Genomic DNA, 121896 nt, shown 5'->3' on the forward strand with positions numbered 1-121896 from the left:
CTCGTTTGTTATCAAACTGAAGAATCATCCACCCATGACTAAATTTATTGGAAAAACCCTTCCTGCAATGTTCGCACGCATACTTCTGGGTGTCTAACTAAGCCAAAGTAAAAATAAAAATAAAGTCACATCAGGGAGACACAGGGTTGGGGGTAGCCCCGGGTAAGGCTGTGAAATGTTTCAGAGACTGAGTCTTTCCCTCCCCAGCTGCCTAGCGGATAAGACTTCATGTTCACCCAGAGCTCTGGGTGAACAAAACTCTCTGTTAATCTCCCGTGAAGAATCTAGGTGATTTTCAATCCGGATGCCGTGACTCATGCCTGTCATCCCAGCACTTTGGGAGGCCGAGGTGGGTGGATCACCTGAGGTCAGGAGTTCGAGACCAGCCTGGCCAACACGGTGAAACCCCGTCTCTACTAAAAATACAAAATTAGCCCAGCGTGGTGGTGCGTGCCTGTAATCCCAGCTACTCGGGAGGCTGAGGCAGGAGAATTGCTTGAACCTGGGAGGCAGAGGTTGCAGTGAGCCGAGATTGCGCCACTGCACTCCAGCCTGGGCGACAGAGCGAGACTCCGACTCAAAATAAAAACAAACAAAAAAAAGAATGTAGGTGATTTTGAGAGTGAGTCAGCCATCCCTTGGCAAGAAGGTTTGGGGCAATGAGATTGTGGTTGTGGTGAGGCCTGAGGGTTTCACAGAACAAACATTCCGGCTTGCACAGTCTGATGCTTTACACTTTTGTTCTCAAGCATTCCCGATCGCAGACGGCTCAGAAGAGAGATTTTGAGCCCCCCGGGCGTGGGGTTCGCTTTCTGGGGGCCACTTACCTGTAGTGGAAAGTCAGGTTGGTCCTAGAGTATTTGCTGGCATTCCATGTCACCTGCATGGTTTCTAAATTGAAGTAGATGATCTGAATCTGTACTCCTCCTAGACACAGAGAGATGCATGAAGTTCACAGTGAGGCAACGCTATTTTATTTTTTTATTTTTTTAATTTATTTTTCTTTTTGAGACGGAGTCTCTCTCTGTCACCCAGGCTGGAGTACAATGGCACGATCTCGGCTCACTGCAACCTCCGCCTCCAGGGTTCAAGCGATTCCCCTGCCTCAGCCTCCCGAGTAGCCGGGATTACAGGCACCTGTCACCACGCCCGGCTAATATTTTATATTTTTAGTAGAGACGGGGTTTCACCGTGTTAGCCAGGATGGTCTCGATCTCCTGACCTCGTGATCCGCCTCTCTCAGCCTCCCAAAGTGCTGAGATTGCAGGCGTGAGCCACCGCACCCGGATGCTTTTGTTTTTGTTTTTGTTTTTCTTTTTGCAAAAGGTAAGTTCACCCACTAGTGCCATGCACAGATGTATCTGTATACATCAATCATGTATCCAACGACACATCCCCTGTGGATACCTAAGGTGGCATCGGAAACTGTCCCCATCGATCCACCTTACTGTCTTTCTCAAAACACCACACACACCAACTTCAGAAATGGACCGGCCAGGTGCAGCGGCTCACGTCTGTAATCTTAACACTGGGAGGCCGAGGCGGGTAGATCACCCGAGGTCAGGAGTTTGAGACCAGCCTGGCCAACATGGTGAAACCCCATCTCTACTAAAAACACAAAAAAATGAGCTGGACATGGTGGTGGGTACCTGTAATCCCAGCTACCTGGGAGGCTGAGGCAGGAGAATGGCTTGAACCCAGGAGGCAGAGGTTGTAGTGAACCGAGATCGTGTCACTGCACTCCAGCCTGGGTGACACAGCAAGACTCCCTATCAAAAAAAAAGAAAGAAAGAAAAGAAAAGAAATGGGCCAACCGTAAAGAAGACTTTCTACGTTTGCTAGGAAGGTTGCATAGACTTCAGTAGGTTTGATGTTTCAAGAAGTCTGGGTTTGTAATTCTGAACGGGGACAGTGGAAATATTTTAGGATTGAGCAAACATGTAATGATATTTTGGATAATGAAAGCCAAGTCTCTTTTTTTTTTTCAGACAGAGTCTCACTCTGTGGCCCAGGCTGGAGTGCAGTGGTGCGATCTCGGCTCACTGCAAGCTTTGCCTCCCGGGTTCATGCCATTCTCCTGCCTCAGCCTCCCAAGTAGCTGGGACTACAGGCACGTGCCACCACGCCCGGCTGATTTTTTGTATTTTTTAGTAGAGACGGGGTTTCACCATGTTAGCCAGGATGGTCTCCATCTCCTGACCTCGTGATCCGCCCACCTCGGCTTCCCAAAGTGCTGGGATTACAGGCGTGAGCCACAGCACCCGGCCAAGTCTCTCACTGTCAAAGAAGTCAGTTACAGGTTTGGAAAGATGGGGTACAGTGAACCTTGTCATGTTGGGTTCTAAGTGGAGGTATCTGGAGGATAGATAGATACAGATGGATAGATAAATGGTAATGTTAGATAGATAGAATTATATAGATGATGAGAGAAATAGACACAGATAGATAGGGATGGGTAGGTAGATGGATGAATCAATGGACAGGTGGGTGTATAGGTGGAAGACAAGTGGATGGGTGGGTGGATGGGTGAGTGGATGGATGAATAAATGGATGAACAGATACACAGGTGAATGGGTGGATGGGTGGATGGATGCATGGATAGATGGATATGTAGATGTGTACATGGGTGGGTGGGTGGATGGATGGATGGATGGATGGATGGATGGATGGATGGATGGATGGATAAGTGGATAATAGTGTGGGGGAATGCATAGGTGGATGGATGGTTTGATGGATGGGTGGATGGATGTATTGGTGGATGGATGTATTGGTGGATGGATGGATGGATGGATGGATGACAGATGGGTGGATGGGAGGATGGATGGATGGATGGATAATAGATGGGTGGATGGATGGATGGGTGGTTGGATGGATGGATGGATGGGTGGATGAGTGAATGAAAGGTTGGGTGGACGGATGGCTGGGTGGGTTGATGGGTGGGTGAATGTATGAGTGGATGGATCGTTTGATAGATGGGTGGATGGATGTATTAGTGGATGGATCAATGAATAATAGATGGATGGATAGTGGATGGATGGGTGATTAATGGGAAAAGATAGATGAGATACATTGATGGATAGATTAAAAATGAATATATCAATCAATCAATCAATAGATAAACACACACACGCACACATACAGTTCCTAGTTCTGGCCACCGAAAGGGCATATAAGCAGTGGATATTCCAGGAGCAATAAGTATACTTATTATTCATGTATTTACTTATAAATATGTTTTGTCCCAGCTACTTGGGAAGCTGAGGCAGGAGAATTGCTTGAACCCAGGAGGTGGAGGTTGCAGTGAGCCGAGATCGTGCCACCGCACTCCAGCCTGGGCAACAAGAGCGAGACTCCGTCTCAAAAAAAAAAAAAAAAGAAAAGAAAAGAAAAGAAAAAAGAAACCTCCATGCTCATTGTTTAAGTTTTACAAAATAAAGAGTGCCTGGTTGCAAAGGAAACCACAAGCCAAAATACAACAAGAAGAGGGTGTTTAAATAATTACCTGCTCCTCCTTGCCCCAAGGCCATCCAGCCTCCCAGCAGAAAGACGGCAGCTCCCCACAGCAGAACCAACCGCCCCATGCCTGAAACAGGAGTGGAGAGTGAGGTCCTCAAGGGACCTAAGACGAACAGATCACTCATGACTCATAAGCAGAGGTCACCATCGATTTTAAAAAGTCAGAAAGGAAACTAGGGAAATGATTACAGGCAGGAAGCACAGTGACAGTTGATTTTAAAAGATACGCTTGTCAAGAACACACACACACACACACACACACACACAATCAATCCAGGATCAGGACTGCCACACACACTGCTGAGCTGAGCCCTCCCCTTCCCTCCCTCTCCCCTCCCCTCCCCTCCCATTCCCTCCCCTTTTTTCCCCTCCCCTCCCCCATCCCCTCCCTTCCCCTCCCCTCTCCCCTTCCCCTCCCCTCTCCTTCCTTTCCCTTCCCCTCACCCCTCCCCTTCCCCCCTCTCCCCTCGCCTTCCCCCTCCCCTCCCTTCCCTTCCTTTTGCTTCCCCTCCCCCTCCCCTCTCCCCTCCCCTCCCCTCAATCCCCTCCCCTCCCCTCCCTTCCCCTCTGCCTCTCCCCCACCCCCTCCTCCCTCCCCTCCCCCTCCCCCTTCCCTTTCCTCCCCTCCCCTCATCCTCCCCACCTCCCTTCCCCTCCCCCCACCCCTTCCTCCCTCCCCTCCCCCTTCCCTCTCCTCCCCTCCCCTCCCTTCCCTTCCCTTCCCCTCCCTTCCCCTCCCCTCCCCCACCTCCCCCTCCCTTCCCATCCCCCTCCCATCCCCTCACCTTTTGTTCCCCTCCCTTCCCCCACCCCCTCCACCTATCCCCTCCCCTCCCCTCCCCTCCATGGATGGTATATGGATGGATGGATAAGTGGATGAAATGGTGGGTGGATGGGTGTGTGGATGAGTGAGTGGATGGATGGATAAGTGGATGGATGGATAAATGGATGAACAGATACATAGGTGGATGGGTGGATGGATGCATGCATAGATGGATACGTAGATGTGTACATCCCCTCCCCTCCCTTCCCCTCCCCCTCTCCCCCCACACACTCCTCCCTCCCCTCCCCCTTCCCTCTCCTCCCCTCCCCTCCTCCTCCTCACCTCCCCTCCCCTCCTCCTCCTCACCTCTCCTCCCTCCCCCTACCCCCTACCCCTACCCCCTCCTCCCTCCCCTCTCTCTCCCCCTTCCCTCTCCTCCCCTCCCCCTCCCCACCTCCCCACCTCCCCTTCCTTTCCCTTTCTTTTCCTTTCTTTTTTTTGAGCTGCAGTCTCACTCCCTGTCACCCAGGCTGGAGTGCAGTGGCACGATCTTGGCTCACTGCAACCTCCGCCTCCCGGGTTCAAGCGATTCTCCTGCCTCAGCCTCCCAAGTAGCTGGGATTACAGGCGCCCACCTCCACACCTGGCTAATTTTTGTATTTTTAGTAGAGATGAGGTTTCACCATGTTGGCCAGGCTGGTCTCAAACTCCTGACCTCAGGTGATCGGCCCGCTTCAGCCTCTCAAAGTGCTGGGATTATAGGCGTGAGCCACCGTGCCCAGCTTTTCTTTCCTATTCTTTGAGACAGGATGTCCGTCTGGTACCCATGCAGGAGTGTCGTGGTGCAATCAGGACTCACCACAGCCTCAAACACCTGGGCTCAAGCAATCCTCTTGCCTCAGCCTCCCTAGTAGCCGGGATTACAGATGCATGCCACCCACCCTGCTGATTTTTGTATTTTTCGTAGAGACAGGGTTTCACCATGTTGACCAGGCTGGTCTCAAACTCCTGGACTCAGGTGATCCACCCGCCTCGACCTCCCAAAGTGCTGGGATTATAGGCGTGAGCCACCGCACCTGGCCTGAGCTTTGCTTGAAAGCATATCACAGAGCAGCCTGGCCAACATGGCGAAACCCTCTCTCTACTAAAAAAAAAATACAAAAATTAGCCGGGCGTGGTGGTGGGCACCTGTAATCCCAGCTACTCGGGAGGCTGAGACGGGGAGAATCGCTTGAACCCAGGAGGCAGAGGTTGCAGCGAGCCGAGATCATGCCACTGCACTCCAGCCTTGTTGACAGAGCGAGACTCTGTCTCAAAAAAAAAAAAAAAAAAAAAAAAAAAAAATGACATGCTAACTTTCTAAGCCCGGAATTGTTGCTCTCTGCTAAATGATGAGACTCGTGGATGAGTGTGCAGTTGTGTGGTCAGTGTTCTGTGATATACTCTGCACCCAAGCTGGGCTGGACATCCAGAGACTTCATAGTTCATCTGTCTTCAGACAAATGCAGAGTTCCCCTTTGCTGCTGACCAGCTTCCCAGACCAAGGGACTCAAGATTGTAGGTATTCTCCTCGTAACACCACAAACACTGTGATGGTAGCATATGCTGGATAGATGGCGCCCCAGTTTAAGACTGTAGAGGGCCGGGCACGGTGGCTCACGCCTGTCATCCCAGCACTCTGGGAGGCCGAGGCCGGAGGATCCCCTGAGGTCAGGAGTTCAAGACCAGGCTGGCCAACATGGTGAAACCCCGTCTCTGCTAAAAATACAAAAATTAGCCGGGCATGGTGGCGGGTGCCTGTAATCCCAACTACTCAGGAAGCTGAGGCAGGAGAATGGCGTGAACCCGGGAGGCAGAGTTTGCAGTGAGCCAAGATCGTGCCACTGCACTCCAGCCTCTGTGATGGGAGCAAGACTCCGTCTCAAAAAAAATAAAAGCCTGGGCCGGGCACGGTGGCTCACGCCTGTCATCCCAGCACTTTGGGAGGCCGAGGCGGGTGGATCATGAGGTCAGGAGATCGAGACCATCCTGGCTAACATGGTGAAACCCCGTCTCTACTAAAAATAGAAAAATTAGCCGGGCGTGGTGACGGGCACCTGTAGTCCCAGCTACTCAGGAGGCTGAGACAGGAGAATGGCATGAACCCGGGAGGCGGAGGTTGCAGTGAGCCGAGATCGCGCCATGACACTCCGGCCTGGGTGACAGAGCGAGACTCTGTCTCAAAACAAACAAACAAACAATTCAATGAAGAGAGCACTTTTAATTTGTCATATGAGAAAGTGTCATTACATGACATTACTACTTAAAGCCTGGTTTCATGGAGACCAAAAATAAACAAATAATACGGTCATGAAGGCTGATATATTTTAACTCCATCAATCTGGGTCTCTACCTCCCAGGAGCCTGGTATCTACTCTGTTTCTGACACAGGGAGGCTAAAAGTTGGCTGAATAAATAAATGGATATATGAGCCAGGTGCCGTGGCTCACGCCTGTAACTCCAGCACTTTGGGAGGCCGAGGCGGGTGGATCACTTGAGGTCGGGAGTTTGAGACCATCCTGGCTAACACGGTGAAACCCCGTCTCTACTAAAAATACAAAAAAATTAGCCAGGCGTGGTGGCGGGCACCTGTAGTCCCAGCTACTCAGGAGGCTGAGGTAGGAGAATGGCGTGAACCCGGGAGGCGGAGGTTGCAGCGAGCCGAGATCGCGCCATTGCACTCCAGCCTGGGCCACAGAGCGAGACTCCGTCTTAAAATAAATAAATAAATAAATAAATAAATAAATAAATAAATAAATAAATAAGTAAATAAAGTCTGGAGAGAGCTGGTTGGAACAGACATGTCATCTTAAAAGATCTCGGCTCATGCCTGGAGATTCCTTGCGGTCAAAACACAAGTGCGCCAGGCAGAGCAGGTGATTCCTGTTGGCTGCCACCACTCCTTCCTACAAGCAAAGCAGAAGTGGTTGTGGGATCTGTTTAGAGATGCGGTTTGGGGACTTTCAGAGCACAAATGCGGGATCTTTCTCCAGTACGTGACTGAAAGAATTCTAGGTGTTCTTTTGCTTGAGAGCAGGAAGATTGGATTAACCGTGAGTGACCAGTTTGAGACTACTAACATTTGTTTTATGTTTTTTTGAGGTGGAGAGTCTCCCTCTGTCACCCAGGCTGGAGTGCAATGGTGCAGTCTCAGCTCACTGCAACTTCTGCCTCTTGGGTTCAAGCAACAGGCACCTGCCACCACACCTGGCTGATTTTTTGTTTTTCTGTTTTTGAGGGGCTATTTTTTGAGACGGAGTTTCTCTTGCTGCCCAGGCTGGAGTGCAATGGTGCAATCTCAGCTCACCGCAACTTCTGCCTCTCTGGTTCAAGCAGTTCTCCTGCCTCAGCCTGCCGAGTAGCTGGGATTACAGGCAGCTGCCACCACACCTGGCTAATTTTTTGTTTTTCTGTTTTTTTGTTTTTTGTTTTTTTGAGACGGAGTCTCGCTCTGTCGCCCAGGCTGGAGTGCAGTGGTGTGATCTCTGCTCACTGCAAGCTCCACCTTCAGGGTTCACGTCATTCTCCTGCCTCAGCGTCCCGAGTAGCTGGGACTACAGGCGCCTACCACCACGCCCGGCTTATTTTTGTATTTTTAGTAGAGACGGGGTTTCACCATATTAGCCAGGATGGTCTCGATCTCCTGACCTCGTGATCCGCCCGCCTCGGCCTCCCAACGTGCTGGTATGACTGGCATGAGCCACCGCGCCCCGCCCAATGCTTTCATTATTGAGAGCTCTGAGCTGTATGGTTCATCATGGAAGAGATAAAATAATCCAAATAATGATACAGTGTGAAAGGTTAGATGACAACGTTGACCAGAATACCATGTCTCATGGAACCCTGTAGAGAGTAGGGGACAAGAAGGAAGTGTGAGCCTCAAGAACCATCTCCTGCCGGGTTCAGTGGCTCACGCCTGTCATCCCAGCACTTTGCGAGGCCGAGGCAGGAGGATCACCTGAGGTCAGGAGTTCAAGACCAGCCTGGCCAACATGGAGAAACCCCGTCTCTACTAAATATGCAAAAATTAGCCGGGCGTGGTGGCAGGTGCCTGTAATCCCAGCACTTTGGGAGGCTGAGGCGGGAGGATCACCTGAGGTCAGGAGTTCAAGACCAGCCTGGCCAACATGGAGAAACCCCGTCTCTACTAAATATACAAAAATTAGCCGGGCGTGGTGGCAGGTGCCTGTAATCCCAGCACTTTGGGAGGCTGAGGCGGGAGGATCACCTGACTTCTGGAGTTAGAGACCAACATGATGAAACCCTGTCTCCACTAAAAATAGAAAAATTAGCCAGGCGTGGTGGCGGGCACCTGTTATCCCAGCTGCTCGGGAGGCTGAGGCAGGAGAATCGCTGGAACCCGGGAGGCGGAGGTTGCAGTGAGCCAAGATGGCACCACTGCATTCCAGCCTGGTGACAGGGCAAGACTCTGTCTCAAAAAAAAAAAAAAAAAAAAAAAAAAAAAGGAAGCATCTCTGCCCAGGACTCTCCACAACTTCTGCTTCTACAGATGACAGAAATGGCTTCATTCAATACTCACTCAAGATACATTTGTTGAGGGTCTGTTATCTCCCAGGCACTGGGGAGGTGACAATAATATCACCTAGCTCAGAGAGACAACGTGATAATATACATAAAACATTGAGCATCGTTCTGAATTCAGCCCCCAGTCAACGTCCACTGTTACTACTGGACAGTAGATACTGTCGCATGCAAAGTAGGCAAGTCTGCAGAGAGAGAGAAAGGAAGTTGGCCTAAAAACAGACAGGACTCCCTGCCCTCGTGAAGAATGTGTTCTGTAGGACGAGCCGAAGCTTAAATAAGTACGTATGCCCTGGACATGGTCATGGTGAGCGCTGGGAAAAGGGGAAGTGGCCCGGCACGGTGGCTCACGCCTGTAATCCCAATACTTTGGGAGGACGAGGTGGGTGGATCACCTGAGGCCAAGAGTTCAAGACCAGCCTGGACAACATAGTGAAACCCTGTCTCTACTGAAAATACAAAAATTAGCTGGGCGTGGTGGCGGGTGCCTGTAATCCCAGCACTTTGGGAGGCCGAGGCGGGAGGATCACCTGAGGTCAGGAGTTCGAGACCAACATGGTGAACCCCCGTCTTCACTAAAAATACAAATATGAGCTGGGCGTGGTGGCATGCACTTATAATCCCAGCTCCCCAGGAGGTTGAGGCAGGAGAATCACTTGATCCCAGGAGGCAAAGGTTGCAGTGAGCCAAGATCACACCACTGCATTCCAGCCTGGTGACAGAGCAACACTCCGTCTCAAAAAAAAAGAAAAAAGAAAAAAAAAGGAAGCATCTCTGCCCAGGACCCTCCACGAGTTCTGCTTCTACAGGTGTCAGAACTGGCTTCATTCAACATTCATTCAAGATATATTTGTTGGCCGGATGCGGTGGCTGACTCCTGTAATCCCAGCACTTTGGGAGGCCGAGGCGGGTGGATCACCTGAGGTCAGGAGTTCGAGACAAGCCTGGCCAACATGGTGAAACCCCGTCTCTACTAAAAATACACACACACAAAAATTAGCCAGGTGTAATGGCAGGCACCTATAATCCCAGCTACTTGGGAGGCTGAGGCAGGAGAATCACTTGAACCCAGGAGGCAGAGCTTGCAGTGAGCCGAGATTGAGCCACTGCACTCCAGCCTGGGCAACAGAGTGAGACTCCGTCTAAAAAAGAAAAGAGAAGCAGCCCGTCACGGTGGCTCATGCCTATAATCTCAGCACTTTGGGAGGCCGAGGCAGGTGGATCACAAGGTCAGGAGTTTGAAACCAGCCTGGTCAATGTGGTGAAACCCTGTCTCTACTAAAAATACAAAAATTAGCCAGGTGTGGTGGCAGGTGCCTGTAATCCCAGCTACTCGGGAGGCTGAGACAAGAGAATTGCTTGAACCCAGTAGGTGGAGGTTGCAGTGAGCGAAGATCGTGCCACTGCACTCCAGCCTAGGTGACAGAGTGAGACTCTATCTCACAAAAAAGAAAAAAAAAAGAGAAAAAAAAGGAAAGGGAAAGGGAAGTGGAGGGGGAGGAAGGGCAGAGGCAGAACTGCTGATTTCTGTGGTCAGGAAGGTTTTCGGGCTGAGGACCTTCAGGCGTAAAGGAAGAAGCCCCTAAACCCAGCCTAGGCATCTCACTTACCCAGGGGTTCTTGACCTCTACCCTCGTGAGATTTTAGCTGGAGAATTCTTGGTTGTGTGGGCTGTGTTATGCTTCATAGGATGCTGAGAAGTGTCCATGACCTCCACCCACTAAATGTCAGTAGCCCCTCCCAGCTCTTGCTGTGACAACCAAAAATTCCACTGAGGTTGCCAAGTGTTCCCTGGGGGGTGGAATCACTCCTGATTGTAAATCGCTGCCATAGATAGATAGATAGATAGATAGATAGATAGATAGATAGATAGATAGACAGATACATAGCTACATAGAGTGATAGATAGATAGATAGATAGATAGATAGATAGATAGATAGATGATAGATACATAGATACACAGATACATAGATAAATGAATGGGTAGATATGACAGATTAGATACATAGATAAATAACAGATTGATAAATAGATGATAGATAGATAAATGGATAGATAGATACATAGATACATAGATGAATGGATAGATGTGACAGATTAGATAGATGGATAGATGATAGATGATAGGTAGATACATAGATACAAAGGTAGGTAGATGAATGAGTGAGTAAATAGATGATACATAAGTGGGTAGATATAGATAGATGACGGATGGATAGATGATAGATAAATGGATAGATGAATGGATAGATATGACAGATTAGATAGATGGATAGATGAATAGATAGATTATAGGTAGACAGATACAAAGGTAGAAGAATGAGAGGCGGGTAAATAGATGATAGATAAGTGGGTAGATAAATGATAGTTATAGATAGATAGATATGACAGATGGATAGATGATAGACGGATAGATAGATACATAGATACATAGATGAATGGATAGATATGACAGATTAGATAGATAGATATGACAGATGGATAGATGATAGACGGATAGATAGATACATAGATACATAGATGAATGGATAGATATGACAGATAGATTAGATACATCGATGAATAGATAGATAGATGATAGATAGATACATAGATAGATACAAAGGTGGGTAGATAGATAAGTGGGTAGATAAATGATAGATATAGATAGATAGATATGACAGATGGATAGATGATAGACGGATAGATAGATACATAGATACATAGATGAATGGATAGATATGACAGATTAGATAGATAGATATGACAGATGGATAGATGATAGACGGATAGATAGATACATAGATACATAGATGAATGGATAGATATGACAGATAGATTAGATACATCGATGAATAGATAGATAGATGATAGATAGATACATAGATAGATACAAAGGTGGGTAGATAGATAAGTGGGTAGATAAATGATAGATATAGATAGATAGATATGACAGATGGATAGATGATAGACGGATAGATAGATACATAGATACATAGATGAATGGATAGATATGACAGATTAGATAGATAGATATGACAGATGGATAGATGATAGACGGATAGATAGATACATAGATACATAGATGAATGGATAGATATGACAGATAGATTAGATACATCGATGAATAGATAGATAGATGATAGATAGATACATAGATAGATACAAAGGTGGGTAGATAGATAAGTGGGTAGATAAATGATAGATATAGATAGATAGATATGACAGATGGATAGATGATAGACAGATAGATAGATACATAGATACATAGATGAATGGATAGATATGACAGATAGATTAGATACATCGATGAATAGATAGATAGATGATAGATAGATACATAGATAGATACAAAGGTGGGTAGATAGATAAGTGGGTAGATAAATGATAGATATAGATAGATAGATATGACAGATGGATAGATGATAGATAGATAGATAGATACGTAGATACATAGATGAATGGATAGATATGACAGATAGATTAGATACATCGATGAATAGATAGATAGATGATAGATAGATACATAGATAGATACAAAGGTGGGTAGATAGATAAGTGGGTAGATAAATGATAGATATAGATAGATAGATATGACAGATGGATAGATGATAGACAGATAGATACATAGATACATAGATGAATGGATAGATATGACAGATTAGATAGATAGATATGACAGATGGATAGATGATAGACGGATAGATAGATACATAGATACATAGATGAATGGATAGATGTGACAGATTAGATAGATAGATATGACAGATGGATAGATGATAGACGGATAGATAGATACATAGATACATAGATGAATGGATAGATATGACAGATAGATTAGATACATAGATGAATAGATAGATGATAGATAGATACATAGATAGATACAAAGGTGGGTAGATAGATAAGTGGGTAGATAAATAATATAGATAGATAGATATGACAGATGGATAGATGATAGACAGATAGATAGATACATAGATACATAGATGAATGGATAGATATGACAGATAGATTAGATACATCGATGAATAGATAGATAGATGATAGATAGATACATAGATAGATACAAAGGTGGGTAGATAGATAAGTGGGTAGATAAATGATAGATACATACATACATACATACCTGAATGAGTGGGTACATAGATAGATGATGGATGGATAGATAAATAGATGATAGATAGATAGATAAATGAATGGATAAATAGATGGATACATGGATGAATGGAAAGATAGATGATAGATACATGCATAGATATATAGATAAACGAATGGATAGATGACAGGCAAATGGATAGATACATGATAGGTAGATACATAGATACAAAGGTAGATAGATCAATGAGTGGGTAGGTAGATGATAAGTGGGTACATAGATAATAGATAAATGAATGGATAGATGGATAGATGGATGAATGGATAGATCATAGATACATAGAAACATAGATGAATGGATAGATGACAGATAGATAGATGAATGGATAGATAGATAAACATAGATAAATGTGGGCTGGGCGCGGTGGCTCACACCTGTAATCCCAGCACTTTGGGAGGCCAAGGCAGGCGGATCACGAGGTCAGAAGATTGAGACCATCCTGGAGAACACAGTGAAACCCCGTCTCTACTAAAAATACAAAAAAAAAAAAAAAAAAAAAAAACTGGGTGTGGTGGCGGGCACCTGTAGTCCCAGCTACTTGGGATACTGAGGCAGGAGAATGGGTTGAACCTGGGAGGTGGAGGTTGCAGTGAGCCGAGATCACACCACTGCACTACAGGCTAGGTGACAGAGCGAGACTCCGTCTCAAAAAAAAAAAAAAAGAAGCATAGGTAAATGAATGGATAGATAGATGACAGATAGATACATAGATGAATGGATAGACAGATGACAGATAGATGAATGGATAGACAGATGATAGGTACATACATAGATGCAAAGGTAGATAAATGAATAGGTAGATGATAGATATATAAATCCATCCATACATACATACATAGATACATAGATGAATGAGTGGATAGATGATTGATTGATAGATAGATAGATAGATAGATAGATAGATAGATAGATAGATAGCATGGGCCAGGTGTGGTGGCTCACACCTGTAATCCCAGCACTTTGGGAGGCCGAGGCTGGCAGATCACAAGGTCAAGGGATCGAGACCATCCTGGCCAACACAGTGAAACCCTGTCTCTACTAAAAACACAAAAATTAGCTTGGTGTGGTGGTGCATGCCTGCAATCCCAGCTACTCAGGAGGCTGAGGCAGGAGAATTGCTTGAACCCAGGAGGCTGAGGCTGCAGTCAGCTGAGATCACAACACAGCACTCCAGCCTGGCGAAACAGTGAAACTCTGTCTCAAAAAAAAAGATAGGTGGATAGATAGATAGATATATGAATAGATGGATAAATGGTTAGATAGATGATAGATACATATATAGATAGAAAGGTAGAAGAATAGATGAATAGAAAGATAAATGGGTAGATAGATGATATTAATAGATAGGAGAATGGAGGGGTAGATGACGGATGGATAAATAGATGGATACGTATATGGATGCATAGATAGATGAATGGACAGATGATAGATACATACATAGGTGATAGAATGGATTGCTAGATAGATGAATAGACAGATAAGTGATTAGATAGATGATAGATACATAGATAAATAGATTAATGAATGGGTAGATAGGTGAGAGATAGATAGGATAAATAGATGAATAGATGGATAAATCGTTAGACGATAGATACATAGAAAGGTAGAAGAATGGATGAATAGATGGATAAATGGATAGATGATATTAATTGATATGTAGATAGAAGTATGGATGAATAGATAGACGAATGGATGGACAAATGATAGATGAATGATAGATAAATAGATAGATAGATAGATAGATAGATAGATAGATAGAGAAAGAACATAAAGAGAATTTCTCAAGCTAAGTCAGGGTTTCTCAACTTTGAAGCTATTTCCGCCCAGGATATTCTCATCTGCGTCGTTCTCTGCTGTGAGGCCGTCCTGTGCATTGGGGGACGTGGGGCAAACATCTAGACCATACCCAGTAAATGTCAGCAGTATCCCCCACCAAGTCATGACAAGCAAAAACGTCTCCATCCTTTTCCAAATGTCCACTGAAACTTGAGAGAGAGACCTCCCTTCCTCTCCCGTCCCAACCGTCCATTGTCCCCAACGCCGCCCCAGGGTCACTGGAGCTTCCAGCTCTTCTCCAAATGTCTTCTGGGAGCTGTGATTTCAGGAATTTTACGCAACAAGAGGAGACAATTGTAGGCTGATAACGAGGGGAGACCTGCGGGCCACAGAGGCCAATCCGAAGTCAAACTAGACAACCAGGGTTCACCTTAGTTCTTCTGAGACTCAGGAATTGTAATCTGGAGAAATGGGTCTTTCATGGAGACAGAAACATGTGGTTCCTGAAAATGGATTATTACAGCTACTCAGCTTAATTAAATTAAAAAAAGGAGTATTTGCTCTTGGGGGAACCCAGGATGCACAATGAGAAACTTGGAATACATCAAGTTCTCTTGCACCTCCTTGTCAATTACTAAGCCCGTTTCCTCCGCGCTTCATAGCTCCTTCCACTGAAACGCAGAATGAAAGACACGACTCTGGGAAGGGTGATACTGTGGGAAGAACACGCTTGCTGGAGTTGGGCGAACAAGATGAACTGCCAGGTGTGTTTGTTTGTTTTTTTTGTTTGTTTTTGAGACAGAGTCTTACTCTGTCACCCAAGCTGGAGTGCAGTGCCTCAATCTCGGCTCACGGCAACCTCCACCTCCTGGGTTCAAGCAATTCTCCTGCCTCAGCCTCCTGAGCAGCTGGGATCACAGGCACCCACCAACATGCCCAGCTAATTTTTGTATTTTTAGTACAGACGGGGTTTCACCATGTTGGCCAGGCTGGTCTCAAACTCCTGACCTCAGGTGATCCACCCACCTCAGCCTCCTAAAGTGCTGGCATTACAGGCATGAGCCACCATGCCCGGCTGCCAGGTGTTATATGTAAAGTTTCAGTGCCACAAAAGGAATAGCACTCAAATATAAAATTTTCTTTTTAATTCTCAGCAAGGCAAGGTACTTCTATAGAAGGGTGTCCCGTACAGATGGAACAATGGCGAGTGCATAGCTGGACAAGGGAGGGGAAGGGGTTCTTATCCCTGACGTACGTGGCCCCTGCGCTGTGTCGTTCCTCTGTTGGCTAGGGTTAGACCGCACAGGCTAAACTAATAACGATTGGCTAATTTAAAGAGAGTGACGGGGTGAGTGCTTCGGGGGGAGTCAGGGCAGAGCAGATAGCAGGTAATCGGAATGAGTCAGGGTGGAGCAGGTGATCGAAAAAGTTTGCTTTACAAGGAAGTTAAAAAGTAGAAGGTAAACAATTGAACATACTAACATATTAACTCTTTGAAAAGAAACTTAGAACTCATATCTAACACAGGGAAATTCTTCAGCCACTTCAGTGCTCCGCCTCTTCCCTTTACACGGGTATACGTTTGGGGGCATTAAGGTCTGAAGGGGCAGGCAAAGCACGTCCTCCTTTCTGGACTCCAGAGTGGAAACTTATTCTACGCACGTTCTGAAGGTCATCCTTGTCTGTCATGCAGATGACACACACCCACCTGCCCCGCTTCCTTTTTCTTCATCATCTTTATCCCAGACCACAAACCAATATTCTGTTGTTTGTGTTTCACAATAGCAGGCATGGACAATGAGTCAGCTGGGAGGAAAACAGGAGGATGGCAGCCATCAAACATCTCTTCCAATGCAGCTCAACATGGAACAGCTGCTCTAAGAAGGCCTTTCTAATTTCTTCCATAGATTGCTTTTTACTAATCCTGAGTGAGGGGATTGTTCTGGTTATCAATTGTCATGTGACACATTAACCTGGAAACATAGAGGCATTGAGGAACTCCGACTTGTTGTTATGTGGTATGATTCTGAGGGCTGACAGGGCTCAGCTGGGAGGTTCTTCTGCTCCATGTGGTGTTGACTGGGGCTGTAGGAAACTGGAGGATTGATTGGGCAGGTGTGTTCTAGTTGGTTCAATCACATGTCTTGTAGCTGGGCTGAAGTTCAACTGAGGGCTTGACTTGGGCTGTGTCTATCTGCTGGCTTAATGGATCCAGAACATTCTAGATGGCTCACTCACATACCTGGAAGCTGGGCTGCGTGTCAGCTGACTTGGGCTGTACCTATCTGCTGGCTTAATGGATCCAGAACATTCTAGATGGTTCCTTCACATACCTGGAAGCTGGGCTGAGTGTCATCTGACAGTGCTTAACTCAGGCCGTATCTATCTACAAACTTAATAGGTCCAGAACATTCTCAAGGGCCCATTCATTTGGAAGCCCACCTGGAGGCTGAGTGGAAAGTCAGCTGAGAGCTTGGCTTGGACCCTATCTATCTGCAAACCTCAGAACATTCTCAAGGGCCCATTGATTTGGAAGCTCACCTGGAAGCTAGGCAGAAGGTCAGTTGAGAGCTAGACTTGGGCTGTATCTATCTATGTGCAGACTTACTTGGTGCAGAATCTTCTGGATGGTTGACTTACATATCTGGAAGCTGGGCAGAGACTCGGCCCATTTGTGCTGGAAGGCTGATAGAACCAGAACATTCCGGAAGGTTCACTCACATGACTTTCATTTCCACCCCATTCTATTGGCCAAAGCAAACCATGGGTTAGCCCAGACTCAGTGGAAGACAAAGTGTACTCCAGCTCTCCTGGGGGTTTGGGAAAAGGGCTCTGTGAAGCATTTGCACCCACCTTTCTTTCTCCGCAATAGGTATCTCCTTTAAATAAAGTCTCCTGGCAGGGCACGGTGGCTCACACCTGTAATCCCAGCACTTTGGGAGGCCGAGGTGGGCGGATCACCTGAGGTCAGGAGTTCAAGACCAGCCTGGCCAATATGGTGAAACCCAGTCTCTACTAAAAATACAAAAATTAGCCTGACGTGATTGGGGGCGCCTGTAGTCCCAGCTACTTGGGAGGCTGAGGCAGGAGAATCACTTGAACCCGGGAGGTGGAGTTTGCAGCGAGCCGAGATCGAGCCACTGCACTCCAGCCTGGGCAACAGAGTGAGACTCCATCTCAAAAAAAAAAGAAAAGCAGCTGGGCACGGTGGCTCACACCTGTAATCCCAGCACTTTGGGAGGCCGAGGTGGGTGGATCACAAGGTCAGGAGTTAGAGACCAGCCTGGTCAATGTGGTGAAACCCCGTCTCTACTAAAAATACAAAAATCAGCCCGACGTGATTGGGGGCGCCTGTAGTCCCAGCTACTCAGGAGGCTGAGGCAGGAGAATCACTTGAACCCGGGAGGCGGAGGTTGCAGCGAGCCGAGACTGCACCACTGCACTCCAGCCTGGGTGACAGAGCAAGACTCCGTCTCAAAAAAGTAAATAAATAAAATTTAAAAATTTTTTTAAATTTTTTTAAAAAAATTTTTAAAAATTACATAAAAATTAAAAAAAAATAAAATACAGGCTAGTGTTACTTCAAAAAGAAAAAAAAAACTTCATTCTCAGCTTTAACTCAAGATTCAGTCTCCTCATCGCCAGGGTAAAGCCTCAACCTTAAATGTCAGACACTTTCTGTATTGAATTGAGTCAAAATGTACATTGTGAGGTGATCTCTTATCTCTAGCTGTTTCTGTTTCGAAAAAATCTGCCAGACCAGCTGAATCTAATCATGAAAAAGAAATAGGGGCTTGCTGCCGTGAGCAGTGTGGTTTCCTATCAGATTAAGTGCCGAGCCAAAGCCAATTGACTCCACCTTGCTGTGAGGATTCCCCTCCCTGTCCCAACCCTCCATTGTCCCCAATGCCCCAGGGACACTGGAGCTTCCAGCTCTTCTCCAGTTGACTTCTGGGGGCTGTGATTTCAGGAATTTTACACAGGAAGCGGAGACAATTGTAGGCTGATAACGAGGGGAGACCTGCAGGCCGCAGAGTCCAATCCCAAGTCAAAATACATAACCAGGGTTCACCTTGGTCCTTCTGAGACTCAGGAATTGTAATCTGGAGACATGGATCTTTCATGGAGACATGGATCTTTCATGGAGACAGAAACGTGTGGTTCCTGAAAATGGATTATTACAGCTACTCAGCTCAATTAAATTTAAAAAAGGAGTATTTGCTCTTCAGGGCAACCATAACAGAAGGGTTTCCTCACTCCAGCAGAGGGAACGGTTATATGCATAGTACTGCAGTGTTTATTTTATTTTATTTTATTTTATTTTATTTTATTTTATTTTTATTTTATTTTATTTTTTGAGGCACAGTCTTGCTCTGTCACCCAGGCTGGAGTGGAGTGCAATGGTGAGATCTCGGCTCACTGCAACCTCCGCCTCCCGGGTTCAAGCGATTCTCCTGCCTCAGGCTCCCGAGTAGCTGGGAGTACAGGTGCCCACCACCACGCCCGGCTAACTTTTGTATTTTTAGTAGAGATGGGGTTTCACCATGTTGGCCAGGCTGGTCTCGAACTCCCGACCTCACGATCCACCCGCGTTGTCCTCCCTAAGTGCTGGGATTACAGGCGTGAGCCACCGCACCCGGCCACAGCAGTGTTTTATAGCACAGAATAATGTGAGGAGTCTGTTGTGATTTCATTCGTTTGAGGCAAGATTTTGTTCTGGGCCGGGCGCGGTGGCTCACACCTGTAATCCCAGCACTTCGGGAGGCCGAGGCGGGCGGATCACGAGGTCAGGAGATTGAAACCATCCTGGACAACATGGTGAAACCCCATCTCTACTAAAAATACAAAAATTAGCAGGGCTTGGTGGCAGGTGCCTGTAGTCCCAGTTACTTGGGAGGCTGAAGCAGGAGAATCACTTGAACCCGGGAGGTGGAGGTTGCAGTGAACTGAGGTCAAGCCACTGCACTCTGGCCTGGTGACAGAGCAAGACTCTGTCTCAAAAAAAAAAAAAAAAAAGATTTGGTTCTGATCCAGGTTTCAGAGACTGCGTGAATAGACCGGGGTGGGGGGGTTGTATATGCCAGGGAGAAGGACACCTGTTACCCACCTCGTCCACGATGGTTTATGTTATGGCTATGCCTGTCCACCCCTCTCTCTGAGAACAGGTCAGTGGAGAGCATTGTAATGAGGCATGAACCTGTGCTCAATGCTGACATCACAAGCAACAGAAAACACTGAAAGGAGCCGGGCACATTCCTCAGCCCTGGGCTCAAAACAAACAAGCCCAGTACAAACACATCCTATCTTCCTATCTCACCACATATCGCCATATATCTCTTAAACTTCCTGAGCCCAGTACAAACACATCCTATCTTCCTATCTCACCACATATCGCCATATATCTCTCAAACTTCCTGAGCTCAGTACAAACACCACCAGGAAAGTCTCCGATAAAAGGACAGCCGTTCAAAGTTTTACTGAAAAAGCGGGAACCAAAAGAATTCCTTTGTTCCCCTGTAACTCTCAGGCTATAAAAAGCAAACACTCGCATTGTTCAGGGCCCTCTTGTATGCTGTGGAATGGAAGGACCAGGTTCGAACTTGTAGTAAAGATCCTTGCCGCTTGGCTTTGACTCTGGACTCTGGTGGTCTTCTTTAAAGAACTAATAGTCTGGGCATAACAACACAAGTTCTGGCCGGGTGTGGTGGCTGACACCTGTCATCCCAGCACTTTGGGAGGCGGAGGCGGGTGGATCACCTGAGATCAGAGTTTGAGACCAGCCTGGCCAATACGGTGAAACCCCATCTCTACTAAAAATATAAAAAATTAGCTGGGTGTGGTGGCACGTGCCTGTAATCTCAGCTACTCTGGAGACTGAGACAGGAGAATCACTTGAACCTGGGAGACAGAGCTTGCAGTGAGCCGAGATCGTGCCACTGCACTCCAGCTGGGGTGACAGAGCGAGACTCCATCCCAATTAAAAAAAAAAAAAGTCTGGGTGCAGTGGCTCATGCCTGTCATCCCAGCACTTTGGGAGGCTGAGGCGGGCGGATCACGAGGTCAGGAGATCAAGACCAGCCTGGCCAACGTGGTGAAACCCCATCTCTACTAAAAATACAAAAAATTAGCCAGGCGTGGTGGCGGGCGCCTGTAATCCCAGCTACTCAGGAGGCTGAGGCAGAAGAATTGCTTGAACCCAGGAGGCAGAGGTTGCAGTGAGCCGAGATGGCACCGTTGCACTCCAGCCTGCGCAACAGAACGAGGCTCTATCTCAATAAAAAAAGAGAAGAAAAGAAAAGATGGAAAAGAGAACACAAGTCCGCTTTAAGTGCATACATCTTTTCCGGGTGGAATAATTACAACACTGACCACAATGGATGGCCTTCCTGAGTCATGTTCCCTAAATAAATAACTGAGTGTTAGAAAAGGGGGGTTGAAGGGCAGCTGGAGTTACCTCTGTCTCAGTTTCCTGTCTTCCCCCATTCAGACTCAGCCCACCCCCTACCCCAGTCTTCTCACAGAAGTATCCAGAAGGAATATAGTTGGTGGCAAGTGCTCAGGATATAAATGGGAGAGTTGAAATGCAGGCCAGGTGCGGTGGCTCACACCTGTAATCCCAGCACTTTGGGAGGCCGAGGCAGGTAGATCACCTGAGATCAGGAGTTCGAGACCATCCTGGCCAACATGATGAAACCCCGTCTCTACTAAAAATACAAAAATTAGTCGTGCCAGCTACTTGGGAGACTGAGGCAGGAGAATCACTTGAACCCAGGAGGCACAGGTTGCAGTGAGCCAAGACTGTACTACTGCACTCCAGCCTGGGTAACAGAGCGAGAATCCATCTCAACAAAAAATAATACATAAATAAATTGATATATGAATTGTTAGATACATGGGTGGGTGGAGGGAGGAAGGGAGGGAGGGAGGAGTAGATGAATGGATAGATTGATGGATGGATGGGTAGATGGATAGGTAGATGAATTAATGGATGGATGAACAGATGGATAGATGAGTAGGTGGATGAATAGATGGGTTGGTAAATGGATGGATGGATGGATGGACGGACGGACGGACGGACGGATGGATGGATGGATGGATGGATGGATGGATGGACGGACGGACGGATGGATGGATGGATGGATAAATGCAAGAGTGGGTGGATGGATGGGTGGATGGATGGATGGTTAGATGGGTTGGTGGATGAATAGATGGGTTGGTGGATGGATGAGTGGATACAAGAATGGATTGAGGAATGGATGGATGGGTGGGTGAATGGATGGATGGATGGATAAATGAATGGGTGTTTGGTGGGTGGGTGGATGGATGGATGGATGGATGGATGGATGGATGAGTTGGTGGGTGGGTGGTTGGATGGATGGATGGATGGATAAATGGATGGGTGGGTGCATGGGTGGATGAATGGATAGATGGGTGGATGGATGGATGGATGGATGGATGGATGAGTTGATGGATAAATAGATGGGTTAGTGGATGGATGGGTGAATGGATAAATGGATGGATTGAGGAATGGGTGGATGGGTGGGTGGATGGATGAATAGATGGGTGAGTGGGTGGATGGATGGATGGATAGATGGATGGATGGGTGGATGGGTGGATAGAAGAGTCAGTGGATAAATAGATGGGTTGGTGGATGGATGGATGGATGGATGGATGGATGGATGGATGGGTGGATGGATGGATGGATACATGAGAGGATGGATGATCTATCTATTAGACAGATGGGTTGGTGGAAAGATTGAGGAATGGGTGGGTGGATGGATGGATGGTTGGATGGATGGATACATGAGAGGATGGGTGAGTGGATGGGTGGGTGGATGGATGGATGGATATATGAGAGGATGGGTGAGTGGATGGATGGGTGGATGGATGGATTGAGGAATGGGTGGATGGGTGGGTGGACAGATGAATAGATAGGTGAGTGGGTGGGTAAATGGATGGATGGATGGACAGATGGATGGATGGGTGGATAGATTAGTCGGTGGATAAATAGATGAGTTGGTGGATGGATGGGGGTATGGATGGATGGATGGATGGATGGATGGACTGAGGAATGGGTGTATGGATGGATGGATGGATGGATGGATGGATACATGAGAGGATGGGTGAGCGGATGGGTAGGTGGATGGATAGATGGATGGATGGATGGATACATGAGAGGATGGGTGGGTGGGTGGATGGATGGATGGATGGATGGATGGATGGATGGATGGATGGATACATGAGAGGATGGGTGAGTGGATGGGTAGGCGGATGGATGGATTGAGGAATGGGTGGATGAGTGGGTGAATGTGTAGATGGGATGGGTGAGTCCACGAGTCTTGCTCACCTCCCAGCTGAGAATATGTGTCCTACTTTATTTGGTCTATAGACAATGCTTAATTCTTGGACCCACAGAAGAGTGTCTCGCCAACACTCCCCCATCTCATGCCATCCATAGGTGAGATATCCTCTGGCCACTGAAGGGGCCTCTGACATCTATTTTTTTTTCCAGAAGCTCAGATCCATTCCCAGACAAAATCATAAAACTCTTAACAAGCATTATAATGATGGATGGATGGATGGATGGATGGATGGATGGATGGATGGATGGATGGATGAAGGGGTGGATGGATGGATAGATGGGTGAGTGAGTGGGTGGGTTGATGGATGGATGGATATTACTATTATTTTATTTATTTATTTTTTTGAATTGGAGTCTCACTCCATTGCCCAGGCTGGAGTGCAATGGCATGATCTCGGCTCACTGCAACTTCCACCTCCTGGGTTCAAGTGATCCTCCTCCCTCAGCCTCCCAAGTAGCTGGGATTACAGGCGTGCACCACCAGGCCCAGCTAATTTTTTTATTTTTGGTAGGGATGGGGTTTCACCATGTTGGCCAGGCTGGTCTCGAACTCCCGACCTCAGATGATCCACCCAACTCGGCCTCCCGAAGTGTTGGGATTACAGGCGTGAGCCACTGCGCCCGGCCCTATTCCTTTATTGTTATAAAATAATAATAATAATGTAATTAAGTAAATGGTCCTTCACCTCTCTGTTCAACCATTTTCCTACCCTTGATTTACCATCAAATGCCTTTTTTTTTTTTTTTTGGAAAAGTGTGGAGTTATTCCAAAGAAAACCTCCTATAGGTAATGTGTAAACATCGTGACCAGAAATCCTGGAGATCCACGAAGGTAACTACAAAGGCTATGAAGCGAAACCACAGAAGTGGTTTTCTTTAAAAAATATACAGGCTATTTTTAGAGTGTTTTTAGGTTTAGAGCAAAATTTGCAGAAAGTACAGAAAGTTCTTTTTTTTCTTTTTTTTCCTTTTTTTTTTTTTTTTTTCCGAGACGGAATCTCGCTCTGTCATCCAGGCTGGAGGTCAGTGGTGCGATCTTGGCTCACTGCAAGCTCTGCCTCCTGAGAATGGTTCATGTCATTCTCCTGCCTCAGCCTCCCGAGTAGCTGGGACTACAGGCGCCCGCCACCACACCCAGCTAATTTTTTGTATTTTTAGTAGAGACGGGGTTTCACTGTGTTAGCCAGGATGGTCTCGATCTCCTGACCTTGTGATCCGCCCGCCTCGGCCTGCCAAAGTGCTGGGATTGCAGGCGTGAGCCACCATGCCTGGTCAGAAGTGGTTTTCTTAAAAAATATATACAGGCTATTTTTAGAGTGTTTTTAGGTTTAGACCAAAATTTGCAGAAAGTACAGAAAGTTCTTATATATCCTCTCCCCAACTCACAGCTTCCTCTATGGTGAACACCCTACCTCAGCTTGGTGTGTTTGTTACAATCCATGAACTAATACTGATATATTATGAACGAAATAGTCAATAACAGTTCACATTAGAGTTCTTTTTTTTGAGACAGAGTCTCGCTCCGTCGCCCAGGCTGGAGTGCAGTGGCGCGATCTCAGCTCACTGCAACTCCGCCTCCCGGGTTCACGCCATTCTCCTGCCTCAGCCTCCCGAGTAGCTGGGACTACATGCACCTGCCACCACACCCAGCTAAGTTTTGTATTTTTAGTAGAGACGGGGTTTCACCATGTTGGTCAGGCTGGTCTCGAACTCCTGACCTCAGGTGATCCACCCGCCTCAGCCTCCCAGTGCTGGGATGACACGTGTGAGCCACCACTCCCAGCCCATGTTACAGTTCTTTGTTGCTGTTGGCCAGGCGCGGTGGCTCACGCCTGTCATCCCAGCACTTAGGGAGGCCGAGACGGGTATATCACGAGGTCAGGAGATTGAGACCATCCTGGCTAACGTGGTGAGACCCCATCTCTACTAAAAATACAAAAATAATTAGCCGGGCGTGGCGGCCGGCGCCTGTAGTCTCAGCTACTCCGGAGGCTGAGGCAGGAGAATGGCGTGAACCCGGGAGGTGGAGCTTGCAGTGAGCTGAGATCGCGCCACTGCACTCCAGCCTGGGCGATAGAGCGATCCTCCATCTCAAAAAAAAAAAAAAAAAAAAAAAAAAAAAGAGTTCTTTGTTGCTGTTGTAAGTTCTGTGCGTTTGGACAAACATATAGTGACATTGGATCGACCATTATACGATCATACGGAGGAGTTTCACTGCTCTAAAAATCCCCTGAGTTCTACCTGTTCATTCCTCCCTCCCTGACACCTCTGGCCACCCCTGATCATCTTACTGTCTGCATAAGTTTGCTTTCTTTTTCTTTTCTTTTTTCTTTTCTTTTTTTTTGAGACAGAGTCTCACTGTGTCTCCCAGGTTGGAGTGCAGTCGTGCGATCTGGGTTCACCGCAAGCTTTGCCTCCCAGGTTCAAGTGATTCTCCTGCCTCAGCCTCCCGAGTAGCTGAGATTACAGGTGCATGCCACCACGCCCGGCTGATTTTGTGTTTTCTGTAGAGATGAGGGTTCTCCATGTTGGCCAGGCTGGTCTCGAACTCCCGACTTCAGGTGATCCACCCACCTCGGCCTCCCAAAGTGTTGGGATGACAGGCGTGAGCCACCGTGCCCGGACAGTTTTGCCTTTTCTAGAATGTCTTATAGTTGCAGCCATAGTCTGTAGCCATCTCAGACTGACTTTCTTTTTTCATTCAATGGTTTTTTGTTTGTTTGTTTGTTTGTCTTTTTGTTTTTTTGAGACAGAGTCTCCTGTGTCAACCAGGCTGGAGTGCAGTGGTGTGATCTCGGCTCACTATAACCTCTGCCTCCCGGGTTTAAGCGATTCTCCTGCCTCAGCCTCTCAAGTAGCTGGGATTACAGGCACCCGCCACCACGCCCGGCTAATTTTGGTATTTTTAGTAGATATGGGATTTTAGTAGATACTAGCGTAGACGTTTAGTAGATGTTGGTCAGGCTGGTCTCGAACTCCTGACCTCGTGATCCGCCCGCCTCGGCCTCCCAAAGTGCTGGGATGACAGGCGTCAGCCACCACGCCCGGCCTTTTTTCAATGTTTCACACCATCCCTCACACCCAACCACAGTCCCCGGCTACCTCTGCCAATACCCCATTCATGAGTGATCCATGGTTATCCAACCATGGGGGCAGAAAAAAATGGTGTCACATTGACTTTTGACCCTCCAGGGATCCCTCAGAGCACAAAGTTTGCCATACTGTCTGTTTGTAGAGAAGTTCAGGTTTAAAGAAAAAATGAGCAGGGGCCGGGCGCGGTGGCTCATGCCTGTGATCCCAGGACTTTGGGAGGCCGAGGCAGGTGGATCACCTGAGGTCAGGAGTTGGAGACCAGCCTGGCCAAAATCACTAAACTAAAGAGAAAATTCAAGCTAGGAGGTGCTCAGGGCAAATCTGCCTCCGTTTCTATAAAAAGTCAACCCTCTGCTCACTGAGATAGATGCATATTCTGATTGCCTGCTTTCGAGAGGCTTATCAGAAACTCAGAGGAATACAGCCATCGGTCTCTCACCTACCTCGGACCTGGGAGCCCCCTGCTTGCTTTAAGTTGTCCTTGCCTTTCTGCACAGAACCATTGTACTGCTTACATATATTAATTCACATCTCATGTCTCCTTAAAATGCATAAAACAAATGCCAGGGGTGGAGGCTCACGCCTGTCATCCCAGCACTTTGGGAGGCCGAGGCGGGTGGATCACCTAAGGTTAGGAGTTCAAGACCAGCCTGGCCAACATGGTAAAACCCTGTCTCTACTAAAAATACAAAAAAAAAAAATAGCCAAATGTAGTGGCAGCCGCCTCTAATCCCAGCTACTTGGGAGGCTGAGGCAGGAGAATCGCCTGAACCCAGGAGGCAGAGGTCGCAGTGAGCGGAGACCGCGCCACTGCACTCCAGCCTGGGTGACAGAGTGAGACTCCGTCTCAAAAAAAAAAAATGCATACAATGAACTGGGCGCAGTGGCCCACGCCTGTAATCCCAGCGCTTTGGAAGGTTGAGCCAGGCAGATCGCCTGAGGTCAGGAGTTTGAAAACAGCCTGGCCAACAATGTGAACCTGGTGTCTACTAAAACTACAAAAACTAGCCAAAAGTGGTGGTAGGCGCCTGTAATCCCAGCTACTCGGGAGGCTGAGGCAGGAGAATCGCTTGAACCCTGGAGGCGGAGGTTGCAGTGAGCCGAGATCACGCCACTGCACTCCAGCCTGGGCGACAGAGAGAGACAACATCTCAAAAAAGAAAAAAGTATAAAACCAAGCTGTAAGGCCGGGCATGATGGCTCACGCCTGTCATCCCAGCACTTTGGGAGGCCGAGGCGGGTGGATCACCTGAGGTCAGGAGTTCGAGACCAGCCTGGCCAACATAGTGAGACCCTATCTCTACTAATAATACAAAAATTAGCCAGGCGTGGTGGTGCATGCCTGTAATCCCAGCTACTCAAGAGGCTGAGGCAGGAGAATGGCGTGAACCCGGGAGGCGGAGGTTGCAGTGAGCTGAGATCGTGTCACTGCTCTCCAGCCTGGGCAACAGGGTGAGACTCTGTCTCAGGAAAAAAAAAAAAAAAAAATGGCCAAGTGCGGTGGCTCCAGCCTATAATCCCAGCACTTTGGGAGGCCAAGGCGGGTGGACTGCATGATGTCAGGAGTTCAAGACCATCCTGGCTGACACGGTGAATCCCCGTCTCTACCAAAATACAAAAAATTAGCCGGGCATGGTGACGTGCGCCTGTACTCTCAGCTCCTTGGGAGGCTGAGGCAGGAGAATTGCTTGAACCTGGGAGGTGGAGGTTGCAGTGAGCTGAGATCATGTCACTGTGTTCCAGCCTGGGCAACAGGGTGAGACTCCATCTCAAAAAAAAAAAAAAAAAACTGTACCCCCAAGCATGGGCACGTGTCGTCAGGACCTCATGAGGCTGTGTCACGGAAACCCATCCTCAGCCTTGGCAAAAGAGGCTTTTGAAGTTAAATGAGACCTGTCTCAAATTTTAGGACTTCACAGTTTTTATGTATCAATTAAAATCAATAAATACATTTCCTAATGAGATAGAATGAAAGAGAAGGCCTCCTTCTGTGTAGCAGGTCTGATCTGATCTGAAGTCTCTCTGATCTGAATTGCAAACCGTTTCTTGCAGTTCCTTCTGCTTTGTGATAAAAATCAAGGGTTGCAGAGATCAAGGGGCTCAGAACATTGCCTGTGGCTTAGCGCTGGGCTTGCATCTTGAGATGTATGGCTTTATTCTCTCCCTACTACAGACTTGTCAGGGAGACCTGAATCTGTGACTGTATTTTCTTTTTTTCGGGACGGACTCTCGCTCTGTCGCCCAGGCTGGAGTGCAGTGGCGCGATCTCAGCTCACTGCAACCTCCACCTCCCGGGTTCAAGCAACTCTCCTGCCTCGGCCTCCCGAGTAGCTGGGATTACAGGTGCCTACCAACACACCCAGCTAATTTTTTATATTTTTAGTAGAGACGGGGTTTCACCATGTTGGCCATGCTGGTCTCAAACTCCTGACCTCGTGATCCATCCGCTTCGGCCTCCCAAAGTCCTGGGATTACAGGCATGAGCCACTGCGCCCGGCCGATCCGTGCCTGCATTACAAATGTGTGATGTAAACACCAGCGAGGTGAAATGTCCAAGATAAGAGGCAACCACTGGCCGGGTGCTTTGTGTGAGCAAAATAAAGCTGTTTATTCACTTGGCTGCAAGTGGGCTGAGTCCGAAGAGATGGTCAGCAAAGGGAGATGGGGAAGTTGTGGCTTTATAGGAGTTGGGTAGGTAATGGAAAATTACAGCAAAACCTGGTTCTCTATTGTTAGCACGGGAGGGGTTTTGCAAGGGGCATGGTGAATGAGAAGGGAAGAGATAGTATAACATTATTAATAAACTACGCTAGACGCCAAGGCTCCTGCCTGTAATCCCGGCACTTTGGGAGGCCGAGGCGGGCTGATCACGAGGTCAGGAGATCGAGACCAGCCTGGCCAACATAGTGAAACCCAGTCTCCACTAAAAATACAAAAATTAGCTGGGCGTGGTGGTGGGTGCCTGTATTCCCAGCTACTCAGGAGGCTGAGGCACAAGAATCACTTGAACCCAGGAGGCAGAGGTTGCAGTGAGCCGAGATTGCACCACTGCACTCCATCCTCGGTGACAGAGCAAAACTCCATCAGGAAGAAAAAAAAGAAGGAAGGGAGGGAGGGAGGGAGCGAGGGAGGTAGGAAGGAAGCAAGGAAGGAAAGAAGGAAGGAAGGAAAGAAGGAAGGAAAGGAAGGAAGAAAGAAGAGAGAGAGAGAAAGAAAGAAGGAAGGAAGGGAGGTAGGGAAGAAAGAAGAGAGAGAAGGAAGGAAGGAAGGAAAAGGAAGGAAGGAAGAAAGAAAGAAAAAGATGCAACCACCATTGGATAAAGAAAATGTGGTACAATAGAGCCTGGGTGCGGTGGCTCACGCCTGTCATCCCAGCACTTTGGGAGGACGAGATGGGTGTATCACCAGGTCAGGAGATCGAGACCATCCTGGCTAACAGGAGACCAGCCTGGCTGACACGGTGAAACCCCGTCTCTACTAAAAATACAAAAAATCAGCCGGGCGTGGTGGTGGGTGCCTGTAGTCCCAGCTACTCAGGAGGCTGAGGCAGGAGAATGGCGTGAACCCGGGAGGCGGAATTTGCAGTGAGCTGAGATCACGCCACTGCACTCCAGCCTGGGCGCGACAGAACGCCAAAAAAAAAAAAAAAGGAAAGAAAAAAAGAAAATGTGGTACATTAGGCCGGGAATGGTGGCACACGCCTGTAGTCCCACGTACTCGGGAGGCTGAGGCAGGAGAATCTCTTGAACCCGGGAGGCAGAGGTTGCAGTGAGCCGAGATCACGCCACTGCACTCCAGCCTGGGTGACAGAGTAAGACTCCGTCAAAAAAAAGAAAGAAGGAGGGAAGGAAGGAAGGAAGGAAGGGAGGGAGGGAGGGAGGGAGGGAGGGAGGGGAGGAGGGAGGGAGGGACAGAGAGAGACAGAAAGGAAGGAAGGAAGGAAGGAAGGAAGGAAGGAAGGAAGGAAGGAAGGAAGGAAGGAAGGAAGGAAGGGAGGGAGGGAGGGAGGGAGGGAGGGAGGGAGGGGAGGAGGGAGGGAGGGAGAGAGAGAGACAGAGAGACAGAAAGGAAGGAAGGAAGGAAGGAAAGAAAAGAAAGAAAGGAAAGAAAGAAAAGAAAAGAAAAAGAGAGAAAGAGAAAACTGCAACCACCACTGGATAAAGAAAACATGGTACATTAGCCCAAGAATGGTGGCGTGCATCTGTAGTCCCACCTACTCGGGAGGCCGAGGCAGGAGAATCTCTTGAACCCGGGAGGTGGAGGTTGCACTGAGCCGAGATCGCACCACTGCACTCCAGCCTGGGCGAAAGAGTGAGATATTGTCAAAAAAAGAAAAAAAAAGAAAAGGAGAAGGTGGTACATTGACACCGAGGACTACGATCTGATTCTTTATCTTGCCCAAGTTCCTGTGTAATCGGGAGTCACGCCTTACAAATCATACATTTTCATTCAGTGGGTTTTATTTATCGCTATATATCATGACTTACTTTACGGTCGGACTGTGGCATCACATTATGTGACAAAGAAGCAAGTCAAAATATTGTACCCCCAACCATGTTCCTTTGCTATATTTGGAAATGGCCCCGCAGAGCTGTCCTTTGCGGGGGGAAACCGGCATCTGTAAAGAATCTCTTTTGACGTAGTTAGATCTTTTTCTTCCAGGCCCTCCCAATCCTGAAGACATTAAGCGGAGAGTCCAGCAGCTTTTAAAAGTCTGAATGGGGCCTGGCGCGGTGGCTCACGCCTGTCATCCCAGCACTTTGGGAGGCCGAGGTGGGCGGATCACAAGGTCAGGAGATCGAGACCATCCTGGCTAACACGGTGAAACCCCGTCTCTACTAAAAATACAAAAAATTAGCTGGGCGTGGAGAGTGCCTGCAGTCCCAGCTACTCAGGAGGCTGAGGCAGGAGAATGGTGTGAACCTGGGAGGTGGAGCTTGCAGTGAGCCAAGATCGAGCCACTGCACTCCAGCCTGGACGACAGAGCGAGACTCCGTCTCAAAAAAATTAAAAAAATAAGTAAATAAATATATAAATAATAAAGGTCTGAATAGGAAACATTTGTCATCTATTGTCTCTAAGGGCAGCCACCTTAGGATTTCAAAAGAACCTTGATCTGAATTCACAATCTTTTATCTTTTTTTTTTTTTTTTTTTTTTTTCTGGGACAGAGTCTCGCTCTGTCGCCCAGGCTGGAGTGCAGTGGCGCAATCTCAGCTCACTGCAAGCTCCGCCTCCCGGGTTCACACCATCCTCCTGCCTCAGCCTCCCAAGAAGCTGGGACTACAGGCGCCCGCCACCACGCCCGGCTAATTTTTTTGTATTTTTAATACAGACAGGGTTTCACCATGTTAGCCAGGATGGTCTCGATCTCCTGACCTCATGATCTGCCCGCCTCAGCCTCCCAAAGTGCTGGGATGACACGCGTGAACCACCGCGCCCAGCCACCTTTGCTTGGTGTTAAGTACGTACGGAATCTTACCATAGTACATAGTCGTAGCAGTGGTCAGACGTGGAAATGGTGGGGAGACAAAAACATACGTGTGAAATAAAACTCAGTATTTTAATAAAGTAGCACAGTTTCTATTGAAAAAATAAAAAACAAAATAAATAAAAATACAAAAATTAGCCAGGCTTGGTGGTGGGTGGTGGGATTACACACGAGCCACCACTCCCGGCCTTATCCCCCGCCTTTCTACACTGAAGCAATGTTCGTCTTACCCATACTGATGGATGTTTCACATCTCCCTAAAATGTATGAAACCAAGCTGCACCCGGACCACCCTCGGCATATGTCAGTCATCAGGACCTTCTGAGGCTGCGTCACAGGGACGAATCTTCATGTCCTCAACCTTGGCAAAATAAACTTTCTAAATTAACTGAGACCTGCGGCCGGGCATGGGGGCTCACGCCTGTAATCCCAGCACTTTGGGAGGCCGAGGCGGGCGGATCACCTGAGGTCAGGAGTTCGAGACCAGCCTGGTCAACATGGTGAAACCCTGTCTCTAGTAAAAATACAAAAATTAGCCAGGTGTGGTGGCAAGTGCCTGTAATCCCAGCTATCCAGGAGGCTGAGAAAGGAGAATCTCTTGAACCCGGTGGCAGAGGTTGCAGGGAGCTGAGATCATACCACTGCACTCCAGCCTGGGTAACAGAGTTAGACTCTGCCTCAAAAGAAAACAATAAAAAAAATTAACCAGGCGTGGTGGCAGGTGCCTGTAATCCCAGCTGCTTGGGAGGCTGAGACAGGAGAATCACTTGAACCCGGGAGGTGGAGGTTGCAGTGAGCCGAGATCACACCACTGCACTCCAGCCTGGGCGACAACAGTAAGACTCCATCTCAAAAAATAAAATACAACAGGCCGGGTGCGGTGGCTCACGCCTGTCATCCCAGCGTTTAGCGAGGCCGAGGCGGGTGGATCACCTGAGGGTGGGAGTTAGAGACCAGCCTGACCAATCTGGAGAAACCCCGTCTCTACTAAAAATACAAAAATTAGCCGGGCATGGTGGCGGGCGCCTGTCATCCCAGCTACTCGGGAGGCTGAGGCAGGAGAATTGCTTGAACCCGGGAGGTGGAGGTTGCAGTGAGCCGAGATCACATCATTGCACTCCAGCCTGGGCAACAGAGCGAGACTCTGTCTCCAAAAAATAAAATAATAAATAAATAAAATAAAGGCCGGGCACGGTGGCTCATGCCTGTAATCCCAGCACTTAGGGAGGCCAAGGTGGACTGATCCCCTGAGGTCGGGAGTTGGATACCAGCCTGATCAATCTGGTGAAACCCCGTCTCTACTAAAAATACAAAATGAACTGGGCGTGGTGGCGCATGCCTGTAATCCCAGCTACTCGGGAGACTGAGACGGGACAATCGCTTGAACCCAGGAGGCAGAGGTTGCGGTGAGCCGAGATCACACCATTGTACTGCAGCCTGGGCAACAGAGAGAAGCTCTGTCTCAAAAAAAATTAAAATAAATGAATAAATAAATAAATAAAATAAATATACTGAGACCTGTCATTGCAGTGAAAAACCCACTCATCCTGAAACATAGAAAAACATATTCGGTCGGGCGCAGTGGCTCACGCCTGTCATCCCAGCACTTTGGGAGGCCGAGGCGGGTGGATCACGAAGTCAGGAGTTCGAGACCAGCCTGACCAACATAGTGAAACCCCGTCTCTACTAAAACTACGAAAAATTAGCCAGGCGTGGTGGCGGGTGCCTGTAGTCCCAGCTACTCTGGAGGCTGAGGCAGGAGCATGGCGTGAACCCGGGAGGCGGAGGTTGCAGTGAGCTGAGATCACACCACTGCCCTCCAGCCTGGGCGACACAGCGAGACTCTGTCTCAAAAAATAAAAATAAAAATAAATTAATTTAAATAAAATTTAAAGAACACAAAAGTAAGAGACAGGTGAATTAACCAGGAGGCCGGCTCGTCTTGCGGTCTGGGAAGGGCGTAACTTCAGAGGATCACGGGCTTTGGAAAATTTGCCAAAATGAGACATTTCGGCTCCATTTAGCTGCGGTTTCTCTCCATCCCACTTCCCCTCTGCCTAAGTTCCCCGTATGCCGGGCGGCCCTGGGGCAGAGGTGGGGTTCTGGGGAGCTGAGACAGGGAAGTTGACCTGCAGTTGATTTGCATGTGGTCTTTGAGGGATCTGCCCGTGGGTTCCAACGTCACGGCCAGGCCTGGCTCCCCGGGGTCTGGCCTCCCATGATGATAGGAGTATATTCTAGGAATATTCCCACCCACCCACGGCGCTGATGCACGGATGTGACAGGGAAGCCTCCGGACCCGTCTTCTGGTGCTGGGTGTTGTCAAGAAAAAAAGAGCCAAACTCTGGCCGGGTGCGGTGCCTCACACCTGTGATCCCAGCACTTTGGGAGGCCGAGGCGGGCGGATCACCTGAGGTCAGGAGTTTGAGACCAGCCTGGCCAACATGGCAAAAACCTGTGTCTATTAAAAATACAAATATTCGGTTGGGCGCAGTGGCTCACACCTGTAATCCCAGCACTTTGGGAGGCCAAGGCGGGTGGATCACCTGAGGTCAGGAGTTTGAGACCAGCCTGACCAACATGGCAAAAACCTGTGTCTATTAAAAAATACAAAAATTAGGCCAGGCACAGTGGCTCACACCTGTAATCCCAGCACTTTGGGAGGCCGAGGCGGGTGGATCACCTGACGTCAGGAGTTTGAGACCAGCCTGGACAACATGGCAAAAACCTGTCTCTATTAAAAATACAAAAATTAGGCCGGGCGTGGTGGCTCACACCCGTAATCCCAGCACTTTGGGAGGCCGAGGCGGGTGGATCACCTGAGGTCAGGAGTTCGAGACCAGCCTGACCAACACGGTGAAACCCCATCTCTACTAAAAATACAAAAATTAGCCGGGCGTGCTGGCATGTGCCTGTAATCCCAGCTACTCGGGAGGCTGAGGCAGAAGAATCGCTTGAACCTGGAAGGTGGAGGTTACAGTGAGCCAAGATTACACCACTGCACTCCAGCCTGGTGACAAAGGGAGACTCCATCTCAAAAAAAAAGAAAAGAAAAAGAAAAGACAAGACAAGACATCCATAAAGATCCCTGAATTGCCTAGGACCACTGAACAGTCGGCCACGGCCCCATCCCAGAGGATCATGGCCCCAGCCTCGGAGTCCCCCGGCTGAGTGGGGTCTCTGGAGCATGGTGGAGATTTGGGGTGAGTGAAGGCCTCTGCAGGAGGGGTGATTTGGGGTGAGTGGGGGGTCTCTCTCTGAGGGATGGAGATTTGGGGTGAGTGTGGATCTCTCTCTGAGGGATGGAGATTTGGGGTGAGCGGGGGTCTCTGTGAGGGATGGAGATTTGGGATGAGTGGGGTCTCTCTCTGAGGGATGGAGATTTGGGGTGAGTGGGGGTCTCTCTCTGAGGGATGGAGATTTGGGGTGAGTGGGAATCTCTCTCTGAGGGATGGAGATTTGGGGTGAATGTGGATCTCTCTGAGGGATAGAGATTTGGGGTGAGTGGGGGTCTCTCTCTGAGGGATGGAGATTTGGGGTGAGTGGGGGTCTCTCTCTGAGGGATGGAGATTTGGGGTGAGTGGGAGTCTCTCTCTGAGGGATGGAGATTTGGGGTGAGTGTTGGTCTCTCTCTGAGGGATGGAGATTTGGGGTGAGTGGGGGTCTCTCTCTGAGGGATGGAGATTTGGGGTGAGTGTTGGTCTCTCTCTGAGGGATGGAGATTTGGGGTGAGTGGGGGTCTCTCTCTGAGGGATGGAGATTTGGGGTGAGTGTTGGTCTCTCTCTGAGGGATGGAGATTTGGGGTGAGTGGGGGTCTCTCTCTGAGGGATGGAGATTTGGGGTGAGTGTTGGTCTCTCTCTGAGGGATGGAGATTTGGGGTGAGTGTTGGTCTCTCTCTGAGGGATGGAGATTTGGGGTGAGTGGGGGTCTCTCTCTGAGGGATGGAGATTTGGGGTGAGTGTTGGTCTCTCTCTGAGGGATGGAGATTTGGGGTGAGTGTTGGTCTCTCTCTGAGGGATGGAGATTTGGGGTGAGTGGGGGGTCTCTCTCTGAGGGATGGAGATTTGGGGTGAGTGTTGGTCTCTCTCTGAGGGATGGAGATTTGGGGTGAGTGGGGGGTCTCTCTCTGAGGGATGGAGATTTGGGGTGAGTGTTGGTCTCTCTCTGAGGGATGGAGATTTGGGGTGAGTGTGGATCTCTCTGAGGGATGGAGATTTGGGGTGAGTGTTGGTCTCTCTCTGAGGGATGGAGATTTGGGGTGAGTAGGGGGTCTCTCTGAGGGATGGAGATTTGGGGTGAGTGGGGGTCTCTCTGAGGGATGGAGATTTGGGGTGAGTGGGGGTCTCTCTGAGGGATGGAGATTTGGGGTGAGTGGGAGTCTCTCTCTGAGGGATGGAGATTTGGGGTGAGTGTTGGTCTCTCTCTGAGGGATGGAGATTTGGGGTGAGTGGGGGTCTCTCTCTGAGGGATGGAGATTTGGGGTGAATGTGGTTCTCTCTGAGGGATGGAGATTTGGGGTGAGTGGGGGTCTCTCTGAGGGATGGAGATTTGGGGTGAGTGGGAGTCTCTCTCTGAGGGATGGAGATTTGGGGTGAGTGTTGGTCTCTCTCTGAGGGATGGAGATTTGGGGTGAGTGGGGGTCTCTCTCTGAGGGATGGAGATTTGGGGTGAATGTGGTTCTCTCTGAGGGATGGAGATTTGGGGTGAGTGGGGGTCTCTCTCTGAGGGATGGAGATTTGGGGTGAGTGGGGTCTCTCTCTGAGGGATAGAGATTTGGGGTGAATGGGGTTCTCTCTCTGAGGGATGGAGATTTGGGGTGAGTGGGGTCTCTCTCTGAGGGATGGAGATTTGGGGTGAGTGTGGATCTCTCTCTGAGGTATGGAGATTTGGGGTGAAGACCATCCATGGGGTGACGATCAGAAATGCAGTAACCTGATCACATTTTCTCTCCTGCATTTTTTCCTGGAACTGTGGGCCGGGCGTGGTGGCAGGCGCCTGTAATCCCAGCTACTCGGGAGGCTGAGGCAGGAGAATCACTTGAACCCAGGAGACGGAGGTTGCAGTGAGCCCAGATCACGCCATTGCACTCCTGCACTCCAGCCTGGGTGACAGAGCAACACTCTGTCTTGGAAAAATATATTTAAAAAAATAATAAATACATAAAATTAGCCAAGCGTGGTGACGCATGCCTGTCATCCCAGCTACTAGGGAGGCTGGGGCAGGAGAATCACTTGAACCCGGGAGGCAGAGGTTGCAGTGAGCTGAGATCGTGCCACTGCACTCCAGCCCGGGCAACAAGAGCGAAAGTCTGCCTCAAAATAAATAAATTAATTAATTAATTTAATTTAATAAATAAATACATGAATAGGGCTGGGCACAGTGGCTCACACCTGTAATCCCAGCAGTTTGGGAGGCCAAGGCAGGTGAATCACTTGAGGTCAGGAGTTTGAGACCAGCCTGGCCAACATGGTGAAACCCCGTCACTCCTAAAAATACAAAAATTAGCCAGGCTTGTTGGCGGTCACCTGTAATCCCAGCTACTCGGGAGGCTGAGGCAGGAGAATCACCTGAACCTAGGACGCAGAGGTTGCAGTGAGCTGAGATCATGCCACTGCACTCCAGCCTGGGCAACAAGAGCAAAAGTCCGCCTCAAAACAATACAAAAAATAAAAATAAGTAAATAAATAAAAAGGGCCAGGCACGGTGGCTCACGCCTGTAATCCCAGCAGTTTGGGAGGCTAAGGCGGGCAGATCACTTGAGGTCGGAGTTCGAGACCAGCCTGGCCAACATGGTGAAACCCCGTCTCTACTAAAAATACCAAAATTAGCCAGGCGTGTTGGCGGGCACCTGTAATCCCAGCTACTCGGGAGGCTGAGGCAGGAGCATCGCTTGAACCTGGGAGGCAGAGGTTGCAGTGAGCCGAGATCGCACCAGTGCATTCCAGCCTGGGCAACAAGAGCGAAACTCCATCTGAAAAAAATTTAAAAAAAACAAAAACACACAGCAACCCTCCTCTTCCCAGCTGAGTCATCCCACCTGTGGCTTCCCACTCAGTGCTTGCTTTCGGGGTGTAAGAATATGCCCTGAGGCCTAGGGCGGAACCCCACAAAAGAAAACAGTGGGGGGGCTGGCTGGCAAAGGTACTGGGAGGCTCCCCAACCCAGGAAGGTCCCTCCACCCTCCCCGCCCAGGAAGGACCCAGCATGTGGGAGTTACACCCCGGTTTGCGGGTCTCCCAGCCCAGGATGTTTTGTCAAAACTTAGCAAACCCGAAAGCGTCCTGGCCTTCTTGAAGGCATCTGATTTCTCTTTTCTTGTGAAGATTTTTCAAGCCAAGTGCTGGAGGTGGGAAGGGGGTTTCCAAGGCACCAACACACAAGATAACTCCAGGAGATAAGGACGCTGAGAGTTTTCAGGCAGAGCCGGTTCTGCAAACACCAGGAAATAGAAACAACAAGCAACTCACAAGCAGCTCACGCCTGTCATCCCGGCACTTTGGGAGGCTGAGGCGGGTGGATCACCAAAGGTCAGGAGTTTGAGACCAGCCTGGCCAACATGGTGAAACCCCGTCTCTACTAAAAATACAAAAATCAGCCAGATGTGGTGGCGGGCACCTGTAATCCCAGCTACTCGGGAGGCTGAGGCAGGAGAATCGCTTGAACCCGGGAGGCGGAGGTTGCAGTGAGCTGAGATCATGCCGCTGCACTCCAGCCTGGGCAACAAGAGTGAAAACTCCATTAAAAAAAAAAAAAAAAAAAAAAGCAAGCTACCTAGATTTTCACGGCTGGTTCAAATACCGCCGGGGGTATCCAGTCAGGAAGGGGTACTGTCTGAGGGGGCCAGGGGATACCTGTGCAAGTTGTCAGTTCAGAATGAATTTCTGAAACCCTCACGTGGTAACAAGCTCCCAGCCTCTTTCTAATGGGCTTTGGCTAAAGGTCCAGCGCATAAACTACAAAGGCCAAGACGTGCTCTCCTGGGCTTGGCTCAACAGGGAGGTAGTTCCCAGAAAGAGACCTTCCCAGCTGGGCGCGGTAGCTCACGCCTGTAATCCCAGCACTTTGGGAGGCTGAGGCAGGCGGATCACGTGGTCAGGAGGTCGAGACCAGCCTGGCCAACTTGGTGAAACCCCGTCTCTACCGAAAACACAAAAAGTTAGCCAGGCGTGGTGGCAGGTGCCTGTAATCCCAGCTACTCAGGAGGCTGATGCAGGAGAATGGCGTGAACCCGGGAGGCGGAGGTTGCAGTGAGCCGAGATTGTGCCATTGCAGTACAGCCTGAGTGAGAGAGCAAGGCTCCAAAGAAAAGAAGGAGGAAAAGAAAGAAAGAAAGAGAAAGAGAGAAAGAAATGAAGGAACGAAGGAGAAAGAAACAGAGAGAGAAAAAAGAAAGAATGAAAGAAAGAAAAGAAAGGAAGGAAGCAGGGAGGGAGGGAAAGAGAGAGGAAGGAAGGAAAGTGAAGGGAAGGAAGAAGGAAGGAAGGAAAGAGAAAAGAAAGAAAAGGAAGAAGGAAGGAAAGAAAGAGAAAAGAAAGAAAAGGAAGGAAGGAGGGAGGGAGGGAAAGAGAGAGAGGAAGGAAGGAAAGGGAAGGGAAGGAAGGAGAAGGAAGGAAAGAAAGAGAAAGAAAAAAAGAAAAGGAAGGAAGGAGGGAGGGAGGGAAAGAGAGAAAGGAAGGAAGGAAAGGGAAGGAAGGAGAAGGACGGAAGGAAAGAAAGAGAAAGAAAGGAAGGAAGGAAGGAAGGAAGGAGGAAGAAAAAGAAAGGAAGGAAGGAGGGAGGGAAAAAGAGAGAGGAAGGGGAGGGAAGGGAAGGAAGGAGAAGGAAGGAAGGAAAGAGAAAGAAAAAGAAAGAAAGAAAAGGAAGGAAGGAGGGAGGGAGGGAAAGAGAGAAAGGAAGGAAGGAAAGGGAAGGAAGGAGAAGGAAGGAAAGAAAGAGAAAGAGAGAGAAAGGAAGGAAAGAAGAAGAAAGGAAGGAAGGAGAAAGAAAAAGGAAGGAAGGAGGACGGGGAGGGGAGGGGAGGGGAGGGGAGGGAAGGGAAGGGAAGGGAAGGGAAGGGAAGGGAGAGCCCCAGACATCCCAGGTATCCTCATCCCAAATTCCTTCCACAGCTCACTGCGTCCCAAGTGTGGGATTAACACAAGCCTCTGGTCACCTTTGAGGCTGGCGAGACAGCTTGGCTCCAGCCCCGGGGGACACTGGGTCTCCAAGTGCTGCGGGATACAGAGAGGCTTTTCCAGCCCCTCCTGCGGCCCTTTCCTCGCCAACAGCTGCTGGGGGGCTGAGCCAGCCAAAGCTGAATTTCCAGAGGATGCTTCTGACCCCTAGTGTCCAAAACTTCCAAATTAAAGGCGTGTCCCTGAGCAAGGGCTGGGCGGGCTCGGGGGAGTGGCCCAGGGCCTGCAGTTTAATGAACTCTGCAGAGACGCTTTAAACCCATCTATGGCCGGGCAACGTGGCTCATGCCTGCAATTCTTTTTTTTCTTTTTTTTGAGACCTAATCTCGCTGTGTCACCCAGGCTGGAGTGCAGTGGCGCGATCTCCGCTCACTGCAACCTCCGCCTCCCGGGTTCGAGCGATTCTCCTGCCTCAGCCTCCTGAGTAGCTGGGATTACAGGCACCTGCCACTACGCGCGGCTAACTTTTGTCTTTTAAGTAGAGATGGGGTCTCATCATGTTGGCCAGGCTGGTTTCGAACTCCTGACCTCAGGTGATCCACCCGCCTCGGCTTCCCAAAGTGCTGGGATTACAGGCGTGAGCCACCGCGCCCGGCCTATAAACGGGTTATTTTTTTTTTTTTTTTTTTGAGACAGAGTCTGGCTCTGTCCCCCAGGCTGTAGTGCAATGGCACCACCTCGGCTCACTGCAAGCTCCGCCTCCCGGGTTCAAGTGATTCTCCTGCCTCAGCCTCCCGAGTAGCTGGGACTACAGGAGCCCACCACCATGCCCTGCTAATTTTTTTTTGTGTGTGTATTTTTAGTAGAGACAGGGTTTCACCATGTTGGCCAGGCTGGTCTCGAACTCCTGGCCTCAGGTGATCCACCTGCCTTGGCCTCCCAAAGTGCTAGGATGACAGGCGTGAGCCACTGCGCCCGGCCTACAAACGGGTTATTAATGAGCTCTCCAGCCAGGCAAACTTGAAAGCTCCAGGGCAGCCTTTCCGTGGCCGACGACAAGCAGAAGCAGAAGATGGGAGATGCACCAGGATAATTGGTTAAGGGGTGAAATGTACGTTGAGTTCCCAACTTCCAGTCTCTGTGAATATTGGGACCTTATTTGGAAATGTAATTAAAATGTAAATTGAGATGACATCATTTTTGATTAAGGTGAGTCATAAATCCCACGAGTGTGCGTCTAAGAGACAGAAGGGACCCGGTGCGGTGGCTCACGCTTGTAATCCCAGCACTTTGGGAGCCCGAGGCAGGCGGATCACGAGGTCAGGAGATCGAGACCAGCCTGGCCAACATGGTGAAACCCTGTCTCTACTAAAAACACAAAAATTAGCTGGGCATGGTGGCAGGCGCCTGTAATTCCAGCTATTCCAGAGGCTGAGGCAGGAGAATCGCTTGAACCCGGGAGGCGGAGGTTGCAGTGAGTCAAGATCGAGCCACTGCACTCCAGCCTGGCGACAGAGTGAGACTCCATCTCAAAAAAAAAAAAAAAGAGAGAGACAGAAGAGGAGACACAGAAGGGGAGGAGGCCACGTGGAGACGGAGGCAGAGACTGCAGTGAGGTGGCCACAAGCCCAGGGATGCCTGGAGCCCCCAGGAGCTGGAAGAGGCAGGAAGGACCCTCCCCTAGAGCTTCTAAAAGGAACCAAACCAAACTGCAGTGGGTTGAATGGGGATCCCCCAAAGACATGTCCAGGTCCTAAACCTTAGAATCCGTGAATAGGACCTCATTTGGAAATAGGGTCTTTGCAGATGTGATTAAGGGAAGCGTCTCAAAATGAAACCGTCTTGCATTGGGGTTAGACTCTAAATCCAATGAAGGGTGACCCCATCAGAGACGGAAGAGGAGACACAGACACAGAGGAGAAGGCCACATGGAGATGGTGGCAGAGACTGCAGTGAGGCGGCCACAAACCCAGGGATGCCTGGAGCCCCCAGGAGCTGGGAGAGGCAGGAAGGATCCTCCCCTAGAGCCTCCAGAGGGAGCGCAGTCCTGAGACACCTGGATCTCAAGACTCCTGGTCTGCAGGACTCAGAGAGGATACATTCCAGTTGTTTTAAGGCCCTCGGTTTGTTCTGTCCGCGCCAAGAAACTACACACCCTACAAATGAGGACTCCAAGCCTCATTCTCCCGGCACCGCACGCCTGCAAGCATAGGCATGGCCAGCAGGTGGCAGTCGAGTCCTCAAAAAGTAATCGCGTTAAAGTTCCGGGATTTGAATAAATACGGTAATAAAAATCCGGCGGGCGGATCACGAGGTCAGGAGTTCGAGACCAGCCTGGCCAACATGGTGAAACCCTGTCTCTACTAAAAATACAAAAATTAGCCTGGGGTGGTGGCGGGCGCCTGTAGTCCCTGCTACCGGGAGGCTGAGGCAGGAGAATGGCATGAGCAGGGAGGCGGAGCTTACAGTGCTCTAAAAAAAAAAAAAAATCAGGCGGGCGGATCATGAGCTCAGGAGTTCAAGACCAGCCTGACCAACATGGTGAAACCCCGTCTGTACTAAAAATACAAAAAATTAGCCAGGGGTGGTGGCGGGTGCCTGTAATCCCAGCTACTCGGGAGACTGAGGCAGAAGAACCGATTGAACTCAGGAAGCGGAGGATGCAGCGAGCCAAGATCGCGCCACTGCACTCCAGCCTGAGCAACAAAGCGAGACTGCATCAAAAAAAAACAAAACAAAAAAAAAACAAAAACAAAAAACAGAAAACCACAGTGTAAGGGGTCCCAATGCAGACCTCAACAGAGGGTTCTTGGATCTCGTGCAAGAAAGAATTTGAGCCAGGCGCGGTGCCTCGCGCCTGTAATCCCAGCACTTTGGGAGGCTGAGGTGGGTGGATCACCAGAGGTCAGGAGTTCAAGACCAGCCTGGCCAACATGGAGAAACCCCGTCTCTACTAAAAATACAAAAAATTAGCTGGGCGTGGTGTGCACGCCTGTAATCCCAGCTACTCGGGAGGCTGAGGTAGGAGAATCGCTTGAACCTGGGAGAGGGAGGTTGCCGTGAGCCGAGATCGCGCCATTGCACTCCAGCCTGGGCAACAGGAGCAAAACTCTATCTCAAAAAAAAAAAAAAAGAAAAGAAAAGAATCTCAAGAAAGAAAGAAGGAAGGGAGGGAGGGAGGAAGGAAGGAAGGAAGGAAAGAGAGAGAGAGAGAAAGAAAGAAAGAAAGAGAAAGAAAGAAAAAGAAAGAGAAAGAAAGAGAAAGAGAGAGAAGAGACAGCCTGTACTACCCACCCGTTGAGTTGAGGGGTGAAGAGAGGAGAGGAGAGGGGAGGGGAGGGGAGGGGAGGGGAGGGGAGGGGAGAAGAGAGGAGACAAGACCAGACAAGACGAGACCAGACGAGAAGAGAGCCTGTACTACCCACCCGTTGAGTTGAGGGGTGAGGAGAGGAGAGGGGAGGTGAGGTGAGGGGAGGGGAGGGGAGGTGAGGTGAGGGGAGGGGAGGGGAGGTGAGGGGAGGGGAGGAGAGGGGAGGGGAGGAGAGAAGAGACAGCCTGTACTACCCACCCGTTGAGTTGAGGGGTGAAGAGAGGAGAGGGGAGGGGAGGGGAGGAGAGGTGAGGGGAGGGGAGGGGAGGGGAGGGGAGGAGAGGGGAGGGGAGGGGAGGAGAGAAGAGACAGCCTGTACTACCCACCCGTTGAGTTGAGGGGTGAAGAGAGGAGAGGGGAGGGGAGGGGAGGAGAGGGGAGGGGAGGAGAGGGGAGGGGAGGGGAGGGGAGGGGAGAAGAGAGGAGAAGACAAGAGCCTGTACTACCCACCCGTTGACTTGAGGGGGAAAGGGAGGGGAGGGGAAGGGATGGGAGGGGAGGGGAATGGAGGGGAGAGGAGGAGAGGGGAGGGGAGGGGAATGGAGGGGAGGGGAGGGGGGAAGAAAAGAGAAGAGGACAGCCTGTACTACCCACTCGTAGAGTTGAGGGGGGAGAGGAGGGGAGGGGAGGGGAGGGGAGGGGAGATGAGACGAGAGGAGAGGAGAGGAGAGGAGACGAGACAGCCTGTACTACCCACCCCTTGAGTTGAGGGGTGCCGGAAAACCCCGGACTTTTCTTGTGGAGGTGGAGGGGAGGGATTCCAGGGTTAGTCACAGCTGTCACTTTTCTGCTTCTTGTTTCTGGCAGGGTTCACTGTCCCGGGTGCTTGATTCGTTGCTAGCGATCCGGAGAAGAAAGGGTTAAAGGAATCCCTCCCCCACCCCTGGGAACCCTCCCCCATCCCTGGAATTCCAAAGGCGCAGCCAGGCTCGGATTTCCACGCCGGCGGTACTGAATTAACGGCTGGGCCCCCGCGCCTTTCTTTTAACTAATTACATCTGCAAGGGCCTTAATTCCAAATGAGGCGTCATTCCCGGAGACCAGGCATTTGGAACTCAACGTATATGTTTTGGGGCCGCGATCGAGGCGCGTCTCCCGTCTTCTGCCTCTGCGTGTCCTCAGCTGCAGAAAGGCCGCCCTTGAGCCTTCGGGTTTTCCTGGGTGGAGAGCTCATGAGGAACCCCTGTATGCCTAGCGTTCCATTATTGGAATGCTAAGCTTGTCTGAACGCTGAAGGTCATCGCCAAGATCTGGTTTTTTACACCAAAAAGACTTGCAACCTCCGGCATAAATGGGTTTAAAGTGTCCGTGAGAGCTCATTAAACGACAGGCCCCGGGTCCCTGACCCCCCCCCCCCCCCCCCCCCCCGCCCCAAGCCCTTGCTCTGGGACGCGCCTTGGACACGTCTGCAGATTCAGCCCTGGCCGGTTCAGCCCCCAGCGGCTGTCAGCAATGAAAGCGGTCACAGAAAGGACTGGAAAAAGCAGATCACAACGGGAATCCCCAGGCAAGAATGCAGGAGCCAGGCTATCTGGCAAGCCTCAAATATAGCCAGCAGGTTGTGATAATCCCGCATCACGGACGCTGTGAGCTGTGGAAGGAGCTTGGGATGAGGGTTGCTGGGGATGCCTGCAGCTGTTTCTGCTGAAGCTGCCTCTGCGACAGGAAGTGTCACGTTGCACCCCAGGAAGGTCTCTGTCCAGCGCAGACCACGTGGCCCTTCCTGGTGCTACTCAAGCCCTGCAGAGAGCCTCTAGGCTATTTGAGGTTCCTGGACTCCAGCTTTAGCCAGAGCCAGCTAGGAAGAGGCTGGGAGCTTGTTAAAGCCTGAAGGTAAGCCGGGTGCGGTGGCTCACGCCTGTAATCCCAGCACTTTGGGAGGTCGAGGCAGGTGGATCACCTGAGGTCAGGAGTTCAAGACCAGCCTGGCCAACATGGTGAAACCTCATTTCTACTAAAAATACAACAATTATCCAGGTGTGGTGGCAGATGCCTGTAATCCCAGCTACTCGGGAGGCTGAAGCAGGAGAATCGCTTGAAACCGGGAGGTAGAGGTTGCAGTGAGCCGAGATCGCACCACTGCACTCCAGCCTGGGTGACAGAGCGAGACTCCATCTCAAAGAAAACAAAAAACAAAAAAAAGCCTGATGGTCCTGGAAATTCCACCCAAACTGAAAACCCAGAACAGGTGTCCCTGGCCCCCTCAAATAGGACACCAGACACCCCCTCAAATAGGACACCAGACACCCCCTCAAATAGGACACCACACACCCCCTCCAGGCTGGCCTCCCGGGACATCAGAACCAGGTATAACAATCTATGTAGGTTGCTTTTGTCTTTTTTCTACTGGTGACAGAATCAAATTCGTAACAGCTTTTTTTGCTGTTTCTCTCTTTTTTTGTTTTTGTTTGTTTGTTTGTTGTTTGTTTTTTGTGAGACGTTCTCACTGTGTTGCCCAGGCTGGTCTTGAACTCCTAGGCTTAAGCGACCTTCCTGCCTCGGCATCCCACAGTGCTGGGATTACAGGCGTGAGCCACCGCGCCCAGCCTATTATTTTTTGTTTATTTGTTTGTTTGTGATGGAGTTTCAATCTTGTTGCCCAGTCTGGAGTACAGTGGCACAATCTCAGCTCACTGCAGTCTCCACCTCCAGGGTTTAAGCAGTTCTCCAGCCTCAGCCTCCCGAGTAGCTGGGATTACAGGTGCATGCCACCAGGCCCGGTTAATTTTTGTATTTTTTTTTAGTAGAGACGGGGGGGTTTCCCTACCTTGGCCAGGCTCGAACTCGTGACTTCAGGTAATCCACCCGCCTTGGCCTCCCACAGTGCTGTGATTACAGGCGTGAGACATGGTGCCCGGCCTATTTCTCTTTTTTTAAACAGAATTGATCAGCATGCACTGGGGGCGGTGGCTCACGCCTGTAATCCCAGCACTTTGGGAGGCCGAGGCAGGTGGTTCACAAGGTCAAGAGATCGAGACCAGCCTGGCCAACATGGTGAAACCTCGTCTCTACTAAAAATACAACAATTAGCTGTGCGTGGGGGTGGGTGGCTGTAGTCCCAGCTACTCAGGAGGTTGAGGCAGGAGAATCGCTTGAACCTGGGAGGCGGAGGTTGCAGTGAGCCGAGATTGTGCCACTGCACTGCAGCCTGGGCCTAGGAGTTCAAGGCTGCAGTGAGCTAAGATCGCACCAGTACACAGCACTCCAGCCTGGGAGACAGAATGAGACGCTGTCTCTGAAAAAAAAAAAAAAAAAAAAAAAAAAAAAACAGAAAATTAGTTACGCTCCTGGTCTCACGCCTGTAATCCCAACACTTTGGGAGGCCAAGGTGGGTGGATCACCTGAGGTCAGGAGTTCAAGACCAGCCTGACCAACATGGTGAAACCCTGCCTCTACTAAAAATACAAAATTAGCCAGGTGTGGTGGCAGGTGCTTTTATTCCCAGCTACTCGGAAGGCTGAGGCGGGAGAATCGCTTGAACCCGGGAGGTGGAGGTTGCAATGAGTCAAGATTGCACCACTGCACTCCAGCCTGGGCAACAGAGTGAGACTCTGTCTCAAAAAATAAAAATTGATAGGCCGGGTGCAGTGGCTCACGCGTGTATTCCCAGCACTTTAGGACGCCAAGGCAGGTGGATCACCTGAGGTCAAGAGTTTGAGACCAGCCTGATCAACATGGTGAAACCCCATCTCTACTGAAAATACAAAAATTAGCGAAGTGTAGTGGTAGATGCCTGTCATCCCAGCTACTGGGGAGGCTGAGGCAGGAGAATCACTTGAACCCGGGAGGTGGAGGTTGCAGTGAGTCAAGATTGTACCACTGCACTCCAGCCTGGGCAACAGAGCGAAACTCTGTCTCAAAAAAAATAAAAACAAACACGGTAAACATTTTGCACCCCAGCCTGGGAGACAGAGCGAGACTCCATCTCAAAAAATACAAATAAATAAATAAATAAAACAAAAACAGTAACTTCTTTGCACTTCAGCCTCGGAGACAGAGCAAGACTCCGTCTCAAAAATAAATAAGTAAATAAATAAATAATAAATAGGCCGGGCAAGGTGTAATCGCTTGAACCCGGGAGGCGGAGGTCGCGGTGAGCCGAGATCGTGCCATTGCACTCCAGCCTGGGCGACAAGAGCGAAACTCCGTCTCAAAATAAATACATAAATAAAAATAAAAACAAAAACGGTCACTTTTTTGCTCTCCAGCCTGGGAGACAGAGGGAGACTCTGTCTAAAAAAATATAAATAAGTAAATAAAAACAAAAATGGTAACTTTTTTGCACTCCAACCTGGGAGACAGAGGGAGACTGTCTCAAAAAATATAAATAAATAAATAAATAAATAAATAAATAAATAAATAAATAAGGTACCTTTTTTGCACTCCAGCCTGGGAGACAGAGGGAGACTCTGTCTCAAAAAATATAAATAAATAAATAAATAAATAAATGGTGACTTTTTCTAAAAATAAATAAATAAATAAAGGCCGGGCGCGGTGGCTCACACCTGTCATCCCAGCACTTTGGGAGGCCGAGGCAGGCAGATTACCTGAGGTCAGGAGTTCGAGACCAGCCTGACCAACATGGAGAAACACCGTCTCTACTAAAAATACAAAATTAGCCAGGTGTGGTGGCGGGTGCCTCTAATCCCAGCTACTCGGGAGGCTGAGGCAGGAGAATCGCTTGAACCCGGGAGGCAGAGGTTGCAGTGAGCTGAGATCGTGCCATTGCACTCCAGCCTGGGCAGCAAGAGTGAAACTCCGTCTCTAAATAAATAAATACAAAAATGGTGACTTTTTTGCACTCCAGCCTGCGAGACAGAGTGAGACTTCGTCTCAAAAAAAAAAAAAAAAAAAATCCATTGCCACCAGCGTCTTCTTCCCCTGGTGCAGACACCAGGTGGCACCTGAGCGCCGCCCCCTGTGGGGGAGATGTGGCCCCCACACTCTTTCTCCCAGGGAAGGATCATGACTCCGCTCCGTCGTCAGGAAGTTGAGAAATTTCAACTCGGATGATTTGGAAACAGGCCTGATAGTCTGTGCTTCCTCTTCGGGAAAAAGAGATGTTACAACGCGCTGGGCTCCACCCTCCCCCGAAAGCTTGCAGATTTCCGGCTTCTGAGGAGCTGCCCTACCACAGCTCCTGCTGTTGCTAGATAAGGGGTTGGGGTCACACCCTCCTCCCTTCTGTGGCTGGAGGGATGGTCTGTGGACAGAAGAATGTGTGGCCACAGGGAAAGTGAGCCAGTATCAGCAGAAAAAGTAAACTGAGGCCGGCACGGTGGCTCACGCCTGTCATCCCAGCACTTTAAGGCTGAGGTGGGCTGATCACGAGGTCATGAGTTCGAGACCAGCCTGGCCAACACAGTGAAACCCCTTCTCTACTAAAAATACAAAAATTAGCCAGGCGTGGTGGTGGGTGCCTGTAATCCCAGCTACTCAGGAGGCTGAGGCAGGAGAATCGCTTGAACCCGGGAGGCGGAGGTTGCAGTGAGCCGAGATCGCGCCACTGCCCTCCAGCTTGGATGACAGAGCAAGACTCCATCTCAAGAAAAAAAAGAAAAGGTAAAAGCAAACTGATATTGTCCCCAACATGCAGGATGGGGCATTCTCAACCTTGGCACTGCTGACATTGGGAGCGGGAAGAGTCTCTGTGGTGGGGCTGTCCTGGGCACTGGTGGGTGTTGAGCAGCCGTCCTGGGATCCACACACCGGGGGCCAGGAGCAAACTTCCCAGGACTGACACCAAGGGTGTCCACAGATTGTCATTCTCTTGTGATTGTCTCTAGACATTGCCAGGTTTCCCCTGGGGGTAGAATTCTCCCTGGCCTGTGAACCACTGTTATAGATAGATGATACATAGATAGATGATAGATAGATAGATAGATAGATAGATAGATAGATAGATAGATGATAGATAGATAGATAGATGATAGATAGATAGATAGATAGATAGATAGATAGATAGATAGATAGATAGAGTGGATAGAAAGATAGATAGATAGACAGATAATAGATGGAAGAGAAGATGGACTGATATAATAAGTGATCATTACAGATATGATAGATGATAGATGATAGGTAGACAGATGATAGATAGATCGATGATAGATGGATAAAATAAAACTTAGATGATAGATATAACTAATGATTATGATAGGTGATAGATACATAGATATCTATATAGATGTATAGAGGGAGTAAATACAAAGAAAGACACATAGACAAATAATAGATGGAATAGAGGATCGATTGATATAATAAGTGATCATTATAGATATGATAGATGGTAGGTGATAGGTAGACAGATGATAGACATATAGATAGATAAAACTTAGATGATAGATATAATAAATGATTATGATAGGTGATACATATCTATATAGATAGATATCTATCTATATAGATATATAGAGAGAGTAGATACAAAGAGAGAGACATAGATAATAGATGGAATAGAAGATTAATTGATATAACTGATCATTATAGATATGATAGATGGTAGGTGATAGATGATAGATGATAGATAAACATAGATAGATAAAATAAAACTTAGATGATAGATATAATAAATGATTATGATAGGTGATAGATATCTAGGTAGATATCTATCTAGACAGATATCTAGATAGATATCTATCTAGACAGATATCTAGATAGATATCTATCTAGACAGATATCTAGATAGATATCTATCTAGACAGATATCTAGATAGATATCTGTCTAGATAGATATCTAGAGAGAGTAGATACAAAGATAGAGGACATAGACAGATAATAAATGGAATAGAAGATCGATTGATAAGTGATCATTATAGATATGATAGGTGATAGGTAGATAGATGATAGATAGACATATAGATAGATAAAACTGAGATGATAGATATAATAAATGATTATGATAGATATCTATCCATATAGATATATCCATATAGATATATCCACATAGATATATCCATATAGATATATCCACATAGATATATCCATATAGATATATCCACATAGATATATCCATATAGATATATCCACATAGATATATCTATATAGATATATCTATATATGTAGATATATAGATATATCTACATAGATATGTCATATAGATATATCCACATAGATACATCCATATAGATATATCCACATAGATATATCCATATAGATATATACATAGATATCTATCCATATAGATATATGAAGAGAGTAGATACAAAGATAGCATAGACAAATAATAGATGGAATAGAAGATTAATTGATATAATAAGTAATGATTATAGATATGATGGTAGGTGATAGGTAGACAGATGATAGATAATTGATGATAGGGTAGATAATTGATAGGATAGATAAGTGATAGATGATAGATAGATAGATAGATAGATAGATAGATAGATAGATAGATAGATAGATAGATAGATAGAAAGACACATAGATAGATGCCAGGCATGGTGACTCACACCTGTAATCCCAGCACTTTGGGAGGCCGAGGCGGGTGGATCACGAGGTCAGGAGTTCGAGACCATCCTGGCCAACATGGTGAAACCCCGTCTCTACTAAAAATACAAAAATTGGCCAGGCCTGGTGATGCACGCCGGTAATCCCAGCTACTTAGGAGGCTGAGGCAGGAGAATGGCGTGAACCCGGGAGGCAGAGATTGCAGTGAGCAGAGGTCACGCCACTGCACTCAGGCCTGGTGACAGAGGAAGACTCCCTCTCAAAATAATATAATGATAAACAAAGTGCTGGGATTATAGGCGTGAGCCACCACTCCCGGCCTGGGGCTGTGGTTTTCCATCTCTTTGTTCCAAAGGCCGGAGTCACCAGCTTATCTTAATTTGCCTTGTGGTCTACCTGCCAACCTTCCCACCACCCCACACAGGAAAACTCATTGAGGCTGCTTCAGCAGACAACACCCTGAGCCTGTTCCCACTGGTGCCTTTACTTATTACAATGCCGAGCTGCTTCAGAGGCAGAACAGGCTTATCTGAGTCCTCAGACTTCTCTCCTTCCCAACAGCATCAACATTTTCCAGGAAAATCATGACTTGTGAATTTATTATTTTTATTTTATTTTATTTTATTTATTTTTTGAGATAGAATTTCACTCTTGTTGCCCAGGCTGGAGTGCAATGGCACGATCTCAGCTGACTGCAACATCCACCTCCCAGGTTCAATCGATTCTCCTGCCTCAGCCTCCAGAGTAGCTGGGATTACAGCCACCTGCCACCACACCCAGCTTCTTTTGTATTTTTGTTAGAGATGGGGTTTCACCATGATGACCAGGCTGCTCTCGAACTCCTGACCTCAAGTGATCTGCCTGCCTCGGCCTCCCAGACTGCTGGGATTACAGGTGTGAGCCACTGTGCATGGCCAATGTGTAGATTTATTAAATGCCCCTGTTCGGCCTCCCAAAGTGCTGGGATTATAGGTGTGAGCCACCTTGCCCAACCCACCATCTAAAGTCTGTCTCTGAGCTTTACCTCATACCACCCGCCCTCCTGGTACCCATCCCTGCCCCTGAGAAGAGGGAGGTGAAGGAGACCAGGAACCACAGTTTTCAGCCAAGAGGAAACTTCAGGTCAGAAAGTCCCTGCCTGGCCCACATCCCTCATTCTAAAGAGAGAACTGGGGCTTCCCAGCAAGGAACAAGGAGATGGCACAGACAAGGCTATGTCTGTTCAAACAGTGACATTCTCTGGGCCATGTGTCCATCAAGCAAAAGATATCACCATCCCCCGGTTCACAGACCAGGACAGGCACCTACAGGAAGCCGCTTACAGGTGCTGGGATGAATCTCAGAGCTCGGTCCTTGGAACACAGGACCATTGTTTCTGGAAAGGCAGGGAAGTATAAATAAACAAATGCTCAGTGTCATCTGAAGGTGACGTACGAGGGAAGCGGAGAACTGAGAACTGGAGGTGGAGGGTTTCCAGTCATGGCAGAAGGCAAAGAACTGGGGCTTCCCAGCAAGGAACAAGCAGATGGCACAGACAAGGCTATGTCTGTAAAAGCAGTGACATTCTCTGGGCCATGTGTCCATCAAGCAAAAGATATCACCATCCCCATGTTCACAGACCAGGACAGGCACCTACAGGAAGCCGCTTACAGGTGCTGGGATGAATCTCAGAGCTCGGTCCTTTGAACACATCCCTCAGGGCCACATTCTGGCCTTAGTACTGGAGGTTAAAGATTCACGGGACCATTGTTTCTGGAAAGGCAGGGAAGTATAAATAAACAAATGCTCAATGTCATCTGAAGGTGACATACGAGGGAAGCGGAGAACTGAGAACTGGAGGCGGAGGGTTTCCAGTCATGGTGCAAGGCAAAGGGGTAGAAGGAATTACCTGGTGAGAAAGGAAGCAAGAGAGAAGCCAGGGTCTTTTTTATGTTTTTGAGACGGAGTCTCACTCTGTTGCCCAGGCTGGAGTGCAGTGGCGCGATCTCGGCTCACTGCAACCTCCGCCTCCCAGGTTCAAGCGATTCTCCTGCCTCAGCCTGCTGAGTAGCTGGGACTACAGGCGCCCGCCACCGCGCCTGGCTAATTTTTTTTTGTATTTTTAGTAGAGACGGGGTTTCACCGTGTTAGCCAGGATGGTCTCGATCTCCTGACCTCGTGATCCGCCCACCTCGGCCTCCCAAAGTGCTGGGATGACAGGCGTGAGCCACTGAGCCCAGCTTTTTTCTTTTTTTGAGACAGAGTCTCACTCTGTCACCAGGCTGCAGTGCAGTGGCGCGATCTCGGCTCACTGCAACCTCCACCTCCCGGGTTCACGCCATTTTCCTGCCTCAGCCTCCCGAGTAGCTGGGACTACAGGTGCCCGCCACCACGCCTGGCTAATTTTGTGTATTTTTAGTAGAGACGGGGTTTCACCATGTTAGCCAGGATGGTAAAAGAACAAACTCTCACACGAACTCACAGAGGAGAGCTCACTGACTGTCTCATTACCTTGGGGACTGCACCAAGCTATTTACTAGGGATTCACCCCATGATCCAAACACCTACCACCCGACCCCTCCCCCCAACATTGGGGATCCCATTTCAACCTGAGATTTGGAGGGTACAAACATACAAACTCTATCACCATCTCAATTTTTTTTTTTTAAGAGGGAATCTTGCTCTGTTGCCAGGTTGGAGTGCAGTGGCACGATCTCGGCTGATCGCAACCTCCGCCTCCAGGGTTCAAGCGATTCACCTGCCTCAGCCTCCTGAGTAGGTGGGATTACAGGGATTACAGCTGCATGTCCATGGTGGGCTGTGGGATGGTGATAAAAGTAGGGACAGAGAAGTCTACGTTCAGCCAAGATGGAATCATGGAAACGCACTTTACCCTCCCATCTGAAACAATCAAGAAAAACGTGGAAAAATGCAACTGTGTTAATTTCTCTTTTTTCTTATTTATTATTATTATTATTATTGAGACAGAGCTTCACTCTTGTAGCCCAGGCTGGAGTACAATGGCACAATTGCAGCTCACTGCCACCTCCACCTCCACCTCCAGGGTTCAAGCGATTCTCCTGCCTCAGCCTCCCGAGTATCTGGGATTACAGGCATGAGCCACCACGCCCAGCTAATTTTTGTATTTTTAGTAGAGATGGGGTTTCACCATGTTGGCCAGGCTGTTCTCGAACTCCTGACCTCAGGGGATCCGCCCACCTCAGCCTCCCAAAGTGCTGGGTTTACAGGCGTGAGCCACCGCACCCCACCAACTGTTAGTTTCTTAAGGCTGTGACAATAAATTAAAACAGACTGGGAAGTTTCCAAGAAAAGAGATTTATCCTCTACCAGTCCTGGAGAACAGAAGTCTGAGATCAAGGTGTCTTAGGGCTGTGCTCCTTCCAGAGGCTCAAGAGGAGGAACCTTCCTGCCTCTTCCAGCTCCTGGGGGCTCCAGGCATCCCTGGGCTTGTGACCACATCACTACAGTCTCTGCCTCTGTCTTCACGTGGCCTTCTGCTCTGTGTCTGTGTCTCCTCTTCTGTCTCTTACAGGAATACCTGGTATTGGATTCAGAATCCACCCTAAACCTAGGATGATCTTATCTCAAGATCTTTTACTCATTACACCTGCAAAGACCCTATTTCTTTCTTTTTTTTTTTTTTTTTTTCTTTTTTTGAGACAGAGTCTCACTCTGCCACCAGGCTGGAGTGCACTGGCACGATCTCGGCTCACTGCAACCTCCGCCTCCCAGGTTCAAGCGATTCTCCTGCCTCAGCCTCCCAAGTAGCTGGGACTACAGGTGCATGCCACCAGGCGTAGCTAATTTTTGTATTTTTAATAGAGATGGGGTTTCACCATGTTGACCAGGATGCTCTCGATCTCTTGACCTTGTGATCTGCCCGCCTCAGCCTCCCAAAGTGCTGGGATTACAGGCGTGAGCCACCGCGCCCGGCCAAATGCAAAGACCCTACTTCAAAATAAGGAAATAAAAAAATATTTCACAGCTGGACTTGACGTTGCGTGTCTGTGGTCCCAGCTACTCTGCTTGAGCTTAGGAGTTCAAGGCTGCGGTGAGCTGTGATCTCACCACTGCACTCCAGCCTAGTTGACAGAGCAAGACTCTGTCTCAAAAAAATAAAAATAAATTAATAAAATAAAATAATAAAGCGTGGGTGAGGTCAGGAGTTCCAAGACCAGCCTGGCCAACATGGTGAAACCCCGTCTCTACTGAAGATATAAGAAATTAGCAGGGTGTGGTATCAGGCACCTGCAGTCCCAGCTACTCAGGAGGCTGAGAAAGGAGAAAGCTTCAACCCAGGAGGCGGAGGTGGTGGTGAGCAGAGATCGTGCCACTGCACTCCTGCCTGGGCGATAGAATAAGACTATGTCTCAAAAAAAAAGAAAAAAGAGAAAAAAAAGAGTGGAGATAATTACAACAACCTAGTCTTTAAATTCTAAACAAATGGACTGGGCACAGTGAGTGGCTCACACCTATAATCCCAGCACTTTGGGAGGCCGAGACGGGAGGATCACTTGAGGTCAGGAGTTCAACACCAGCCTGGCCAACATGGTGAAACCCCATCTCTACTAAAAATACAAAAATTACCGGGCACAGTGGCGCACGCCTGTAACCCCAGCTACGTGGCAGGCTGAGACAGGAGAATCGCTTGAACCCAGGAGGTGGAGGACACAGTGAGCCGAGATCAGGACACTTCACTCCAGCCTGGGGACAGAGTGAGAGTCTGTCTTTTTTTCGTTTCCTTTCTTCTTCTTTTTTTTTTTTTTTTGAGATGGAGTCTCGCTCTGTTTCCAGGCTGGAGTGCAGTGGCGCGGTCTCAGCTCACAGCAACCTCCGCCTCTCGGGTTCAAGTGATTCTCCTGCCTCAGCCTCCTGAGTAACTGAGATTACAGGCGCCTGTCACCACCACGCCCGGGCAATTTTTGTATTTGTATTATTGCTATTTTTTTTTTTAGATGGAGTCTCGCTCTGTCACCCCGGCTGGAGTGCAGTGGCATGAGCTCAACTCACTGCAGCCTCTGCCTCCCAGGCTCAAGTGATTCTCCTGCCTCAGCCCCCTGAGTAGCTGGGATTACAGGCACGCACCACCACACCTGGCTAATTTTTGTATTTGTATTTGTATTATTATTTTTTTTTTTTTAGATGTATGTAGTCTCCCTCTTGTTGCCCAGGCTGGAGTGCAGTGGCGCGGTCTCAGCTCACTGCAACCTCCGCCTCCTGGGTTCAAGTGATTCTCCTGCCTCAGCCTCCTAACTGGGATTACAGGCACGCACCACCATGCCCAGCTAATTTTTTGTATTTTTAGTACAGATAGGGTTTCATTACTATACCCAGGGTGGTGTCCAACTCCTGAGCTCAGGCAATCCGCCCGCCTCGGCCCCCCAAAAGTGCTGGGATGACAGACGGGAGCCACACCAGGCTGGGCTGCTTCTGTTCATTTTAGGTAGACGTGAGACATGAATCAAACATATTTAAGACACACATTGGTTCAGTCCGGAAAAATGGGGAAGCTCACAGTGAACGCTCCCAGGTAATAGGTAGATTTAAACATTTTGTGATTGGTAATTGTTTGAAATAATTTTTCTTTTTTTTTTGAGATGGAGTTTCACTCTTGTTTTCCAGGCTAGAGTGCGGTGGCATGATCTCAGCTCACTGCAACCTCTGCCTCCCAGGTTCAAACGATTCTCCTGCCTCAGCCTCCCGAGTAGCTGGGATTACAGGCATGCGCCACCATGCTCGGCTAAGTTTGTATTTTTAGTAGAGATGGGGTTATTTTTGAGGTGGAGTGTCACTCTGTCGCCCAGGCTGGAATGCAGTGGCATGGTATCAGCTCACTGCAACCTCTGCCTCCCGGGTTCAAGCAATTCTCCTGCCTCAGCCTTCCAAGTAGCTGGGATTACAGGCGTGCGCCACCACGCCTGGCTAATTTTTGTATTTTTAGTAGAGACAGGGATTCACCATGTTGGCCAGGCTGGTCTTGAACTCCTGACCTCAGGTGATCCTCCCGCCTCGGCCTCCCAAAGTGCTGGGATTACAGGCTTGAGCCACCGCGCCCAGCCTAACACAGATCTTAAGTCTGAAAAAGAAATATTTACAATTGGCTGGGTCCGGTCACAAAAAAAAATACAAAAAATACAGAAATTAGCCGGGCATGGTGGCACCTGTAATCCCAGCTACTTGGGAGGCTGAGGCAGAAGAATCACTTGAACCCGGGAAGCGGAGGTTGCGATGAGCCGAGATCATGCTACTTCACTCCAGCCTGGACGACAGAGCAACACTCTGTCTCAAAAAAAAAAAAAAGGAGAAACATTTACAATCTATTCTGTCTGAAGCCTGCTCCCTGGAGGCGTCATCTGCTTGATAAAACCTTGGTCCCCAAACCCTATAACATTATAACCCAGACATTCTTTTCTATTGATAATAATTCTAGGCCAGGCACAATGGCTCACGCCTGTAATCCCAGCACTTTGGGAGACCGAGGAGGGCGAATCACCTGAGGTTGGGAGTTCGAGACCAGCCTGACCAACATAGTGAAACCCCATCTCTACTAAAAATACAAAATTAGCCGGGCGTGGTGGCGGGCGCCTGTAATCCCAGCTACTCGGGAGGCTGAGGCAGGAGAATCGCTTGAACCCAGAAGGCGGAGGTTGTCGTGAACCGAGATCGCGCCACTGCACTCCAGCCTGGGCCACAGAGCGAGACTCCGTCTAAAATAAATAAATAAATAAAAATAGGACTCGAATTTTCCCTCCCCTTTTCTGTGTAAAAACTGGCCGTAAGGAAATTCCATGACCTCCCTTGTTTGTCTGAAGATCCTAAGATTTCCATTCCAGAGAGGAGCAGGAATTGCGTTCTTTTCTTCTGCCCCACACCCAGAAGAAAAGGAGCTCTGCTGAGAGACACCAAGAAGAATCTAGAAAGACAGGCCTGGCTGGATTTCCTCACTCATTCATTAGCCTTAGATCAGGCCTTTTTCCACCAATTCTGCTTCTACACAGCTGTCCAGACTGTGTTAAAGCTAAGCTTAAAAATGAACAGTTTCACGCCTGGCACGGTGGCTCACGCCTGTCATCCCAGCACTTTGGGAGGCCGAGGCGGGTGGATCACGAGGTCAAGAGATCGAGACCATCCCGGCCAACATGGTGAAACCCCGTCTCTACTAAAACTACATAAATTAGCCGGGCGTGGTGGTGTGTGCCTGTCATCCCAGCTGCACTCAGGAGGCTGAGGCAGGAGAATCGCTTGAACCTGGGAGGTGGAGGTTGCGGTGAGCTGAGATCAAACCACTGCCCTCCAACCTGGGTGACAGAGTGAGACTCAGTCTCAAAAAAAAGAATGTGCCAATATCATGTATCACTCTGGGGTTTTTCTGCAGACAGATCATTTGGGCCCAGGAGTTCGAGACCAGTCTGGGCAACATAGTGAGACCACGTGTGTACAGATAAGTTTTTTTATAAAATTCGCCGGGCACGGTGATCCCAGCCTGTCATCCCAGCACTTTGCGAGGCCAAGACAGGCGGATCACGTGATGTAGGAGTTCGAGACCAGCCTGGCCAACAGGGTGCAACCCCGTCTCTACTAAAAATACAAAAAATTAGCCGGGCGTGGTGGCAGGCGCCTGTAGTCCCAGCTACTTAGGAGGCTGAGGCAGGAGAATGGCGTGAACCCGGGAGGCGGAGCTTGCAGTGAGCCGAGATCGTGCCACGGCACTCCAGCCTGGGAGACAGGGAGACTCCGTCTCAAAAAAAAAAAAAAAAAAATTGCCTGGACACCATGATCCCAGCCTGTCATCCCAGCACTTTGCAAGGCCAAGAGAGGCAGATCACATGAGGTAGGAGTTCGAGACCAGCCTGGCCAACAGGGTGCAACCCCCTCTCTACTAAAAATACAAAAATTAGCTGGGCGTGGTGCTGCATGCCTGTAATCCCAGCTACTCAGGAGGCTGAGGTATGAGAATCACTTGAAGCCGGAAGCAGAGATTGCAATGTGTTGAGATCACACCACTGCAGTCCAGCCTGGGGGACAGAGTGAGAACCTGTCTCAAAAAAAAAAAAAAAAAAAAAAAAAACAAGAGAAAAGAAGAGAAAAAACAGAGGTTTATAGCATCTCCACAGGCTCCTGTTATCACTAATGTAAACCACAAATAAAATTTGAATGCTTTCTCAACCATCTGAATAGATCCCTTCCCTCAGCTAAGGACATTTGAAAGTTAAGGCCGGGCGCGGTGGCTCACGCCTGTAATCCCAGCACTTTGGGAGGCCGAGGCGGGAGGATCACCTGAGGTCAAGAGATCGAGACCAGCCTGGCCAATATAGTCAAACCCCGTCACTACTAAAAATACAAAAAATTAGGTGGGCGTGGGGGCAGGTGCCTGTAATCACGGCTACTCAAGAGGCTGAGGCAGGAGAATGGAGCAAACCCAGGAGGCAGAGCTTGCAGTGAGCCGAGATCACGCCACTGCACTCCAGCCTGGGTGACAGAGCGAGACTCCGTCTCAAAAAAAAAAAAAAAAAAAAGTTAACCTGAAAGTCCAGTTCAGGCCGTCATGGAAAGTGGGGCCGGACATGCCTCATTACAGCCTCCTGCCTTTAGAATTCAGGCACAGCTGAGCAGCATTTACGTGAAAACCAAGATCATAAGATTCACAAAACAGGCCGGCACAGTGGCTCATGCCTATAATCCCAACACTTTGGGAGGCAGAGGCAGGCGGATCACCTGAGGTCCGGAGTTCAAGACCAGCCTGGCTAACACAGTGAGGCTCCCCCCTGCCCACATCTCTACTAAAAATACAAAAAAAAAAAAAAATTAGTCAGGCGTGATGGCACATGCCTGTAATCCCAGCTACTTGGGAGGCTGAGGCAGGAGAATCACTTGAACCCGGGAGGCAGAGGTTGCAGTGAGCCGAGATTGCACCACTGCACTCCAGCCTGGGCAACAGAGCGAGATTCCATCTCAAAAAACAAAACAAAACAAAAAAAAACCAGTAGCTAATAAGTAGCCTCTGAAAAGGACATCAGTTTCGGAGTTTTTGGCCCAAACCTGGGAGAATAATAAGACGTGGGGAATTCTTTCTGTGGGCAGAAGAACATGCAGAGCAGGAAACCCAGTCTCCGTTTCTTGGAAAGCCTGGTTCTCATCTGTTCTCAGAACCTTTCTCTCAGCCACTAACCTTTAGGATAAACTGCCAGACAAGGGAGATTTGAAATCCTGCAACTCACAGCTTCCAGGTAATCCTCGGTCCTAGAGAAGTAGAAACCGACCCCTCTGGGCCGTGGGATTTTGGTTCTGGAAGTTCTGTAGGCTCCAGAGGAATGAGGGTTTTTTGGTTTTTGGTTTTTGTTATGAGACGGAGTTTCACTCTTGTCACCCAGGCTGGAGTGCAGTGGCACGATCTCGGCTCACTGCAACCTCCGCCTCCCGGGTTCAAGAGATTCTCCTGCCTCAGCCTCCCGAGTTTCTGGGAGTACAGGTGCCTGCCACCACGCCTGGCTAATTTTTCTTTCTTTTTTTGTTTCTGTATTTTTAGTAGAGACAGGGTTTCGCCATGTTGGCCAGACTGGTCTCGACCTCCTGACCTCAAGTGATCCACCCATCTCGGCCTCCCAAAGTGCTGGGATTACAGGCGTGAGCCACTGCACCCGGTCAGAAACAGGTTTTTCTTTTGTTTTGTTTTTATGTTTTCAGATGGAGTTTCACTCTTGTTGCCCAGGCTGGAATGCAGTGGCACAATCTCGGCTCACTGCAACCTCTGCCTCCCAGGTTCAAGAGACTCTCCTGCCCCAGCCTCCTGAGTTTCTAGGAGTACAGGTGCCTGCCCCCACGCCCGGCTAATTTTTCTTTTTTGTTTTTGTATTTTTAGTAGAGACACGGTTTCGCCATGTTGGCCAGCCTGGTTTTGAACTCCTGACCTCAAGTGATCCACCCCTCTCGGCCTCCCAAAGTGCTAGGATTACAGGCATGAGCCACTGCGCCCGGTCAGTAAGAGATTTTTTTGTTGTTTTTCTTTTGTTTTATGTTTTGAGACGGAGTTTCACTCTCCTCACCCAGGCTGGAGTGTAGTGGCATGAAGTCAGCTCACTGCAACCTCCACTCCCGGGTTCAAGCGATTCCCCTGCCTCAGCCTCCCGAGTAGCTGGGATTACAGGCGCCCGCCACCACGCCCGACTAATTTTTTTCGGGGTTTTTTTTTTTTTGAGACGAAGTTTTGCTCTTGTTGCCCAGGCTGGAGTGCAGTGGCACGATCTCGGCTCACCGCCACCTCCGCCTCCTGGGTTCAAGCGATTCTCCTGCCCCAGCCTCCCGAGTAGCTGGGATTACAGGTGCCCGCCACCACACCCGGCTGATTTTTGTATTTTTAGTAGAGACGGGGTTTCTCCCTGTGGGTCAGCCTGGTCTCGAACTCCTGACCTCAGGTGATCCGTTCCCCTCGGCCTCCCAAAGTGCTGGGATGACAGGGTAAGCCATTGCACCCAGCCTTTTTTTGATATTTTTAGTAGAGATGGTGTTTCCCCATGTTGGCTAGGCTGGTCTCGAGTTCCTGACCTCAACTGATCCACCTGTCTCGGCCTTCCAAAGTGCTGGGATTACAGGCGTGAGTCAATGAGCCCGATCAGCAAGAGATTGTTTTTGTTTTGTTTTGTTTTGTTTTATGTTTTGAGATGGAGTTTCACTCTTGTCTTCCAGGCTGGAGTGCAGTGGCATGATCTCAGCTCACTGCAACCTCCGCCTCCCGGGTTCAGGTGATTCTCCTGCCTCAGCCTCCCGAATAGCTGGGATTACAGGTGCCCGCCATCACGCCCGGCTCATATTTCTTTGGTGTTTTTAGTAGAGATGGTGTTTCACCATGTTGGCCAGGCTGGTCTTGAACTCCTGACCTCGTGATCTGCCCGCCTCAACCTCCCAAAGTGCTGGGATAACAGGCGTGAGCCAGTGAGCCCGGCTCAGAAGCTCGAGCTTTTTGTCATGGAGAATTTCCAGTTGGGAAGGAGTTATCTGGACAGGATCATTCTGATCACGGTGCCCCAGGGAGACCCCTGTGAGGGGCGCTTTCTGTCATGTAGAGAACAAAGAACAGCCTGAATGAGCTCTCCGGCAGCATCATCAATGCTCCCAACCCGGCAGAGAGCAGGTGCTCTGCAGACGCCTCCCCACAGCTGAATGGTTTCTCCCTGGGGAAGCTGAGCCCCCTCTCCTTGACCGCTAATCCCATTCCCCTGAGAGCAGAGCTTCTATTCCTTTTTTTTCTTTTCTTTTCTCTTTTCTTTTCTTTTTTTCTTTTCTTTCTTTTTCTTTTTTTTTTTTTTTTTTTTGAGACAAAGTCTCTCGCTCCTGTCCCCCAGGCTGGAGTGCAATGGCGCGATCTCGGCTCACTGCAACCGCTGTCTCCCGGGTTCAAGCAATTCTCCTGCCTCAGCCCCCCGAATAGCTGGGGTGACAGGTGGCTGCCACCATGCCCGGCTAATTTTTCTATTTTTAGTAGAGACGGGGTTTCGCTATGTTGGCCATGCTGGTCTCTAACTCCTCTGAGCTCAGGTGATCCTCCCGCCTCCACCTTCCAAAGTGCTGGGATGACAGGCGTGAGCCACCGTGGCCAGCCCAGAGCTTTTATTTCTTATCTCTGCATTCCCCCAACTCAACCGTCTCCCCAGCTCCCCTGCTCCCCTACTCCACCTCCTCCCCAACCCACCTCCTCCTTCACCTGCTTCTAGCCCCTTCCAGGAAAGCTGATGTCCCTTGTGAAAGAAAAATAAATCGCCAGGCGTGGTGGCTCATGCCTGTAATCCCAGCACTTTGGGAGGCCGAGGCGGGCGGATCACGAGGTCAGGAGTTCGAGACCATCCTGGCTAACACGGTGAAACCCCGTCTCTACTAAAAATACAAAAAATTAGCCGGGCGTGGTGGCGGGCACCTGTAGTCCCAGCTACTCAGGAGGCTGAGGTAGGAGAATGGCGTGAACCCGGAAGATGGAGCTTGCAGTGAGCCGAGATCGCGCCACTGCACTCCAGCCTGGGCGAGAAGAAAGAAAAATAAATCTCTGGGCCCCGCTGGGAACTGCTTAGGGCCTCTCCCTCTCATTCTATTCAAAGTGAGGTCTCTGATCACTGAGATAGATGCATATCTAATTGCCTCCTTTAGAGAGGCTAACCAGAAACTCAAAAGAATGCAGCCATTTGGGAGGCAGACAGGGGCGGATCACCTGAGGTCAGAGGTGTGAGCCACTGCCCCTGGCCCATCTTGCTTATGTTGATTGATCTCTTATGTATCCCTAGAATGTATAAAACCCAACTGTGAGGCCGGATGCGGTGACTCGCCTGTAATCCCAGCACTTTGGGAGGCCGAGGCGGGCAGATCGCCTGAGGTCAGGAGTTCGAGACCAGCCTGACCAACATGGAGAAACCCCGTCTCTATTAAAAATACAAAATTAGCCAGGCATGGTGGCGCACGCGTGTAATCCCAGCTACTCGGGAGGCTGAGGCCGGAGAATTGCTTGAACCCGGGAGGCGGAGGTTGTGATGAGCCAAGATTGTGCCACTGCACTCCAGCCTGGGTCACAAGAGTGAAACTCCATCTCAAAGCAAAGAAACAAACAAAAAACAAATCGCACTGTGCTCTGAGCCCCTTACGCCCCTGTCACGGCTCTACATCCTTAGCTCTGGCTAAATAACTTCCTAAACTGACTGAGACCTGTCTCAGTTATTCAAGGTTCATGCTGGATACACGCTGGTTGGGTGAGACATCATTGTCCTGTGACAAGCTCCCAACCTTGGCAAAATCAACTTTCTAAATTCACTGAGTCTTGTGTCAGATTTGCCAGGTTCACACTCATGTAGGGGCAGCAGCTTCCTATTCCTGGTTCCCTACAGAACCCAGCGCTTGCGGCTAAAACCGCCTTTGCAAAATGCTAACTGAGGAAATTATGACGGGGAAAGAGGCCAGACCTAACCGACTCTGTCTTGCTTCGAACGTTGAAGCTGTCCTTCTTCTTTCCTGGGCGTAGGCCGAACTAACTTTGAGAAGAAATTCAGGCCGGGCGAGGTGGCTCATACCTGTAATACCAGCACTTTGGGAGGCCGAGACGGGTGGATCACGAGGTCAGGAGATCGAGACCAGCCTGGCAAACACGGTGAAACCCCGTCTCTACTAAAAATAGAAAAACTTAGCTTGGTGTGGTGGTGGACGCCTGTAGTCCCAGCTACTCGGGAGAGGCTGAGGCGGGAGAATGGCGTGAACCCGGGAGGCGGAGCTTGCAGTGAGCCCAGATTGCACCACTGCACTCCAGCCTGGGCGACAGAGTGAGACTCCTTCTCAAAATTAAAAAAAAAAAAGAGAAGAAATTCAGTTCGTGGTGTAATTCTGAAACAAAATGGAAAACAGCCCCTTTCCCTAAGAGCTAAGGTCCAGTCTGCCTTCACAGGACTCACAAATTAGCTACAAAATTAGAAATTGCAGTTTAGGGCTCCTGCAGGAGTACATCACTGTTGTAAAACTGAGATCGATGCTTGAGATGTTTTGCAGAGCCTGCATTTGGCGGATCAGCTGACACCACCTAGACTGGCCATCTGGCCCAACCAGTTCTGCCATCCCATCCGGGAACAGAAAACAACAAGAAAAATTCACTTCAGGCCGGGGTGCAGTGGCTCACGCCTGTAATCCTAGCACTTTGGGAGGCCATGGTGGGCGGATCACAAGGTCAGGAGATAGAGACCAGCCTGGCTAACACAGTGAAACCCCGTCTGTACTAAAAATACAAAAACTTAGCCAGGCATGGTGGTGCGTGCCTGTAATCCCAGCTACTTGGGAGGCTGAGGTAGGAGAATCGCGTGAACCCGGGAGGCGGAGATTGCAGTGAGCTGAGATTGCACCATTGCACTCCAGCCTGGGAGAGAGTGCAAAACTCTGTCTGAAAAGAAAAGAAAAGAAAAATGCTTAAAGTGCTTTGTGAGGGTCTGTTGAATACAATTGAATGGATCTGGCCCTAAGCGGGGAGTGAGCCATGAGATACGAGCCATTATATCACGGTGTGCATCTGGTCAGCCATCTGGTTGAACTCTTGGGAATTTAAAGTTCTCCACATTGATGATGAAACTCAGAAACAAGGTGTGAGCCATTGACAAGAAGAAGTATAACAGTGCCAGTTCCAGCAGCCTTGCTGAACCGTCTGGTTGAGCTCTTGGGAAGATAAACTTCTCTACATCAATGTCAACAAGAAGATACAAGCCTTTGACAAGAATATCCACCATGATGCCCAGTTCCAGCAGCCTGGGTGAGCCATCTGGTTGAATTCTTGGGAAGATAAACTTCTCTACATCAATGTCAACAAGAAGATATGGGCCTTTGACAAGAATATCCACCATGATGCCCAGTTCCAGCAGCCTGGGTGAGCCATCTGGTTGAATTCTTGGGAAGATAAACTTCTCTACATCAATGTCAACAAGAAGATATGAGCCTTTGACAAGAATGTCCACCATGATGCCCAGTTCCAGTAGCCTGGGTGAGCCATCTGGTTGAATTCTTGGGAAGATAAACTTCTCTACATCAATGTCAACAAGAAGATATGGGCCTTTGACAAGAATATCCACCATGATGCCCAGTTCCAGCAGCCTGGGTGAGCCATCTGGTTGAGCTTTTGAGAAGATAAACTTCTCTGCATCAATGTCAACAAGAAGATATGAGCCTTGGACAAGAAGATCCACCATAATGCCCAGTTCCAGCAGCCTGGGTGAGCCATCTGGTTGAATTCTTGGGAAGATAAACTTCTCTGCATCAATGTCAACAAGAAGATATGAGCCTTGGACAAGAATATCCACCATGATGCCGAGTTCCAGTAGCCTGGGTGAGCCATCTGGTTGAATTCTTGGGAAGATAAACTTCTCTACATCAATGTCAACAAGAAGATATGGGCCTTTGACAAGAATATCCACCATGATGCCCAGTTCCAGAAGCCTGGGTGAGCCATCTGGTTGAATTCTTGGGAAGATAAACTTCTCTACATCAATGTCAACAAGAAGATATGAGCCTTTGACAAGAATGTCCACCATGATGCCCAGTTCCAGTAGCCTGGGTGAGCCATCTGGTTGAATTCTTGGGAAGATAAACTTCTCTACATCAATGTCAACAAGAAGATATGGGCCTTTGACAAGAATATCCACCATGATGCCCAGTTCCAGCAGCCTGGGTGAGCCATCTGGTTGAATTCTTGGGAAGATAAACTCTGCATCAATGTCAACAAGAAGATATGAGCCTTGGACAAGAATATCCACCATGATGCCCAGTTCCAGCAGCCTGGGTGAGCCATCTGGTTGAATTCTTGGGAAGATAAACTTCTCTACATCAACGTCAACAAGAAGATATGGGCCTTTGACAAGAATATCCACCATGATGCCCAGTTCCAGCAGCCTGGGTGAGCCATCTGGTTGAATTCTTGGGAAGATAAACTTCTCTACATCAATGTCAACAAGAAGATATGAGCCTTGGACAAGAATATCCACCATGATGCCCAGTTCCAGTAGCCTGGGTGAGCCATCTGGTTGAATTCTTGGGAAGATAAACTTCTCTACATCAATGTCAACAAGAAGATATGAGCCTTGGACAAGAATATCCACCATGATGCCCAGTTCCAGTAGCCTGGGTGAGCCATCTGGTTGAATTCTTGGGAAGATAAACTTCTCTGCATCAATGTCAACAAGAAGATATGAGCCTTTGACAAGAATATCCACCATGATGCCCAGTTCCAGCAGCCTGGGTGAGCCATCTGGTTGAGCTTTTGAGAAGATAAACTTCTCTGCATCAATGTCAACAAGAAGATATGAGCCTTTGACAAGAATATCCACCATGATGCCCAGTTCCAGCAGCCTGGGTGAGCCATCTGGTTGAATTCTTGGGAAGATAAACTTCTTTACATTGATGTCAACAACAGGGCATGATTCATTAAAGACAAAAAGGCCCATTATTGTGCCCAGTTCCAGCAGCCTTGGTGAGTCATCTGATTTGGCTCTTGGAAAGATAAACTTCTCTACATGAATGGTGAAAGTCAGAAACAGGATATGAGCCATTGACAAGCAGACCCACTATAGTTTGCAGTTTGAGCCTTGGTAAGCCATCTGGTTGAACTCTTGGAAAGTTAAAGTTCTCTACATCGATGTCAGCAACAAAGTATGAGCCATTCACAAGAAGATCCACCATGGTGGCCAGTTCCAGCAGCCTTCGTGAGCCATCTGCTTGAGCTCTTGGGAAGATAACCTTCTCTACATCAGTTCTGGAGAGAAGCAGCATGCTACAGTTTGGGTACGGTTTGTTTGGTCCTGCCAAGTTGCATGTTGAAATTTGACCCCCTGTGTGGTAGGTGGGGCCTGGTGGGAGATGTTTAAACCATGTGGGTGAATCCCGTATGAATGGCTTGGTCCTGCCCGCATAGTCATGAGTGAGTTCTCATTCTCAGTTTCCAGGAGAGCTGGTTGTTGAAAAGACCCTGGCACCTCCCCCCCTCTCTCTTGCTTCCTTTCTGCCCATGTGGTCTCTCCACACACAATGTCTTCCCTTCACTTTCTGTCATGACTGGAAGCAGCGTGACGTCCTCACCACAAGCAGGTCCAAACACCATGCTTCCTGGACAACCTGGAGAACCACTATGAGCCAAATAAATAATCTCTCTTTTTTTTTACCTTTTTTAAAAAATGTTATTATTATTATACTTTAAGTTCTAGGGTATGTGTGCACAACGTGCAGCTTTGTTACATATGTATACATGTGCCATGCTGGTGTGCTGCACCTATTAACTCGTCATTTAACATTAGGTATATCTCCTAATGCTGTCCCTCCCCCCTCCCCCCACCCCACAACAGTACCCGGTGTGTGATGTTCCCCTTCCTGTTTCCATGTGTTCTCGTGGTTCAATTCCCACCTATGAGTGAGAACATGCGGTGTTTGGTTTTTTGTCCTTGCGATAGTTTGCTCAGAATAATGGTTTCCAGCTTCAACCCTGTCCCTACAAAGGACATGAACTCATCATTTTTTATGGTTGCATAGCATCCCATGGTGTATATGTGCCACATTTTCTTAATCCAGTCTATCGTTGTTGGATGTTTAGGTTGGTTCCAAGTCTTTGCTATTGTGAATAGTGCCATTATAAACATATGTGTGCATGTGTCTTTATAGCAGCATGATTTATAATCTTTTTTTTTTGAGACACAGTCTCGCTCTGTCGCCGGGCTAGAGTGCAGTGGCATCATCTCAGCTCACTGCAAGCTCCGCCTCCTGGGTTCAATTGATTCTCCTGCCTCAGCTTCCCAAGTAGCTGGGACTACAGGTGCACGCCACCATGCCCAGCTAATTTTTGTATTTTTAGTAGAGATGGGGTTTCACCATGTTGGCCAGGATGGTCTTGATCTCTTGACCTCATGATCTGCCTGCCTCGGTCTCCCAAAGTGCTGGGATTACAGGTGTGAGCCACCGCGCCCAGCCAATGATCTCTTCTTTATCAATTACCCAACCTCAGGTATTCCTTTACAGCAACATGAATGGACTGAGACAGCTCCTGCAGGAATGGGGAGGCTAAGACGGTAGAGGTGCAGCCTGGTCAGCCATCTTTCACCTTTGCTGATGTTGCTATCCAGGTGTTTTCCATTGCATGTGCATGAAGCCCTATGCTTTGTTTAGGCGCCAACTGTTTGTATCATAACACATGTCCAGTCTGCTTGGTTCTTTTTTTTGAGACGGAGTTTTGCTCTTGTTGCCCAGGCTGGAGGGCAATGGCACCATCTCAGCTCACTGCAACCTCCATCTCCTGGGTTCAAGGGATTCTCCTGCCTCAGCCTCCTGAGTAGCTGGGATTACAGGCACTCGCCACCACGCCCGGCTAATTTTTGTATTTTTTTTTTTTTAGTGAGCCACTGCCCCTGGCCTGCTTGGTGTTTCTTATGATTTTGTAGACAGCACAAAAGGCATCTGTATTAGTGTGTGTGCAAGTGTGTGTGCAGGTGTGTGTGCGCCAATATGCTTGTTTGTGCAGAGGCATGTGCAGATGTGTGTGTAGTTGTGTGTATGGATAGGTGCACTGTGTTCAGGTGTGTGGGGATGTGTGTGTGCAGGTCTGTGTGTGCAGACATGCACGTGTATGCAGGTGTGTGTGTGTACAGATGTGTGTGCAGGTGTGTGTGCAGATGTGTGTGTAGTTGTGTGTATGCACATGTGCATTGTGTGCAGGTGTGGGGATGTGTGTGTGCAGGTCTGTGTGTGCAGACATGCATGTGTATGGAGGTGTGTATGTGTACAGACGTGTGTGTAGGTGTGTGTGCATGTGTGTGTGTGCAGATGTGTGTGTAGTTGTGTGTATGCACATGTGCACTGTGTGCAGGTGTGTGAGGATGTGTGTGTGCATGTGTGTGTGTGCAGATGTGTGTGTAGTTGTGTGTATGCACATGTGCACTGTGTGCAGGTGTGTGAGGATGTGTGTGTGCAGGTCTGTGTGTGCAGACATGCATGTGTAGGCAGGTGTGTGTGTACAGATGTGTGTGCAGGTGTGTGTTTGCAGATGTGTGTGCAGATGTGCATGTGTCGTTGTGTATATGCACATGTGCACTGTGTGCAGGCGTGTGTGTGTACAGATATGTGTGCAGGTGTGTGTGTGCAGATGTGCTTGTGTACAGATGTGTGTGTGTAGTTCTGTGTACGCCCATGTGCACTGTGTGCAGGTGTGTGGGGATGTGTGTGTGCAGGTCTGTGTGTGCAGTTGTGTGTGCAGACATGCATGTGTGTGCAGGTGTGTGTGCAGATGTGTGTGTAGCTGTGTGTACGCCCATGTGCACTGTGCGCAGGTGTGTGGGGATGTGTGTGTGCAGTTCTCTGTGCAGATGTGCGTGTGTAGTCAAGTGTGTGTGGGCCATTGTGCTAGTTTGTGCAGAGGTACGTACAGGTGTGTGTGCAGATGTGTGTGTGTAGCTGTGTGTACACACATGTGTCCTGTGTGCAGGTGTGTGGGGATGTGTGTGCTCGTCTGTGTGTGCAGACATGCATGTGCGTGCAGGAGAGCGGGGATGTGTGAGTGTGCAGGTCTGTGTGTGCAGATGTGTGTGCAGACATGTATGTGTGTGCAGGTGTGTGTGCAGGACTGTGCCAGTGTGCTTGTTTGTGCAGATATGTGTGCAGATGTGTGTGTAGCTGTGTGTATGCCCATGCGCACTGTGTGCAGGTGTGTGGGGATGTGTGTGTGCAGGTCTGTGTGTGCAGTGTGTGCAAACATGCACGCACGTGCAAGCATGTGTGCAGGAGTGTGTGTGCACGTGTGTGCAGGCGTGTGGGGATGTGTGCGTGTGCAGGTCTCCGTGTGCAGATGTGTGTGCAGACATACATGTGTGTGCAGGTGTGTGTATGTAGATGTGTGTGGGACTCACACTTGAGCTGTTCCACGGGCCAGTCTTTGGAGACGAGGTCAGGAGCCAATGAACTCACGGAGCAATTACAGGTTTCCCAATCCTATGAAATGAGGAAGCTGGGGAGGGAGGGGCAGGGAGGGTATGATGACACTGAGGAACTCTGAAAGGAGCTACTCAGAAGCGGGAGTCTCCGAGAGAAGAAAAGCAGGTGGAAGGAGAGGAAGCGGATGCCGTGGGGTAAGCTAAGTTCTTTCATTCTGTGGTCTTTGAGCATGTCGAGTCCCCCGGGTACATGTTTCTGCTGTGTCTGTCGATAGAAAAGAAAGAGACTGAACTGTAACATAAGATTTCAAACGTTGACTCGAGCCGAAGTGGGGACAGCGGCCCAGAAGACTGAGAGCCAAGGAACCTTGCATATGAGTTGTCTTCTGCCTTTGTTATATGCAGGTTTTTAAAGGCAAAATTAAAAAAATAAAATAAAATAAAATAAAGAGGGAGGCGTTGTTGGAGGACAGGCAGGGGGCTTCTGTGAAGCTGTTTGCTGGGAATTCTCGTTGGTTTACAGAAAAAAGCAATTAATTAATGATTGGCTGTACATTGCTAAGCTACAGGGCGTTGGGGTGTAGTATCTAGCACGGAATTATCACGTGAATTCATAGCAATCTGTGGCATCCGGAAGCCGTTTCGAGAGATGAACGCAGCCGGGCATGGTGGCTCACGCCTGTAATCCCAGCACTTTGGGAGACTGAGGCGGGCGGATCACCTGAGGTCGGGAGTTCGAGACCATCCTGGCCAACACGGAGAAACCCCGTCTCTACTAAAAATACAAAATTAGCCGGGCATGGTGGTGGCAAGCACCTGTAATCCCAGCTATTCAGGAGGCTGAGGCAGGAGAATCGTTTGAACCCGGGAGGCGGAGCTTGCAGTGAGCTGAGATTGCACCACTGCACTCCAGCCTGGGCAACAAGAGCGAGATTCTGTCTCAAAAAAAAAAAAAAAAAAGAGAGAAGAAAAGAGACGAATGCAGAGCTGAAAGGGGTAGGGAGTGTGATGGTGTTACTGGTTACTAGAAAGGGGTCCTGATCCAGACTTCAAGAAAGGGTTCTGGGATCTTGCCCAAGAAAGAACTGGAGGCAAGTTCACATTGCAAACTGAAAGCAAGCTTATTAAGATAGTAAAGGGGGGCCGGGCACGGTGGCTCATGCCTCCAACACTTTTGGAGGCTGAGGCGGGCGGATCACCTGAGCTCAGGAGTTCGAGATCAGCTTGGCCAACGTGGCAAAACTACACCTTTATTAAAAATAGAAAAAAATAGCTAGGTGTGGCAGTGTGTGCCTGTCATCCCAGCTACTCGGGAGGCTGAGGCAGGAGAATCGCTTGAACCCGGGAGGCAGAGGTTGCACTGAGCCCAGATTGCACCATTGCACTCCAGCCTAGGCAACAAGAGCAAAACTCTGTCCCCAAAAAAAGATAACTAAAATAAAAAATCATGGGGAGAGATGCTCCACTACAAGGGTGTCTGATAAAGGATTCATCTTTGTCATGACTATGTTTTGCAATAATCAATATTATATATATATATATATATATTTTTTTTTTTTTTTTGAGACCATCTGGCTCTGTCACCCAGGCTGGAGGGCAGTGGTGCAATCACAGCTTACTGCTGTCTTGAATTCCTGGGCTCAAGCAATCCTCCCATCTCTGCCTCCCGAGTAGCTGGGTCAAAGGCAAATGCCACCATTCCTGGCAAATATTTGTATTTTTGTAGGGACGAGGGTTTCGCTGTGTTTCCCGGGCTGGTCTTGAACTCCTAGACTCAATCTGTCTTCCTGCCTCAGCCTCCCAAAGTGGCGGGATGACATGTGTGGGCCACCGTGACTGGCCCAATATTATTTTTAAAGCAAAACGGATTCTCACACTATGAAAGCTTTTGTTCTGAAGATATCAACACATCAGGAGGTTTCTGTGTCTGTTCAGTCCTGGGTCTGTTTACTAAACAGTATCCATCTGTTCACATATCTTGCGTCAGGAATGGCTGACCTCCAGGGAATGCTGCCCAGCCTGTCCCAGCCTCCTTGTTCCCAGCCCCTATTCAAGATGGAGTCCCTCTAAGCCGGGCGTGATGTAATCCCAGGACTTTGGGAGGCCGAGGTGGGCGGATCACCTGAGGTCAGGAGTTCGAGACCAGCCTGGCTAACATGGAGAAACCCCATCTCTACTAAAAATACCCAAAATTAGCTGGGGTGTGGTGGCGGGCGCCTGTCATCCCAGCTACTTGGGAGGCTGAGGCAAGAGAATCGCATGAACCCGGGAGACCGAGGTTGCAGTGAGCTGAGATCGCGCCATTGCACTCCAGCCTGGGCGACAGAGTGAGACTCCATCTCAAAATAAATAAATAAATAAATGGAACATTTAAGGCTGGGCGTGCTGGCACACGTCCGTAACCCCAATATTTTGGAAGGCTGAGGTGACAGAGGATTGCTTGAGGCCACAGCAATTCCAGACCAGCCCGGGCAACATCGTAAGATTCCCCCATCCCTCGTGTATAAAAAAAAGATTAAATTATTGCAAATTTAAAAAAAGACAGAAATGAGGCATCTTAAGTTACCACCCAGATTGGGGAACTAAGAGTCTGGATTTGGACAGCTTGTTGCACGTTTTATGGGTATGCTAAATCACATTTCACTCTTTTTGTTGAGACAGAGTCTCGTGCTGTTGCCCAGGCTGGAGTGCAGTGGTGCCATCTCGGCTCACTGTAACCTCCGCCTCCCGGGTTCCAGTGATTCTCCTGCCTCAGCCTCCTGAGTAGCTGGGATTACAGGTGCCCCCACCACACCCAGCTAATCTATTTATTTATTTATTTATTTATTTATTTATTTTTTGAGACAACATCTTGCTCTGTCGCCCAGGCTGGAGTGCAGTGGCGCGATCTCTGCTCACGGCAACCTCCGCCTCCTGGGTTCAAGCAATTCTCCTGCCTCAGCCTCCTGAGTAGCTAGGATTACAGGCACATGCCACCACACCCAGCTAATTTTTTTTTTTTTTTTTTTTTGGAGACAGCGTCTTGCTCTGTCACCCAGGCTGGAGTGCAGTGGTGCAATCTCAGCTCACTGCAACCTCCACCTCCTGGGTTCCTGCTTCAGCCTCCTGAGTAGCTGGGACTACAGGCACCTGCCACCATGCCCAGCTAATTTTCTTTGTATTTTTAGTAGAGACGGGGTTTCACTGTGTTTGCCAGGATGGTCTCGATCTCCTGACCTCATGATCTGCCCGCCTCGGCCTCCCAAAGTGCTGGGATGACAGGCGTGAGCCACCGCGCCCGGCATGAAAGGGTTTTTCATTAAAAATCCTTGTTATACCACGGAGCCCTGTGTTGGGGTAAAATATCATGATTTCCCTCAATCTCCATCATTCTTGCTTTGAATCTGAGAAGGAAGCTTGGCGGCCTCTATTTTAGGATCAGCCGAAAATTTCCAGAAAGGGGAAAGAAAACTCATTCTGTAAACACAAAAAAGAAGAAGAGAAAAAAGTATAAGCGGTACAGACAAAACGCAAAGATGTTGCATAATTTTCCGTGAGTGCAAAATGTCCTGTAAACCAAAAAAGATGTATCTGAGACAGGTCTCAGTCCATTTAGAAAGTTCATTTTGCCGAGGTTAAGGGCGCCTGCCCATGACAGAGCCTCAGGAAATCGCAATGACAGGTGCTGTGGATACACAGGGCACAATTTGCTTTCATACATTTTTTGGGGTGGGGAGGGAGCTGGGGATCCAGTGTTGTTCTGTCACCCAGGCTGCAGTGCAATGGTGCAATCTCAGCTCACTATCACTGTAACCTCCGCCTCCCGTGTTCAAGCCATTCTCCTGCCTCAGCCTTTTGAGTAGCTGGGATTACAGGCACCCACTACCGCGCCCAGCTAATTTTTGTATTTTTAGTAGAGACGGGGTTTCACCATGTTGGCCAGGATGGTCTCGAACTCCTGGCCTCAAAAGATTCACCTGCCTCGGCCTCCCAAAGTGCTGGGATGACGGGCTTGAGCTACTGCGCCCGGCCTTTTTTTTTTTTTTTTTTTTTTTTTGAGATCCAGTCTTGCTGTGTCACCCAGGCTGGAGTGCAGTGGTGCGATCTCAGCTCACTCTCACTGCAACCTCTGCCTCCCAGGTTCAAATGATTCTCCTGCCTCAGGCTCTCGAGTCACTGGGATTACAGGCGCTCACCATCACGCTCAGCTGATTTTTCTATTTTTAGTAGAGACGGGGTTTCACCATCTTGGCCAGGCTGTTCTTGAACTTCTGACCTTAAGTGATCCACCTGCCTCGGCCTCCCAAAGTGCTGGGATGACAGGCGTGAGCCACTGTGCCCGGCCTTTTTTTTTTTTTTTTTTGAGATCCAGTCTTGCTGTGTCACCCAGGCTGGAGTGCAGTGGTGCGATCTCGGCTCACTCTCACTGCAACCTCTGCCTCCCAGGTTCAAACAATTCTCCTGCCTCAGCCTCCTGAGTCACTGGGATTACAGGCATGGACCACCACACGCAGCTCATTTTTGTATTTTTTTTTTTTTTTTCTGACAGAGTCTCGTTCTGTAGCCAAGGCTGGAGTGCAGTGGCGCGATATCTCGGCTCACTGCAACCTTCGTCATCCAGGTTCAAGCGATTCTCCTGCCTCGACCTCCCGAGTAGCTGAGATTACAGGCACCTGCCACCGCACCCGGCTAATTTTTGTATTTTTAGCAGAGAAAGGGTTTCTCCACGTTGGCCAGGCTGGTCTCAAACTCCTGGCCTCAGGTGATCCACCAGCCTTGGCCTCCCAAAGTGCTGGGATTATTGGCGTGAGCCATGGCGCCCGGCCCCGGTATGTAATTTTTAAAACCTTTGTAGTACCTTATTTACGAATAAAATGCGAGGCAGGTTTGCCTAAGACAGTTTCCACTATGACCTTTCATGATTTTGGGGTCCTGAGACTTATTTACCTTTCACAGTTCACAGCAGGAAAATCCGTGGAGACAGCAGATCCGAGAAGCGGCGATGTTTGCGTAGAACCCTGAACGTGCTTCCTTCGGCCTGTCGGTAATGTGGTTGGGGATTTTCTTTTTTTTAAGTGAAGTCTAAAGAACTGAAATGTTTTGCTCCGTAATGATGAACCAGGATAGAAGTGAGAACTCAGGGCAGAAGAATCTGAATGAGGAACTGTCTGACCTATGACAAATTTAACATGTCACGTTCCCTCTGAGACAGTACACATCCTCCTGAAGCGGCGTGACAAGGCACATCCTCCTGAAGGGTCTCCAGGCAGAAGAGACACATGAACCTGTCAAAAAAAAAAAGAGCCGGCCGGGCGCAGTGACTCAAGCCTGTAATCCCAGCACTGTGGGAGGCTGAGGCGGGGGGATCATGAGGTCAGGAGTTCCAGACCAGCCTGGCCAACATGGTGAAACCCCATCTCTGCTAAAAATACAAAAATCAGCTGGGTGTAGTGGCAGGTGCCTCTAGTCCCAGCTACTCCGGAGGCCGAGACAGGAGAATCGCTTGAACCCAGGAGGCGTAGGTTGCAGTGAGCCAAGATCGCGCCACTGCACTCCAGCCTGGGCAACAGAGCGACAGTCCGTCCCAAACACAGCAAAATATTTAAAGAGATTTATTCTGAGCCAAATATGAGTGAGCAAGAAGGCCCAGGGAAAATAGTCTAAAGAGATCCTGAGAACACGTATCCAAGCTGGTTGAGCGGCAGTTTGGTTTTATATGTTTTTGTTTGTTTACTTATTTTATGTAAGTTAATTTAATTTATTTATTTGTTTATTTTGAGATGAAGCCTTGCTCAGTCTGTTAGGCTGGAGTGCAGTGGCACGATCTCGGGTCACTGCAACCTCCGCCTCCCGGGTTCACGCCATTCTCCTGCCTCAGCCTCCCGAGTAGCTGGGACTACAGGCGCCCACCACCATGCCCGGCTAATTTTTTGTATTTTTAGTAGAGACGGGGTTTCACCGTGTTGGCCAGGATGGTCTCGATCTCCTGACTTCATGATCCGCCCGCCTCAGCCTCCCAAAGTGTTGGGATTACAGGCGTGAGCCACCACGCCCGGCCAATTTTTGTAGTTTTAGTAGCAACGGGGTTTCACCATGTTGGCCAGGCTGGTCTCAAACTTGTGACCTCACGTGATCTGCTCACCTCGTCCTCCCAAAGTGCTGGGATTACAGGCGTGAGCCACCGTGTCTGGCTGTTTTGTTTTATTTGTTTTATTTTTTGTGACAGAGTCTCACTCTGTCACCCAGGCTGGAGTGCAGTGGAGCGATCTCAGCTCACTGCAACCTCTGCCTCCGGAGTTGAAGCAATTCTCCTGCCTCAGCCTCCCAAGTAGCTGGCATTACAGAGGTATGCCACCACGCCTGGCTAAATTTTGTTTGTTTGTTTGTTTGTTTTTGTTTTTCAGTAGACACAGGGTTTCACTATGTTGGCCAGGCTGGTCTCGAACTCCTGACCTCACCTAATCTGCCTGCCTCAGCCTCCAGAAGTACTGGGATTACAGCCGTGAGCCACCTCACCCAGCCAGCAGCTTGGTTTTATGTTTGTTTATATATATATTTATTTATTTATTTTTAATTTTTGGAGACGGAGTCTTGCTCTGTTGCCTGGGCTGGAGAGCAGTGGCATGATCTTGGCTCACGGCAACCTCTGCCTTTCGAGTTCCAGTGATTCTCCTGCCTCAACCTCGCGAGTAGCTGGGAGTACAGGCGCCCGCTATCACACCTGGCTAGTTTTTGTATTTTTAGTAGAGAGACGGTTTCACCGTATTGTCCAGGCTGGTCTTGAACTCCTGTCCTCAAGTGATCCACCCACCTGAGCCTCTCAAAGTGCTGGGATTGCAGGCGTGAGCCTCTGTGGCCAGCCAACAGACAGTTTTGCAGGACCATTTCAAAATATGTCAAGTAAATATATTTTGGGGTGAAATGTATTTTGGAGTGGCATATACTGATTTCCCACAGTCTTGTCTGGGGAGGCATATCCTGGCCTGCTAGAAAGCATACACAGTAGCAGACAGGTGTGGTGGGTCACGCCTGCAATCCCAGCCCTTTGGGAGGCCGAGGCAGGTGGATCACAAGGTCAGGAGATCGAGACCATCCTGGCCAACATGGTGAAATGCTGTCTCTACTAAAAATACAAAAATTAGCTGGGCATGGTGGTGCATGCCTGTAATCCCAGCTACGCGGGAGGCCGAGGCAGGAGGACCACTCCGCCCAGGAGGCGGAGGTTGCAGTGAGCTGAGATCGCGCCACTGCACTCCAGCCTGGGAGACAGAGCGAGGCTTCGTCTCTAAATAAATAAATAAAGCTTACACAGTAGCTGAGAAGACAGGGAAAGGAGGTGAAGAAATGACAGAAAGCTTAGAAGTCGCTCGTTATAACCCCTTCCTGCCCCATCTCATGTTTCTCTTAAAGCATCAACCAAGGGTGCTTGTGTTACAGGAAAGGGGTTCGGATCCAGCCCCCAAGAGGGGGTTCTTGGATCTCACACAAGAAAGAATTCAGGGCGGCCAGGCGCGGTGGCTCACACCTGTAATCCCAGCACCTTGGGAGGCAGAGGCGGGCGGATCACGAGGTCAGGAGTTCGAAACCAGCCTGACCAACATGGTGAAACCCCATCTATACTAAAAACACAAAAATTAGCCAGGTGTGGGGGTGCGTGCCTGTAGTCCCAGCTACTCGGGAGACAGAGGCATGAGAATGGCGTGAACCCGGGAGGTGATGCTTGCAGTGAGTGGAGATCATGCCACTACACTCCAGCCTGGGCGATAGAGTGAGTCAATCTCAAAAAAAAAAAAAAAAAAAATTCCGGGTGAGTCAGCAGTGCAAAGCCAAAGCAAATTTATTTCAAAAGTAAAATAGTGAAAGAATAGCTACTCCAGAGGCTGGGCGCAGTGGCTCATGCCTGTAATCCCAGCACTTTGGGAGGTTGAGGTGGGCAGATCACCTGAGGTCAGGAGTTGGAGACCAGCCTGACCAACATGGTGAAACCCCGTCTCTACTAAAAATACAAAAATTAGCCAGGCGTGTTGCGGCGTGCCTGTAGTCCCAGCTACTCGGAGGCTGAGGCAGTAGAATTGCTTCAACTTGGGAGACGGAGGTTGCAGTGAGCCGAGATGGCACCACTGCACTCCAGCCTGGGCGACAGAATGAGACTCAGTCTCAAAAAAGAAAAAAATTTCAGGGCGAGCAAGTTTATTGTGAAAGTAAAATAGTGAAAGACTAGCTACTCCAGAGGCCAGGTGCAGTGGCTCATGCCTATAATCCCAGCACTTTGGGAGCCCGAGGCAGGTGGATCACCTGAGGTCAGGAGTTCGAGACCAGCCTGGCCAACATGGTGAAACCCCATCTCTACTAATAATACAAAAATTAGCCAGGCATGTTGGTGCGTGCCTGTAGTCCCAGCTACTTGGAGGCTGAGGCAGTAGAATCACTTGAACCTAGGAGACAGAGGTTGCAGTGAGCCGAGATGGCGCCACTGTACTCCAGCCTGGGTGACAGAGTGAGACTCCGTCTCCAAAAAATAAATAAATAAGTCAACCAAGAAGGCCGTACGTACAGTGGCTCACACCTGTCATCCCATCACTTTGGGAGGCCGAGGCAGGGGGATCACTTGAGATCAGGAGTTGGAGACCAGCCTGGCCAACATGGTGAAACCCCATCTCTACTAAAAATACAAAAATTAGCCGGGCATGGTGGCGGGTGCCTGTAATCCCAGCTACTCGGGAGGCTGAGGCAGGAGGATTGCTTTAACCCGGGAGGCGGAGGTTGCAGTGAGCCGAGATCGTGCCATTGCACTCCAGCCTGGGCGACAGAGCAAGACCGTCTACAAAATAATAATAATAATTAATAATAATAATAATAACTAGTGCAAGAGAAGTACACAAATATCCCAAACATTTAGTGACTCAGCAGAGGGGGCCAGTCTCAAGGAACAGGACTTCTACACCTGTTACCACCACCTGGGGAGTTGTATCTGGATCTCAAGGTCAGGCCCACCCAGACAGAATGTGCATCTCTAGGGTGCCACAGGAGAGTCTGTCCAGTGCCCAGAAACACCTGCAAGACCCAGAAGCAGGCTCCAAGAAGCGGGGTGCTGCAGTCCAGTGGGGGAAGCGGCCACATCCCTGTCATGTGGGCTACAGATGAGTCCGGGGGGCAGGGGCAGGAGAAGAAGAAACAGGTGTGGCCTACATGCTTTTACTTCCCCTTAGCAAGCGAGGTTCCTCTTGCAGAGGAACGGTCTGAGAGACACAACCGGTTTTTTTTTGTTTGTTTGCTTTTCCTTGAGACAGAGTCTCCCTCTGTCACCCAGGCTGGAAGGCAGTGGCACAATCTCGGCTCACTGCAGCCTCCACCTCCTGGGTCCAAGCGATTCTCCTGCCTCAGCCTCCCGAGTAGCTGGGATTACAGGCGCCCACCACCCCACCCGGCTAATTTTTGTATTTCTAGTAGAGACGAGGTTTCATCGTATTAGCCAAGCTGGTCCCGAACTCCTGACCTCAGGCGATCCGCCTGCCTTGGCCTCCCAAAGTGCTGGGATTACAGGCGTGAGCCACTGTGCCCGGCCGAGAGACGCAATCTTTCAGAGAGGAGGTCTGGAGCAGGAACCTCAGGGTGGACAGATGGGTCCCACCAGGTGCAGACGCTTGAACTAAAGATGCTACAAAGGCCGGGTGCAGTGGTTCATGCCTGTAATTCCAGCAGTTTGAGAAGCTGACGCAGGCAGATCATCTGAGGTCAGGAGTTCGAGCCCAGCCTGGCCAACATGGCAAAACAGCGTCTCTACTAAAAATGCAAAATTAGCCTGGCATAATGGCGGGCGCCTATAATCCCAGCTACTTGGGAGGCTGAGGCAGGAGAATCGCTTGAACCCGGGAAGTGGAGGTTGCAGTGAGCCGACATTGCACCACTGCACTCCAGCCTGGGCGACAAGAGTGAAACTCCGTCTCAAAAAAAAAAAAAAAAAGAAGAAGAAGAAAAGAAATACATTAGTTTGGTCCATAAAGGCGGGACAACTCAAAGTGGGGGCTTCCAGGCTATAAATGAATTTAAACATTTTCTGGTTGACAATTGGTTGAGTTTGTAGCTCCTCCTCCTTCTCTTCTTCCTCCTCCTTCTCCCCCCTTCCTCCTCTTCCTCCTCCTCCTTCTTCTTCTCTTCTTTCTTCTTCTTCTCCTTCCCCTTCTTCTTCTTCTTCCTCCTCCTTCTCCTCCTCCTTTATCTTCTTCTTGCTTATGGGCTTGGATAGAAGTACACTGACATGGATCCACCATTTGTAGAATCATACCGAGTAGCTTTTCTCCTCCTTCTCCTCCTTCTCCTCTTCCTCCTCCTTCTCCTCCTCCTCCTTCTCCTCCACCTCCTTCTCCTCCTCCTTCTCCTCCTCCTTCTCCTCCTTCTCCTTCTCCTCCTTCTCCTCCTTCTCCTTCTCCTCCTTCTCCTCCTCCTCCTGCTCCTTCTCCTCCTGCTCCTTCTCCTCCTCCTTCTCCTCCACCTCCTTCTCCTCCTCCTTCTCCTCCTCCTTCTCCTCCTCCTTCTCCTCCTCCTTCTCCTCCTTCTCCTTCTCCTCCTTCTCCTCCTTCTCCTTCTCCTCCTTCTCCTCCTCCTCCTTCTCCTCCTCCTCCTTCTCCTCCACCTCCTTCTCCTCCTCCTTCTCCTCCACCTCCTCCTCCTCCTCCTTCTCCTCCTCCTTCTCCTTCTCCTCCTTCTCCTTCTCCTCCTCCTTCTCCTCTTGCTCCCCTCCTTCTCCTACTCCTCCTTCTCCTCCTCCTCCTTCTCCTCCTCCTCCTCCTCCTCCTCCTCCTTCTCCTCCTCCTCCTCCTTCTCCTCCTCCTCCTCCTCCTCCTCCTCCTCATTCTCCTCCTCCTCCTCCTCATTCTCCTCCTCCTCCTCCTTCTCCTCCTCCTCCTCCTCATTCTCCTCCTCCTCCTCCTTCTCCTCCTCCTTCTCCTTCTCCTCCTCCTCCTCCTTCTCCTCCTCCTTCTCCTCCTCCTCCTCCTTCTCCTCCTCCTCCTCCTTCTCCTCCTCCTCCTTCTCCTCCTCCTCCTTCTCCTCCTCCTCCTTCTCCTCCTCCTCCTCCTTCTCCTCCTCCTCCTCCTTCTCCTCCTCCTCCTTCTCCTCCTCCTTCTCCTTCTCCTCCTCCTCCTCCTTCTCCTCCTCCTTCTCCTCCTCCTCCTCCTTCTCCTCCTCCTCCTCCTCCTTCTCCTCCTCCTCCTCCTTCTCCTCCTCCTCCTTCTCCTCCTCCTCCTCATTCTCCTCCTCCTCCTTCTCCTCCACCTCCTCCTCATTCTCCTCCTCCTCCTCCTTCTCCTCCTCCTTCTCCTCCTCCTCCTCATTCTCCTCCTCCTCCTCCTTCTCCTCCTCCTCCTCCTCCTTCTCCTCCTCCTCCTCATTCTCCTCCTCCTCCTCCTTCTCCTCCTCCTCCTTCTCCTCCTCCTCCTCCTTCTCCTCCACCTCCTCCTCATTCTCCTCCTCCTCCTCCTTCTCCTCCTCCTTCTCCTCCTCCTCCTCATTCTCCTCCTCCTCCTCCTTCTCCTCCTCCTCCTCCTCATTCTCCTCCTCCTCCTCCTTCTCCTCCTCCTTCTCCTCCTCCTTCTCCTCCTCCTCCTCCTCCTCCTCCTTCTCCTCCTCCTCCTCCTTCTCCTCCTCCTCCTCCTCATTCTCCTCCTCCTCCTCCTTCTCCTCCTCCTCCTCCTTCTCCTTCTCCTCCTTCTCCTCCTCCTCCTTCTCCTCCTCCTCATTCTCCTCCTCCTCCTCCTTCTCCTCCTCCTCCTCCTTCTCCTTCTCCTCCTTCTCCTCCTCCTCCTTCTCCTCCTCCTCCTTCTCCTCCTCCTCATTCTCCTCCTCCTCCTCCTTCTCCTCCTCCTCCTCCTTCTCCTCCTCCTCCTTCTCCTCCTCCTCCTTCTCCTCCTCCTCCTTCTCCTCCTCCTCCTCCTTCTCCTCCTCCTCCTCCTTCTCCTCCTCCTTCTCCTCCTCCTCCTTCTCCTCCTCCTCCTTCTCCTCCTCCTCCTTCTCCTCCTCCTCCTTCTCCTCCTCCTCGTCCTTCTCCTCCTCCTCCTCCTTCTCCTTCTCCTCCTCCTCCTTCTCCTCCTCCTTCTCCTCCTCCTCCTCCTTCTCCTCCTCCTCCTCCTTCTCCTCCTCCTCCTCCTCATTCTCCTCCTCCTCCTCCTTCTCCTCCTCCTCCTCCTTCTCCTCCTCCTCCTCCTTCTCCTCCTCCTCCTCCTTCTCCTCCTCCTCCTCCTTCTCCTCCTCCTCCTTCTCCTCCTCCTCCTTCTCCTCCTCCTCCTCCTTCTCCTCCTCCTCGTCCTTCTCCTCCTCCTCCTCCTTCTCCTTCTCCTCCTCCTCCTTCTCCTCCTCCTTCTCCTCCTCCTCCTCCTTCTCCTCCTCCTCCTCCTTCTCCTCCTCCTCCTCCTTCTCCTCCTCCTCCTCATTCTCCTCCTCCTCCTCCTTCTCCTCCTCCTTCTCCTCCTCCTCCTCCTTCTCCTCCTCCTCCTTCTCCTCCTCGTCCTTCTCCTCCTTCTCCTCCTCCTCCTCCTCCTCATTCTCCTCCTCCTCCTCCTTCTCCTCCTCCTCCTCCTTCTCCTTCTCCTCCTTCTCCTCCTCCTCCTTCTCCTCCTCCTCATTCTCCTCCTCCTCCTCCTTCTCCTCCTCCTCCTCCTTCTCCTTCTCCTCCTTCTCCTCCTCCTCCTTCTCCTCCTCCTCCTTCTCCTCCTCCTCATTCTCCTCCTCCTCCTCCTTCTCCTCCTCCTCCTCCTTCTCCTCCTCCTCCTTCTCCTCCTCCTCCTTCTCCTCCTCCTCCTTCTCCTCCTCCTCCTCCTTCTCCTCCTCCTCGTCCTTCTCCTCCTCCTCCTCCTTCTCCTTCTCCTCCTCCTCCTTCTCCTCCTCCTTCTCCTCCTCCTCCTCCTTCTCCTCCTCCTCCTCCTTCTCCTCCTCCTCCTCCTCATTCTCCTCCTCCTCCTCCTTCTCCTCCTCCTCCTCCTTCTCCTCCTCCTCCTCCTTCTCCTCCTCCTCCTCCTTCTCCTCCTCCTCCTCCTTCTCCTCCTCCTCCTTCTCCTCCTCCTCCTTCTCCTCCTCCTCCTCCTTCTCCTCCTCCTCGTCCTTCTCCTCCTCCTCCTCCTTCTCCTTCTCCTCCTCCTCCTTCTCCTCCTCCTTCTCCTCCTCCTCCTCCTTCTCCTCCTCCTCCTCCTTCTCCTCCTCCTCCTCCTTCTCCTCCTCCTCCTCATTCTCCTCCTCCTCCTCCTTCTCCTCCTCCTTCTCCTTCTCCTCCTCCTTCTCCTCCTCCTCCTCCTTCTCCTCCTCCTCCTCCTCCTTCTCCTCCTCCTCCTCCTCCTTCTCCTCCTTCTCCTCCTCCTTCTCCTCCTCCTTCTCCTCCTCCTCCTTCTCCTCCTTCTCCTTCTCCTCCTCCTCCTTCTCCTCCTCCTCCTTCTCCTCCTCCTCCTTCTCCTCCTCCTCCTTCTCCTCCTGCTCCCCTCCTTCTCCTACTCCTCCTTCTCCTCCTGCTCCTTCTCCTCCTCTTCCTCCTCCTCCTCCTTCTCCTCCTCCTTCTCCTCCTTCTCCTTCTCCTCCTCCTCCTTCTCCTCCTCCTCCTCCTTCTCCTCCTCCTCCTCCTTCTCCTGCTCCTCCTTCTCCTCCTCCTCCTTCTCCTCCTCCTCCTCCTTCTCCTCCTCCTTCTCCTGCTCCTCCTTCTCCTCCTCCTCCTTCTCCTCCTCCTTCTCCTCCTTCTCCTTCTCCTCCTCCTCCTTCTCCTCCTCCTCCTTCTCCTCCTCCTCCTTCTCCTCCTCCTTCTCCTCCTACTCCCCCTTCTCCTCCTCCTTCTCCTCCTTCTCCTCCTCCTCCTGCTCCTTCTCCTCCTCCTCCTTCTCCTCCTCCTTCTCCTCCTACTCCCCCTTCTCCTCCTCCTTCTCCTCCTTCTCCTTCTCCTCCTTCTCCTTCTCCTCCTCCTCCTTCTCCTCCTCCTCCTTCTCCTCCTCCTCCTCCTCCTTCTCCTGCTCCTCCTTCTCCTCCTCCTCCTTCTCCTCCTCCTTCTCCTCCTTCTCCTTCTCCTCCTCCTCCTTCTCCTCCTTCTCCTTCTCCTCCTCCTCCTTCTCCTCCTCCTCCTTCTCCTCCTCCTCCTTCTCCTCCTCCTTCTCCTCCTACTCCCCCTTCTCCTCCTCCTTCTCCTCCTTCTCCTTCTCCTCCTTCTCCTCCTCCTTCTCCTCCTTCTCCTTCTCCTCCTTCTCCTTCTCCTCCTCCTTCTCCTCCTTCTCCTTCTCCTCCTCCTCCTTCTCCTCCTCCTCCTTCTCCTCCTCCTCCTTCTCCTCCTCCTCCTTCTCCTCCTACTCCCCCTTCTCCTCCTCCTTCTCCTCCTCCTCCTCCTTCTCCTTCTCCTCCTCCTCCTTCTCCTCCTCCTCCTTCTCCTCCTCCTCCTTCTCCTCCTCCTCCTTCTCCTCCTCCTCCTTCTCCTCCTACTCCCCCTTCTCCTCCTCCTTCTCCTCCTTCTCCTTCTCCTCCTCCTCCTCCTTCTCCTCCTCCTCCTTCTCCTCCTGCTCCTTCTCCTCCTCTTCCTCCTACTCCTCCTCCTCCTCCTCCTACTCCTCCTCCTCCTCCTCCTTCTCCTCCTCCTTCTCCTCCTTCTCCTTCTCCTCCTCCTCCTCCTTCTCCTCCTCCTCCTTCTCCTCCTCCTCCTTCTCCTCCTCCTCCTTCTCCTCCTGCTCCCCTCCTTCTCCTCCTCCTCCTCCTCCTCCTGCTCCTTCTCCTCCTCTTCCTCCTACTCCTCCTTCTCTTCCTTCTCCTCCTCGTCCTTCTCCTCCTCCTGCACCTTCTCCTCCTCCTCCTTCTTCTTCTTCCTTTTTTGCATAAAGAAGTATCAAATAAGAGTAGTTTCACTGCCCTAAAAATCCTCTGAGGTCCATGTATTCATCCCTCCGTCTGCCCAACGCCAACCAACTCCGGATCTTTTTACTGTTTCCATGATTTTGTCTTTTCCACAGTGTCCAAGTGTTAGAATGACTCAGTCTGCAGCCATCTCAAAGTGGCTTCTTTCCCTTAATCATAAGTATTTAAACTTCATTCATGTCATTTTATGTACTCACCCTTTCTTTCTTCCTCTTCTTTTTTTTATTCACTTGCCTTTTATAGCTGTTGCAAAAGTCAGGATTTTTAAAAAAGTATAAAAGAGCAGGGCCGGGCACGGTGGCTCACGCCTGTAATCCCAGCACTTTGGGAGGCCGAGGCAGGTGGATCACAAGGTCAGGAGATCGAGACCATCCTGGCTAACACGGTGAAACCCTGTTTCTACTAAAAATACAAAAAAAAAAAAATTAGCTGGGTGTGGTGGTGGGCGCCTGTAGTCCCAGCTACTTGGGAAGCTGAGGCAGGAGAATGGTGTGAACCTGGGAGGTGGAGGTTGCAGTGAGCCGAGTTCGCGCCACTGCACTCCAGCCTGGGTGACAGAGCATGACTTCGTCTCAAAAAAGAAAAAAAAAAGTACAAAAGAGCAAAACAAAACAAAGCAAAAGTTATGAAAATGAAAACCTGAGCCATCCTTTATCTTATTTCCCCAAATCCACTAATTATTAACAGAAAGTAAAAGCTATGAAAAATGAATGAAAGTGACTGCAATTTCCTTGAAGTGTGTTAGAACCTGCCTTTAGTGTCAGCTATGGGTTCCCTCGTGAAGGTCAGCTGAGCCATGACCCATGAACCATGGAAGCTTGACTCTAGATTGACCATCTTGAGATGCCAAAGATGTCCACGTCCTAATCCCATGTGCGAGACAGAATAATGGCCCCAGAGATGTCCATATCCTAATCCCCATGTGCGAGACAGAATAATGGCCCCTAAGATGTCCACGTCCTAATCCCCATGTGATAGACAGAATAATGGCCCCAGAGATGTCCACGTCCTAATCCCATGTGGGAGACAGAATAATGGCCCCAGAGATGTCCACGTCCTAATCCCCATGTGATAGACAGAATAATGGCCCCAGAGATGTCCACGTCCCAATCCCATGTGCGAGACAGAATAATGGCCCCAGAGATGTCCACATCCTAATCCCCATGTGGGAGACAGAATAATGGCCCCAGAGATGTCCACGTCCTAATCCCATGTGCGAGACAGAAAAATGGCCCCAAAGATGTCCACGTCCTAATCCCATGTGCGAGACAGAATAATGGCCCCACAGATGTCCACGTCCTAATCCCATGTGCGAGACAGAATAATGGCCCCAGAGATGTCCACGTCCTAATCCCATGTGCGAGACAGAATAATGGCCCCACAGATGTCCACGTCCTAATCCCATGTGCGAGACAGAATAATGGCCCCAGAGATGTCCACGTCCTAATCCCCATGTGATAGACAGAATAATGGCCCCAGAGATATCCACGTTCTAATCCCATGTGCGAGACAGAATAATGGCCCCAAAGATGTCCACGTCCTAATCCCATGTGCGAGACAGAAAAATGGCCCCAAAGATGTCCACATCCTAATCCCATGTGGGAGACAGAATAATGGCCCCAAAGATGTCCACGTCCTAATCCCATGTGCGAGACAGAATAATGGCCCCAAAGATGTCCACGTCCTAATCCCATGTGTGAGACAGAATAATGGCCCCAAAGATGTCCACGTCCTAATCCCATGTGCGAGACAGAATAATGGCCCCAAAGATGTCCACGTCCTAATCCCCATGTGATAGACAGAATAATGGCCCCAGAGATGTCCACAGCCTAGTCCCATGTGGGAGACAGAATAATGACCCTGCAGACCTTCCCCAGCTGGCCATGACCCCTCATTTGACCAGGTCAGCAGCTGACCACCATCCTGGGTTTGTTTCCCCAAATCACCTCCCTGGGCTCCCCTGCCAGGAATGTCCTGGGAGAGGCAACCTCCTCACTGTGTGATATTTTCTCTCCTGCAGCTCTTCCCTTCTCTCTGACCAGCACCATGCTTCTCCTGGTGACAAGCCTTCTGCTCTGTGAGTTACCACACCCAGCGTTCCTCCTGATCGCAGAGAAATCAGGTAAGTATGGAAACCTGGCTGAACCTTCTCTGCTGCCCCTGTTTAGATGTCCTGCATCTGGAGACCTATCTGGATACCTGGGTCCATCTGCATTTCATCTCTAATGTTTATGAGGGACCCAATAAGCACCAGCCAACCCACCAGAAGCTCAGAGCTCCTCTTGTTCTCACCTCCTTTTCTGCTATTAATTCCCATCCACCCATTCTACAGATGAGAAAACGGAGGCTCAGATACCTCCACAGTTTAACCCAATGACCATCCAGGTAGTGATGGGGCCAGGATGAGGACCCACGTCTGCATGGGGCCAAAGTGTTCCTTCCTTCCTTCGTTCCTCCCTTCTTTCACTTCCTTCCTTTTTCCTCCTTTCCTTCTTCCCTCCTTTGCTTCCTTCTCTTCCTCCTGCCCTCCCTCTTTCCATCCTTCCTTCTCTCCTTCCTTCCATCCTTCTCTCCCTCCTGATTCATTTCTTCTTTCTTTCTTTCTTTCTCTTCCTTCCTTCCCTCCTTCCCTTTCTCTCTTTCTTCCTTCCATTGTTTCCTTCTTTCCTTCCTTCTTCCCTCCCTCCCTCCCTTCTTTCTTTCTCTTTCTTCCTTCCTTCCCTCCTTTCCTCTCTCTCTTTCTTCCTTCCATTGTTTCTTTCTTTCCTTCCTTCCCTCCCTCCCTCCCTCCCTCTCTCTCTCTCTCTTTCTCCTTCTTTGTTTATTCTCCTTCTTTGTTTCTTTCTTCCTCTTTCTTCTTTCTTTCTTTCTTTCTTTCTCTTTCCTTCTTTCTTTTTCTTTCTTTTCAGAGTCTCCCTCTTGTTGCCCAGGCTGGAGTGCAATGGCTCAATCTCAGCTCACTGCAAACTCAGCCTCCCGGGTTCAAGCGATTCTCCTGCCTCAGCCTCCCGAGTAGCTGGGATTACAGGCGCCTGCCACCAGGCCCAGCTAATTTTTTTGTATTTTTAGTAGAGATGGGGTTTTGTCATGTTGGCCAGGCTGTTCTCAAACTCCTGGCCTCAGGTGTTCCTCCTGCCTTGGCCTCCCAAAGTGCTGGGATTACAGGCGCCCGCCACCATGCCCAGCTAATTTTTGTATTTCTAATAGAGACGGGGTTTTGTCATGTTGGCCAGGCTGGTCTCGAACTCCTGACCTCAGGTGATCCCGTGCCTCAGCCTCCCAAAGTGCTAGGATTACAGCTGTGAGCCACCACACCCAGCCTCTTGTTTGTTGACTTCTTAATAACAGCCACTGTGACTGGCGTGGAATGATAGCTCATTGTGGTTTTGATTTGCATTTCCGGGAGGCACCCTCTTGACTGAGGGTGTCAGGGCCTGCTTCAGGAAAATATTTCCAGGTTTTTGTGACCTGGTTCAGGGAAGACAGACAAAGACAGCTTTCTGTTTCTGCAATTTTCTCAAATTCCTTCAGCTTTATATTAAACTGCCAAGGTTCCATAATTTGGGAAGCGTGTTCAGAGCCACATCACTCTGGATAAAGAGCCTTTGCCTGTTCTCATTCAAGCGGTTTTCTTTCTCTCTCTCTCTTTTTTTTTTTTTTTTTTTTGAGATGGAGTCTTACTCTGTCTCCCAGGCTGGAGTGCAGTGGCATGATCTCGGCTCACTACAGCCTCCACCTCCTGGGTTCAACCGATTCTCCTGCCTCAACCTCCTGAGTAGCTGGGATTACAGGTACCCGCCACCATGTCCACCTAATTTTTTTGTATTTTTAGTAGAGACAGGGTTTCACCACGTTGGCCAGGCTGGCCTCGAACTCCTGACCTCAGGTGATCCGCCCGCCTCGGCCTCCCAAAGTGCTGGGATTGCAGGCGTGAGCCACCGTGCCCGGCCAGTTGTTGATGATTTCTGCAGTAAACATCTCCATGTGGAGAAGGAGCAAGCTGGGACCACAGATGTGCACCACCACGCCTGCCTAATTTAAATTTTTTTAAAAAATTGTTTTTTTTAAGAGATGCGATCTTGCTATGTTGCCCAGGCGGGATCTCAACCTACTGGGCTCAAGTCAGCTTTTTGCCTCAGCCTCCCAAGGTGCTGGGATTAGAGGCGTGAGCCACCACCCCCAGTCTTCAGATGATTTTTGAATATTTCTGCAGTAGAAATCTCCTTTTTCAGAAACAGCAAGGGGGCTGTGAAAAGGAGGGAAGATGGACAAGGCAGGAACAGATACCTGAGGATGTGGGACGTCCTGGGGCCACGTGGGTGACAGAGGAAAATCAGCAGGTTCCAGCCCTGAACTTCACCTCCCAGAGCCGGGTGGGAGGAGAGAAAACAGGGCCGGCCGGGCACGGTGGCTCACGCCTGTTATCCCAGCACTTCGGGAGGCTGAGGCAGGTGGATCACCTGAGGTCAGCAGTTCGAGACCAGCCTGACCAACATGGTGAAATCCCGTCTCTACTAAAAATACAAAAATTAGCTGGGCATGGTGGTCGGCGCCTGTAATCCCAGCTACTCGGGAGGCTGAGGCAGGAGAATCCCTTGAACCCGGGTGGCGGAGCTTGCAGTGAGCTGAGATCACACCACTGCACTCCAGCCTGGGAGACAAAGCCAGACTCCATCTCAAAAAAAAAAAAAAAAAAGGAAAAGAAAAGAGGAAATTCTGAATCCAGTGCCCGCTCCTTGCAGATCTGCGAACAGTGGTACCAGCTTCTGGTCTCAATGTGAGGTTTGACTCCAGGACGATGAATTTAAGCTGGGACTGCCAAGAAAACACAACCTTCAGCAGGTGTTTCTTAACTGACAAGAAGAACAGAGTCGTGGAACCCAGGGTGAGACGAATTTCCCATGCTCAACCCCTGTCCTTTACACACCCCTTTCTGAGTTAAAAGCAACAGGGCCGGCCGGGTGCGGTGGCTCACGCCTGTAATCCCAGCACTTTGGGAGGCCGAGGCAGGTGGATCACCTGAGGTCGGGAGTTCGAGACCAGCCTGACCAACATGGTGAAACCCCATCTCTACTACAAATACAAAATTAGTCGGGCGTGCTGGTGCATGCCTGTAATCCCAGCTACTCGGGAGGCTGAGGGCAGGAGAATTACTCGAACCCGGGAGGTGGAAGTTGCAGTGAGTCGAGCTCGTGCCATTGCACTCCAGCCTGGGCGACAGAGCGAGACTCCGTCTCATAAAATAAAATAAGGCCGGGTGTGGTGGCTCACGCTTGTCATCCTAGCACTCTGGGAGGCCGAGGCAGGTGGATCACCTGAGGTCAGGAGTTCAAGACCAGGCTGACCAACATGGTGAAACCCTGTCTCTACTAAAAATACAAAAATTAGTCTAGCGTGCTCCTGCACGCCTGTAATCCCAGCTACTTGGGAGGCTGAGGCAGAAGAATCACTTGAACCCGGGAGGCGGAGGTTGCAGTGAGCTGGGTGTGGTGGCAGGTGCCTGTAATCCCAGCTACTCGGGAGGCTGAGGCAGAAGAATCGCTCGAACTCAGGAGGTGGAGGTTGCGGTGAGCCGAGATGGTGCCATTGCACTGCAGCCTGGGCAACAAGAGCAAAACTCTGTCTCAAAAAATAATAATAATAAATTCAGTTAAATAAAAGCGAGAGGGCCACAGACACAAACAACACAAGTGTGGTATTTGGAGAAATGTCAGAGCCAATAATCTCACGGGGACCGGGAAAGTGCTGTTAGGTCATGTCCACAATGTGTACCAGAGCCTGATTCCCTGAGGCAGAGCCTGTGTTACCGTATTTTACCCCAGGAGAAGAGAAATCCTGGCAAATGCAGTTGGATGTGCGCCTGGGTCTGGTGGAAGCAGGATGGAGAAAAGTAAAGTGTCAGTCACGTTGTCAGTGTGTCACCATCCTGGTTCCCCAAGGGATTAAGGTCAGGGTTTTTGGAACACAGGAAACAGAGACGGAAGAGCGGGGAGAGGGGAGGGAAGGAGGGAGAAACACAGAAAGAATAGAAGGAGGAGGGAGAGGATGAGAGAAATATGGGTGATCGATAGACAGGTGATAGATGATTTATTGACTGACAGGTGATAATAGATGATTGGAAGATTGATAATCAATTCTATAGGTAGGTGTTACACGGAGGGATGGGTGGTCTTGCTATGTTACCCCAGATGACACACTTTTTTTTTTTTTTTGAGATGGAGTTTCGCTCTTCTTGCCCAGGCTGGAGTGCACTGGTGTGATCTTGGCTCACTGCAACCTCCACCTGCTGGGTTCAAGCGATTCTCCTATCTCAGCCTCCTGAGTAGCTGGGATTACAGCTGCGTGCCACCACGCCTGGCTAGTTTTTGTATTTTTAGTAGAGGTGGGGTTTCACCATGTTGATCAGGCTGGTCTCCAACTCCAGACCTCGTGATCCAACCCCCTTGGCCTCCCAGAGTGCTGGCATGACAGGTGTGAGCCACCGTGTCCGACCTTTATTTTTTGGGATGGAGTCTCGCTCTGTCGCCCAGGCTGGAGTGCACTGGCGTGATCTCAGCTCCCTGCAACCTGTGCCTCCCGGGTTCAAGAGATTCTCCTGCCTCAGCCTCCCAAGTAGCTGGGATTACAGGTGCCCGCCACCACGCCCAGCTAATTTTGTACTTTTAGTAGAGACAGGGTTTCACCATGTTGGCCGGGCTGGTCTCGAACTCCTGACCTCAAGTGATCCACCCACCTCCGCCTCCCAAAGTGCTGGCATTACAAGTGTGAGCCACTATGTCTGACCCTTTTTTTGGGGGGATGGAGTCTCTGTCTGTTGCCCAGGCTGGAGTGCAGGCACACAATCTCAGCTCACTGCAACCTGTGCCTCCTGGGTTCAAGAGATTCTCCTGCCTCAGCCTCCCGAGTAGCTGGGATTACAGGTGCCTGCCACCACACCTGGCTAATTTTTTTATTTTTAGTAGAGACGGGGGTTTCACCATGTTGGCCCGGCTGGTCTTGAACTCCTGACCTCAAGTGATCCACCCACCTCAGCCTCCCAAAGTGCTGGCATTACAGGTGTGAGCCACCATGTCCGACCCTTTTTTTGGGGGGATGGAGTCTGTGTCTGTTGCCCAGGCTGGAGTGCAGGCACGCAATCTCAGCTCACTGCAACCTGTGCCTCCTGGGTTCAAGAGATTCTCCTGCCTCAGCCTCCCATGTAGCTGGGATTACAGGTGCGTGCCACCACGCCTCGCTAATTTTTGTATTTTTAGTAGAGATGGGATTTCACCATGTTGGCCCGGCAGGTCTTGAACTCCTGACCTCAAGTGATCCACCCACCTCGGCCTCCCAAAGTGCTGGGATTACAGGTGTGAGCCACGGCACCTGGCCTCTAGTCTGATACTTTCAGCACTGCTAGAGTATAAGATTGAGTTTTCACCTGCAAGCTGGTATTCGGCGTATCCACTCAGAGTCCTCGGAGGAAGCTTAGGGGGATGATTTCACAAAGGGAGGCAGGTGCATGTCGCCAAATCCAGGTAAAAACCAATACCATGGCCGGGCGTGGTGGCTCACGCCTATAATCCCGGCACTTTGGGCAGGGCGAGGCGGGTGGATCACCTGAGGTCAGGAGTTTGAGACCAGCCTGGCCAACATGGTGAAACCCTGTCTGTACTACAAATACACAAATTAGCAGGGTGTGGTGGCAGGTGTCTGTAATCCGAGCTACTCGGGAGGCTGAGGCAGGAGAATTGCTTGAACCTGGAAGGCGGAGGGTGCAGTGAGCCGAGATCGCGCCACTGCTCTCCAGCCTGAAGACTATAGGAGACAGAAGGTTGTTTCCTAATCGGCTCTGTCTGGTTGCAATTCTTCAGCTCAGTAACAACGAATGTTCGTGCACATTTCGTGAAATCTGTCTGCATGGAGGAGTCACATTTGAGGTTCACGTGAATACTAGTCAAAGAGGATTTCAACAGAAACTGCTTTATCCAAATTCAGGTAAGCAGGACAGCTCAGGGATCCGTTTACAGCACTGGCCCCACCACCCTGCCAGCATCAAAGTGCATCCCGTTGAACTTCGGAGTGAAAATTATTCTGTTTCTACCTCTTCCCAGGAAGGGAGGGTACCGCTGCTCAGAATTTCTCCTGTTTCATCTACAATGCGGATTTAATGAACTGCACCTGGGCGAGGGGTCCGACAGCCCCCCATGACGTCCAGTATTTTTTGTACATACAAAACTCAAAGTAAGTGTTCACCTCATGTGAAGAATTATGAGGAATGCAGGGATGGGAGAAAAAATCATGCTGGTTTTCTTTTTTTCCTTTTTCTTTTTTTAAGACATGGTCTTGCTCTGTTGCCCAGGCTGGAATGCAATGGTGCCACCTCGGCTCACTGCAACCTCGACCTCCTGGGTTCAAGCAATTTTCCTGCCTCAGCTTCCCAGGTAGCTGGGATTACAGGCGCCCGCCACCACATCCAGCTAAATTTTGTATTTTTAGTAGAGACGGGGTTTTGCCATGTTGCCCAGGTTGGTCTCGAACTCCTGAGCTGAAGTGGTCTGCCTGCCTTGGCCTCCCAAAGTGTTGGGATTACAGGCGTGAGCCACCACACCAGGCCCCATATATGTATTTAGAGACAGAGTCTTGCTCTGTCGCCCAGGCTGGAGTGTAGTGATGTGATCTCAGCTCCCTGCAACCTGCGCCTCCCTCCAGGGTTCAAGTGATTCTCCTGCCTCAGCCTCCCAAGTAGCTGGGACTACAGGTGCACTCAATCACACCCGTCTAATTTTTGTATTTTCAGTAGAGACGGGGTTTCACCATGCTGGCCAGGCTGGTCTCGAACTCCTGACCTCGTGATCCACCCATCTTGGCCTCCCAAAGTGCTGGGATTACAGGCGTGAGCCACAATGCCTGGCCTGTTTTTTTGGTTGTTGTTTTGTTTTGTGTTTTTTGTTTTGTTTTGTGTTTCTTTTTGTTTTGCCTTGTGTTTTTGTGTTCTTGTTTTGTTTTGTGTTTTTGTGTTTTTCTTTTGTTTTTGTGTTTTTTTGGTTTCATGTTTTTGTGGTGTTTTGTGTTTTTGTGTTTTTGTTTTTTGTGTTTGTTTCTGTTTTGTTTTGTGTTTTGTGTTTGTTTTTGTTTTGTTTTGTGTTTTTTGTTTTGTGTTGTGTTTGTTTTTGTTTTGTGTTGTGTTTTTTGTTTGTGTTTTGGTGTTTTTGTTTTGTGTTTTTTTGTTTTGTGTTTGTTTTTGTTTTGTGCTTTTGTGTTTTTGTTTTGTGTTTTGTGTTTTGTTTTGTGTTTTTGTGTTTTGTTTTCTTTTGTGTTTTTGTTTTGTGTTTTTGTGTTTTGTGTTTTTGTGTTTTTGTGTTTTGTGTTTTTGTGTTTTGTTTTGTGTTTGTTTTTGTTTTGTTTTGTGTTTTTGTGTTTTGTTTTGTTTTCCTGATTGCTCTCTGAGCACTTTCTAATCTTTCAGGAGAAGGAAGGAGATCCGGTGTCCTTATTACATACAAGACTCAGGAACCCATGTGGGATGTCACCTGGATAACCTGTCAGGATTAACGTCTCGCAATTACTTTCTGGTTAACGGAACCAGCCGAGAAATTGGCATCCAATTCTTCGATTCACTTTTGGACACAAAGAAAATAGGTGAGAATAACACATATGATTTTCCTATTGTTTATAGGTGAAATGGAATCTGCCTTAAAATCTGTGTAACTGAGGCCAGGTGTGGTGGCTCACACCTGTAATCTCAGCACTTTGAGAGGCCGAGGCAGGCCGATCACCTGAGATTGGGAGTTTGAGACCAGCCTGACCAACTTGGGGAAACCCCATCTCTACTAAAAATACAAAAATTAGCCAGGCGTGGTGGCACGTGCCTGTAATCCCAGCTACTCGGAAGGCTGAGGAGAATCACTCGAACCTAGGAGGTGGACGTTGCAGTGAGGTGAGATTGTGCCACTGCACTCCAGCTTGAGCGACAGAGCAAGACTCTGTCTCAAAAACAAACAAACAAAAATCTGTGTAACTTTGGTGCTGTAACAAATTAGAACTGAGCTGATTTAACTTTCCTTTTTTTGAGATACAGTCTCACTCTGTCACCCAGGCTGGAGTGCAGTGGCGCAATCTCAGCTCACTGCAACCTCTGCCTCCCAGGTTCAAGCGATTCTCCTGTCTCAGCCTCCTTAGTAGCTTGGATTACAGGTGCACACCACCACGCTCGGCTAATTTTTGTATTTTTAGTAGAGACAGTGTTTCACCATCTTGGCCGGGCCGGTCTCGAACTCCTGACCTCAGATGATCTGCCTGCCTCAGCCTCCCAAAGTGCTGGGATTACAGGCGTCAGCCACTGCACCTGACCTACCTCTTTACCTCCTTCCTTCTTTCCTTCCTCCCTGCCTTTCTTCTTTCTTCCCTTTTCTTCCCTTCCTTTCTTCCTTCCTTCCTTCCCTCCCTCCTTTCCTTCCTTCCTTCCTCCTTCCCTCCCTTCTTCCTTCCCTCCCTCCCTCCCTCTCTCCTCCCTCCCTCTCTCCTCCCTCCCTCTCTCCTCCCTCCCTCTCTCCTCCCTCCCTTCTTCATTCCTTCTTCCTCTCCTTCCTTCTCCTTCACTCATTTCCTCCTTCCTTCCTCTTTTTCTTCATTTCTTCCTCACCAGCACCTCTTCGTGTCCCAGTGCCCTGCTCCTGGCTGGCCTTTTGGAGCCAGTCCCGTATGCCCACATGCTCTCCTCTTCCCAAGCCCACCACATCCCACCCATGGACTCCTTCATCCCGTTGGACATTCCCAGCCTCTTCAGGCTTAGGACTCTCACAGAAGTGTGACTCCTGCCCACCAAGCCCATCCCCACCTCCCACCCTGGAACCCCTGCCCCAGTGGGTATCTCTCCTGTACATGGTAGTTGCCCCACCTCCACTTGGACCCAGTGTAGACAGAAGGAGACCCTGCACCACCTCCACCTGGACCCAGTGTAGACAAAGAGGTGTCCCTACTCCACGTCCACCTGGACCCAGTGTAGACAGAAGGAGACCCTGTACCACCTCCACCTGGACCCAGTGTAGACAAAGAGGTGTCCCTACTCCACATTTACCTGGACACAGTGTAGACAGGAGGAGACTGCACCACCTCCACTTGGACCCAGTGTAGACAGAAGGAGACCCTGCACCACCTCCACCTGGACCCAGTGTAGACAAAGAGGTGTCCCTACTCCACATTTACCTGGACACAGTGTAGACAGGAGGAGACCCCGCCCCACCTCTACCTGGACCCAGTGTGAAGGCAACCAGCCCTTCCACACATGTGGGTATTTCTCGTCAGGTGGGACGAGAGACTGAGAAAAGAAATAAGACACAGAGACAAAGTATAGAGAAAGAACAGTGAGCCCAGGGGACCGGCGCTCAGCATACGGAGGACCCGCACCGGTCTCTGAGTTCTCTCAGTATTGATTGCTTACTATTTTCACTATCTCGGCAAGGGGAATGTGGCAGGAGGACAGGGTGATAGTGGGGAGAAGGTCAGCAGGATGACATATGAGCAAAGGAATCTCTGTCACAAATAAGTTCAAGGGAAGCTACTATGCCTGGATGCGCACGCAGGCCAGATTTATGCTTCTCTCCACCCAAACGTCAGTGTAGCAAAGAGTCACCGAGCAGTATTGCCACCAGCATATCTCGCCTCCAGCCACAGGGCGGTTTTCTCCTGTCTCAGAATAGAACGAATGTACGATCGGGTTTTACACGGAGACATTCCATTCCCAGGGGCAGGCAGGAGACGGAGGGCTTCCTCTTATCTCAACCACGAGAGGACTTCCTCTTCGGCACAGACCCTTTACGGGTGTCGGGCTGGGGGATGGTCAGGTCTTTCCCTTCCCACGAGGCCATATCTCAGGCTGTCTCAGTGGGGGAACCCTCAGACAATACCCAGGTTTCTCGGGCAGAGGTGCCTGCGGCTTTCCGCAGTGCATGGTGTCCCTGGTTAATAGAGAGTGGAGAATGGCGATAACTTTTACCAAGCATGCTGCCTGCAAACCTATTGTTAACGAGACACAGCACATGTTTCTGTGAGGACAGTGTTGGGGCTACAGTTACAGCTTAACAGCGTCTCAAGGCAAAACAGTGGTTCAAAATACGGATCAAAATGGAGTTTCTTACCTTCCTTTCTACATAGACACAGTAACAGTCTGATCTTTCTTTTTGTTTGTTTGTTTGTTTGTTTTTCTGAGATGGAGTCTCACTCTGTCGCCCACCCAGGCTGGAGTGCAGTGGTGCGACCTCGGCTCACTGCAACCTCCACCTCGCGGGTTCAAGTGATTCTCCTGCCTCAGCCTCCCGAGTAGCTGGGATGACAGGTGCCCGCCACCACGCCCGGCTAATTTTTTTGGATTTTTAGTAGAGACGGGGTTTCACCGTGTTAGCCAGGATGGTCTCGATCTCCTGACCTCGTCATCCGCCCGCCTCGGCCTCCCAAAGTGCTGGGATTACAGGTGTGAGCCACCGTGCCCGGCCCCCTGATCTCTCTTTCTTTTCCCTACACAGAGTAGACAAAGAGGTGTCCCTACTCCACGTTTACCTGGACCCAGTGTAGACAGGAGGAGACCCTGCCCCACCTCCACCTGGACCCAGTGTAGACAGGAGGAGACCCTGCCCCACCTCCACCTGGACCCAGTGTAGACAAAGAGGTGTCTCTACTCCATATCTACCTGGACCCAGTATAGACGGGAGGAGACCCTGCCCCATCTCCACCTGGACCCAGTGTAGACAAAGAGGTGTCTCTACTCCATATCTACCTGGACCCGGTGTAGACAAAGAGGTGTCCCTAGTCCACATCCACCTGGACCGAGTGTTGACAGGAGGAGACCCTGCCCCACCTCCACCTGGACCCAGTGTAGACAGGAGAAGACCCTGCACCACCTCCACCTGGACCCAGCGTAGACAAAGAGGTGTCTCTACTCCATATCTACCTGGACCCAGTGTAGACGGGAGGAGACCCTGCCCCACCTCCACCTGGACCCAGCGTAGACAAAGAGGTGTCTCTACACCATATCTACCTGGACCCAGTGTAGACGGGAGGAGACCCTGCCCCATCTCCACCTGGACCCAGTGTAGACAGGAGGAGACCCTGCCCCATCTCCACCTGGACCCAGTGTAGACAGGAGGAGACCCTGCCCCATCTCCACCTGGACCCAGTGTAGACAGAAGGAGACCCTGCACCATCTCCACCTGGACCCAGTGTAGTCAAAGAGGTGTCCCTACTCCACCTCCACCTGGACCCAGTGTAGACAGGAGGAGACCCTGCCCCACCTCCACCTGGACCCAGTGTAGACAGGAGGAGACTCTGCACCACCTCCACCTGGACCCAGTGTAGACAGGAGGAGACCCTGCCCCACCTCCACCTGGACCCAGCGTAGACAAAGAGGTGTCTCTACTCCATATCTACCTGGACCCAGTGTAGGCGGGAGGAGACCCTGCCCCATCTCCACCTGGACCCAGTGTAGACAGAAGGAGACCCTGCCGCATCTCCACCTGGACCCAGTGTAGACAGAAGGAGACCCTGCACCATCTCCACCTGGACCCAGTGTAGTCAAAGAGGTGTCCCTACTCCACCTCCACCTTGACCCAGTGTAGACAGGAGGAGACTCTGCACCACCTCCACCTGGACCCAGTGTAGACAGGAGGAGACCCTGCCCCACCTCCACCTGGAGTCAGTGTAGACAGGACCTCTCAGGTTCAGAGGTGTGTCCTGCGCCCTCGTTACAGAACGATTCAACCCTCCCAGCAATGTCACCGTACGTTGCAACAGGACGCACTGCCTCGTACGGTGGAAACAGCCCAGGACCTATCAGAAGCTGTCGTACCTGGACTTTCAGTACCAGCTGGACATCCACAGAAAGGTCGGTGAGAGCTCCCCGGGGCTGGGCACCAGGAGGGAGGCGTACGGGACACGCCCGCACAGGAGCCTGGGAATCCCGGGGAATCGGCCTGGGGGAAGGATGGGTGGGTGGTGAGCGGTGACTCTGGGGTGAACGCACTTCGGGTAGCGGAGGAAGAGGTGAACGGTCTGTGGCCTGTGAAGCCACCTTGAAGGAGGTTGCAGGGAAGGTGGACAAGGATGATCCTGCAACCGTGGAACCAGGAACTGGACCGGGAGGTGTGGGGGACGATGCCACAAGCAAGGAGAGCCTCTGCTCCACCTCCAGCTGGACGCAGTGTAGACAGAAGGAGACCCTGCCCCATGTCTACCTGGACCCAGTGTAGACAGGAGGAGACCCTGCCCCACCTCCACGGAGACCCAGTGTAGACAGGAGGAGACCCTGCCCCACCTCCACGGAGACCCAGTGTAGACAGGAGGAGACCCTGCCCCACCTCCACGGAGACCCAGTGTAGACAGGAGGAGCGCTTGTCCCACAACTACCTGGACCCAGTGTAGACAGGAAGAGAGACTGCCTCATGTCCACCTCGATCCAGTGTAGACAAGAGGAGATCTTGTCCCACAACCTCCTGGGCCCAGTGTAGACAGGAGGAGACCCTGCCCCACCTCCACGTAGACCCATTGTAGACAGGAGGAGCTCTTGTCCGACAACCACCTGGACCCAGTGTAGACAAGAAGGAGAGCCTGCCCCACCTCCACGTAGACCCAGTGTAGACAGGAGGAGCTCTTGTCCCACAACCACCTGGACCCAGTGTAGACAGGAGGAGCTCTTGTCCCACAACCACCTGGACCCAGTGTAGACAGGAGGAGCTCTTGTCCCACAACTACCTGGACCCAGTGTAGACAGGAGGAGCTCTTGTCCCACAACCACCTGGACCCAGTGTAGACAAGAAGGAGACCCTGCCCCACCTCCATGGAGACCCAGTGTAGACAAGAAGGAGAGCCTGCCCCACCTCCACGTAGACCCAGTGTAGACAGGAGGAGCTCTTGTCCCACGACCACCTGGACCCAGTGTAGACAAGAAGGAGACCCTGCCCCACCTCCATGGAGACCCAGTGTAGACAAGAAGGAGAGCCTGCCCCACCTCCATGGAGACCCAGTGTAGACAGGAGGAGCGCTTGTCCCACAACTACCTGGACCCAGTGTAGACAGGAAGAGAGACTGCCTCATGTCCACCTCAATCCAGTGTAGACAAGAGGAGATCTTGTCCCACAACCTCCTGGGCCCAGTGTAGACAGGAGGAGACCCTGCCCCACCTCCACGTAGACCCTGTGTAGACAGGAGGAGCTCTTGTCCCACAACCACCTGGACCCAGTGTAGACAAGAAGGAGAGCCTGCCCCACCTCCATGGAGACCCAGTGTAGACAAGAAGGAGAGCCTGCCCCACCTCCATGGAGACCCAGTGTAGACAGGAGGAGCTCTTGTCCCACAACTACCTGGACCCAGTGTAGACAGGAGGAGCTCTTGTCCCACAACCACCTGGACCCAGTGTAGACAGGAAGAAACCCTGCCCCACGTCCACCTCGATCCAGTGTAGACAAGAGGAGATCTTGTCCCACAACCACCTGGACCCAGTGTAGACAGGAAGGAGAGCCTGCCCCATGTCTACCTGGACGACAGGAGAATACCCTGCCCCAAGGCCAGTGGGACCTTTCTGGATGGGTTACAGGAAGATATCTGGCCAGGAAGACTTCTGTGTTTGCAGCTCCTCATCCTACCTGTCTTGTAGATTCGGGGTTTGTGGAGGGAGACCTGCCTGCCACTCCACAGGGACTCTTTCCTGTTCGGTGCCCACACCAGGGGAGACACTGTGTGAACCATCTACAGTGTTTTAGAAATGGAAACAGTGAGCCTTGTGTTGTGTTTTGTTTTATTTCTAGAATACCCAGCCTGGCACGGAAAACCTACTGGTAAGTGAAACCACGGACCCTACTGACAACCCTCAGCGTAACCCTACGGTCCCCTACTCACCACACCTAGTGTAACCCTACGGTCCCCTACTCACGACCCCTACAGTCCCCTACTGACGACCTCCAGCATAACCCTACAGTCCCCTACTCACCACACCTAGTGTAAGGAGGAGGAGACCCTGCCCCACCTCCACAGAGACCCAGTATAGACAGGAGGAGCTCTTGTCCCACAACCACCTGGACCCCGTGTAGACAGGAAGAGACCCTGCCCCACGTCCACCTAGTTTAACCCTACAATCCCCTACCTACCACACCTAGTGTAACCCTACAGTCCCCTACTCACGACCCCTACAGTCCCCTACCGACGACCTCCAGTGTAACCCTACAGTCCCCTACTCACCACACCTAGTGTAACTCTACAGTCCCCTACTCACGACCCCCGGAGTAATCCTACAGTCTCCTACTCACGACGCCTACAGTTCCCTATTCATGACCCCTAGTGTAACCATACAGTCCCCTACCCGTGAGCCCTGGCATAACCCTACAATCCCCTACTCACCACACCTAGCATAACCCTACAGTCCCCTACCCATGACCCCTGGAGTAACCCTATAGTGCCCTAGTCACTACACCTAGTGTAACCATACAATTCCCTATCCATGACCTGTGGCGGAACCCTACAGTCCCCTACTCACGACCCCTACAGTCCCCTACCCATGACCCCTGGGGGAACCCTACAGTCCCCTACTCACAACCCCTACAGTCTCCTACCCATGACCCCTGGCGGAACCCTACAGTCCCCTACTCACAACCCCTACAGTCTCCTACCCATGACCCCTGGCGGAACCCTACAGTCCCCTACTCACAACCCCTAGTGTAACCCTACAGTCTCCTACCCATGACCCCTGGCGGAACCCTACAGTCCCCTACTCACGACCCCTACAGTCCCCTACCCATGACCTCTGGCGGAACCCTACAGTCCCCTACTCACGACCCCTACAGTCTCCTACCCATGACCCCTGGAGTAACCCTACAGTCCCCTATTCAGGAGCCATAGTGTGACCCTACAATCCCCTACTCACAACCCCCGGTGGAACCCTACAGTCCCCTACCCATGACCTCTGGTGGAACCCTACAGTCCCCTACTCACGACCCCTAGTGTAACCCCACATGACCCCCGGTGTAACCCTATAGTCCCCTACCCACGACCCATGTCTGCCTAGACCCAGTGTGATCAGGAGGAGACCCCGCCCCACCTCCCCCTAGACCCAGTGTAGACAAGAAGGAGAGCCTGCCCCATGTCTACCTGGATCCAGTGTAGACAGGAGAATATTCTGCCCGACATACAGTTGAACCACTCACAACCCTAGCGTCACCCTACAGTCTCCACGAACCCAGTATAACCCTACAGTCTTGGTTTATGGGACTCTTGGTGCCAGTGTGGCCCAGGGGTGGACACGGTGGATCCTGAACCGGAGGACGCAGATCTCACACGGGTGAGGCCCCTCATAGTTCTCACTGGGCAGGGTCTGCTCTCGGCCTCAACCTTCATGTCCCAATGGTTGGAATATTTATGCTCAGCCTGTTCTACTGATTTTCCCGTTTTATTCCTCTTTCCTCTACGTGGGTTAAGAATATATTCCAGTGACTGCCTAAGGAGATTATGTCCCCCTCTAAAATGCTTTTAGAGTGAGTACTGTTGCTGGGTATTTACCAAGTCTCGCGGCCACTCTGACCCTCGGTATCCTCCTCTGTCCGATGAGTATGCTAGACTTCGGGATCTTAATATCCCTTGCTAAACTATCCATCTGAAGGTCTGTTAATATCAGTTGTTGATCCTGAATCATTTATTTATGTATGTATTTGTTTTTGAGACGGAGTCTCGCTCTGTCCCCCAGGCTGCAGTGCAGTGGTGCGATCTCGGCTCACTGCAAGCTCCACCTCCCAGCGATTCTCCTGCCTCAGCCTCACTGCAGAGATTCTACAGCCTCAGCCTGTAGCTGGGACTACAGGCACCCACCCCTACACCTGGCCAACAAGTTCTGTTTCAGAAAATAAAATTTTAGCCAGGCACGGTGGCTCACGCCTGTCATCCCAGCACCTTGGGAGGCTGAGGCGGGCAGATAACTTGAGGTCAGCAGTTCAAGACCAGCCTGGCCAACATGGAGAAACCCCATCTCTACTAAAAATACAAAACTTACCCATGCATGGTGGTGGGCGCCTGTAATCCTAGCTACGTGGGAGGCTGAGACAGGAGAATAGCATGAACCCGGGAGGCAGAGGTTGCGGTGAGCCCAGATCATGCCACTGCACTCCAGCGTGGGCGACAGAGCGAGTGTGTCTCAAATAAAATAAAATAAAAAAGGCCGGGCACCGTGGCTCATGCCTGTAATCCCAGCACTTTGGGAGGCCGAGGCAGGCGGATCACAAGGTCAGGAGATCGAGACCATCCTGGCTAACATGGTGAAACCCCGTCTCTACTAAAAATACAACAAAAATTAGCCGGGCGTGGTGGTGGCGGGCACCTGTAGTCCCAGCTGCTGGGGAGGCTGAGGCAGGAGAATGGTGTGAACCCTGGAGGTGGAGGTTGTAGTGAGCCAAGATCGTGCCACTGCACTCCCGCCTGGGCTACAGAGGGAGACTCCGTCTCAAAAAATAAATAAATAAAATAAAATAAAATAAAAAAGTTTAAAGCCTACATCACCCAAATTTTCCCAACTTGTCTCCCATCCAAATACTAACGAGGCTTGACTCTGCTTAGCTTCAAAGACCCGATCAGACCAAGTGCATTCAGAGTGGTAGAAACAAAAGAAAAGGAGAAAAAAATTTAAAAGACAAAAGAACGAAAAAAGGCAACCTTTTCCCCCACACGGAAGACGCCTATCTCTAACCTTCTTTTTTCCTCCAAAGATTACTGTTTCTGGTGATTTGGAAAATAGATACAACTTTCCAACCTATCTCTAACTTTCTTTTTTCCTCCAAAGATTACTGTTTCTGGTGATTTGGAAAATAGATACAACTTTCCAACCTATCTCTAACCTTCTTTTTTCCTCCAAAGATTACTGTTTCTGGTGATTTGGAAAATAGATACAACTTTCCAAGCTCTGAGCCCAGAGCGAAACATAGTGTGAAGATCAGAGCTGCAGACGTCCGCATCTTGAATTGGAGTTCCTGGAGTGAAGCCATTGAATTTGGTAAGCGTTGGACAGAGGTAAGGGATGTTTGTGCCTTCTGCGGCCACCTTGGAGCAGGCACAGAGGTCAGGTGCTCTGTCCTGGGCGCTGAGATTGAGTTGAGCACGTCGCTGGGAGTAGTGTCAGGCTCTGAGCTTATCGCTGTGGCTCAAAAGAAGGAGGCGGTCTCCTACTCGGTCACGCAACATTGCTTTGCTGATGTTTTTTCAGGACGGATGAGTTGGCTCCCTTAATAACCAGAGAAGGGCCAGGTGCAGCGGTTCACGCCTGTAATCCCAGCAATTTGGGAGGCCGAGGAGGGAGGATCACCGGAGGTCAGGAGTTCGAGACCGGCCTGGCCAACATGGTGAAACCCCATCTCTACTAAAAATACAGAAACTCGGCCGGGTGCGGTGGCTCACACCTCTAATCCCAGCATTTTGGGAGGCCGAGGCAGGTAGATCACAAGGTCAGGAGTTTGAGGCCAGCCTGGCCAACATGGTGAAACCCCGTCTCTACTAAAAATACAAAATTAGCCCAGCATGGTGGCAGGTGCCTGTAATCCCAGCTACTCAGGAGGCTGAGGCAGGAGAATCACTTGAACCCGGGAGGCGGAGGTTGCACTGAGCTGGGATCACGCCACTGCACTCCAGCCTGGGTGACAGAGTGAGACTCCATCTCAAAAAAAAAAAGTACTAGCGAGGCATGGTGGCACATGCCTGTAATCCCAGCTACTCGGGAGGCTGAGGGCAGGAGAATGACTTGAACCCGGGAGGCGGAGGTTGCAGTGAGCTGGGATTACACCACTGCACTCCAGCCTGGGCGACAGAGCAAGACTCTGTCTCAAAAAAAAAAAAAAAATACAAAAACCAGCCAGGTGTGGTGGCAGATGCCTGTAATCCCAGCTACTCGGGAGGCTGAGGGTAGGAGAATCACTTGAACCCGGGAGGCGGAGGTTGCAGTAAGCTGGGATCACACCACTGCACTCCAGCCTGGGCGACAGAGTAAGACTCTGTCTCAAAAAAAAAAACAAAAAGAAAAAGTAGAAGGACGTGGTCTCGTACTCATACGGGGTCATGCAACATTGCTTTCTGGTGTTTTTTTCAGGGTGGATGAGCTAGAATCCCTTAATAGCCAGAGGAGGACCCCACTGGTAGTCCTCCTAAAGCCCCACCTCCCTCTGCTCCACTGGGAAACAATCAGTCAGTCTTTGTCCAGTCAAACCATCACCATTCCGGCTCCCTGGCCAAGGGGAAGCTCTCTCCCTCTTTTTTTCCTTTTTTTTTTTTTGAGACGGCGTTTCGCTCTTGTCGCCCAGGCTGGAGTTGGCACGATCTCGGCTCACCGCAAGCTCCACCTCCCGGGTTCACGCCATTCTCCTGCCTCAGCCTCCCAAGTAGCTGGGACTACAGGTGCCCGCCACCACGCCTGGCTAATTTTTTGTATTTTTTTTTTTTTTAGTAGAGACGGGGTTTCACCGTTTTTTAGCCAGGATGGTGTCGATCTCCTGACCTCGTGATCCGCCCACCTCGGCCTCCCAAAGTGCTGGGATTACAGGTGTGAGCCACTGCGCCCGGCCCTCCCTCTTTTTTTTTTTTTTTTTTGAGATGGCGTTTCACTCTTGTTGCCCAGGCTGGAGTGCAGTGGCACCATCTCGGCTCACCGCGATCTCCGCCTCCCAGGTTCAAGTGATTCTCCTGCCTCAGTCTCCCGAGTAGCTGGGATGACAGGCACCTGCCACCACACCCGGCTAATTTTGTATTTTTAGTAGAGACGGGGTTTCACCATGTTGGTCAGGCTCTTCTTGAACTCCTGACCTCAGGTCATCTGCCCACCTCGCCCTCCCAAAGTGCTCTGATGACAGGCGTGAGCCACCGTGCCCGTCCGGGGAAGCTCTCTTCAAAGCCAGGTCTGGGCCGCCCAGGAGACAGGTCTATGCTTTTCTCTGAAGACGATTTTGAGGGCTCTAAATTGAAAAGGGGAAGGGGCAGGATATTGAGAAGTATGCGGTTTTCACCTCAACAAAGGGTACAGAAGAAAAAATGTGAGCTGCAGTGCACTGGCGGACCTCTACCTCCCAGATCACACAGACAAAATGGGGTACAGGGATGATCAGAGGTGCATTCGTGTCTGGTGGGCCGGGGTGACTGCACCTGTAAGAAATGTTTTCTTGTTTATTTATTTTTTGTTTTTTGAGACGGACTCTCGCTCTGTCACCCAGGCTGGAGTGCAGTGGCGTGATCTCAGCTCACTGCAACCTCCGCCTCCCGGGTTCAAGCGATTCTCCTGCCTCAGCCTCCCGAGTAGCTGGGATTACAGACATGCCTCACGCTTGGCCAATTTTTGTACTTTTATTTTTATTTATTTATTTATTTTGAGATGGAGTTTCGCTGTGTCACCCAGGCTGGAGTGCAATGGCACGATCTCGGCTCACTGCAACCTCCGCCTCCCGGGTTCAAGCTATTCTCCTGCCTCAGCCTCCTGAGTAGCTGGGACTACAGGCACCCACCACCATGCCCAGCTAATTTTTTTGTATTTTTAGTAGAGACGGGGTTTCACCCTGTTAGTGAGGCTTGTCTCGAACTCCTGACCTCAGGTGATCCTCCCGCCTCGGCCCCCCAAAGTGCTGGGATGACAGGTGTGAGCCACCGTGCCTGGCCCAATTTTTGTATTTTTGGTAGAGATGGGGTTTCACCATGTTGGTCAGGCTGGTCTCGAACTCCCAACCTCAGGTGATCCTCCCGCCTCGGCCTCCCAAAGTGCTGGGATGACAGGTGTGAGCCACCGTGCCTGGCCCAATTTTTGTATTTTTGGTAGAGACGGGGTTTCACCATGTTGGTCAGGCTGGTCTCGAACTCCCAACCTCAGGTGATCCTCCCGCCTCGGCCTCCCAAAGTGCTGGGATGACAGGCGTGAGCCACCGCATCCGGCCCATGGTGGCGAAGTTTTAACAGCTCACCAGAAATTTCCTTGTGGGCAAAACATAGGGCAGGCAGGTTGCCTTTCAACTCAGAGCCATCTTACTTAAGAACCAAAAAGAGGGAGGCAGCTTTGCTGGGCCCAGTTCTCAGCTTGACTGTTCCCTTTGGCTAAATGCATTTGGACACCCGAAGAGATTTAATTTCCTTTCACACCTCCATCAACGATTCACCGCGGACGCAAACCTGAGTGTCTCTCTAGGTTCTGACGACGGGAACCTCGGCTCTGTGTACATTTACGTGCTCCTGATCGTGGGAACCCTTGTCTGTGGCATCGTCCTCGGCTTCCTCTTTAAAAGGTAACCTGTGAAACATCTGGGCCTCCCCCAGGAAAACAGGCCAGGCCGGGAGGAAAGTGCTTTGTCCAGTCTCTGTCTCTGAGAAAGAGAAACACAGCCTTGGCCGGGCGCGTTGGCTCACGCCTGTCATCCCAGCACTTTGGGAGGCCGAGGCGGGAGGATCACCTGAGGTCGGGAGTTCGAGACCAGCCTGACCAACGTGGAGAAACCCCGTCTCTATTAAAAATACAAAATTAGCCGAGTTTGGTGGTGGGTGCCTGTCATCCCAGCTACTCGGGAGGCTGAGGCAGGAGAATCGCTTGAACCCAGGAGGCGGAGGCTGCGGTGAGCAGAGATCACGCCATTGCACTCCAGCCTGGGCAACAAGAGTGAAACTCCATCTCAAAGTAAGTAAGTAAGTAAATAAATAAATTTTACTTTAAAAACAGACCCCGGCCGGGCACGGTGGCTCATGCCTGTCATCCCAGCACTTTGGGAGGCCAAGGTAGGCAGATCACCTGAGGTCAGGAGTTCAAGTCCAGCCTGGCCAACACGGTGAAACCCCATCTCTACTAAAAAATATAAAAAGTTAGCCGGGCGTGGTGGTGGGCGCCTGTCATCCCAGCTACTCGGGAGGCTGAGGCAGGAGAATCGCTTGAACCCGGGAGGCGGAGGTTGAGGTGAGCCGAGATCACGCCGTTGCACTCCAGCCTGGGCAACAAGAGTGAAACTCCATCTCAAAAAATAACAATAATAATAATAAATAAAAAGAGAGAAACACAGTCTGCAGGTACAAAGATTGCGGTATCTTCCTGTCTCCTGTGGCTTTACCTCTAAGGGATGATCCTTTCTGCCTTTCCCAGACCCTGGAGGCTCCCTACGTCCCTGGGCTTGTGGCCGCGTCACTGCCGTCTCTCCCTCCGTCTCCACGTGACCTCCTCCTCTGTGTCTGTGTCTCCTCTTCTGTCTCTTAGAAGGGCGTCCCAGCACTTTGGAAAGCTGAGGCGGGTGGATCACGAGGTCAGGAGATCGAGACTATCCTGGCTAACACAGCGAAACCCCGTCTCTACTAAAAAATTAGCTGGGCATGGTGGAGGGCGCCTGTAGTCCCAGCTACTCGGGAGGCTGAGGCAGGAGAATGGTATGAACCTGGGAGGCGGAGCTTGCAGTGAGCGGAGATCATGCCACTGCACTCCAGCCTGGGCGACAGAGCGAGACTCCGGCTCAAAAACAAACAAACAAAAAGAATCACCAAATGATGAAAATCTTAAGGAACTACGCTAGGCATGGTGGCTCATGCCTGTCATCCCAGCACTTTGGGAGGCCGAGGCAGGTGGATCACCTGAGGTCAGGAGTTTGAGACCAGCCTGACCAATATGGGGAAACCCCGTCTCTACTAAAAATACGAAATTAGCCGAGTGTGGTGGCAGGCACCTGTAATCCCAGCTACTCATGAGGCTGAAGTAGGAGAATGGCTTGAACTCAGGAGGCGGAACTTGCAGTGAGCTGAGATTGCACCACTGCACTCCAGCCTGGGTGACAGGGCGAGACTCCATCTCAAAACAAACAAAAGAACGGAGAAAATGGGAGATCCTACAGGAATACACAGTGAAGCTCACAAGGAATCTTTTAGAATCTTCCCTCAGCCCCTCAGGCACAGGGATGGGAATGGAACAGGCAGTCAGCTGTGGGCAGCTTCAGGGAGTCTGAGGTCACTGATGTTGAAGGGCTGAGCTCCAGAGGGGAAACGCCTGCCTTGATCCCACCAGCCTTGAAGAGCGTGGTTTCTGGGTTGGAGGTGGGGTTTTGTTTGTTTGTTTGTTTGTTTTTTTTGTATTTTTTTGAGACAGACTTTTGCTCTTGTTGCCCAGGCTGGAGTGCAGTGGTGTCATCTCAGCTCACTGCAACCTCGGCCTCCCGGGTTCAAGCAATTCTCCTGCCTCAGCCTCCTGAATAGCTGGGATTACAGGTGCCCGCCACCATGATACTCAGCTAATTTTTGTATTTTTAGTAGAGACGGGGTTTCTCCATGTTGGCCAGGCTGGTCTCGAACTCTTGACCTCAGGTGATCCGCCCGCCTCGGCCTCCCAAAGTGCTGAGATTATAGGTGTGAGCCACCACACCCAGCCTAGTTACTTAAGATTTTCGTCATTTGGTGATTCTTTCTTTTTCTTTTTTTCTTTTTTTTTTTGAGATGGAGTCTCACTCTGTCACCGAGGCTGGAGTGCAGTGGTGCAATCTCGGCTCACTGCAACCTCCACCTCCCAGGTTCAAGCAATTCTCCTGCCTCAGCCTCCTGAGTAGCTGGGATTACAGGCAAGCACCACGATACTCAGCTAATTTTTGTATTTTTAGTAGAGATGGGGTTTCTCCATGTTGGCCAGGCTGGTCTCGAACTCTTGACCTCAAGTGATCCGCCCGCCTCGGCCTCCCAAAGTGCCGGGATTACAGGTGTGAGCCACCACGCCCAGCCTTTTTGTATTTTTAGTAGAGACGGGGTTTCACCACGTTGGCCAGGCTGGTCTCGAACTCTTGACCTCAAGTGATCCACCTGCCTCGGCCTCCCAAAGTGCTGAGATTATAGGTGTGAGCCACTGCACTCGGCCTACTTCCTTAAGATTTTTGTCACTTGGTGATTCTTAGTGAAGTTCTGCATAGTTAAGCGCAGCCACCCCGCACGCAGCATCCCTGGGCACAGGGCGTTGATGGAAGGAACTCTGGTGACCTGGGATTCGTTCTCTTCACACTTTTTCTCTGTGTCTCAGGTTCCTTAGGATACAGCGACTGTTCCCGCCAGTTCCACAGATCAAAGACAAACTGAATGATAACGGTGAGGTGGAAGACGAGGTAGGTAGGGGTGGGCGGAGCAGTGACCTGGGATGGAAGGTGGGGAGTGGGGAGCGTGGGACACGGCCTCTGAGTGTCGACCGTCTTGCTTCTCCACCAGCTGGGACCGCGGCGTCACCACCGGTGTGGCTGGAATCTGTATCCCACTCCTGGGCCTTCTCCCGGGTCGGGGTCTTCTCCAGGGTTGGGGTCAGAGTCATCTCTGTGAGCTCCATCAGGAGAAACTGAGGCAGGGTTGTGGTCAAAAAAAGGAGGAGAAGACGGTAGAGGGGGCCGGGCACGGTGGCTCACGCCTGTCATCCCAGCACTTTGGGAGGTTGAGGCATGTGGATCATCTGAGGTCAGAGGTTCAAGACCAGCCTGGCCAACGTGGTGAAACCCCATCTCTGCTAAAAATACAAAAAATTAGCCGGGCGTGGTGGTGTACGCCTGAAATCCCAGTGACTCGGGAGGCTGGGGCAGGAGAACGGCTTGAACCCAGGGGGCGGAGGTTGCAGTGAGCCGAGATCACACCACTGCACTCCAGCCTGGGTGACAGAGTGAGACTCCATCTCAAAAGAAAAAAGAAGGTAGAGAGGAGAGGCAGAAATAGAGACAAGAGACAGAGGCAGAGAAAGATGGAGGGAGAGAGATGGAGGAGAGAGAGAGGAATGTAGAAGAGAATGAGAAGGAGACACAAAAGAGAGGGAAACAGGCAGACAGACAGAAACAAAGGCAGACACACAGACAGAGAAACAGAGGGAGGGAGAAAAGGGAGAAGGAAAGAGAGAGAGACACACACAGAGAGCAAGACAGACCTACAAAGAGAAAAAGACAATCAGAGAGACAGAGATGGAGAAACAGAGACAGATAAACAACAAACATAAAGACCCAGGCGGGGGCCGGGCGCGGTGACTCACACCTGTCATCCCAGCACTTTGGGAGGCCAAGGCGGGCGGATCACTTGAGGTCGGGAGTTCGAGACCAGCCTGACCAACCTGAAGAAACCTCGTCTCTACTAAAATTACAAAAATTAGCCAGGTGTGGTGGCGCACACCTGTAATCCCACCTACTCAGGAGGCTGAGGCAGGAGAATCGCTTGAACCCAGGAGGCGGAGGCTGCAGTGAGCCGAGATCGCACCATCGCACTCCAGCCTGGGCAACAAGAGCAAAACTCTCTATCAAAAACAAAACAAAACAAAAAAATCATCCCCAGCAGGGAGAGGAGAGAGACAGAGAGGAACAGAGGCACAGAGAGGGGAGAGAGACAAAGACAGAGACACACAGAGAAAGACACAGACAGAAAAAGAGAGAGAGAGGGAGAAGGAGACATAGAGACAGGGACAAAGAGAAAAGGACAGACAGAGAGAGAAACAGAGAGACATAGGTGGACACGGAGAGGGGAGAGAGAGAGACAGACAGACAGAAACAGACAGAGACCAAGGGATGAGAGTGGAAGAGAGAGACAGATGGAGGAAAAAGACAGAGAGGGAGGCAGAGAAAAGACACACAGAGACACCGAGAGAGACAGGGAAGACAGAGGAGTCGGACTTAGTCTCAGCGAGAGCCCAGAGAGGGTGAACAAGGGCGAGGAACCATGTGACCTGCACCCTGAGACCCCACTGGCGCTCCTGTCCCACCCACCTCTCTCCGGCTCAGGGACTGCGTCTTATGTTGCCGTAGGCTGGCAGGCTGGAAAGTCAGGCCAGGGCTGATGCTCATCCCAGAGGCAGAACTGTCCTGCATTCTCAGAGTGGGAGATGAAATTTTTAAAAAGGAAATAAAACTCTTGTCTGGGGAACCTCAGCTTTTATCCTTCAGACCTTTGACTGATTAGGTGAGGCCCACTCTTCTCCTTTACACCTTCGGCTGATTAAATGAGGCCCACCCTTCCCCCTTTAGACCTTCGACTGATTAGATGAGGCCCACACTTCCCCTTTAGACCTTTGACTGATTAGATGAGGCACACTCATCCCTCTTTAGACTTTTGACTGATTACATGAGGCCCACCCTTCCCCTATATACTTTCAACTGATTAGTTGAGGCCCACCCTTCCCCCTTTAGAGCTTTGACTGATTAGACGAGGCCCACCCTTCCCCCTTTAGACCTTGGACGGATTCGATGAGACCCACCCTTCCCCCTTTAGAGCTTTGACTGATTAGATGAGGCCCGCCCTTCCCCCTTTAAACTTTTGACTGATTAGATGAGGCCCACCCTTCCCTATATACCTTTGACTGATTAGATGAGGCCCACTCTTCCCCCTTTAGACCTTCGACTAATTAGATTAGGCCCACCCTTCCCCTATATACCTTCAACTGATTAGATGAGGCCCACCCTTCCCCTTTAGACCTTCGACTGATTAGATGAGGCACACTCTTCCCCCTTTAGACTTTTGACTGATTAGCTGAGGCCCACCCTCCCCTTTATACCTTCAACTGATTAGATGAGGCCCACCCTTCCCCTTTTAGACTTTTGACTGATTAGATGAGACCCACCCTTCCCCCTTTAGACCTTCGACTGATTAGATGAGGCCCACCCTTCCCCCCTTAGACCTTTGACTGATTAGACCAGGCCCGCCCTTCCCCTATATACCTTCAACTGATTAGATGAGGCCCACCCTTCCCCCTTTAGACTTTTGACTGATGAGGGTCCACCCTTCCCCCTTTAGACCTTTGACTGATTACATGAGGCCAGCCCTTCCCCCTTTAGACTTTTGACTGATCAGATGAGGCCCACACTTCCCCCTTTAGATCTTGGGTGGATTCGATGAGACCCACCCTTCCCCTTTGGACCTTCAACTGATTAGATGAAGCCCACCCTTCCCCTTTAGACCTTCAGCTTATTAATTAGATAAGGCCCACCCTTACCCTTTAGACTTTCAACTGATTAAATGAGGCCCACTCTCCCCGTTTAGACCTTTGACTGATTAGATGAAGCCCACCATTCTCCTTTATACCTTCGACTGATTAGATGAAGCCCACGCTTCTCCTTTGGACCTTCAACTGATTAGAGGAGGCCCACCCTTCCCCCTTCTGCCCTTCGACTGATTAGATGAGGCCCACCCTCCCCTTTATACCTTCGACTGATTAGATGAGGCCCATCCTTCCCCCTTTAGACCTTTGACTGATTAGATGAAGCCCACCTTTCCCTTTTTAGACCTTTGACTGATTAGATGAGGCCTACCCTTCTCCCTTTAGACCTTTGACTAATTAGATGAGACCCACCCTTCCCATTTAGACCTTCAACTCATTAGGTGAAGCCCACCCTTCCCCCTTCCCCTTTAGACCTTCAGCTTATTAATTAGACAAGGCCCACCCCCTTTAGACCTTCAACTGATTAGATGAGGCCCACCCCTCTTCAGACCTTCAACTGATTAGATGAGGCCCACCCCCTTTAGACCTTTGACTGATTAGATAAGGCCCACCCACATTCTCCAGTCCAATCTCTTTTCCTGGAAATCAGCTGATTGTGGACTTGATATCTACAAAGCCCCTTCGTAGCAGCCGCTGAGTCATGGTTTCATTCAATAACTGGGGACTGTAGCCTAGTCACGGGGACACGTCATTGGTGCCGGGTATCAGAGACGAAGGCCAAGAGATGAAAGAGAAACAGAGACTGAACCCAAAAGAGGCAGACACACAGGAAGATGGAGATAGAGACCCAGAGACGGGGGTGGAAGAAGGTGAGAGGGGGAGGAAAGAGAGACAGAGAGGGAGACAGAGAAAAGAGGCAGAGAGTCCAAGAGAGAGGCTGAACAGCAAGACCCCAGAGAGGGTGACTAAGGGTGAGAGACTTGCGTGACCCACATCCCAAGACCCCGTGGGTGGCCCTCTCCCACCCACCTCTCTCCAGCTCAGGGGCTGTGTCTTCCTCCCGTGGGGAACTCCAGTTCCAGCCCAGGTTTGCCCCGAGCGCCCTCTTCCCTGCCACATAGGTAACATCCTCCTGGTTGCCACTTGCACACCCCCATCCTAGACCTGGCCATCTGTCATGCCGTTACCTTCCACCCCCATGCCAGCCTCCTCCCCGGCCCCCGCTTTCCACTGACCCCCAGGGGTCCTCCACATCGAGGTGCCAGGATGACAGCTTCAGGCTTCAACCTTCCCTTCTCTGAGCTCCATCAGCTCCAGGGGCTTAGCACCTGCTGTACCCTGCCCAGGTTTCATGCTCACAAGCTCTTCCAAAGACCACCCTGTTCATCGTCAACTATGAGGTCCCATGGGTGGATATGTCTCAGATCTTTACCCCAGGAAAAACCCCTGGCCAGGTGCAGTGGCTCATGCCTGTCATCCCAGCACTTTGGGAGGCCGAGGCGAGTGGATCACCTCGAAGTCAGGAGTTTGAGACCAGCCTGGCCAACATGGTAAAACCCCATCTCCACTGAAAATACAAAATTTAACTGGTGGTGGCTAAAGGGGGAAGGGTGGGCCTCATCTAATCAGTTGAAGGTATATAGGGAAGGGTGGGCCCCATCTAATCACTCGAAGGTCTAAAGGGGGAAGGGTGGGCCTCGTCTAATCAGTTGAATGTATATAGGGGAAGAGTGGGCCTCATCTAATCAGTCAAAAGTCTAAAGGGGAAGGGTGGGCCTCGTCTAATCAGTTGAAGGTATATAGGGGAAGAGTGGGCCTCATCTAATCAGTCGAAGGTATATAGGGGGAAGGGTGGGCCTCATCTAATCAGCCGAAGGTCTAAAGGGGGAAGGGTGGGCCTCGTCTAATCAGTTGAACGTATATAGGGGATGAGTGGGCCTCATCTAATCAGTCAAAAGTCTAAAGGGGGAAGGGTGGGCCTCGTCTAATCAGTTGAAGGTATATAGGGAAGGGTGGGCCTCATCTAATCAGTCGAAGGTCTAAAGGGGGAAGGGTGGGCCTCATCTAATCAGTCAAAAGTCTAAAGGGGGAAGGGTGGGCCTCGTCTAATCAGTTGAAGGTATATAGGGGGAAGGGTGGGCCTCATCTAATCAGTCAAAAGTCTAAAGGGGGAAGGGTGGGCCTCGTCTAATCAGTTGAAGGTACATAGGGGAAGGGTGGGCCTCATCTAATCAGTCAAATTTGTGGTGGCGGTCACCTGTAATCCCAGCTACTCAGGAGGCTGAGGCAGGAGAATCGCTTGAACCCGGGAGGCCGAGGTTGCAGTGAGCTGAGATGACACCACTGCACTCCAGCCTGGGCAATAGAATGAGACTCCGTCTCGAGGGAGAAAAAGAAAATAAACACAGCCCACTGAGTCCCAGGCTGAGCTCGTGAAGATCTGACAGCCTGACCCTCCTTTTTCTCAGATCATCTGGGAGGAATTCACCCCAGAGGAAGGGAAAGGCTACCGCGAAGAGGTCTTGACCGTGAAGGAAATTACCTGAGACCCAGAGGCTGTAGGAATGGCATGGACATCTCCGCCTCCGTGACACTGGGGAACTGTTTTCTTGATGATGCTGTGAACCTTTATATCATTTTCTATGTTTTTATTTAAAAACATGACATTTGGGGCCAGGCGCGGTGGCTCACGCCTGTAATCCCAGCACTTTGGGAGGCCAAGGCAGGCAGATGACCTGAGGTCAGGAGTTTAAGACCAGCCTGCCCAACATGGTGAAACCCCATCTGGACTAAAAATGCAAAAATTTACCCAGGCACGGCAGCGGACGCCCATCATCCCAGCTACTTGGGAGGCTGAGGCAGGAGAATTGCTTGAACCCGTGAGGTGGAGGTTGTAGTGAGCCGAGATCGCGCCATTGCACACCAACCTGGGTGACAGAGCAAGATTGCATCTCAAAACAAACAATAATAATAAATAATAAAAACCTGATATTTGGCTGGGCGCCGTGGCTCATGCCTGTAATCCTAACACTTTGGAGGATTGCTGGAGACAGGAGTTTAAGACCAGTCTGGGCAACACAGCAAGACCCTGTCTCTACAAAAAAGGCAAAAATTAGCTGGGCGTGGTGGCTTCTGCCTGTAGTGCCAGCTATCTGGGAGGCTGAGGTGGGAGGATCACTTGAGTTCAAGCTGACAGTAAGCTATGATTGCACCGCTGCACTCCAGCCTGGGTAACAAACTAAGACCCCATCTCTCTGTCTCAAAAAAAGTGATATTTCGCAAAGATGCTTAGACTCCAAGAAGCTTTTGCATCTCCTTCCAACCCAACCACTGAGGTACTGTGTAGCCTCCTCCTTGAATAACTGACCTGGTGAGCTGAGATTGCGCCATTGCAATCCAGCCTGGGCAACAAGAGCAAAACTCCATCTCATTTAAAAAAAAAAAAAAAATTGATGGCCGGGCGTGGTGGCTCACACCTGTAATCCCAGCAGTTTGGGAGGCCGAGGCGGGTGGATCACGAGGTCAGGAGATCGAGGGCATCCTGGCTAACATAGTGAAACCCCATCTCTACTAAAAATACAAAAAATTAGCCGGACGTGGTAGCGGGCGCCTGTAGTCCCAGCTACTCGGGAGGCTGAGGCAGGAGAATGGCATGAACCCGGGAGGAGGAGGTTGCAGTGAGCTGAGATCACAACGCCGCACTCCAGCCTGGATGACATAGCGAGACTCCATCTCAAAAAAAAAAAATTATTATTGTACAGTGCCAGGCCTCCCTGGGTTAAAAATCCAGTTTTTAGTAGGTCCGGTTCCTTCTGGAGGACAAAGTGATGATATAGTTTGGTTGTTTGTCCCTTGCAAATCTCAGTTTGAAATTTGGTTCTCCGGGTCGGAGGTGGGACCTGGCAGGAGGTGTTTGAATCAAGGGGTGTGGACTCCTTATAAATGGCTTGGTGCCTTTCTTGTAGTAATGAGTGAGTTCTTTCTCTATTTGTTCCTGAAAGAGCTGGTTATGAAAAAGAGGCTGGTGCCCGGGCGCGGTGGCTCACACCTGTAATCCTAGCACTTTGGGAGGCTGAGGCGGGTGGATTGCCTGAGCTCATGAGTTCGAGACCAGCCTGGGCAACATGGTGAAACCCCGTTTCTACTAAAATACAAAAAATTAGCCGGGTGTGGTGGCAGGTGCACCTGTAGTCCCAGCTACTCAGGAGGCTGAGGCAGCAGAATTGCTTGAACCCGGGAGGCGGAGGTTGCAGTGAGCCAAGATCATGCCATTGCACTCCAGCCTGGGCAACGGAGTTAGATTCTGTCTCCAAAAAAAAAAAAAAAAAAAAGGTAAAAAGAAAAAGAGGCTGGTACCTCCTTCCCTGCCTCTTGCCACCTCTCCCACCATGTAACACCAGCTCCCCTTCCTCTCCCACCAGGAGTGGAAGTTGTTGAGGTTCTCAGCAGCAGATGCTGAAGGCACAATTCCTGTACAGTCTGTGGAATCATCAGCCAAATAAACCTTTTTTTTTTTTTTAAGATGCAGTCTTGCTTTGTCGCCAGGCTGGAGTGCAGTGGCACAATCTCTGCTCACTGCAACCTCCATCTCCCCAGTTCAAGCAATTCCCCTGCCTCAGCCTCCCAAGTGGCTGGGAATACAGGCACCCGCCACCATTCCCGGCTACTTTTTTTTGTTTTGTTTTGTATTTTAGTAGAGACAGGGTTTCACCCTTTGGGTCAGGCTGGTCTCGAACTCCTGACCTCGTGATCCGCCCCCCGTTGGCCTCTCCACGTGCTGGGATGACAGGCGTGAGCCACTGCATCCAGCCAAATAAACCTCTCTTTAAAATACACCACCCAGCCTGGGGAATTCTTTTGTAGCAACACAAAACAGACTAAGACAAGACGGAAATTCATTTCCCTCCATTTCCCACATCTAGAAAAGGCTGACTTTCTTCATTGGTGGTTGCTGTCACTCAGGCCTGCTGTTGCCTCCTCATATCTCACTGGACTGTGACTCTCCTGCCTCTCTCTTATAAGGACAATTATTATTATTATTATTATTATTATTATTATTTGAGATGGAGTCTCGCTCTGTCACTCAGGCTGGAGTGCAGTGGCACGATCTCAGCTCACTACAACCTCCACCTCCCGGGTTCAGGCAATTCTCATGCCTCAGCCTCTCGAGTAGCTGGGATGACAGGCACCTGCCACCACACCTGGCTAATTTTTGTATTTTTAGTAGAGATGGGGTTTCACCATGTTGACCAGACCACAGGTGATCCACCTGCCTCAACCTCTCAAAGTGCTGGGATTACAGGTGTGAACCACCGCACCTGTTCCTTATAAGGACAATTGTAATTACATGTCAGGCCCATGTGGACACTCCAGAATCATCTCTCCATGGCAACATCCCTGGAATAAAAGTCCTCCTTCCATAGAGAGCATTCTGTAACATGTCGACAGGATGCTTATCCAGGTAAGAACATGCTGGGGGCCATTATTCTGTCTCCCACGTGGAATTAGGATGTGGACATCTTTGGGGCCATTATTCTGTCTCCCACATGGAATTAGGACGTGGACTTCTTTGGGACCATTATTCTGTCTCCCACACGGAATTAGGACGTGGACTTCTTTGGGACCATTATTCTGTCTCCCACACGGAATTAGGACGTGGACATCTTTGGGACCATTATTCTGTCTCCCACACGGAATTAGGACGTGGACATCTTTGGGACCATTATTCTGTCTCCCACACGGAATTAGGACGTGGACTTCTTTGGGACCATTATTCTGTCTCCCACACGGAATTAGGACGTGGACATCTTTGGGACCATTATTCTGTCTCCCACACGGAATTAGGACGTGGACATCTTTGGGACCATTATTCTGTCTCCCACGTGGAATTAGGACGTGGACATCTTTGGGGCCATTATTCTGTCTCCCACGTGGAATTAGGACGTGGACATTTTTGGGACCATTATTCTGTCTGCCACATGGGATTAGGACATGGCCATATTTACGGGACATTATTTTGCCTCCCACGATCAGTGAGTAATTCAATCGCCACAGATACTAAAACATCAACTGAGATGGTGGCTGACAGGTGGTCTAGCGCCTATAGGTGACTTCAGGACTTGGAGCCGAGAGAGAGCCGAGCTTGGGATGGATCTGACGGTGAGGTGGCAGCTGTTTCCTCCCTCATGGACGTTCCACGTCCCTCCTGCAAACCCCACCCAGCCCCTTGCTTCCGAGTTTCAGGGGAGATTTGACGATGGAGCAGAGGCAGCCTTCCGGAACCTTCTACCCCTGACCTTTTGATTCACAAGTCAAAGCTCGGGGAAGAGATGGGGCCAGCAGGCTCTTGGCGGGGAGAAGCATCTAAAACACAGCAAGGAAGAAAAAGTGTGGAATCCCCTGGGCCCGCAAGAAGTGAGAGGAGGAGACCCCCACAGGGCGCCCCAGGAAGCAGGTCCACCTCCCCAAGGGAGCACCACATTCCTGGGTAGAAACCTGTGGGTTTCAGAGGCCTCAGGCCCCATTTAGCTCAGAAGCAGAGGCCTCCGGTGTCAAAGAGACAGCAGAGGCCGGGCGTGGTGGCCATGCCTATAATCCCAGCGCTTTGCCAGGCCAAGGCAGGCGGATCACTTGAGGTCAGGAGTTCAAAACCAGCCTGGCCAACGTGGTGAAACTCGTCTCTACTACAAATACAAAAATAAAAATAAAAATAAAAAAAGCTGGGCGTGGTGGTGCACGCCTGTAATCCCAGCTACTCAGGAGGCTGAGGCAGGAGAATCACTTGAACCTGGGAGGCAGAGGTTGCAGTGAGCCAAGATCACGCCATTGCACTCCAATCTCGGTGACAGAGAGGAGCTGTGGCCAGGCACAGTGGCTCATGCCTGGAATCCCAGCACTTTGGGAGGCCGAGGCAGGCGGATCACCTGAGGTCAGGAGTTCAAGACCAGCCTGGCTAACATGGTGAAACTCCGTCTCCGCTAAAGATACAAAATCTTAGCCGGGTGTGGCGGGCACCTGTAATTGCAGGTGCTGTACTCAGGAAGCTGAGGCAGGAGAATCACTTGAACCTGGGAGGCAGAGGTTGCAGTGAGCCCAGATCATGCGATTGCACTCCGGCCTGGGTGACAGGGCGAGATTCTGTCTCAAAATAAATGAATAAATAAAATAAAATAAAATAAAATAAAATAAAATAAAATAAAATAAAATAAAATAAAACAAAATAAAAATAAAAAACAGCCAGCAGAGATAGGGCCTAGGATGACTGAGGCCCCTGAAGGCTGTGGCGATCAGCCCCTCCCCTGTGTTCTTTGGCACCTAAGGACCCTCTCCGAGGAATGGGTGGGCAGAGGCTGTCAATATTGGCTGAGAGGGAGCTTTTGCAGAACCGCACTGCACCTGCCCAACCGTACTGCACCTGCCCAACCCCACTGCACCTGCCCAACCACTCTGTGCCTGCCCAACCGCACTGCGCCTGCCCAATTGCACTGCACCTGCCCAATCCCACTGCACCTGCCCAACCCCACTGTGCCTGCCCAACCCCCCTGCGCCTGCCCAACCACACTGCACCTGCCCAATCCCACTGCACCTGCCCAACTGCACTGCGCCTGCCCAACCCCAAATCATCTGCCCAACCATACTGCACCTGCCCAACCGCACTGCACCTGCCCAACCCCACTGCGCCTGCCCAACCCTACTGCGCCTGTCCAACCCCACTGCACCTGCCCAATCCCACTGCACCTGCCCAACCCCACTGTGCCTGCCCAACCCTACTGCGCCTGCCCAACCATACTGCACCTGCCCAATCCCACTGCACCTGCCCAACCCCACTTCACCTGCCCAACCCCACTGCACCTGCCTAACTGCACTGCGCCTGCCCAACCCCACTGCACCTGCCCAACCGCACTGCACCTGCCCAACCCCTCTGCGCCTGCCCAACCTCACTGTGCCTGCCCAATCGCACTGCACCTGCCCAACCCCACTGCACCTGCCCAACCGCACTGCACCTGCCCAACCTCACTGCACCTGCCCAACCGCACTGCGCCAAAGGAAGAGCAATGCAGACATTCAATCCTTTGCACGCCTAAACTGGAGAAGACTGTTTATAAGATGCATGCAGGTGGGAGTCACACTGTGGGGGGGAGGGTCGTCGGTCACCTGTGTGAGATCAGGGTTGTGCAGGTGGAGAAAAGAGAGGGAGGGGAGAAAGATTCTATGATGAGGCCAGGTGTGGTGAAAATGGGTCTGAAAAGAAATTTTAAAAATAGATGATATATATAGAAGACAGATAGATGATTGATAGATGACAGATGAAAAATATATATGATAGATGAATAGATGTATAGGTAACAGATGATAGCTAGATAGATGATTGACTGATAGATATTTGATAGATAGATGATAGATGAATTTTATTTTATTTTATTTTGTTTTAAGAGACAGAGTCTCATTCTGTCACCCAGGCTGGAGTGCAGTGGCGCGATCTCAGCTCACTACAACCTCCGCCTCCCAGGTTCAAGTGATTCTCCTGCCTCAGCCTCTTGAGTAGCTGAGATTACAGGTGTGCACCACCACCCCCAGCCAATTTTTTATATTTTTGGTAGAGACAGGATTTCACCATGTTGGCCAGGCTGGTCTCGAACTCCTGACCTCAAGTGATCTGCCCGCCTCAGCCTCCCAAAATGCTGGGATTACAGGCGTGAGCCACCTTGCCCAGCCATAATGGATGAATTTTAGATAGATGATAGACATAGATAGATAGATAGAAAATAGATAAAATACACAGATAATAGATAGATAGATACATAGATAGATAGATAGATAAATAGATAGATAGATTAGATAGATAGATAGATTAGATAGATAGATGAATGGATAAATAGATGGATAGATAGGTGGATGAATGGATAGATGACAGATAGATAGATAGATAGATAGACTCTAGATGGATAATAGATAGATGATGGATAGATCAATGATAGATGGATGATAATAAATGATAGATGATAGATAAATAGATGATTGATAGAAAATAGATAGATGATAGATAGATGGATAGACAGATATATAGATAGATACATAGATACATAGATAGACCAATAGATAGACAGA

General features: G+C 50.2%; 2 protein-coding genes across 3 annotated transcripts in view; one reads left to right on the forward strand and one right to left on the reverse strand.

Moving 5' to 3' along the window:
• Positions 1-913, reverse strand: part of LOC101148206 (cytokine receptor like factor 2) — an 18307-nt gene extending 17394 nt beyond the window's left edge. Inside the window, exon 1 of the mRNA XM_031006795.3 lies at positions 828-913. Coding sequence (XP_030862655.3) covers positions 828-886 — 59 coding nt within the window. The 5' untranslated portion in view covers positions 887-913. The remainder of the gene's footprint in view (positions 1-827) is intronic.
• A 69285-nt stretch (positions 914-70198) lies between these two features.
• Positions 70199-117375, forward strand: LOC129530148 (granulocyte-macrophage colony-stimulating factor receptor subunit alpha). 2 transcript variants are annotated; one of them, XM_055377213.2, is made up of 13 exons: positions 70199-70259; positions 75000-75087; positions 86935-87036; positions 89657-89799; positions 92768-92891; positions 93008-93137; positions 94363-94535; positions 98639-98772; positions 100691-100720; positions 103779-103914; positions 107074-107170; positions 109915-109979; positions 115257-117375. In XM_055377213.2, exons 3-13 carry the CDS (start codon positions 86961-86963, stop codon positions 115442-115444), a joined length of 1296 nt encoding a protein of 431 aa, XP_055233188.1. In that variant the 5' UTR covers positions 70199-70259; positions 75000-75087; positions 86935-86960; the 3' UTR covers positions 115445-117375. The 2 variants fall into 2 exon arrangements, with proteins under 2 accessions (XP_055233188.1, XP_063559482.1); XM_063703412.1 differs by having other exon boundaries at positions 70203-70259; positions 109915-109996.
• The last annotated feature ends 4521 nt before the right edge of the window (positions 117376-121896 follow it).

The sequence above is a fragment of the Gorilla gorilla genome, chromosome Y (assembly GCF_029281585.2).
Source record: "Gorilla gorilla gorilla isolate KB3781 chromosome Y, NHGRI_mGorGor1-v2.1_pri, whole genome shotgun sequence".
Taxonomy (NCBI): Eukaryota; Metazoa; Chordata; class Mammalia; order Primates; family Hominidae; genus Gorilla; species Gorilla gorilla.

Excerpts from the sequence above, each read along its gene's own strand:
- LOC129530148 (XM_055377213.2), top strand. The coding sequence starts at position 86,961 with ATGCTTCTCCTGGTGACAAGCCTTCTGCTCTGTGAGTTACCACACCCA. Across the intron at positions 92,892-93,007 it reads ACTGCTTTATCCAAATTCAG|GAAGGGAGGGTACCGCTGCT; the intron begins GTAAGCAGGACA and ends ACCTCTTCCCAG. Across the intron at positions 103,915-107,073 it reads GAGTGAAGCCATTGAATTTG|GTTCTGACGACGGGAACCTC; the intron begins GTAAGCGTTGGA and ends GTGTCTCTCTAG.